Source organism: Vombatus ursinus, unplaced genomic scaffold (genome assembly GCF_900497805.2).
Source record: "Vombatus ursinus unplaced genomic scaffold, bare-nosed wombat genome assembly UNPS02009975.1, whole genome shotgun sequence".
Taxonomy (NCBI): domain Eukaryota; kingdom Metazoa; phylum Chordata; class Mammalia; order Diprotodontia; family Vombatidae; genus Vombatus; species Vombatus ursinus.
In genome coordinates this window covers 583,970-728,148 of record NW_020949753.1, presented here as the reverse complement: position 1 = coordinate 728,148, position 144,179 = coordinate 583,970, and the positions used below count along the sequence as shown (strand labels likewise).

General features: G+C 39.2%; 3 protein-coding genes, 1 long non-coding RNA gene and 1 other non-coding gene across 6 annotated transcripts in view; 3 read left to right on the top strand and 2 right to left on the bottom strand.

Moving 5' to 3' along the window:
- Nucleotides 1-48,734, top strand: part of DNAJB14 (DnaJ heat shock protein family (Hsp40) member B14) — an 88,601-nt gene extending 39,867 nt beyond the window's left edge. Inside the window, exons 2-8 of one of the 2 annotated variants that reach the window (XM_027853402.1) lie at nucleotides 2,062-2,233; nucleotides 20,053-20,198; nucleotides 31,670-31,855; nucleotides 34,499-34,593; nucleotides 40,090-40,199; nucleotides 41,052-41,224; nucleotides 43,594-48,734. In XM_027853402.1, the coding sequence (XP_027709203.1) occupies nucleotides 2,062-2,233; nucleotides 20,053-20,198; nucleotides 31,670-31,855; nucleotides 34,499-34,593; nucleotides 40,090-40,199; nucleotides 41,052-41,224; nucleotides 43,594-43,718 (1,007 nt within the window). In that variant the 3' untranslated portion in view covers nucleotides 43,719-48,734. The remainder of the gene's footprint in view (nucleotides 1-2,061; nucleotides 2,234-20,052; nucleotides 20,199-31,669; nucleotides 31,856-34,498; nucleotides 34,594-40,089; nucleotides 40,200-41,051; nucleotides 41,225-43,593) is intronic. The other variant, XM_027853403.1, reaches the window with a different exon arrangement.
- An 8,711-nt stretch (nucleotides 48,735-57,445) lies between these two features.
- On the top strand, nucleotides 57,446-69,804 carry LAMTOR3 (late endosomal/lysosomal adaptor, MAPK and MTOR activator 3). The gene is made up of 7 exons (XM_027853342.1): nucleotides 57,446-57,543; nucleotides 57,662-57,707; nucleotides 59,574-59,608; nucleotides 64,266-64,324; nucleotides 65,624-65,757; nucleotides 66,755-66,818; nucleotides 68,963-69,804. The coding sequence occupies exons 2-7, from the start codon at nucleotides 57,699-57,701 to the stop codon at nucleotides 69,034-69,036; spliced, it is 375 nt and encodes a 124-aa protein (XP_027709143.1). The 5' UTR covers nucleotides 57,446-57,543; nucleotides 57,662-57,698; the 3' UTR covers nucleotides 69,037-69,804.
- A 1,616-nt stretch (nucleotides 69,805-71,420) lies between these two features.
- On the bottom strand, nucleotides 71,421-125,033 carry DAPP1 (dual adaptor of phosphotyrosine and 3-phosphoinositides 1). The gene is made up of 9 exons (XM_027853341.1): nucleotides 124,812-125,033; nucleotides 98,715-98,837; nucleotides 97,260-97,393; nucleotides 82,472-82,602; nucleotides 80,904-80,951; nucleotides 78,645-78,707; nucleotides 76,707-76,792; nucleotides 75,048-75,135; nucleotides 71,421-73,672 (listed from the first exon to the last, which is right to left on the bottom strand). The coding sequence occupies exons 1-9, from the start codon at nucleotides 124,889-124,891 to the stop codon at nucleotides 73,586-73,588; spliced, it is 840 nt and encodes a 279-aa protein (XP_027709142.1). The 5' UTR covers nucleotides 124,892-125,033; the 3' UTR covers nucleotides 71,421-73,585.
- Nucleotides 100,681-120,853, top strand: LOC114036687. The gene is made up of 3 exons (XR_003568356.1): nucleotides 100,681-100,758; nucleotides 112,107-112,208; nucleotides 120,777-120,853. It is a non-coding gene; the product is annotated as an uncharacterized LOC114036687 (long non-coding RNA).
- LOC114036765 lies at nucleotides 103,902-104,009 on the bottom strand. The gene has a single exon (XR_003568367.1). It is a non-coding gene; the product is annotated as a U6 spliceosomal RNA (small nuclear RNA).
- Nucleotides 125,034-144,179: the final 19,146 nt, after the last annotated feature.

Genomic DNA, 144,179 nt, shown 5'->3' with positions numbered 1-144,179 from the left:
CTTAAAGAACCCCTGCCTTTTCTTAGCAGTCATTCATTGTGCCTACAAAACATCTCTTTAATACTACGTTTTTGAATTTTTCCTGGTCTTGCCATGAAATCATAGAATGTTCTGTCCCAATGAGACCTTTGAGATCACTTTGTCCAGTCTCCTCTTTTTACAGATGAATCACAGAAAAGTCATTTGCATAGCAAGGTAGTGGCCCCAACAGGATGAATGAGAATTGGAGTCTTCCAGCTTGTCATAAAATACAAGTATAGCTCAGTTTTATTATTTCATGTTGCCTCCTATCTACCTCGTTAGTCTGTAGTTTCTAAAAATCTACCTTTTCACTTATTTGAAAAAAAAAAAAAAGGCCCTTGCCTGTCTCTAGGGTTCTAATATCCTTTTCATTTATTCCAATTTTCTCAAAGATTACTGATGGTAGTTCTGTATTCACATCTGTGAAATTATAATGCTTTTTAACCACCCAACTTCATAACTATAGTGAAACCCCTCTTGGAATTTCTGTAGGGCTTGGATGATACAGTACAAAATCCTGAGGGTAAAATAAAGTAAGGGAAATTCTCTAACTGCTCGAGCTGCAGTCGCTGTGTCTTCTCAGGTCACACATGCACCTTGATCCTCACAAACTTCTGGAGCAAATGGGAGAATGGGAGGAGGAAGGAGGAGTGACCGGGCCCAGCCTGAGGGTGGACATCCACCCTTCATTTTTCTGTAGCTTTGCTGTTGTGGGTTCTTTCCCTTGTTTCTTGATTTCAGAGGATCAGTCCTAGAAACAGATCTCATGTCATTCAGACCAAGTTTCTCTGAAGCTGCGGTTTATTTTACAGATGGGGAAACAGAGGCTCTAAGAGGCGAAGTGATTTGCTTAAGGCGGTGGCCACAAAGTCTGAGCCCAGGTTTTCTGGCTTCACCTCCAGTGTCATTTCTACCACTTCAGCCTGTCAGCATCTGCCTGAACTGTGCCTCCGAAGGGGTCTCCCTGCCTCTCTTTGTGTCTCCAGTCTGTCTCCCATAGCTACAAAGAGCATTTTCCTAATGCACAGGCATGACTGTGTCACTCATCTGCTCAAAAAAATTGAGTAACTCCCTGTTGCCTATAAGGTTGATGATGATGATGATGATGATGATGATGATGAGAGCCAACATTTTATGTAGTTCTTTTAGGTTTACAGGTGGACTGGATGGCGTCTAAGGTCATTTTCAGTTCAGATTCTGTCATCTAGGCTCCAGCCCATTAGTCAGTCTGTTTCTAGTAGGATTTGGAACTGCCTAGGGCACAATTTATATAGTGTGGACTCCAGGTAAGTGAACCTGAGGGGGAGGGAGACTTGAAGGGGAGAACTAAAAGCTGAAGGATGAGCGTGTATAGACAGAGGGCATTGTTGCTAAGTAACTTCTAGGGTTACCTTGGAGATGGGAGTGGGGCTGTAGACTTGCTGATTATAGGTATGAGAATTGTCAGGCCCGTTCTTGCACCAGCTCACAGCACCACTTCATTCTCCTGTGGTCTTGAATGATTTTTCAGTTTTAGTCCCTTGATAGCTGGGCATCCTAGAGTGATTATCCTGACTTTTCCCTATCGTGAGGCCCGCAGCCTTCTGAGGAAGAACATGTAACATTGGGAAAAAGTGATGTTTCTGGGGCAATATGAACAGCCATAGGAGAGATTGAAATTATAGGAGATTCTGTTGGTAAGGCAACAGAAAACTTCACAAGATTGAAGAAAGGTAGAAATTGTGGGAAAACATAAATTTTTCTACTCTAAATGTGATATTTTACTAGAGTTAGTAGCCTTTTCCAGATGGGCGAAAAAGATGAGATATCATCGATGATTGATCTTCAGTTGCCAGTAGTCCCTAATAACTTTCATTTAAAATTTCTTAGTCTTTTTGGAAACTAGGAAAGCTCTCAGTTTAAGGAGGACCTGTGCTTTATCTTTTTATTTAAAAAAAAAATCTCAATTGATTAGCTACAAAGATTTCTTAAAGTGTAAAATGCATAATGTTGTATATGTTTCTTTAATGAAATGGCAATATACATTTTGTCTTTGTATAGTGCTTCTGGAAGCAATTATGAAAAATGGAAGTACAGCTGCAAATGGCCCACATTGCCGAAAACCAGCCAGTGGCGGCGATCACAGCAGGCCCAATAACACAAAGGACAGTGCGTTTGCTGCTGGTGAAAGTGGAAAAGCCTACACCAACGATCAAGTAGATGGAGTCCTCAGGTATGGAGTTTATAAAACTTTTTTTGTATTTTAGTTAGGATAACCACTTAAGAAGTTTAACATTAGCCTCAAAAGATTCTTTGTCTCTTTGTAGATAGCAGAGCACATATGGAAAAGCCGGCTGTTTACTTGTATGCTTTGTGATTGCTTTTCCTTATGAAAGTACATTATGGGCATAATGTGATAGTGTCGGGGCAGCCTCTAGTACTTACCTCACAAGGCTGTTGTGAGGTTCAAATGAGATAAAGGATGGAAAGCATTTTACAAACTCATGGGATAATGTATAAATGATTACTATTATGATTACTTACAATTACTATTTTTCCCCAATGACTTAATATTTTATTTTTTCCCTAATTACATGTAAAAACAATTTTTAGCCTTCATTTTTCTAAAATTTTGAGCTTCAGATTCTCTCCACTCTCCTTCATTGGGAAGGCAAGTAATTTGATATAGGTTATACACATGCAGTTATGCAAAACATTTTTGCATTAGTCATGTTGTGAAAGAAAATGCAGACCAAAAAAAATTAAACTAAACAAGAAAAATAAAGAATAAAGAAATAAAGAAAAAATATGCTTTAATCTGCATTCATACTCCATATGATTACTGTTTTTAATTCCAACGAGTTAGCATGGTGTGATGTCTGGGTTGCCTTTGGAGTTAAAAAGAACTGGGTTCGAGTTCTGTCTCTTAACACATATCCTCTGTGTGACCCTGGGCACAGGCAGCTCCCTAAGATGGTATACTGTGTAACACATGCATTGATAGAGGGAATTTTCTCACTGGACATTACTGTCATCATTGAAACCACAGGTCTAGACAAAGAAGAAAAATTCGTTACCATAGTTACTTGTGTAACAATAAAAGTCAACTACAGGCGCACAGTTGTATGATGCAAACCCCTCAGAGCAAGGATTCAAAGACTATGATATTTAGAAAGCAAGAGGACCCATAGTTGGGCATGGAGGCTGGGGGATGGTGGTAGGTGTGGGGTTTATCTTTTATAACAAGGCAAACTTGGTCCTTTTCTCTTCAGAGAAGTTGTCTGTGCCTGATGGTGGCATTTCCTCCCTGCCTCATTCTTTCCTCAGCCCCTTGGAATCTACTTTGCCTCCCCGGGCCGCTGTTCTGTCAGATGTCAGTGAGTACTGGCTTAATTTGGCCAGTTACCCAGGGGCCTTTTTCAGCTTGTTCTCCTTTACTTTTCTGTAGGTTATTTTGTCACTGCTGACTACACTTTCCTACTGGATGGTCTGTCTTGTCATTACATCAGACACCCCTCTCCCGGGACACCTGCCCCTGGCTCACCATTTTTTTCTCCGGAGCAGTCTTCTTTATTTTATTCCCTCCTGTAATCAGTCTGTACCATTCTCCTCTCTTCTCTCCCTCTCTCCTCTTTGGCACGCTCATTCATTGTCCATTCTGGACTTCTTTTGTGAACACACTCTCATGCCTCCAAATACCTGTTGGGATTTCTGCCCACACGTCCCACCAGTATCTCAAAGGCAACCAAAAAATTGAGCTCGTTATCTTTTCCCCTCTACTTGGGCTGCCCTCCAGATTTCTCTTCTTTTGTCTGATGACCGCCTTCACCTCATCTGTCATGTTCAGAGGATTTACTGATTCTTTCCTTTCTGTCTTTCATGTTCATTCACTTACCAGGCCTGCCAACAGACTGCCCCCCATTCTCTCCATGTGCCAGACCACCCTGTGTATATCACTGCCAGAATCATCTCCCTTACAAGTAGACAGTGTTCACATCAACTGCCTCTTGCCTCCTGAACAAAACTCAGACTCCCCCACCTGGTGTCCAAGACTTTGTACAGTGTCTTCGCTCTGCTTTTCTAGCTTTTTTTCCTCATGTTCTTCCACATATTCTATGCTCAGCCAACCTAAGCTGCTTTCTGTTCCCCTCTCAGACTTCCATGCTTTTGATCCTACTATTTCTTATGGCGAGAATGTCCTCCCTGTTTGTTTTGCCTTGGAGATCTACTTTCTGGCAAAAAAAAAAACAAAAAACAAAAAACAAATAAACTCAGATGCGGCTTCCTCGTGTACCTTTTTTTTTTTTTTTTTTTTTTTTTGGCTAGGCATTGGGGTGAAGTGACTTACCCAGAGTCACAAAGCTAGGAAGTGTCAAGTGTCTGAGGCCAGATTTGAACTTAGATCTTCCTGAATCCAGGGCTGGTGCTCTATCCATGGTGCCACCTAGCTGCCCCCTCCTCCATGTACTTTTGATGGTCCCATTGCCTGGAAACTCCTTGAGGCCAAGTACTGTGGCTTGTCTGTGCTTTAAATCTACCTTCTTTTGACCACTACCATTCCCTGATCCTCCACGATCACATTTCCTGTCTCCTCATGGTATTAGGCATGTAATAAGTGTGTGCAGATTTTTCGTAAACAGAATGGACTTCCAGGCTTTGCTGTCGTGTTAAGTTAGTTAGAAGCTGTGTGTTGTAAAGACTTAAAATAAACAGAAATGCTAGTGATGGATTTTTTGTTGTTGTTTCATTGCACGTGTTCACAAGGGATTCTTCTGAAGAAAGAGTTGTTGTCCTGTTGGTTAGCTGATCCTTGCGTGATTATGCAAGCCAATTGCTCAGGGAGAAGCAATGCAATACTTTTCCATTAGTTGCATAAGTAATGCACTATGAACAGTACAGCTCTAAGAAAACTCTAATTCTCTGAAGTGAGGCACTTTTCATCACCTTTGAGTTGAAATGCATCTGAAATCAAACTTAGCACGAGTGAAATTTTAAAACTTTTAAGGAGTTTTCCTACTTTCTTATTTAAAAACGCACCATATATAAACATAATTTAAATGGCCAATATAAAATCTTTTAAGTAGGACGCCATCACACTGAAACATTTAGGCATCATTTTCAGAAATGCTAATTGGTGTGTTATTTAATCAGTTAAGAATTTAGATTTTCTTTCAAACTTTTAAATCAAAATTTAACTCATAAGTTGCTCAGTGGAAAAAGAGATTAGTCAGAGCTTTCCAGGAATAAGAAGTGTTTCACTGCCTATGTTATACATTTTGTTTAATTTGAGTATGAATTTAGTAGTAGTTGTTTTTGAATAAAGATGTTATTTCCCAGATTTGAAGACATAGTAAGCTTTAAGTAGCTTAAAATTGTACTAATTGAAACACCCTGTATAACTGTATCATTTTAATTAATTAATTCTTACTCTTCATCTTTTCAGTTGTTGGTTTTTGGCTTTTTTTTTTTTGTGATAAGATAGCACACCTAGTATCACACTGAAGTTTTGCAGAGTGCAAGTATTATTTTCCGTGTTTTGCTTATATGGACACTGGGCCTCTCTAAAAGACTTGCCCGTGGTTTACAAAGCTAGTACGCATTTGTGATTAGAATCAAACACAAGTCTTCTGGCTTCAGGTCTAGCACAATAGTATATTCCCTAGTATTGAAAGAGAGCATAATTTTTCTTACTATTATATTAAATATGAAAATTAGTATATGTGAGCAAGATATCCAGGATATAGCTTAAAGTCTGTGCTTTTCAGCTTGTTTCAGGTGAAAAATATAGCATTTGAGGAGATTAGTTGTATGCACTCTGTCCCCCGAACTCTGACCTCTAATTTATGGACAAATGCTCAGGACAGAGAGGATGTGGTAGTGTTGGACCCCACTAGAAACGAGCAAAACGCCTTCCTTGCCTTTGCTTATCGTGGTCCACTGTGACTACTACTTTTAGTTTTAACATCATTGTATACAGACAACTTTGGAGTTTTTCTGCCTGGATTTTCAGCTTTATGATATCTCTGTGGAAGCGGCTAGCTTCCTGAGTGACCTCTCTTTGTTCAGTCTTTGTATGCTCAGGAAATGGAGACTGATTTTTAAATCAACAGGAAAACATAGGTACAGGATTATTTCTTTAGAAGTGGAAGTAACTTCAGAAGTCACTGAGTCCATCTACAGCTGCCTCACTTTCAAGGCCAGATTTAAACCCAGGTCTTCCGAACCCAGCATTAGTACTCTATGTCAGGTCACTATGCTGCCTCTAACCCATAATATCAGGGAGAAATCTGGCAATTAGAAACTACATAAAAGGCAATCCTAAGCTGAATGGAAAAAATCTTTTAGGATTGCTTCGCTTTTGGATTATTGATGCTACTCATTTTCATTGTCGTGGATAAGGAAGAGTCTTCTGTATTTTTGAGAATTAAATTCTTGATATTTTTAACATTTGAAAATTGTTTTTTGGTAATTACAAGAGAAAGCAGGACTTTCTGAAAAATTTTTATCTATTTTTTTTTACAATATTTATGGTTGTTTGTTTTGTTGTTGTTGGTGTTTGTTTGTTTGGGGGTTTTTTTTTTTTTGGTGAGGCAATTGGGATTAAGTGACTTGCCCAGAGTCACACAGCTAAGTAAGTGTTATGTGTCTGAGGCCGGATTTGAACTCAGGTCCTCCTGACCCTTGTCTATTTTTAAAAAATCAGAGAAGGCTAGGGGAAGGGGTATTCAGAACGCGTGCCATCTCGGGGTGGGGAGAGGGACGAGACGGGGTGAAAATTTGGAGCTCAAAATCTTGTGGAAGTAAATGTTGAAAACAAGAAAATAAATAAATAAAAATTACCATAATAAAGAAAAAGATCAAAGAAGGGACCTTGAAGCCGTCAGGAATCCCCACTGTGACTGAAAGTGCATGTGGCCTCTAGCTGCTCACTGTCTAAAGAGCTCCAAGGAGGAGCAAGGTCATCACCTGCAGAGGTGACCGGCCACTCCATGGGGACAGCCGGGGCCACGAGGTCCTCTCCTCCTCAGTTCTAGGCCTCTGCAGCTTCCCACATTGCTCTGGCTTCTTGTCCCTGTAGCCACATGAAACACATCTGCACCCTTCTCCATAGGACAGTCCTTCAGGGGCCTGGGGACCAGCAGCTATCATGGCAGCCGCGGGCACCCAAGTCTTCTCTTCATTCCCTCTCCTTGAATCAGTCCTTATATGACAAGTTCCTTCAAGCAGTACTCATATGACATATAGTAAAGATGACACATAGTGAAGTGTTATTTAAATACGTTAAGTTATAGGCTTCGATGTATACCTTCGAACTTAAAAATGTAGTTAGGATAGGAACAACGACTTTTCTTTTTAAAAAAAAACTTTATTGATGCTTTTCACATTATAGCCATTTTCAGACATGTGACTTCTTCCCAACCCTCCCACAACTCTTCCTCCTTTCACCTTTCCCTGTAACCAAGAAAAACAACTGAGCAAACCCAGCCCTTCCTACCTCTCTAGTCCCTGCCTCAACCAAGAGGAGGAGTATTCGTTTTCTCATCTCTTCTCCATCACAGTGTTCTTTTCATTCACATTACTGTAATAGTGTCATCAGTCTCCTTTTTCTCATTGCTTCATTTTTCATCATTTCCTATAAATTTTCTTCTGATTTTCTGAATTGCTCTTTTTCTTATTATTTCTTATAGCATAGTAATATTTGATTATATTAATATACCACAGTTTGTTCAGATTTCCCCAATTGAAAGCTATTCACTTTCGGACATTATTTTGCTAGGTTAGAAAGTAATGTTAGAAATGTTTTGTTATATGTGGAGTTTTTCTATCTATGACTTCTTAGGATGGGGTTTCTGTGTAGAAGCATATGAGTATTTAGTCTTCTGTAATTTGTGTTCTGTAATTCCAAATTATTTTCCAGAATATTTTGACCAAGTCACAATTGTACCAGTAGTCGTATGTGTCTCACTTGTAGAAGTCCCTTCACTTTGATGGGTGAGGAGTAAAACCTCAGAGCTGCTTTAAGATGCATTTATCTTATTGTTAGTTATTTTTTAAAAAATAAATGTTACTGTTATATTTTGCTTTTATATCATCATCATCATCATTGTAACTAGCATTTGTATAGCACCAATTATGGGCCAGGCGCTGTGCCAGGCACTTTACAAATATCTCATTTGATCCTCACAACCACCGTGGGAGGTAGATGATTTTATTAACCATTTTACAGTTGAGGAAACTGAGGCAGATTAATTAATTTGCCCAAAGTCACGCAGCTCAGTAAATGTCTCAAGGCACTCAGATCTTCTTGCATTCGGGCACTCTATCCACTGCGCCACCTAGCTGCCAAGTATATCACCTACATTTCCCAAAGGATGCCCCAGAAGGGTGTCTTAGAAGAATTGATAAAAAAGGAGGAAAAAAAAGTTTAGCTAAACTAAACTAGCACATCTGAAAAGTCTAGCATTATTTGTAGGCTTCCCCACCTATAGTTCCCTGCCTCTGCAAAGAAGGAAGAGTAGCCTGTTTCCAAGTCTTCTTTAAGACCAAAGTTGGTCATTATAATTTCATAGCATTTAGTTTCACTTTCTGTTCTTTCTATATTCTTTTAATTTTCCAGATTCTGCTTATTTCATTTGTATCCATGCATATACTCTTCCCATGTTTCTTGGCACTGAGGGAATGAAGTCATTTATCATATGCACTGTTTCTTACAGCAGAGTGATATTCTATTCGACATTCACATACAACAGTTTGTTTAGCCATTCCCCAAATAGTGGGCACCTCCTTTGTTCCCTGCTACCATAAAAAGTGCTGATATAAATATTTGGTGTATTTGAAGCGTTTCTTATCAGTAACTTCATTGAAGTAGATACCTAGCATGGAATCTCTGGGTTAAAGGGGATGGGCATCTTAGTTTACATCATTCCAAATTGCTGTCCAGAATGATTGGACCAATTCGTACCTTCATTAACTGTGCGTTACTATTTGTCTTTCTATCATCCCTACAACATTGAATATTTCCATCTTTTGTCATCTTCGTCCATTTTGTGGCTGTAAGGTAAAAAAAACTTGATAGTAGTTTTGATTTGCTTTCTCTTATTATTAGTGATTCTAAGCATTCTAGGTTTTTAATAGTGTGCAGTACTTTCAATAACTGTTCATATCCTTTGACCATTTATCTGTTGGGGAATGGCTTTTGGTCTCACATACTTGTTAGTTGAATAGCAGAGCTCAACAAAGATATTTGAACAAAAGATTCCCTTACCCCTTAGTGGTTTTCCTTTTCCCTAGCTGTGTGGATTTTATTTAAAAATTAATTTATTAACCGTTTTACAGTTGAGGAAACTGAGGCAGACCGGTTACTTGCCCAGACCGCCCTTTTAACTTTAATGTAGTTAACATTGTCTTTTTTCTGTTTTCTGATCCTCTCTATTTTTTTGGCGAAGAACTTCCCCTTACCCAGAAGTGTGAAAGAAACCGTCTTCCATTCTCTTCGGTTTTTAAATTGTATGGCATTTTCTATTTATGCCGTGTATCCTTTTGGAATTTATTGTAGTTTCTGGTATAGGAGGCTATGGTAAGCTTGTTTTCTCCCCAAATGCTTTCATGTTTTCACAGCAGTTCTTTATGAGATAGTGAACCCTTCCCCCTAGTAGTTTGTTTTTCTATTCTAAACAATGTTCTATTGAATTTTATTTCTGATTTTTGCCTATATTGTTTGTCCCATTGGCATAGTTTTCTATTTTAGCTCATCCTAAATAGTTTTGATAATTACTGTTTCATGATATAGTTTTAGTTACCCTTCCAATTGAGTGTTTTTTTTTAACTCTTTCTCTTGAAACTCTAGACCATTCTGGTTTTCAAATGATTTTTGCTTACATTTTTTTCTAGTTTTAGCCCTCTGTAGTTTGGTATAGGACTAAATCAGTAAATTCATTTAGGCCATTTTTGTCAAATTGGCCAGCTCATCTATGTAATTAATTTCCCTCCAGTAATTGTTTATCTTCTTTACTTTATATAAAGAGTGTTTTATAATTTGTACTTATACCCAGGCCGTCGCTGCTTCACTTTCTTTCCTTCTCAGTCTTGACCCTGTGGTCAATCAGTTTCAACATTACACTGCCCTCTACTCTTGAATTTCTTGCTCTCCCCCTCCCCCCATCTTATTACTTCTCACTTTTTGCCAAATCCTAACCTTGGATTACTCCCATCTCCGGTCTTACTCCAGGGCTACAGAATGATTCTGGTCACAAAACTATGACGACTGGGACCACTGCAAGTTTATGTTATCTAACGCCAACTGGTCCTTATTGAGGCAAGCCAGTTTTTTTACTCCTTTCTTACTGATTCTCAATTTCATTCTCTATAACGGATATTCCAGATCTCTCCTCAAACCTTCCATTCCAGTTCCATCTCTACTTTCTCAGCAGAGGATTTCACCTCAAAATGGACTGAGAAAGCAAGGTCCATTCCCCTTGAACCACCTCGTGTCTCCTATTCTATATCTCAAATCCTTTGATGCAATTTTCCAATCCCTCCCCCATCCCCACCTATTACCTCAGTCTCTGAAGGATACATAGTCCTTCTTCTTGCTAAGGCCAAATCCTGTCTTTGAACCCTTGACCTCATCCCCTCCTGTCTTGCCTTTCAGATTGCCCGTACAATCATATCTCTAGTCTTCAGTCTCTTCTAGCTCTTAGTTTATTCCTTTGTACCTACAAATATAGAGTCCCTATGTGTTTAAAAAAAAATCTTTATCCAATCCTGCCATTGCTTTTGCTATCATCTCATATCATTCTTCCCTTTTGGTGCCAGATTCCTAGGAAACGCTGGCCGCCTGTTTGAGGTGCCCTTAGCTCTGCTTTCTCTCTTTGCTGAGCCCATACAGTCTGGCTTCTGCTCTCATCACTTATGTGTAGCTGCTCTCTAAGGTCACCATTGACCTCTTCGTTGCCAGATCTTATGGCCTTGTCTCAGTCTCTCCTTTTGGTCACCTCTTGGCAGTCTTTGACCCTGTTGACCACCTTAGCCTTCTGCAGAGTCTCTCTTTTGCTTTTCATGTTGTGGCTCTTTCTTGGCTCTTCTCCTGCTTGACTTATCACTGCTCCTCACTCTCCCTTGCAGAATCCTCCTTCATGTTGTACCTTTAAAGTATGGTTGCACCCTCAAGGCTCTGTCTGGAGTCTTCCTCTCTCTCTGTATTCCATATTGCCTCGTGACCTTATCATTTCCCATGGGTTCAGTTACCATTTTTATGTAAATGACTCAGTTCTATATATGTGCAGTCCTAGTCTCTTCACTCCATTCCCATGGTCACTGCCAGAGTTCAGGCCATCACCTGGGGTTTTCTTGGCAAAGATATTTGAGTGGTTGGCTATTTCTTTCTTCAGCTCATTTTACAGATGAGAAAACTGAGTATTTAGAGCCTTTCACGGTGTGGCTTCAGTCTTATAAATTTTTTGTTTCTATTTTGTATTTTTGTCTTATTTCCTTCTGGTTTCTATGATTGTTACATAGAACCGTTGGTGATTTTTATGAATTTATTTTCGGTCTTGCCATTTAACTGGAGCTATTAGTCATTTTAATTAGTTTCTTTGCTATTCCTCAGGGGTTTTCTAAGTAAAAAATCGCTTCTACAGATAGGGATAATTTTCCCTGCTCTTTTGTCTCCTTCCTGTCATTTCTCAACCCTTGAAATCTGGTTTCTGACTCTACCATGTCACTGAAAGTGCTCTACCCAGAATATGAATGATTTCCTAACTGCGAGGTCCCCTGTTCTTTTCTTACCTGACCTCTCTGCAGCTTTTGATGCAATAGATCACTCCCTCTTGCTCTCTCATTTGTTGGTTTCTGTGACACTCTCTCTTACAGGATCATAGTTTAGAGCAAGCATTTATCGAATATTTACTTTGTGCTAGGAGAATGGTAGGCAGCCTGGCACAGCGAATAAACGAATGGAAAAGCCTTCATTAATCACATGCCATGTGCGTAGCACTGTTCTGAGCATAGAGATACGGACGAAAAAGCAGAGACAGTGTTGAGGAGCTTACGTTCTAATGGCAGAGATAACATAGCATGTGTGGAAAGGTCCCATAGTCTTTAGTGTGCAGTACCAAAGTATACTTGATCTTACCTCTTCTCTAGTGTTCCTGCCACTGATAAGCCTATCTGTTTTAGATGTTCAGCCACTTGACAGTGCTGAGGAATCTTGGGGCCACAGCACCTAACTGTTGGTGGCATTTGGTCAGTATTTGGAGGTTGGTGGTCAGGGTGATGGTTTGACTTACCTAGCACATACTGCTTCCTGACTCTCCCTCAGAGTGCTTTGCTGCTTCAGTTAAATGGGCTTGCCTACCCTGGAGGTTGCAGTTGGTGCAGATATCTAGCCACTCCTCCACAAAGGACCATTCAGATCAACCATTTTGATGATGTCTGCAGGGGCAGTGGTTGGGGGTGGGGTGAGGTGGGGTGTGTAACTCTAATGAATAGAGAGCTATCCTTGCAGCCAAGAAGACCTGAGTTCCGGTCCCATATCTGACACATACTGGCTGTGTGATCTTGGGTACGCCCTCGGGGGCTCCCTACAGAAATGAAATTATCAAAAAATATGTCCTGAGCACTGTGCTATTTGCTGGGGAAACATTAAAAAAAAAAAAATACAGCCGCTGTCCTCAAGGAGCTTACAGTCTACAGAAGATACAGCATATTCACAAATATAAATACAAAATTATTTTCTGGTGGGGGCTTGTGTCTGAACTACTAGGAGAGAATAAGGAATGGCTTCTTGCAAGAGATGCCACTTGAGCTGAGCCTTAAAGTGAGTAGAAGGTCCCAGAGGCAGAGGCGAGGAGAATGAGTCTTCCAGGCAGGAGAGACGGCCCTGGGAAATGGGGTGTCATGTGTGGGGATCAGCAAGTAGGTCAGTTTGGCTGTGAGAGGGGGAGGAATGTATAATAAGCTCAGAAAAATAGGCTGGAGCTAGACTGTGATGGGCTTTAAAAATGCTAAAATGAAGAGTTTGTTTTCTGTGCTAGATTCCATGGAAATGTCTTGAAGCAGTGGCGTGGTGTGGATAAAGGTGTGCTTTAGGAATACCAGATTGGTAGCTTTGTGGAAAATGGATGAGAGAGAGTAGAGATTGAGCGTAGGGAAACCAATTAGAAGATCATTTCAATAATTCAAATGAGGTGATGCCAGGTCCTGAGCAGAGCGGGTAGCAGTAAGATCAGAAAGAAGACAGATGTGAGAACCATCATCGATGTAGAAGTGCCAGGATTTGGTGGTTGGTTGTACCTGTGAAGTAAGAGGAAGTGAAGGAGGCAAGAAAGACAGAATCAAGGCTGTTAGAAGGAGGGGCTGGTTTTCAGGGCAAAATAATGAATGTTGTTCTGAGTATGTTAAAGCTGAGATGCCTGTAGTTCTCTAGGTCGGGCATCCAGCACCCATTTAGAGGTGGGAACTGACGTTCAGAAGGGGCTTGACTGCATGGGTAGGTTTGAGAGACTTCTCTGTAGAGTGGTGATGTGGTTGGTGGATATTTGAGAGGCAGAGTAGGGCAGTCCGGAGGCCTCTGATGTGGAGTAGGGGAGACCTGGCTGCTAATCCTAACTCTGTGATCCAGGCAAGTTATTTAACCTCTTTTTGCCTTAGTCTTCCCTTCCAGCTTTAAATCCATAGTCCCCTGATCTCATGAACCCGTGGAAGGAGATGATATCCCTAAGAAAGAATGTAGAGGGAGAAGAGGAGAAGACTGAACATGGAGCTCTGGGGTCCACCCATAGTGAAGGGTGGAGTGTGGAAGAGGATTGGTCAAACAGGCGGAAGAGAACAGTGGAGAAGCATTGTCACAAAAACTGCAGAAGGACGGCAGAGGTCAGCACAGAAGAGGACTCAGAAAGCGCCTGTGGAGTCAGCAATGAAGAGGACGTTGATGACCTTGAAGAGAGCTGTTTCAGTCAAAGGGATGGGGTAGTAGGGTCAGGTAAAGATTTTTAAAGGATCCCTTGTTTTTAGATTTGGAATGAATGCAGCTATCGGCAAGTTTTTCTTATAAGGGATCCTCTTAAATACAACTTTACCTGATGCTAAACAACCTACTTTTGAAGCTTTTAATGGTTCACTGAAGGAGCTACAAGCCACTGTAGGGAATTCTTACAAGTTAATAGAGAAAGAAAAGGTTCAAGTCACAGGCTTTCAAGGTTGAATTGTGACAAATTTGGATCAGTGGAGCAATATCTTCTGGATGAAAACAGCCTGCTGATCCCCATAGTTGTTGGTAGAGCCCTTGCTGGGCTAGTCCTCATTGTCTGCATTGTTTATCTTAATGGAAGAAAGAGAAGTCGTGCTGAATATCAGACAACTTAATAATTGCAGTTATTTATCCACTACTATAGATCAGCGGTGGTTACAGGAAGCCTATGGTTCATTTCCCTGAGCTTAAATTAATATTCAAAGGGAGGCATACTTTTTTGCAAACTCTTGTCCCCTCTCCACCTCCCTCTTTTCAGCCAGAGACTGCTTTATCAGATGTGAAGTCCATCTTGCAGCATTTACTGTGCACAAAAGACTATCTTCTGAAGTGATGGTAGATGGTATTCATTCTGCTAACTTGGTTAAATATTTTGCTAGCTGGTTAAAGATTAATATTTACCAAAGTGGACATGTCAGCTTAAGCTAAGGTTAAGAGTACTTTTATAAAGTGGCACTGACTCCATTATCATTTAACTTTTGAAGCCTAGTGTTCATTTATTTCATTCTTGTCTTCCAATGTAAGCCTCATAAAGGGAAAAACTTCCTTCTTACTACTTCAAACTGCCCTGTGTTGTAAGTTAGCAAGTTGTTAATGCTGATACGTTTCAGAAATTCAGATGACAACTGAGAGTCAAAAACTAAACATTTTAAAGTAGTACAGAAGGCAGGGCTCCAAAACTCTTTAGGGATCTGTAGAAGGGTAAGGAGTAGCAGAAAAGGTAGGTAGAGAGAGTAATCCAGGTTGGGGTCTGGAAAGGGATAAGGAGCAATGAAACAATGGAGACAAGAGATTCGTTCAAGGGCAGAGGGTAGTTTAAAGGTGAAAAGATCAATATTTTGAAGGGAGGAGCAGAAGGCCAGGGCGAGGGTGATGGCTTAGGAAAGCAGAGAGAGGTCTCGTGACTAGACATGTGATAAGGATGGATGAGAGGAGAGATAGAAGGACAAAAAGTCACGATCAGGTAGAAGAACTTCAAAATTAGATTTTGGAGATGGAGCACTTATATTTGATGATATATGTACATATGATTTTATATATGTGTATATGATGATACATGTGATGATAATAAGGTCAAGACTCTTGACTGTTCCGGGGTGGGGGGGCAGAAGTGGAATGAAGATGCTAGAGATTTCAGTCTTGGGAAGCAAAGATATTTGAAGGGGCACCAGCATGTCATTTGAATTCTCCAAGTAAAAAAGCAGGGATGGGTGTGGAGAAGACGACTGTGAGTCTGGTACTGAACTCCTCGAAAGGAGGGAAAATTACCCGGAGGCCGATGGAGGGCTCCCTAGATCTGGACAGATGGACAAACCTAGAGACAGAATTGAAGCCAGCAGGACAGTCCCTGTGCTCAAGCATTCGAATGGGTGAAGAAAAGGGCATGTAAGTGGTGGAAAGGCCTGGAGGCCTGGGTCCTGGTAAGATAAGGTAAAAGCTCACCCGTCAGAGCCCAGGGTAATTCCAGCGGCAGAACCCAGGTTTACTTGTGGGAAAGAAGTGAGGAGTGAAGGCCAAAGAAGGGGGGAGAGTGAGGTGAAAGCCTGCATCTGGGTAAAGGTTTTTCCACCTCAGTCTCTTTAGCTGGGGATCATCATCCAGCCTTCTCTGCCTGTTCAACATGGATCCCCATCAGGGCATTCTAGAATTGCAGAATCCAAAATAGATAACAGAGGTTCTCTAGTCCGATGTACAGTTGGAAAAAATTCCTTCTGCTGCACCTCTGACAAGTAGTCATCCAGTTTTATTTTAAGAACTCAAGTCAGGAGGAACCTGCTGTCATAGGAGCCAGCTCATTCCACTTTGGAAAGCTCTTATCTGTTAGAATTCCTGTTATTATTCCTAACCTCAAACCTAAATTTGCCTCTTTGCCACCTAAAATCATTGTTCCTAGCTAGATATACCCTCTGGGGCCAATCGGAACAAGACTAATCCTTCCATTTGATAGCTGTTTAAATGCTTGAAGCAGCAGTGTCTTTTCTCTATCTTATTCTTCATCTTCCCAGTTTTCTAAATTGTTGAGATATTTTTGAATCTCATGTTCTCTCTGTGTATACTCTTTCTTGGTGATCTCTAACCTAATTAGCTTCAATTCTAATCTGTACATAAATGACTCGCAAGTTTGCAGATCCATCCCTGACGTCTCTCCTGAGCTCTAGTTACCAACTTCCTGTTGAATTACTCTAGCTGGATGTCTCATAGACATCTCAAATCGCTCAGAATGGATCCATTTCTTTCCCTCTCAACCTCCCGCTGCTCCAAACCTTCCTTCTTTCTCGTAAGTGCACCATGATCTCTTTTTGCCTTGATTCCCTCTTCTTTACTCCCCTCATGTTCCGTTAGGTGGTAAGCCTTGATAATTCTACTTACAGTCATCTCTTACCACATGTCCCCTTCTTTCCTCTCTCACAGCCACTTACTGCCCTTTATCACCTTGTGCCTGAATTAACTGCAGCAATATCCTGGCTGTCCTCCCTTCCAGTGTCTTCCCCTTTCTGGTTAATCTTCCACATATGTTTTTTATTAATTTATTTTGTTTTATCAACAAGCACTTCCATAAGCTTTTGTTTTAAATTTTTCTCCCTGTCCCTCCCCACCTTCCTCCCCAGGACGGCACTCAATCTGACATAAGCTCAACATATATATTCCTATTAAACATATTTTTACTTCAGTCATGTTGTAAGGGAGAAATAGAACCAATAAGAGGAACCACCAGAAAGAGGAAACAAAACTCAACAGAAAAAAAAATAGCAAATAGTATGCTTCGATCTTTGGAAGTGGATAGCATTTTCCATCATGAGGCCTTTGGAGAAGTCTTAGATCCTTGTATTGCTGGGAAGGGTTAAGTTTATCAGTCTCAGTCATCGCACAATGTGGCTGTTATTGTGTACAACATTCTCTTGGTTCTGCTCACTTCACTCAGCATCAGACCATACAAGTCTTTCCAGGTTTTTCTGAAGTCAGCCTGCTCATCATTTCTTATAGCACAATAGTATTCCATTACATTCATATACCACAACTTGTTCAGCCATTCCCCAATTGATGGGCATCCTCTTAATTTCCACTTCTTTGCTACCACAAAAAGAGCTGCTATAAATATTTTTGTACATGTAGGTCCTTTTCCCATTTGTGTGATCTCTTTGGGATACAGCCCTAGAAGTGCTATTGCTGGGTCAAAGGGTCTGCACATTTTGATAGCCCTTTGGGCATAGTTCCAAATTGCTCTCCAGAATGGTTGGATCATTTCACAACTCCACCAACAATGCACTAGTGTTCCAATTTTCCCACATCTTCTTTAACATTTATCATTTTCCTGTTTTGTCATGTTGGCCAATCTGATAGGTGGGATGTGGTACCTCATTCCACATATTTTGTCACATTAATGTCCCAAAGGCCACAAGCCTGCCCACTTCACTCCTCTACTCAGGATTCTTCGGTGGTTCCCTCTTGCCTCTAGGGGCAAATATGATCTCTTCAGACTTGCATTTAACCCCACCACCACCAGAGTCTGGTACTCTCCCATCTTTCCAGACTCATTTCATATTTCCTAAGTGTACCAAGCAAAGTTATCTAGGATTTGCCTCTGCACTTTTGCACAGCCAGTCCCTACTGCACAGAAATGCGTTCTTTTCTCATTGCCACCTCTTAGAATTTCAGTCTTCCTTTGATGCTTAGATTAGTTGCCACCTTCTATACTTTACCTTTCTTGATTTCTCCCAAACTCCTCTCCTCCCTTCACCATTTCCCCCAGTTTTTAATGCTTTTATCGTCTGTGATTTATGTTTACTTACTTGTGTACATGTATTCCCCCATGGTAAAATATATACTTCCTTAAGGGCTGGGACTTTTTTTTTTTTTTTTTTTTGGTCTTGTCTTTTTATCCATGGTGCTTAATGTAATACTTCGTACTTAATAAGTGTTTGGTGAATTGAAATCAATTGGTTTTATTTCCAAGTATTATTAAATACAAATGTGGCTTTTAGCTTTATGTTTGTCAGAAAGGCAAGTTGGTGTGACTTACTGAAACCATGTAGGTTACCGTTTCTTACCTCATTAACTGCCCCTTTGATGATTTTCAGAAGAATTTTATCAGGAATCAGTATCAGGCTCTTGAATCTATAGTTTGAAGTACTTTAGTAATTCAAAGGATTATTGATGTCATTAATCCTTCCTCCCAAGTGTAGAACACAGCCCATCCGTAACTTCATCCGAAGAATTCTTTGTCCATATCTTCCCACAGATTCTCAATGGAACATCCACTTCACGTACTGGCCATTTTTCTCCAGGACTTTGTTTGGACTGTCCTTGCTCTCGCTGTACAGATAATCCTCCCCTGAATTTAGTATCCTGGGTCCCGAAAGATTTTGTGATACTGATTGCTTGATCATCTCTAATCTTTAAGGAGAATTGGTGGTGATTGAGAGATAAGAAATATTCAATTAAGAAAGGGGAGGGAAAGAAATTCTTTTAACCATCCTTTCCTCTTAGTATGTTTTGAATCATCTGCCATTTTTTCCTCTTTGAACATGGAGACATTTCTCTGTCTCTAGTCCCTTGATACCTTATATGTTCTCCAAAAATTGCTAATAGCAATTCAGAAATTAAATTTGCAGCTTCTTCCGGTTTTTTATGTTTGTCCAGCATTTATATTTGTCCTTGCTGAGTGACTTGAACTCATTTTGGGCTGCTGAGTGTTCTGTTACGATGTCCTCACCTAACATCAGTTTCACGTTCCTTTTGACCATTCCTGCCATCCTTCCCACTCAGAACATTCCATCCACTTCAGTGGATCAATTCACTCATCCATGGGTGGGGCAGAGTACAGCCCTTTGACTGAATCCAAACTTCACAGAACAAGTCTCCTTAATAAGAAGATTTATTCTGTAAGACTTGGACTCAGTCAGAAGACTGTACCCTAGGACCTAGAAGGACCTAGAGGGTCACATGTGGTCTCAAGGCTGCAGGTTCCCTACCCCTGGAAGCAGTCTCTCCATCATTGTATCAATCCTATGCCATTTTCCCCTAGCTGATTCATAACTCCTTGCCAGAAAATTTGCCTTGTAGCTGGGGGGAGGGATAGTTTTTCCTTTATTCTTGGTAGCATTAGGGTTGTTCCTTCATTTGCATAATTTATTTTCACCACACTATTGGGCCCACCTCCCTCTCTCTCTCTCTCTTTTTAATCTGCCATAACAAATTTAGAAATACCCTAAAAATCATTTTAATAGGAATTTTACCTATGTAAAGAAACTTCTCTCCCCTACCTACCTGTCCTCTATCCCACTTGTTGTTAAACCATATAAAGATTCAAATTTCTTATATTTGTTTATGTTACATCTTGACTTTTTGCTACATTGATCATTCTTAGCTAAAAATTTATAATTAAACAAAAATTGCCAAGTGTTTAGAAATATTTCTTCTTGTAATTATTATGGTTTCAAATTATTCTTATTCCCAAATATTTCATTGTAGTATCAGCTATCTTTCATGTACAAATGTGATGAACTTTGATTTGTTTTTCTTAAAAGTTCTCCTTGTACTGAATGTTTATTCTTTCTCAGTTCTTCTGCCTATGTTTCCAAAATAACTGACCAGAATTTGGGGTATAGTGTGTGGTCTTAGAACACAATGGAGCAGATTGAGAAATATGTGCGTGCATCTAATCCATAACCTAGGTTTCAATGTGTTTGGTAAGCAACGGAGCAAAAATAGTTATTTATACTTTTCTGAGGAGTTAAATGTTCATGTAAGTTGCATAAATTTTCTTCTGACATTTATTTTATATAACATTCTCTTGTTCACAGCATAAACAAGTGTAAAAATTACTATGAAGTACTGGGAGTCACAAAGGATGCTGGTGATGAGGATTTGAAGAAAGCTTACAGAAAGCTTGCTTTGAAGTTTCATCCAGATAAAAACCATGCACCTGGAGCAACAGATGCTTTTAAAAGTAAAGTAAACCTTTTCAAGCGTTGTACATAGTTCATAAGTACACTGATAATAGTGAGTTAGTAACTAGTTCATTCATTCATTTCAGAAGGCTTCTGAGTATCAGATTGTTTTTAGAAAAGTTCGTTAAGATGTTCATATCAAGTTCTTTAGAGAAGCATGATCGCCAAACAGAAGCATAACTCGGTATTTGATAAAGGCAGCATTCATTTTGACATAGATCTAAGTAAATTGGTCAGGCTAAACACCAAAGTATATTTTCTAGGCCAATCAAGCCTACTAAACATAAATATTTAAATAAATGATTATATATGAACTGTTGGCAGTCTGCCATGTGGTTCTGTGTTGATAAAAAGCAAGATAAGCAGTTTGACAATTAAAATGTTTTTTAATACTTAATGGCTGTTATGTACTATGGTATAGACTCAGCTGCTCACATTCACTTGTCTATTTTCCCTAGCTCATTTTTTTTATTTGATATTTTAAAATTTTGTTTTAACTAAAGGTTGTTTTTTTCCCCCTCATTTTTGTTGTCTGTTATTTTCACTGGTTTCATACAGTTTCCTTTTTCTTTTTTTCTTGGTACTTTTGTGTTTTGATAAGTAATGAATTAATGTGCCATAAGATTACATTTGCACTTTCATACCTCTTTGTAACAGTTTGGTTCTAATAAGTTCCACTTTGTAAGAGCATAATTAGGGTTGTGATCATCATTCACTGGGGGACTGGGCAAGTTTTAAGCATTATTTGGTGTTTACTGTTATGTTGTTCGTTTCTTGGAGCCACGTAAACTGGCCCCCACCACTATAAAAAGTTCTGAAGAAGGTGGAAGAGTTAGTCCTATAGAATAATGATATCTGCTTTTAAATAATGTTTCCAAAACAGAGTTTTATTTCTTGGAAGTTTTTGCGAAGAAAAGACATTAAGGACGTTTGGAGGTTACAAACATATATAGGTAATATTTAGCTACTGAAGTGACACTAGTGATATAAATATATTTCAACGTCAGCCATTTTGGCCAGGTTTCTTTTCCCTTACGTTAAAGTAATCAGTTTTATGGAGAAAAAACTTCTATTCAAAAGCAACCAAATTTTAGCTGACATTTTAGTCCGTTCATATTACCAGGCTGCAGATAGCTATCTTGGATCATAAAAAACCAAAACTACAAAGCTGATCAGCTTAGCTAACTTAAATAAGGGTGACATCTTGCTAATGAAATGTTCTTTCAAAAGTATGATTTCTGATTCAATAAAGAGTTTTAAAAATTTTTTCAATTTGCTTACTTATTGAAGGCCACCCATCTTACATAAGAAAATTATCTTTCATTTTTCCATAAACACAAAATGTTTATCAAATCATAGGTAGTTCATAATGGTGCTTCAAGTATAGCCTTGAAAATTTTAATGATCTTTATTCTTTTTTCTGTTTGAGAATTTCCCAAATGTGAAAAGTTAAAAATATTCTGATAGCTGTGGTTTTTAAAAATTATTTGGAAACGACTGTTGTGGTTAGCAGTTTTTGATTATCCAAGGAAAATTGATATTAAAATCATTATATAAGGAAATAAACCACTTTTCCCTTCAATCTCTTCGGTGAAGTAATATTAGCAAGGCATTAGCTAGTTCTACCCAAATAACTAATATAAATGCCTGCGTAACTATTGTAGTTTATTGTCATCTTAAATTTTAAAAAAACAGTATTAATAAGCTTCTTTATTACAGATGTAATTTTTGTTCAGAAGATTTATCTCCCCAAAAAATAGAACCCAAAGGGGTAGTAATATGTTAAATCATAAGGGCTTTAAGTTACCTGTATGGTATGACTTCTTTATGATGTTTCGTTAAATCTGTTTGCTTTCTAAGAATAGAGTTTGATAGAATCATAGAGCTGGATGAGGCTTTAGGGGTAATCTAATCCAGCTCCCTCATTTGACAGATAAAGAAACCAAAGACAAAACGTGCCCAAAGTTACCGACATTTAATTAGGTCTGTCAGGCCAGAGTTTGTTTAATTGTATACCACTAAGGAGATAGGAACTCAATACTGTCTTCAGATTTCTTGTAACTCTTTGACTGTGAATATAAGTATACCTTGTTTTAGGCAATACATGTGTTCCTTAAAAGTTATGTATAAATTGAATTTTTATAAATCAAATCATTTATAATCATGAGTTTTCCTTGTTCTTTTAAAGGCAGTAGATGGTGAAGTCTTTTGTAAAGAAAATGATCACACACACTCCTCCCTAATTTCTTTCTTTTTGAAAATCCAGATTTTCTTATAATGGGTTTGCCTAAATCGAATTGCACCTATAAACAGGGATTTGTTCTGCACAAGGCATTGGCAGCCTACGGCAGATGACAGAGGAGATAATGGCATCTGGGGCAATTGTTGCCGTCAGGGTCCTAGGCAGAATTACCAAGTAGGTGAAGTTTGTTTTCCCTGCCCTCCCACCTCCCTGTCTACAGCCTTTTCTCAACACCTTCTTGCATCCTCTCTTCTCTACCCCTTCCCCCAGCTGCTTAAAGGCTTTGATCTCTTTATCTGTACTTCCACTTTTATATCCAACCTAGGCCTGCATCCCTCCAAAGTTCCCCGTGCTCCAGAATTATTAACTCTCCCTTCCCCTCGAAAAACAAACAAACAAACAAACAAACTGAAATTTCCTCACAGTAGCCCATCTCAGCTCTGCGCTGGGAGCAAGTCACTTTGATTATGTGTTGGAAATGATTTGCACTAAGAAATAAATGGGTAATAGATTTAACTCTTCCTAAAATATATTCTAAAATGTGTATGTGTATTATTTTTAAGCTTAAGATGAGTTTATTAGGCCAAATGAATGTCCATTTGGTGGAATTTGGAGGAATGAGGGAATGGAGGTATGTTTCATCTAGGGGCCTTTGCTGGATCCGTTTGCCTGCTCTGAGCCATATTGTTTCATTCAGCTTGAGGCAGAATGGTTAGTGGAGAGAGCCCTGGTTTATAGACTCAGCAGATACGGGTTCAAATCCTTGCTGTAACATGTCTGTGTGACCTTGGACAACTAATTTTGCCCCCTGGGCCTCTGTGTCCTCAGCCGAAAAATGAGAGGGTTGGACAAAATGATCTGTCTCTGAGGTCCGTTCCAGCCTTGAATCTATTGACATTCAAGGCTCTTCACAATTTAACCCCAAACTAATGCCTGCAAATGCTAATTATCTTAGTTCTAGTAGGTTTTTTCTAAGAATGAAAAACTTTTAATCATTTTAGTGCTAAAAGGAAATATGAAAAGCAAATGTGATGTAGTGGATAGCAGGCCTTGGAATCTGGCATGCTAGCTGTGTCACATTAGGCAAATCATTTACCTTTTTACTGCTTTAGACAACTCTGAATTGCAGAGGTAGTACTAATCTGCATTGCGAAAGGGAGTTTCCTCATCAGTAAGTTCCTCTTAACGATGAAATCGTAGGGCCAGGCCATATTTTTAAAAAATAAAATTTAAAAACTTTTCCCAGGCAGAAGAAAAATGTTTTTCCGTGTCTCTCGTTTCTGAATAAATTATTTTTTGTTTTCTTACATCTTAAATAGAAAAAACTCCACATGACCCCATTCATAAATAAGGATTGAGTCTTGTCCACATTTTTTTTTAAATAACTCAGGATTTATAAGCCATTAGCCGAGGTGGGGAAAATTAGAAAAAAGTCATTTGTTACAATGGAAAAACCGCAATGGCTCTGGAGCCAGACAATCTGGTTCCATTTTCAAACTGGGATATTTACTCCATGTATGACACTGGACAGGCCACTTAACTTCCCTGGGCCTCAGTATTTTCTTCCGTAAAATGAAAGGGGTGGACTAGATGACCTTTGACATACCTTCCAGCTCTGGAGCTGTGGTCCTGTGATGAACTCTTACAATGGCAGTGTGGAAGTAATCTTCTTTGAACTGGTCCCTTGCACAGTGCTCATTCAGTGAATGAATCGAAGATGCCAGTTTTAGATCCTGTCATGCCCTTAGATGAAATCTCTATTGCTGCCTATTTTTATTCTTATATTCCAGTGGATTAAACACGTTCTTCCAAGCCAAATCCCCATTAAATTGCCCTCCTCTTTTTTGTTCTCCCTGCCCACCTCTCATGACCCAACTCAGGTCTCACTTCCTTCATGCAGCGGTCCCTGATCATTCAAGGCCAAACGTGTCTGTCTCCTTCACTTGACTTCTTAAAACACTACCTTCAGTTGGAACTTAATTGTATACTGCTCTGTACCGTTTCTTAGATGGTTGTCAGCTTTTCATGTGTATACCTTGTCTATCCAACTAGAGAGTCAGGCACTGAAATGCTATGCACAGAATAGGCTTTCAGATGTTTGTTGAATGAAGCAGCCTCTAACCCCCCCTATTCCTGGGGCTGTAATCCAGAAAATCTGTCAAGATGACTTGACTCGGGGAGGTTTTCAAAGCCTTTAAACATTTTTCGGTGCTGCTTGAAAAACAGCTGGACTCGTTGAGAGTACAGAAATGGAATAAGCATGTGCCATAGATTAACTCTTTGATCATTGAATATGGCAGTGGACTGGCGCAGAAGCTTGCTCATGAGCACTCCAGCATCTGAAGATACCCTGCAGCGAGCATATCATTAGTACAGAAAGCTCATTTCAGGTGTAATTCAGTTTAGTAAGCTTTTGAGTGCCCATGTGCTCAGTGCCATTGGAGAAGAAAACAAAAGAAATGGGAGATTTGTCCCTGCCCTCAGGAAGCTTTCAGTCTAGGTGGAGAGATGAGCCTGATTTACAAGAAACCTTGAAAGAATACTCGGAAAGACTAAATTTGCTAAAACGTATACCACAGACATGCTTGGTGGGAAATTAAGAAGGGCATGTCGTTGTGGTTCAGAGTTCTCTAGGAAGATTTCAAGAGCTGGTAAAAATTCACTGTCCTTGAAAGGTGGCTGGGTAGAAAAGAGCCAGAGAAAGTGTGCAGTAAGGGGACACAGTAATATGAGAAAAGGCTGGGAGAGGTGACTGCAACTTGATTGGACAAGTAAGGTGAGGCAGTATCAAAGAGGACTTTATTTTATTTTATTTTATTTTATTTTTATTTTTTGTGAGGCAGTGGGAGTTAAGTCACTTGCCCAGGGTCACACAGCTAGTGTCAAGTGTCTAAGGCTGGATTTGAACTCAGGTCGTCCTGACTCTAAGGCCAGAGTTCTATCCATTGCGCCATCTAGCTGGCCCCCAAAGAGGACTTTAAATGAAACTAGTGAAGTGTGGACTAGATTTAAGAGTGGTGGGATGCAATAATAGGTTCTTGAATAGAGGAATAATATGAAAGCTGTGAAAAGAACTGCCTGTCAGATGAATTTTTCTAAAAAATGCACACTTTTAGTGTCGTGCTAATATTCTAGGTATTTTATAAAATGCCATAATAAAATAACTCAAGAACAAGCATTTATGTTTTAAAAATATTTAGAGGCCATTTCTGTCTATGTCAACACTTAAAGAAGAAAGCGGCACCATGGAGTTATAGATCAATGATTTCAATTCATAAGAATTAAGGCAAATTGAAGTCTTGATTTGGAGCTTGGTTTTATCCTAAAACTAATATAATGTCTTCTTAAGAGATCTGGCAGTAAATTTTGCTCCCTGGATAGGATAGCATTGACAAAGATTAATAGGTAGTCTGGAACATACCAAAAGTTCATTTGTAAGTTCGTTGTTTGGAGTTCAGAATACTTTCCCGTGTAAATAATGATGCTTAGTGGGGGGAATGACGATTAATTTCCCAAGTCAGTCCAAAAAAGCTTATTTGACTCATTATTTCCAGTAGCCACTTTTTTTTTAATGGGAAAATGCACTTTGCTACCAATCATTTGTCATTGTGCTAAATTATAAAGCAGAACATACCACTGTATGTTTGCGGAAGAAACGTACCTCCCCAGTTCAGTTATTTTACCTGTTATTCTGAATTGGGGGGGAAGTCAGTTGCCAGACGACTTCATAAAGTGGAGGTGAAGGGGGGTATAGCCCTTTCATCTCTGCCCATCAGAGATTGCTTGTATTTCATAAAATAATTAAAATGCAAGTTGTTCAATGCTTAAAAATATAACACCACCTTTATCTGGAAAACATTGATACATAGAATAATGACCACTGATTGATCCTGAAGTTTTTGTTGTAAGTTCTCTTCCATTTACCTATACAAATGTTAAATAAGACAAAATGCCACCCACTAGAACTGAGCTAAAACTAAACAGATTAAAATTGAACTTCCTATTAAGATGATGCCATTAAGAACACAGGCTGCCCAGAGTGAGAAGTACAGTAACATGTAGAAAGTACTTTGGAAAGCTTAAGCGTTACACAAATTGTCAGTTCTATTAGCAATACAATTGGTACTGGTCCTGTTTCAATGAACAAATTAACCCAGGGTTTACCTTAATGATACTTGGAACCCCGGGAAAATGAGTCTTTCTGAGCAGCTGAAAAATTCTAACACTTTTAATCATTCATTATGAAGATATTTCTAAGATATTTTACATATTTCTCAGTACTTTTCTGGAGGACATATTGAATATGATATAGCCTTTTCTTGATGACTCAGGATCATCAGTTGATAAACTGTGGTGTCCATAGGGAGGGGGTATATTGATGTGTGTGGTATTTCACTCTTACATGAAATGTCCAGAGTGCTCCTTTTTGAAATTTGGAATCTGTTTTCCCTAATTTTTATGACTATTTCTTTGCTGTTGACTATCACTTCTTGTTGTCAGCTATGCCTATATAGTAGGCCCACTATGCCCTTTTAATTTGTTGCTATGCTTAGAATGGCCTTTAAATAACACCTTTCATTAGGGCATGAGTGATACGTTTCACTGTGAATAAAATGTATGCATTTTTGTGCATGAATTTTACAACCATCTCTACGTGACTGTTCAGAGGTCTTTTTTTCCCTTTCTATTTCTCATGCTCAAAATATGATGGATTTTGGAAACTGAATTCTAGATAGGAGTGAGATTATGTATTTTAAGAATAAAAATGAGACAGGTAGGTAGTATAATGCATAGAGTGCACAACTTAAAGTCAGGAAGACTGTTCAGATCTTGCCTAAAATGCTTTCTGGTTGTACAACTCTGGGAAAGTCACTTAACCTCTCTCATTCTGTTTCTTCATCTTTAAAATGGGGATACTGTTGGCACCCCCTCCACAGGATTCTTGTGAGGATCTAATAACAGATTTAAAACTCTTTATAGATCTTAAAATGCTATATAAATTTTAAAAAGAATAAAAGCAAACTTTCTAGATGTTTTAAATTTTGACACTTTTTTTTTTTTAGATTTTATGCAAAATAAATGTCTATTAGGGACATCTAGATGTCTCAGTAGATAGAGCGCTGAGCCTGGAGTCAGAAAGACCTGATTTCAAATCCAGCCTCAGACACTGTGACCCTGGGCAAGTCACTTCACTTCTGTTTGCCTTAAACCACCGTAGAAGGAGGTGCCAAACCATTCCAATATCTTTGCCAAGAAAACCCCGTGGACAGTGTAGTCCATGGGGTGACAAAGAGTCAGTTGTGACTGAACAACAACAAAATGTATGTTAGAAGATATGCCCACTTGAAGGTATCTTAGTGAGCCCAATACTGCCTAGTTAACTCTCCACATTTGTTTCCTGTTCCCTTTCCCAAGCAAGAAAGGCAAATTCTTTCACCTTAACTGCTGTTTTCATCCTACTCTTTATTCCTTCAGGAGATGAGGGAGAAATAGTAGTAGCTGACACTGAAGAATATGTCCTGAAGCTTGATATAGACCCTCCACAGTTGCCCATTTTCCTAATTGGATAACTTAGCCTTAAGAAGATGATCTTTATGAACCCAGCTGAAACCATGTTCTCCAACAGCGTAATCACGAAATGAGGGTAGAGCTCACAGCTTTAATTGTGACTATCCTAGAATAATTCTACATTCATTTACTTGCAGATGGGAACATCGTATAGACAAAGTTTTAAAGTTGAACTGTTCAGAAAGTTGAATTTGTTGAAGGAAATTACTTTAATTGTGCACTTAAAGAATTTTCTTGGTTAAGGTGTTGTCTCATTAGGTGCTGCTAACACAACAGGGAAGGAGAGGAGGGTAGCATTTCAAGCCTGAAGCAAACTATAATTTCAATTTCCATTGATAACAACAATGTTTAAAGATGAAAATAAATGTAATGATTGTAGGGTAGAATCTAAAGGACAGTTTACTCTAGCAGTAAAGTTGCCTGCAGTGTGCTCAGGCTAGGCCATGGTGACTGTGCATCTAGGACCCATTACTGGTATTACATCCTTCAGGAAAGCACCTAGCTTCTTACGCATTTAGAAAGAAAACCTATATGTAGTCATAGATTTGTGGGGGTGTTACATGGGTGGTTCTCAGACTTCATAGTTTACTGTGTTTTACTTATATCTGTTAGGCATTCACTTCTCAATGTTCTTTCTTTTCTTCTTTAATGTTCTTAGTAGTTCTATCATTCTTTCCGCTTTCTGGTACTTGACATCAAGACACCAAATTATGTTGATCAGCAAGGTACTCTAGTCTTTGTCAGATACTTAAAGCTTTTGTACCCACTACCTTGAGCTAGCTTTCCTCAACCTAGTTTAACCATTGGAGCTTGAAATATGTTGATGTAACCTATAACTACTAGACAGAGGGTATGGATTACCATTTAGGGGAAAATAAAATTAAACCTATTTTCATAATAAAAAAATTGCCACATAGAGTAGTTTTGATGAAATAGTTTCATATTTTATTGCTTAGCAAGAAGGTCACTAACATTAGTATTCATATCATGTGGAAACAACAAGGTTTTACAAAGATTTTATGTGATGGCATTGTCCTGTAGCTCTCAGCTTTACAGTCAGATCCTTTATAAAATATATATTAAAATTTTTATATAACAAATTTTTTCTTAATCTCTAGCTGGTGGTTCACTTATTTTATTTTTTGTTTTATTAGTGCTTTTTGTTTTTTACAACACTGTTACTTCCCAATCTTATTCCACCCTTTATCCCCAAAAGACTTTCTTATAGCAAGAAAAAAGTTAAAACAAAGCAAACTTGCTCCTTGGTCAAGAGGACGTTGGTGTCATCATCAGGTCTCTGGAAACAAGATTTGACATTATGTGTAATTTAAATTCTAGTGTTTTAGGTGCTGTTTTCATTTACATTATTAAGTCACAGTGTCATTATTGTAGTCATTTTATATCTTATTCCATTGGTTTTGCTTTCTTTTGCCTCTCATCAGTTCACGTCTTTCCCATATTTGTCTGACTTCCTCTTATTCATCATTTCTTATAGTGTAACAGTGTTCTAGTTTCTGTTTCACTTGTATCTCACAATTTTATTCAACCATTCTTCAAGTGATGGCATCTACTTAGTTTGTAGTGGGCCTCTTAATTTTAAGCAATATTCAACAAAACAATTTCAATACCACAAGAGAATTTGGGTAACTCATGGTATTTATTATGAAAAATTGACATATATTTCCTTCCTGATTGATGCAGTTGAAAACTTACCACCTGTGTGACTATGGGCAAGTTATTTAACTCCTCTGAGCTGTGGGTTCCTAATTTGTAAAATGAGGGGGAAAGATCAATGATCTTTAAGGTCCTTTCTAGCTCTAAAAATTTTGTGATTATTCTTTTATTAGTTTATCAACACATAGAATCAGGTTATATTATAGTCTCTTTTGAATAGATTTCCCAGCTGGATGGAAAATTCTAATAACAGATTCTATTAGTTTTAGGTCTTACAAGCAATGCAGTTTTTGATTTTTTTTTTAAATTATAGAGTTTCTGAATAGATGTATGTCAGAGGAAATGTTTGGCTCATTCATTAAAAATAAGAATTTATTAACTGTTCTATATGTGTAACCACTAAGTCCACAAGAAATAGCATATACTTACTGGTGTTAGAGAAACATAAACTTTAGTTAGGAAAATTAGGCATACTCATGTACTTCATTGGATCTGTGATTTTCCTGATTTGGATCCTACCCCCAGTTATGTAGAGTGCAGTCTATCCCCGCCTTCTCCGTGACCTCCCATGACTCCTTTGTTGAGGAGCTACCTGATATTCTGGAAGGCTTCTTTTTAGATCTTGAAATATTATGAAATACTGAAAGACTAGTCATCTACTGTTATACATTAAGTACCACAATTGGGATATAGATTGGACTAGCGTTTAAACTTGGTGTGTTTCTGCTTGAGGATGTAGCTTGCCACAAGATGGAATTATAATCACGTATATCCTGATAACTTTGTCCTGACATTGGTGAAAACTGGTGGATAAGCATGTAAGTCAGTGAAAAGTGAACCATATCCCTTATTTATTTATTTTTTATTTTTTATTATTTTGAGTTATCAACAATCACTTCCATAAGCTTTTGAGTTTAAAATTTTTCTCCCTGTTCCTCCCCACCTCCCTCCCTAAGACGACGCGCAATCTGACATAAGCTCAACATATACATTCCTATTAAACATATTTTTACTTTAGTCATGTTGTAAGGGAGAATTAGAACCAATAGGAGGAACCACAAGAAAGAGGAAACAAAACAGAAGGAAAAAAAAAGAGCAAATAGTATGCTTCGATCTGCATTTATACTCCATAGTTCTTTCTTTGGATGTGGATAGCATTTTCCATCATGACAGCTTTGGAGATGTCTTAGATCCTTGCATTGCTGAGAAGGACTAAGTCTATCAAAGTTAGTCATCACACAATGTGGCTGTTACTGTACACAACGTTCTCCTGGTTCTGCTCACTTTACTCAGCATCAGTTCATACAAGTCTTTCCAGGTTTTTCTGACGTCTGCCTGCTCATCATTTCTTATAGCACAATAGTATTCCATCACATTCATATAAAACAGCTTGCTCAGCCATTCCCCAATTGATGGGCATCCTCTTAGTTTCCACTTCTTTGCCACCACAAAAAGAGCTGCTATAAATATTTTTGTACATGTAGGGTCCTTTTCCCATTTGTGTGATCTCTTTGGGATACAGACCTAGAAGTGATATTGCCGGGTCAAAGGGTATGCCCATTGTGAACTATATCCTTTAGGCACCATCAAGTGAGCAGAGAAGTGAAATAGGAAACTTCAGAAAGTCGAGATTGCCTATCTAGGAAAGAGACAGGAGGGAGAGCTGCCATGTTCACTCAGGGTAAGGACAGGGCCTTGGAAGAGGGACTTAAGTTAAACCAGAGGAAGAAGGGCTGGTACGGATAAAAAAGGAACATCAGCTAGAACAGAAATGAGAGTCAGTATTTAGTGGGTTAATGTTACAGAGCACCTGGAGATTACTACCTCTGTAACTGCAGAAATACTGTAAACTTGTCTTTGACAGATAACCATTTTTACTGTCTTGTTGATTGATCACCAACATTTTCTTGATTTAAGTTACCTGTATGTAGCCTAATATATCTGTTGTAATGTGGTTTGCTTACTTTTATTCACTAAATATTTCAGAAATTGGAAATGCCTATGCTGTTTTAAGCAATCCTGAAAAAAGAAAGCAGTATGACCTCACAGGCAATGAAGACCAAGCGTGTAATCACCAAAACAATGGTAGATTTAATTTCCACAGAGGTTGTGAAGCTGATATAACTCCAGAAGATTTGTTTAATATATTCTTTGGTGGTGGATTTCCATCAGGTACTGTAATGGTTATTCATATACAGCTTATTTATTGAAGTTAGAGATTTTCATTTTAGTCTTTTGCACAGTTTGTCTTATCACGCTCATCTTTGCTAAAGATGCAGAGTTGTGAGCAAGTCTGGGAGGTGGAAATGGGTGTCTATTACTGCCTTTAATGTCATCTCGCCTTCTGAGGGCAATGAAGCTCATGGCTCTTCTCTACCAGAAAAGCTAGAGGGAAGAGGCAGGAAATTAGATAATAAGTAATACCTTACAGATGTACGGTTTCATCTCTGAGGGCTACTAGGTAACATCTAGAAAGCACTTTACAGACCTTCAAGCTCTGTGCAAATGTGAGCTAGTGTTACTGCTGGAAGATAAAAATACCTTGGGTGTAAACTCTTTGACTATACAGGAATTATTTTGTTTGAACAGGTTTCCTATTTGCAAAATATCATTAATGGTAATTTGTCAGTGAAAAGTTTGGACCATGTGTTTAAGTAAACACAATTTTATTGTGTTCAGGTACATAGAGTAATTGGAATGAAGCTGTTAAATTGATGCCTAATAGAAGTTACAAACAACAAAATAAATATAGTTAACATACGGCGAGACTTTGTGGTGTAGTGGATAAGAGAACCAGTCTCAGAGTCAGGAAGGCCTGCCTGGTTTCTGGTTCTGCCTCTGACATACCCAGCGTGTATGACCTGGGACAAGTCACTGACCCTCACAGTGCCCTGGACAGCTCTTGTAGACTAGGAGATGCTGAACAACTGCGGATCAGCATTGGGAAAGGCAGCTTCCTTATCTGGAGTTTGCCTTTGCCAGTGAAATCCCCTATCTATTTATGTATTCACTGATTGAACAGCTTTATCAATTAACGATTGGCATTGCCACAGCTTTAATCTAGTAGATAAGATCTAAAAGATCTTGTCTATTCAGCAAAAAATTTGACCACTATTAATTAAATGTCTACTGTGTGCAAGAAACTGCCCAAGATACTGGAGACACACAGGCTCTAAGTACTTAGGTTTTAATGAGGGAGAAGGATAGGCACACAAAAACTGTAATACAGGATAGAATGAGAATACATAGACAAGATCCAAAGTGCAATGCAAAATTTGAGAGTGAAAAAGATCATTTTCACCTGGGCAAGTCACTGCAGGTTTCATGAAGTAATTGACATCTGAATTGGATCTGTAATGGGAGGGAGGATTGGGGGGCAGGGCGGGGTGGTACATAACAGATGAGTAGAGGGAGAAGGTCTGTTCTCAGTGTGAAGAACAAAGACAAAGGAAAGGAAAAAATTATGAGTAATGAAGAGCAGTCCAGTTTAGCTGCAGCATCGACTGCATAAAGGGGCATATTATGAAACAAAGCTGGAAAAATAGGTTGGAGCTAGATTTTAGAAGCCATTACATATCTTAAGTCAAGCAGTTGAAAGCAGTTACAGTTTTTTGAGAAGAGAAGTGAAAGAACATTGCAGTGTTTTAAAAAGATGGCTCAAGCTTTGGTGTAGAGGATGTGATACTCAAGGAGGAAGATCAGTTAAGAGGTTATTTATTACAACAGTCTGTATGAAAACAATGAGGGTCTCAACAAGGGTGACTGCAATAACTGGAGAAGAGTAACCTTACTCAATCAAAAGATATTTCAGGGACGGTTTGAACTGCTGTAAATTAGTAGTGATTTATTAGTAAAATTAGTAGATTCCTAATTAATGAGACAGAAGATCTTTGCCTCCTGTCCTTTTCTGAGTGATACTAATCATTTTAGTTAATTATGTAACTTTTTTAAAAAATAAGCTATATTTTGCCCTTCAGAGCAAAGGTACTATGTGAATGCAAAATAATGACTAAATTTGTTATCTAAATTGTGAAGTATTAAAATAATAAATTTTTTTTAATTAATAAAATTACTTTAGTTTGATCTTGAGCAATGGGAAAAATTAATGGTGCCATTAATAAGGAAGAAGAAAATTACCTTTTTGGCCAAAAATAATGAATTTGATTTGGGGAAATACTGAGTTTGACGTAATGGTAAAACACTAATTTCTTATGAAAGAAGTGCCATGGGAATGAGATCTAGAAGTATCTTACAGGTGTCTTTATAAAATCCTTATGCAAGATGTTAAGCTTTTAAACTTGAATAACCTGGGATGTGGGCGCCATACAATCAGTGATCTTGATGAAAATGACTTAGAAATTTTCTTTTCATAGCTGATATGAACTTCAGTTCTGCTAGCCATAGAATGCAGTTTACTATCTTATCCATGGTAATCATTTTTCTTTAATACACAATTTGAACGAATACAATGTAATCCATTCTGTTATATAGCTGTCTTAAATTTTGCTGCTAAATACCATATGTTTATTGTTTCTGTTGCACCTAAAACCCAAGTTATTTAAATTTAAAAGTAGCCTAAAACTTTTTAAAGAATCTTTATAATTGATAGACATGGTTTGCTTTAAAAAAAAAAGAAGAAGAAGAAGAAAGAAAAACTCTTCGTATTTGACCTGCAGGTGTCACTTAAACAGTGATTGTGGATATTGTGAATGATAATAATTTGATTATAGTTCTTGAGTTTTGGATTGTTCTTTTTTTTTTAAGCTTTTTGGTCATGACTGCTATTTTGGCTTAACATTGCTTTTAACTCTTCAGGTAGTGTACATTCATTTTCTAATGGACGAGCTGGATATAGTCATCACCACCAACATCGGCATAGTGGACATGAGAGAGAAGAAGAAAGAGGCGATGTATGTTTTGAGATGTCATTTTTTGTATTTACCTTGTTCCCAGAAATTATCTTAAGTGGTATGATTCATAGAGAGGTCTGTATCAAAAATAAACTTATAAGTACAGTTTGTACTGAAACTGTCCAGAGCATCCACAAATAAGAAGGCAAATCTGCATTTACATCTGATCACTTCTGGTCCCACCATCAAAGGGAATATGGATTTTTCTGTGCCTTACATCTTGGAATCACAGCCTATCACACCTCATTCCTCTTGCCCCCCAATCCTTTCCCACAATCCTGGCCTAAGTAGACCAGAAACACCTTTCAAAGTACCATTTAGTATTCAGTTTTGCTTCAAGATAGTGTGAGAAATCTTGGGAGTAACAAAGTTCCTACTTTGTAAAATAATAAAGTTAATTACAAGTATAAAACTTCATTACTTTCATAAATTTAATATAACATGAAAGGTCTTGTTTTTACAGGTTCAACCTATTTCCAAAGTTGTACAGCTATTTTAAATCCTATCCTTTGGGAAAACGCATTCTTTCCTTGCTCTGGGCTCCAGGCCCAGCCCCTCAGTTTCATGTCAGGGCCTCCTCTACAACCACCTGAACCTTGATTTTGGATTCCATCCAGCACTGCTGTAACAAGTCTCTCTCGAGGGCTTTTCTGCATGGGGAAAAGACCCCTCCAAGGCTGCTTCCCACTAGGAAGCCTTTTTTCTTAACTGCTCTGTCCAGGTAGTCGCTACCTTCACGTTTACATAGATCAGATCATTTCTTTCTTTTTTTTTTCCGTTCTTCTTTCTCTTGAAAGGTTCTTTGTTTCACTTTTGCTCTAGTCCATCCATGAGCAGGTTCTTCCACAAACACATAAAACTTTATATCATGTTTCGATACCTATTGACCAATTCCTGGCTAATGGATAAACTTTCATTGAGAAATTCACAAGTACCAATTTAAAAATATGCCTACGGTAACTTTTTTTTCCTGTGACGGAAATGAGGAATACAAGTTGCAGGTATTTCACCCCAGTATTTGCTTAGTCTTCCATAGCAACAAATTATATAAATATCTGTTCCCTGAATACCATCTCTTCACTTTTCATGTATTTAGAATTTTTTTTCATTGAACCTAATCCAGTTTGTTTCACTTTAGTATTATGTGATTATCTAAAATCTTCGCTGTAGTCATTCACTGGCATCTTAGCCTAGGAGAGCCCTAACAGAGAGGTATCCAGGCCTTCCACTTTTTCCTTAAGTATTTGTTACTTCTCTTTTCCTGGAAGACAAAAATTGGATGATGAGGAAGTCTGCTCTGTGTTCTCTGTGAATATGGAGAGTAACAACGTGGTGTGCTGACAAGGTCATCAAAGTGGAAGGCAAGGGATTTGTGTTTTATCTTCCACTAACTAGCTGTACAACCTTTTTCTCATCTGTAAAATGAAGACTGGAATAAATTATCTCTAAGGCCCCTTCCAAGTCTAAAATTCTGTTTTCAAACTAACTATTTATTTGTCAAGTCCCAATATATTGAAAGCTTCCTGCTTGATCAGAAACTTCCATTTGCCAAGTTAGTTCTTAAAGGTACAAATAATTCTTTTTATTTAATAGGGTATGTTTAGTAAAATAAACCCTACTAAATTAGTAGTTATAAATCATACGTATTTCCTAGAATTTGAAACTGATTTTCTATACACCTGGCACATAAAACCGGAGTGACCTCAGGACAGCCTTTCTCATGCTTGCCTCCAGGGCTCCCAGATGCCTGGGACACAATACCATCAGGCTCTATTGTTTCCCTCCCTAGGTCGGATTTCTGGATGCCCCCAAGACACAGTAACACTTCCTACGTTGAGGCTAGGCATTTGAGGGCCTGAGCCTGGTGAGTAGGGGAGAGGGAGATGGAAACCATGAACCTTGTGGTCACCAGCCTATATCAACAAGCCCTCCCATATACTGATACTTTGCCAGTACTTATCCCGCTTTGGCTGGTATGTTCCTCCCTTACTCTTCCCATCCCTGTGATTGTGAACCCCTGATGGCTGAAGGACAAACTCCCATCCCAACCCCAGGTGTCCCTCCATCCTTCTTGCATACCTCAGCCTACCCCCTTACATCCCGCTTGAGATCTGCTTCCCCTCCCTCCCTTTTCACTATGCCTTCTGGAACCCTAGAATTAATACATGTTCTTTCATTATAGGTCTGTTCCTCCCTCTTTTCATCTTTTGGTACTCACTGCGTTCTCCCCTCCAGAAGATACTACATCACTGGCCATCCTTTCCTGCACTAGTTGCAACTTCCTTCATGCCGCACAACTCTGGTCCCCGTGTGTCTGAATTGTCCTTGTTCCCCCTTGCCACGTTCAGACTCTCCCTGTGCCCCCATCATTCAGCAGCCTCTTCTTTGAGATTCTCTGTAACCCAGTTGATCCTCCAGATCCTAATGACTGTTACCTGCTGACCGTCAGGACATTCTTCCTTGTTTCTCAGTGAGTTTAGTCCTTCATTAGCAATCATTTCACCCCAGCCCCACGATTCTTAATTCTGTTCGACTTGGATGATCTGCCTCTGTTTCATACAGTGATGGTCGTACTCTGCATCCTGCCTTCACCTGGAAGCACTCTTTTCCATGTCAGAGAACACCAAAATTCACGTATCTGATCATTCTCTTTCATCAGTCTGTCTCTCCCTGAGCCTTACTCTTCTCCACCCACTCTTCATCCACACTGTCACCTCAGTACCTTCGCAGGCTGTTGCCCCAGCTCAGCCTGTACCATCCTCCCTTCACTACCCCTTGGGGGACCAGGTCAGCTCCACACTATCCTTCACTGTCTCCTCTCATGCTCCCTCGTCTAATCGTCATGTATATCTTGCCAAGCCCCAGCTTTAGATTATTCTCGTCATGCATCTTTTGCTCCTACTCACATGCTACCGAATGGCACTGATGGAAATCACGAAATTAGGCAAAGTCCACTGCAGATTTGTTCAGCTGTCACATCTTATTATTTTTCTCTCTTCAGAACCTGTGGCCCGTCAGAGGATTTTGGGTGGCCCAGGAAAAATGTATAGGAAAACATCTCTACATTTTCCCCTTTCTCACATAACCGCTGGCCTGGTTCAAGCCTCTGTCCCCTCTCTCCTAAACTACAGTAGTAGCTTACTGCTTTGTTTCCCTGTCTCAAGTCTTTACTTATCCTTAGTCCCAGTCCATCCTTCATGCAGTTGCCAAAGTGATTTTCCAAACAAAAAACCCAGGTGTAATCACATTACGCTCCTACCCAGTCAGCTCCAGTGACTCCCTATTAGCTTTAGAATCAAATAAAATGCCTCTCTTTGGCCTTAAAGATTCTTGCAAACTGAGCCACTTCTGTCTTCTTACACATTATTTCACTCAGCATCCTCTCTTGCAGCCTCATCTGACGTCACCATGCTTTTGTGGTGATTGTCCCCTCTGGATAGAGCATTCCCCCTCCTCAACACCACCTCTTAGAATTTCTGGCCATTTCTTTGGGAAGCCTTATCACTCTCCCCACTATGAATCGACTTTCTCTTTATACTCTATGTGGCTATTTATCCCCCGTCAGCATGTAAGTTATTTCAGGGTTCGGGGCAGGGACTGCGTTTTCTTTGTAGCCCTAGCTGTTAGCAGAGTGCTTGGCACACAGTAAGTGCTTAATACATACTTGTTGATTGATTGAATACTATTACATTCCTTGCCTACTATTTTGTGAGGATCAGATTAGATTATATGTAAGTGTTGTGAAAATCTGGAAAACATCATACAAATGTGTAGGGTAATGCTGTTTCTGTTCATATAATGCTTTCGATTGGATAGTTAAGCCCTGTTGAATTCATTTTTACCAGTTTCTGTTCTAGGGGCACTTACTTTTCTTCATAGTAAATTCCTTACTTCCAGATCTGTTTTTTCATTCAAGTGTATTTTTACACAGTGGGATAAAATACCACTCTACCTCCTACTTAGTTTCAAGACTATATGGTTTCTAGAGGCAGCTACTTGGCACAGTGGATAGAGCACCGACCCTGAAGTCAGGAGGACCTGAGTTCAAGTCCGACCTCAGACCAAACACTTGACACTTACTAGCTGTGTGACCCTGGGCAAGTCGCTTAGCCCCAGTTGCCTTAAAAAAAAAAAAAGACTATATGGTTTCTCAAGGTTTCATAAGTAAAGTTTCCTAGGACTATCTTGCTGCAAATTGCAGTTTTGACTTTTAAAAAATTATTGTTTGGCTTGCATTGGTAGAAGGAGTTTCTTCATTGGGAGTTGCTTTTTTTTTTTTCCGATGAGGCAGTTGGGATTAAGTGACTTGCCCAGGGTCACACAGTAAGTGTTTTGTGTCTGAGGCTGGATTTGAACTCAGGTCCTCCTGACTCCAGGGTTGGTACTCTATCCATTGGGCTTACCTAGCTGTCCCTCAGAGTTACTCTCAGTGATAAAATCAAGTCTGGACCAAAACGATTTTTTGATTTAGGCTTGGGCTTACATTACCTGTTCTCTAGTATTTCATGTAGATTTTAATCAGTTGATTTTACAAACCAGCTCACAGGCCTATTTGCACCTTCCCACCCGCTGTTTGTTTCCTTCCTGAAGATTTTATTGTAATCTGTAACTTATGACTATGACTTGGTCATATGCTCATTATAAAGAAAAATCTACTTGTAAGGTTCCAACTTCTACGTTATCTTTCAAGCAAACTTAATATGCAGGAAAGGGATAATTATTCACATTTTTTAAAAAGTTTTTTTTTAACGTTCACTAGCATATATTTAATTTATTCTTTATTATTTGATAGGCTGGGTGGGAGGAGGAGTAGAAAAATACTTTGTTACAAGATGTTAGAAACGATGGCCACTTTAATCGGAAGGAAACATAGTTGTAAATCAATGAGGAAATAATCCAATTTTCAGAAATTTGGCACAAAATTTTTCAGAACTAGGGGCAGCTAGGTGGCTCAGTGGATAGAGCACTTAACACTTATTAGCTGTGTGACCCTGGGCAAGTCACTTAACCCCATTGCTTAGCCAAAAAAAAAAAATTCAGAACTCAAGCTGTTGTGAAATGTGAGAAAGTATGAAACACGGTCTTCCTCTCACACAACCCAGGATCTCTGTCAATCTATTTAATATTGTTAATGACCCTCTAGGTTTTAACTTTCAATTGTAATTCAGTTTCTATTCAGGAGCTCGACTATACAAGACAGCAAGGTTTCTCTGAGAAAGTGCATGGGATTAGGAGTGTGAAGGTTCCGGGATCAGGAGTGTGCAGGTTCCGGGATCAGGAGTGTGCAGGTTCCAGGCTTAGATCTCCCCCTAAGTACTGTCTGTGACCTGGAACAGTCACTTCTCTCTGAGTCTCCTGTTATTCCTCTATAAAATGCACGCGTTAGGCTGAGTATTTTCTGAAGACCTTTTCCATTCTTAGATTCCTGGATTTTGTATAACTTTTCACTGGAGAAGACATTTAGGTTCTAATTAGTTATTTTTTTGTATTTTGTAGGGAGGTTTCTCTGTGTTTATACAGCTGATGCCCATTGTGGTGTTGATCCTCGTGTCCTTGTTAAGTCAGCTGATGGTCTCTAATCCTCCTTACTCCTTATATCCCAGATCGTAAGTAGTTCATCATTTTACAGTGGATTGGTTTCCTTAGCGGTCTTTCCAGCAGTGGAATTACCAGAATAATTTTCATTTTTTTTCTGGATTTTACCAAGTTAATGACTGTGAAGTGTATTTATTTTCCTTTTCTAATCTAGCTTATTTAGTTGGATTAATAAAGGAAAGAGGTGCTGTGATTAAACTTGATAGCTATTTTATATGAAAAGATGATATGATAACCTCGTACTTTTCTACTTTCAAGGCAAAATTAAAATGACTACTTTCTTCCTTTCTGTAGATGTAAGGAAGTGAGGGAAAACTTCATTTTCCTGTATATATTAGCATATGTAACTGTTATAGAGCATAGAATAAAGAGAAGTTGATGTTACTCCTTGTTTACATGAAGCTCACTTTCTCACAGAATCTGAAATGAATCTTGAATTGTACTGTTAAATTCTTTATCTTTATGCCGTTTATTCCAGTATTCCAGACAAATTTAGTTTTCTTAACATCGGGCTTATTGATTGGGAAAATTAGCAAACTTTTTTTTGTCTTCATTGAATAGAGATTTGTTCATTAAAAGATGTAGTGCATTTACATGATTGTCATTAAATTTACCTGTTCTAAATAAGACCTATCTCTGCTTAAGTAGAAATTCAGACAACGATATAGTTTTGTTTGCTTTTTAAATCCAAAATAAAACTTACTGTATTGAAATTATTTCAGTTTAGAGAATGATCACAGTAGCTTTTTGAAAATTAAGGTGAATATTATCAATTTCATATTTTTACTGTTCCTTTGGTAACTTGTTTTTTTCTAATTTAGTTTTAGTTCATAAAAACTAATAAGCATTTATCTGTTTTACAGTGGTTCAGGACAAACCATTAAAATGCAGACAGAAAACTTGGGTGTCATTTATTACGTCAACAAGGATTTTAAGAATGAATATAAAGGAACGTTATTACAAAAGGTAGAAAAAAGTGTAGAAGAAGATTATGTGACTAATATTCGAAATAATTGCTGGAAAGAAAGACAACAAAGTAAGTTGCACAAATAATTGACATTTTAAGATTTTTCAAGAGCAGATTTACTACAGATTCCCTGACTTGCTCTTTGTACCATGCTTTCCCTTGTGATCCTCATTCATTTTCCCGCCCCCTCCCTCCCTCCTCTTCTCCATGTCTTTCTCTCTCCCTGCCTTCTGTTTCTGTGGGCTCTCTTTCCATCTCAAGTCTGTGCTTCTCTCATTTTTTTTTTTGGTTGCATCAAAGTAATATTTGTGTGACTTCATGTAAAGCTTAGATACTGATCTGGATGCCGACAAAATTTCTCCTGATGTATAGATGGTTCACTAAGAAAGTCACAGAAGCTGAAGAAGGCATACATATGGATTGTCATCTTTCTGTTACAGATGGGTAGCTGCATTATTACTTCTTATCTGTTGCTAAATACTCAGTATTTCCAGTTAGCACTGAATGAGAAAAATGTGATAGAATGGAATCAGCACTTCAGATGGAATTAGGAGCCCCGGGTTTGAGAGCTGACTGAATTTGATTAGCTGTGATTATGGGCAGGTCTCCTAGCTTCCTCTTCTGTAAATGGGGAAAGTTCATCCTTGTATGAACTACCTACTTGAACTTATTCAGATCAGGGAGTGTTCAGAGATTCACTCCATGAAGCTAACCATGTGTTTTGGTCAGATCCTTTCACCACTATGAGCCTTATTTTTTATGAGGAGATTCTGTATCCTGTAGTGCCCTGAAATGATTTTTTAAGAAGAATTGTTTTATAAAATAGTCTGGTGTAATGGAGAGAACATGGAAAGATTCTGATCCCACTGGCCAGCTGCATGGCCTTGAACATAGGATCCTAGATGCAGAGCTGGAGCTTCACAACAAAACACACGGCTGACTTTGAGTGGTCTTCGTTTTCTCAACCTCAGGACGTCTCTGGATAAGGATTGAAATGTTCAGGAGATGGATTAATGCGGAGGAGTTGGATACTGAGGAGCTGGATGAATGAATGGTTAAATAATCGGCCATGGGACAACATTTTGTTTTTAGTTGTTCATTTTATTAATAACCATTACAGAGAAGCCTCAAAAGTAATGTGTTCATTTGACAATAAAACAGGCCCCCTCCAGTAACCTTCACACACTTTTGCCTGGTGTTGTAAATGAGAAAATATGCTCACAATATGATTTAGTTTATACTAGCTTAACATTAAACTATTCCAAAGGTCACGATCAGTTTATACAGTGTCAATAGCTGTTAACCTTAACTGTTAACTCAGTGCCCAAAGATAAAAGGTCAGTGTGGTATTTCTTGAAATGGTTGCAGAATTAAGGGGCAGCCAGGTGGTGCAGTGGATAAAGCATGGGCCCACGGAGTCAGGGGGACCTGAGTTCAAATACAGCCTCAGGTGCTTACTAGCTATGTGACCTTGGGCAATTGACTTAACCCCAATTTCGTCTCCCCCCTCCAAAAATAAAAAGAAAAGGAAATGATTGGAGGAAACTGAGACGCAGAACATGTGAACCCCATGTGCTTCCTATAGTCGTCATGGCCAGATCTTATATACGGGCCAGTTCTCCTTCCATGTCCCTTGAGCACAGACTTAAACGTCTGTTGTGTCTTTCATATGATAAGTGTTCTGTATACATTTTGGTTTATGATGAATAGCATTCTCACCCTCCCTCACTCCTATATTATGGGGCAGAGTCAAATTTTTCTTTCTGCAGGTTTTTTCTTTTTTCCCTAAGGCTACGTATATGGTATTGTTAATATTTAAATTCGCTAGACATCAGCGGCATTGCATCCACTGTGGTCCTTCCGTTCCCTCCGATAGAGGTGTCAGTGGAAGATGGCAGCAAGTTCAGCAGCACCCGGCTTAAATAAATGAACGACTGAAAACAGAATGTTATTTCGTGGCTGATTATTTAACCATTCATTCATTAACCTGCATAACTTTCTTGTTTGTAAGGATAGAGAATCCTTTTAGGGAACAGTCAAACTGTCAAGTATTTAAGATTGTTACATGAAAGAAGCTCGTGCTGCATGGGCCCAGAGGAGGGAATTTGAGCCGTCTGTCCTGGTGGGGCATGAGGTGTCCCGAGAAGTGTAGGGGGCTCCCCAGCAGGGCGAGCAAGAAGGGCGGCTCCAGGCAGAGGGAGGTGATAGGTGGAGGGGCCTTGGATTGACCCAGGATGACTCGAGTCGTGGTCGGTGACAGCTAGGATCCAAACCCGACCCCTCATCCAATGCTTGGTGCAGGAGGGGGAGAAACAGTAACATGCTTCTGGGCAGGGGGTTTTAGTCAGCAGAGTTTTTTATGGAGTGACTGTAAATGACACTATATTTTAGAAACATAATTATTTCTTAAATTTTTAAAACTGTTTTTGTGTTTAAAGAAACAGATATGCAGTATGCAGCAAAAGTGTACCGGGATGATCGGCTACGAAAAAAGGCAGAAGCACTAAGCATGGACAACTGTAAAGAATTAGAGCGGCTGACGAGTATCTATAGAGGAGGATGAACCGGGATTTTCCTTTACCTCTTTTAGCACACTTTTTTTTTCTGTACAAGAAGAAATTTAGTTTCGTTGTAAAATCTCGAAAAAGAGTTGGATATTAAAAACTAAGCTGAGTAGTTGCTCCCTGAAATCTTATGCTATAGCACTCAAAACAGTTAATGGCTTCTTTACTTCATAAGAAATGGAAAAGTAAAATTCATGATTTAGTTATGCATCTCTTCATTGTTATTTAGTTTTACTTCCAATGCTTACCTAATTCTTTAATTACAGATTATTCAGAAAGGATTATCATACCTCTAGCAGTTTTCCAGTTATAGTGATTCCCTTCTTCCCTTGTCATGTAAATATTTATGAAAAAAAACCATTTTGTGTATATACAAGTTATTGACTTTATATTTAAAAATCTCAGAAGTTTAGCTCCATGAAACACTTCAGCTCACTGATGGAATAACTATATGACAATGTTACTTTTTCCTTGTCAGGTGTCCAGTGTGTGGAGTTTAAACAATGACACTTTTTTTTTAAAGGCAATTTAACTTTGTGTAAAAAAAAATCTTCTAGCTTTATCTGCTTAGAAGAATTTAATATTTTTAAATGTATATTCCTGAATATATGTTGAGATGAATTGAACTGGTGTAGATTATCAGTTTGCCATTTAGTTTTATGAATTGCTAAGCAATGTGAGGAAATGAAAAGCTATCCTGATTAATTTAAAAATAAATACAATAAAAAAGATATACAGATACTTAATGTTGACATTTCTTGAGAAGTAAATGTCAGTTTTGAAATTCTGAAAGTAAATATATCCCTTTGCCCCCACCCCCAGCCAATTTATGTCCATTTAAAAGCTTCTAAAATTTATGAAGGAAAAGACTTTTTCCCCCCTACAAAAATTTGCGTTTTCTTAGTGCTCATTTCATGCTTAGTCTCGAAAGTAAATTCATTCTTTTGTAAGCAAGTGGTAAGAAAAGTTACTACTAAAATTAAGCCTTATGCCTTTAACACTATTGCCAACAACTGAACTTTTAGATAGATAACTTGCAAAATTATTTGATCTGTTTGGATATATACAGAGATGAGCAGAAAAATAGTGGCAGGTAGAATAATCATTTACAGGAAGTTTCTGTAGCGCCACTCTGAACTTAAAATCGACTCACCATTTGATGTAGTCAAATTTAATCTTAATAGAAAATACACATTTTTGTAATGAAATCCATTAGTATAAATTAGAAACAAATGTAAGCAGTTGGATATTGGTTTTTGTGCCTGTAAATTGAGTATGAGAGTATTTTATTTGAAATTTTCTACATTGAATAGTTGTCATATTTTGATCATTTTGCTTCATACTCATTTAATGGAACAAGAACAAGTCCTTGACAGTTTTTCTACTTGATGAGAATCCTAGAAATTTGGTAATAGTCGCAGTGCTCATTGTGTTTAGAAATTATTTCTGAACTTAGCTAATTTATTGTCAGTCTAATAAATTCCTGCTAAAATGACCATTCTCCTTAAAATTGTCCTGTCGTACCTCTTTTTCCAAGTAACTCACTAGAATTGCTTGGCTGCATCATAAATTATATAACAGCATAGTAATTAAGGAATAGTAGAAAACCCAATCATGTTTTACTTAATTTTTAGAAAAGTGGCCTTTAGAATAAATAGCATACTTAAAAGGGAATTACAATTTGAAGTATTTCCTTCAGCCTGCAGCGTGGGCTGTTAGCAGATAAATCTTTACAAGAGACCATTGTTATTTATTTTGAAAGTATTATAATCATTAGAAAACATACAAATTTGGATTAGAATTACAATATTTTCATCCATTTCTTTTTCCAGTTTCACAGGAATGGTGGGCATAAATTGGGGTAGTTTCTTTGAATTCAACCCTACTGCTTAATAATTCTTTTTCTTTTAATTTGGAGTTTGGGGGTGTTGGTGACATTGGTACAGTTAAGTGAAGTTGTATGATGCTAACTTATACATGGTTCTAGACAGTGTTATGCTTTTATTGTATTGGTGTGTTCCATCAAATTTTATAAAATATTAAAGCAAAATATGCTTGGGAAAAAAACATTCTAAAATTGATTGTAATCACTCATAATGGCTGAGCGAATTTTAGGATGGCCTGCTGACCACATCTCAGGAGCTTCTGCTGCTTTGTACTCTGGAGATGAGAAAAGTTGGGTTTTCTATACTGTCTGCATGCTGGTTTTAAAAAAAAAAAAAAGGTCCATTCCTTTTAGTATTTTAAGGTGTATGAAGGAAGATTTGGCCACCTCGAGGTGGGAAGTTTTTCATATTTGATATTCATTTCAAAGAAAAATTTTTTGCCTGTGAAATATTATTATTTATAAAAGGTATGTGTTCAGCCCAGATTCCAAACTAAAACTTTTCATCACTGTCCACAGGCTCCCCATCATGGAGGACAGCTGCACTGTGCTATAGATATTTTACGCTGTCTTATTCAATTGGCATCAAAGAAATTTTTCATACCATGTCCTTAAATTCCTCACATTAGTAACAGATTAAAGCTTCTACAGTCATACAGGATAAAGTTTGTGAGTGAATTGAGACAAAGTAGAATCTCACTACTTAATTTGGTCACTTTTGTTCTCCCTTGCCCTATAGTTTACAGATGGATTGGTGCTAGTTGCCACCTTGGCTAATTTTTAGAGTTGTTGAGGATTTCACACTCAACATTGTATAGTAATTTCAGGTTAGTTCTTGAAAAGTGAAAATGATTCATTTCAGAACTAATTGGATTTGGATGCATCTGTAACTATTTGTTTCATACTCTTTAACATAAAATATGACTATTATGCAAATACTCTGGAAGAAGTAGTGAAGCCCTTATTTATGAGCATCATTACACTAATCTGCTTGTACTACCTCTACTTAGATTGGTTTTCTGCATTTTCCCCCTCAACACACCCTACCCCAAACCCTAAAACCAAAAAACCTTCATCTCCAACCCCATACCTAACAACTGAAAGGCCTAGTTGCTGCACTTAGATTGATTTAAAATTGTTTCCTCTTGATCTTCATTATTTTGAAATACGTATGTCATCTGGCAACATAACACTACCTGATTAAACATGTTTTAATTTTTTACATAATTATATACAAATTGAATCTCCCACTGATATTACGGCAGTAACAAAAATTCTTGTTGTTTGCCTGAGTTCTAATCAAGGCAGCTTTCCTATTAAGCAAGTATTATGTGAAAGAATCAAAAGGTTCATTGAAAAACTTATTTAGTGTCCCTGTGGGAGACTTGGATCCAGTTAAGTAATCTTATAACTCCTGAGCCTCACACTGTATAAGGCAGAAAGGAGAGCTACATGAAATCTTCCCTCCCCATATGGATATGAAAACCACAGTGAACAGGCTATGTGCTACTTTACAAACTATGTGACTAAACTGATGAGTGCAAAAAGAATAGTCTGGCACATACATTTGTTATTTAAAGTTTTAGTGCCAGCAAATCCCTTTATATATTTTTGAAAGAAAATAAATAAAATGAGGATCCCCTTAAGGAATTTTACATATCATTGATCTGATGGGAAACATGGTAATAGAATTCAGGCTTCCTTTTTAGTTTAATTACTGTTACGATACATATTTCATGTGAATGGAAGCAGCTTTCTTTTAAATAACATTATTACTTTAAAACACTCCTTATATTAAGGATTGTGTAGCCTTTTTTTTTTTTAAATAAATTCCCTTTGCATGTATAACTTTTCCCTGATCAAGATAAGATTTTTCTTTTCATTTAATGCCAACATTTGCTGGTCTCGGGACCATTAGATTTGTGAATACTCTGTGTATTGTGTGTGTGTGTATAGGTGTATATATTTTTTTCAGCTAATACCTCAAACTTGTGATTGTTTAATTAATACCACAATATGTTTGCACAGAGCAGGGCTTCCATTAGCAGAAGGATTAATCTTCTAATTCTAGGCATTCAGTTCAGAATCCTGTGAAATATGAATTCTAAACCTTTTCGTTAATCCTTTTTTCCCTAAGAGTATAGCTATTCCTATTCTAAGTTCCAGTGTTCAAAATCACCTGTACCTGTTTCTCTTCAAAGCAATCTGAAAGTATGCTGGGTAAGAAGCATTTCCTAAAATGTCTCTATCAGTTCATTACAATTGATATTTGAAACTGTAACTCACCAAGACTATTACACCAAGAAGATAATTAACATCTGGTCCCAGACATGCTTCAGTATTGCTTCAAGTGTGGGTCCAGACCCCATAGGGTTGCAGTCGGTAGTTTAAGAAGCAGAAGGGGTCAGGAGTAAAAGAAGTGTAAGAAGCCCTGGAAATAATTCCACTTTGCAGAAGACAATATGCCTTATTAAAACATTCCAGTTTGATAAGCCACTTTTCCACTTTCACAAACTGAAATAATGGAACTTTCATATGGGTACCAATGAACTATATATGGCATGGGTTTTGATAATGAAAAGTTCAGTTCTTGTTCCGGCTAGTCATAACGACAAGAAACAAACCCAATAAAAGGATGGACTCAGTTGATCATGTGTTGATATTGAGAAATGCTTCTTACCTGTTCTCATCTTTCTGTTATTCAGTATACCTCCTGCTAGTCCAAAATTTAGTTGGTATGCTTTTGAAAGCCACAGATAATTTTCCCAGTGTGTGTAGGAATTTTAATGGAAGCCTTGTAAAGAAAATTTAATGAAGTGAAGCTGGCATCTTATATAGGAGATCTTATTTTGTCTATATAGTGCATTCGAGATTACAAAATGAACTGTCTGATTTGTAACATATTTACTGTAATATCAGACTTATATCAAAATAAAATTATTTTCTGTGTGAGAACTGTGTTAAAGAAATGGCATTTGATTTTACTTTTGTAAACTTGTAAATTCTGTTGAATGCTTTATGATAAATTTGTTTTTCAGTTCCTAGTTTTCATGTCTGTACAAGGTGGGAACAGATTGAACTGTATTATTCTCCCTGCAAAAGATTACAATACAAGTTCACTTAAAAGGTTTGTTGGATTTTATGATTCTTGGCCTTCCTGCAATCCCTCCTCTACATAGAACTAAGGGTCATTTTGCATTTTTCTTTGTTTCATGGGTTACCTTGGGCAGAGTACTTTTCACCCACCACCCACCTCACAGATAGTTGTGAGGAAAGTACTTTGCAACCTTTTAAAGTTCTGCTTAATAATTCATCCTCCTAATAGTTAGGCTGGATCTGGGAAAGCAGATAGTCAAATATGGTCCCTTTGAAAAGGACCACATTTGAAGCCTTTCCAGTCTACCTGAAATCTTGTGAAATATGGATTCTAAGACCTTTCATTAATCCTTTTTTTCACAGGAAAAAAAATGAGTCACTGTAGTAAGACTTTTTGTGGAGAGGATGCTAAAAATCATGGTTTATATCTTGTGCCATTCACAATAGCATAGTAATGGGTCACATACAAAACTGCAGTTATACAGAAATGCAATGCCTTACACATCGTAAACATACATTCATGCTCAGATAAATTTTTCTCATTAACCACTCTGAGGAAAAAAAAAAACCAAACATATCCTAATTATAGCTGCACAATCAGGGACAAACACCATTGCTTCAGCTAGGTTACAGACCTCAGTTACATTTTTCTCAATCCCTAGCTGTTTGGGGCCTAGAAGTTAGTTTCGTTTTTTTGTTTGCTTTTGTTTTTCATGTTTTTGTTTTCAGAAGGCCATTTCTTAAAATATCCTAGTTTTTAGCATTGGCCTTCTCACAGAGCATGTATTTTTAATTGGCTGTCCGAAGCTGAAAGGAGTTTTTGCTTTGGACAGTTGACAGGTTAACTGGTGCTGAAAATGCCAGGTATATATCAGGTCTGACTGTGATTGTGACCCATACATATGTTTGTATATGTACGCATACGTACACAAATAAATGGACATCTATGATTCCAACATTTATGAGCCATTATAATTTATTGTTCTTTTAGGTTCTAAAATCTTCCACATAGCTGCCAAAATAAATTTTCTAAAGTACAGGTCTGATCACGTCCCTCACCAACTGATCTGTTGTTTTCTGATAAAATACAAAATCCTCACAATGTCACCCTCTAGCTCTAAACTGCCTTTCTAGACTTATTTCATATTACCACCTATTACCTACACAGTTTTAACCAAGTAGACCTACTTGCAGTCATAGGATTGGCTGTGGTGATGGGAGGAACCTTAGCACATCTAATTAAAGGAAATTGTGTGCAAGATCACACGGGTTTTTCCGGCAAATTTGAACCAAGGGACTCAGATTCCTCTGGAAAGGGCCAATATTCTTCTCCTATGCCACATTGTCTCCCCAATTTCACCAGGCCTAGAATGATCCCCCTTCTTATCACTGGTTCTTCGAATCCTTAGCATCCTTCAAGCCTTAGCTTATGTATTACCTTCTCCAGGAACCATTTCCTGATCGCCTTCATTTCTAGTGTTTTTGCCTTCTAGTTATCTTGTATTAATTGTTAAGAGTTTAGCAGAGAGCTCCTTGAGAAAAGGGATTGGTTTTTGTTTTCGTTTTTTTGCCCGCCTTGTATCCCCAACACTTAATCCAGGGCCTGGCAGATAATACGCACTTACATGCTTATTGATGATTTGTTTAGGTATTTTGTCTACCACCATGGATCAGTCTACAAGAATTTGTTAAATGCATGTTGTGTGCTTGTCATTGGTCATACAAAGAGTAGGAAACAGTCCCGACCTCAAGGACGTTCTTTTGTAGAAATATCATTTGCATGTATATGTATAAAATATGTACCTGGAGGGAAAGCACTTGAGCTGAGCTTTGAAGGAAACTAAGGTATCTAAGAGGTAGAGGTGAGGAAGGGATGCATTCCAGGCATGGTAAGGCGCCCTATGCAAAGGCATAGAGGTTGGGGTTGGAATGTCATGGGTGAGAAAGAGCAGCAAGGGCCCATTTGGCTGGATCATAGAATGCATGAAAGGGAATAATACAATCCCAGAGAGCAGATCAGTACCAGAGTGCATTAGATGCCAGCAGTGTCTGCATTTGACCCTCGAGGTAACAGAGCCACTGCACCTTCTTTGACTTAGGATTGACATGGTCATGCCTGTGCTTTAGGTGCTATATGGAGGCTGGTTTGGAGAAGGGAGAAGCTGAAACAGACCAGTATTGCTGCTGTAATAGTTCAAATGAGAGGGTAAGGTTCCAGATTAGAGTGGTAAGCCATGAGAAAGGGCCTGATGTGACCATTGGGGAGTTGGAAACACTGTGCGGAGCTGATGGGGTGAGGAAGAGAGGAGAGTCAATGATGCCTCAAAGGTTATGGACCTGGGTGACTGGAAGGACCCTGGTGTGCCCTGAAAGAAATGGGATTGGGATACATGACCAAGTGGGGACCACCATATTCCAGATGTAAACGTCATACCCTGCTTGAGAACCTCATTTCTCAAGTGGCCAAAATGAAAGAAACTTGCCTCACTCCTAAGTGTAATGGAGTATTGAGCGAGAACTCAGCCATTTTCTTCCTCTACTTCCATTCCTTTCGGAAAGGTCTGTTGTATGCAATGTCAGGTCCTTTATATGTCAGTCATGTGGAGATGCAGAGTAACATGAAACAATTTCTATGATCACTTCTTCCTTCTCTATTACCATAGGAGATGGTCTCTGGACTTCTCTATGTGACTAATAGAAAAGCATTCTTTTGTACCCAGGAAACCATGAATAAAATTACTTCCCACAATGGTCTTACTGAAAAAGATAAGGTTTGAGGTTTCAGGAGCTCCCACTGCTCCCTTATAATCTGAACCCCAGAGGGGCAAAAGCAATCACCAGCAAGAATGTCCCAGTCCACAGCATCAAAAAGATAAAAGCATCAGATTTCAGGGAGCTTCAAACAACTTGGGTATTAGTACATTGGCTCATTTCTTAAAAAATAAACTACACCAAAATTTTTATTTGACCACAACAGATTTGCTTTATCTTTTGTCTGACCTAGTACAGGTGCACTCTTGTTTCATATTTTATTCTACAAAAATTTTTGCAGAGTTCCTGTACTCAGTAGCAGGGGCTAGGGGCTTTTGAATATTCAGCAAGATTTAGGACAACTAACTACTGCCTTCTTGGAGCTTATAATCTAATTGAAGTATAACATATATATGTATATGTGTGTGTGTGTATATATATGTATATATGTGTGTGTATATATATATATATATACACACACACATAGCACACACAAGTACTGCAGTATAAGGAATGAGTTCAAATAATAGAGGCATTTGAACAAGTTCAGTATACTTATTGAGAAGCTGTTTGTATGTGGAGCATTATTAATGAAGACAGCCCCTGCTCTCTGGGAGTTTCCGGTCCACTAGAGGGATATCATAAAAACGATACTGGAAAGTAGTATACAAGTGTCCTGGGAGTGGGGCAAACTGTATGAAATCCATCGGGAAAGATTGATGAGAGTGTCAGCAAGGCTTTCTATTGAAAGCAGCCTTTGAGTTGGGCTTTGAAGGAGAAGTGAGGTAGGATTGCAGCAGGCAAAGGAAGCCAACACCATAGGAATAGATCTCAGCATGAGCAGAAACAGCCAATCTCCCATTTTAGCTGCGGTGTAGGTAATACAGTAACTGGTCATGCTCTGTTTAATGGGGACCAGAATGACAAGTTGTGGACATAACTGAGTTTTCGATATTGGTGGGACGTATGTGTGGTCATTTCCTGTGGACAAAGATGTGGGTTGGAAACTTTAAGAGAGGTCAGGACTGGAGCAATGGGTTTTGGTGTCATTTATAGAGGTGGTAACTACTTAAGAAGAGTGAATGAGATTGCTCAGGGAGATACTGTAGAGAAGAGGCCCAGGATGTACCATTGGAGAACAATCCCACTAGTGATCAAAGAAGGTTTCATAAAGCAGCTAAGATGGACCTTGACAAATAACCAGGGGACTTCCATTTTAGAACCATTCAAGATACATAGCAATGATATTCTGACCAGAAACACACAGATGATACAAGATTGGACCAATTAACAATCTATAGTGAAATGGTGGTGGTTTCCTGAATGTCGTTGGCTGACTTCTTTCCTTAGCCTTTCGTCAGACTTGTTAAACCTATTACATTTGTTTATTGGGCACAGGAGTGTACCGAGAGAATTCCAGATCGTTCCTACACCCTAGGATTCAGACCAAACCATAAAGAATATTTAAATACAGCAGGCATTTACTAAACACCTATATGCCAGGGACTGTCAGGCACGTGGAGTTTGGTTGGTTCCATTGGTACAGGGAATTCTCAGGTGAGGAAATTCCCTTTCCTAACTCAGATCAGCAACTGTTTCTGCAACTTTACAGCCTTAGGGAGTTATTCAGACAAACATTGAGAGGTTAGATGGTAGCCAGGGTCACATGGCTATGTGTTGTTATAAGCATGGCTTGAACTCAGGCCATCCTGACTACTAGCCACTAGGGATAAAAAGAAGGGACTGATGCGAATCTGGCCTCAGACACTTACTAGCTGTGTGACTGAACAAGTCACTTAATCCTGTTTGCTTCAGTGTCCTCATCTGTAAAATAAGCTGGAAAAGGATATAGCAAACCACTCAAAAAAAAAAAAGTGGGATTACAAAGATTCAGACGCTACTGGAACGACTGAACAGCACAGCTATGCTATGGTAGCAGATCCAGATCCAGAAAAGATCATGGACTCCTAACCTACGTGAAAAAGCTTTGTGAAAGAGAATATTAGGAACTATTATTTAATGAGAAGAAAATGAAGCTGTTATTTATTGAGAAGGAAACTTAGGAGAAGTAGAGGACATTTCAGGTATGTGGGATAGTGCCTGTCAAGAAAGAGAGAAGGTATTAAAGCTTCAAAAATCAGGCCATGAAGGAAACCTGAATCCAACCCACAAATCAATTGCATAGTAGATCAGAACAAAGAAGCAGTATTACTGCCGTGGTAAGAGCACTGGGTTTAGACAGCACCTAGCTTCTAAGTGTTGGTTTTGCCACTTACTACGTGACCTTTGGTGAGTCACAACTTCTACAGACCTCGGTTTCCTCATCTATAAAATGACGAGGTTGAATCAGATGGCCTCTAAGATCCATTCCAATTCTAAATCTATCCATCCTATGATCCTTCAAGACAAGAAGCAAAGATGAGAAATGAATGTTCCTGATCTTCATAGAGCTTACTGTCTAAAATGGAGATTAAACATTTACAAGTTAGAAAATGATAGTGCATAGGGGAAAGTCAAAGATGTGATCCGGGAGGAAGACTGAAGGAAGGGGAGTGGTCTTTCAGAAGAGGCCAGCAAGGAAGGGGTCATGGAAGATGTCCTAATATGTCACCTTAGGAGAATCACCACCACAACATGGTGGTATGGAGAGACCATTGAATTTGGAGTCAGAGACAGAAATTCCACTGGCTACTCCCTACATATGTGACAACAGACATTTCACACTGTGGTACCTTGGAAAAAGTGATGTATTTTAGGTCCGAGAAGCAAGTCAAGATTCTCAGTACTGCCACTTAATGCTTGTGTGACCTTGTGTGGAGCAATGCACTGTGTGAAATCAAAGTTAGGGCAATAATTAGCAATGGGTATTAATAAGACTTTTTATAGAGTGTGGTCTTGGAGTCGGATGTTAAAGGATGAATAGGTAATCAATGGTGCCAGTGTACAGGCAAAGCCAAAAACGTGATCTGAGAGATTCAGTGAGGGGTAGGGGCCTTCCAAGAGAGGTCAGAAAGGAAGGGCCCATGGAGGATACCTAATATGTCACCTCAGTGGTTACAGAGAGCACTGTAACCTCCTTGGTTCTCAGTTTCTAGCTATAAAATGAGAGGGTTAAACTAAATAGTCTGGGGCAGCTAGGTGGAGCAGTGGATAGAGCACCGGCCCTGGATTCAGGAGGACCTGAGTTCAAATCCGGCCTCAGACCAAACACTTGACATGTACTAGCTGTGTGACCTTGGGCAAGTCACTTAACCCCATTGCCTAGCAAAAAAAAAAAAAACAACTAAATGGTCTGTAAGGAAGGTCTCTTCCGGCTCTAAGCCTATGTTTTATCTTTTCTCCAGAGCTCCTGAACCAGATTTTCAGCTACCTATATGGAATGTTTACCCAGATGTCCCATCAGGATCCCAAACTCAGTCTGTCCACAAGTGGAGTTATTCTGGTCCCTACTAAAACTGTATATTACCTACTGCATAACCTATAGTGCGGCCAAAATGGACTATCCCCAGACCTTCGACTTACTGCCTGTACCTCTTTTAATGCTGTTCCCTATTTCTAAGATGTCTTCATTTTGTCTGTTAATTCCCTACTCATTCTTTAACACCCTACTGGAAGACCACTCTACAAAAAGCCTTGTCAATATTCCACTGCTAATTTTTCCCCACCTTGGATTTCACACAGTGCTTTGCCCACACTTTCCTCTTACCCTGGTGTCATCATCTGTAACATGAAAGGGCTAAACTGGAATAGCTCCAAGGTCACTTCCAGCCCCAGATGGGGAGGGACAGGCAAAAGGGAAGGAGAATGTTTTATTCCAGGATGAGTATGTAAAGAACAGGCCAGAGGACAGAAAGATAAGATGGGCAAAGAGTAAACAGTCCATTTTTTTCTGGAGTTTAGAGAACTTGTGTAAAGGGGAGAACTGTAACATAAAGCAGGAGAGTAAAGATTGGCATCAAATTGTGAAGGGCCGTGAATGCCAGATTAGGAGTTTCTATGTTACTCTGTGTAGCAGCAGTTGGTATTATGGAGAAGATGTTTGAGCGGGTAGTGACCTGGTCAGATCTATGTCTTAGGAAAATGACTTAGGCATCTGTGTCACAGATAGTGTGGGAGTGGGAGAGAATGGAGGCAGGGAAATTAGTTAGGAGGCTGCAAGATCTGGAAAGTCAAAACCTGAATTATGCTCTATGGTATAACAGAAAGAATTTACTGTGCCACTAACCCCACCTACAAAAAGGCTGTTACTGATCCTCTCTCCTTGAGGAAATGTGATGGGTTGCACAGTTCAAGGTCTTTTCCTTTCAACACACACACACACACACACACACACACACACACACACACACACACGAGGCATTGGTGAACCATAAAATCCAATTAAGACTTTTAATAATTGAAGAGTAAAAGCATATAATGTGTGAATAAGAAAGGATACAGAGGATAACTCCTCTTGCGAAGTCACTAAATCAGGAAATGAAGAAAACCACCAACGGGCAGTCCGACCTCTAGAAAAGCATTAATGACAACCTTCGCTTCTTTCCCCTCCCAGTGTGTAAAACGCTGCGAAGGTGGGGCAGGGAAGAGGACCAGCTGTGGCCACAACAGGAACCTATCCAAGCTCTTATTACGTACTTCCAAAATATCTTTTAAATCTATTTTTATGTGTACCTTTTGTCTCCCCCACAGAACATAAGGCCCTTGAGGTCAGGCAGTTTCCTTTTTTTTTCCTTTTAAATACGTGAAGCCCACGAATCTACTTAAAGTACCAGAAATAGAGTCAACTTACTGGCTGACGGCTTGATTGTATGACCTTGGGCAAGTCACTGAATCTCTCTGGGCCTGGCTTTTGCCATCTATAAAATAAGAGGGCTGGGATCCATGGCCTTACAGGTTCCTTTTAGCGCTAGTCTATGATTCTTAACCTGTCCCTGAATTAAAAAAAAATATTTTGATAACTGACTTTCAACATTTAATTCAACCAACATTTATCAAGCACCTATTATGTATCAGGCACTGTGCCAAACCCTGGAGACACAAAAAGAAGCAAAAGACAGTGTCTGCCCTCAAGGAGCTTCCAATCTAATGGCAGAGACAGCATGAAAACAAATAAATACAAAGCAACCTATATAATTCAATTCAGTGAACATTTATTAATCACTTATCATGTGCCAGGAACTCTGCTAAGCACTGGGGTTACAGAAAGTGTTAAAAGACAGTCCCTGCCCTCAGGAAACTTGCAATCAAACTAAAGGAGACAGCATGCAAACATATGCACACACACACACATACACATATACATATGCACATACATACACATATATATAGATGTGAGTATATATGCTCATGTGTACATATACACGTGTGTATACATATTATATATACAAATATATTTATATAAATACATATATACATACATATATGTGTGTGTGTGTGTGTGTGTGTGTGTGTGGATATATATATATAGATATATAGATATAGATATATCTCAAGCTCTATACAGGATAAACAGGAAATAAGAGGGAAAGCACTCCTAGTCATCTCATGAATATTTTATGGGCTAAAAACATGACTGTGAACAAGGGTTCAAGGCTTCCCCAGAAGGTACATGATGCACAACAAAGTGAAGGTCGGGGTGCTTCCAATTCCACATCTAATGTGCTCTACAGCCCTTTGCGGAGAATGGAACATCCCAGCAAATCGTTCAGTCGTTCCTCCCAAAACAAGTAAGAGCCAGACAGGCGCATGCGCAGCATTGTGCTCGGAGGTGGGGTAGTAAGGAGAAAGGACGAAGCAGGCGCATGCGCAGAACTCCGGGGCGGGGTGAGTCGCGAAAGGGGCGTTTCTGGAGCATGCGCAGGACTCCTTCAGCGGAAGAGGGGGCAGGTCCGAGCCGGGCCAAGGAAGCCGCTTCCGGTGTCATTACCCCTTCCTCCGGAAGCAGTGTGTCACGGGGCCAGGGCTCCGGCCAGGCTTCCTGGGAGAGCGGGAGGGGTCGGCAATCATGTGACAGCGGGTTCAAGAGGAAGCGGCTGCGGCAGTCGGAGCTACTTGCGCCCGAGGACAGCGGCCGCCTGGGCAGCCTGAGCCAGGTAGGTCTCGGGGTCTGGCGGCAGGAAGCGGCGGCCCGAGGCGGGGCCCTCGGATGGGGGCGGGGAGGCGACCCGGCCCCGCCCCGTGCCCCGGCTTCACCGGCTGTTTCTCTTGCAGGTGTGGGGAGCGTCCCCGCGGGAGGAAGGGGCTCATCATGGCGGATGTGAGTGAGACCACCCCCAGCTGGGGGGAGGGGCGAAGGGAGATGGGGATGGGGAGGTGCGAGGGGGGCGGGGTGATGGATCCCGGAGCCGCTCCCCAGCCAGGGCCCCAGGGACCCTGGGATGTTCCAAGGTCACGGCTGGTTCGCAGCGGAGGCGGCGTTCGTCCCCCCCCCTCCGGGGGCCTCGGCCTCGTCCCCCGACGCCGGCGCCTCCTTCGGAAACGTCTGAGGCCACCGCCCCCTCCCCAGTTCAGCGACTCCCCTGTGCAGCCTCCTAACCTGGCCCTTTGCAGTCTCCTTACACTCCCCCACTCTCCGGTCCGTCCGGCTCCGGCCCGGAATGCTCTCCCTCCTTATCCGCATCCTACCTTGCAATCCCACCCTCTACAGGAAGGCTTCCCAGTGGCCTTAACGCCCTCCCCCGGGATCAGTTTGCCCTGTCTGTGTCTTGGTTGTGTGGAGCTCTTTGCACTTCGTCCACCTCGTTAGATTGTAAGCTCCTTGAATGCATGGGTCCCCCCTCCCCCCAAGACTTAGCCGAGTGCCTGGCACGTAGTAGGTGATTAATAAATGCGTGTTAATGTACTTTTGCAGCCCTACCGTTTGGCACAATGCTTTGTGCATAGTGAGTGCTTAAAAAATGTTTGTTGGTTGATGAACCCCAGAAACTGCCTCTAAACCTAATGTTCTTTGCATTACAGCACCATTTTTCCATCCTTTGTGATCCTATAGTGTCTTGGCCCAAAGGCAGTCAATGTATGTTGATTATTAAAACCGCTGTTAGGAAACAGGCCTACAAAAAGCTACAACTCCCTTAAAACATCCATCCACACTTATTTAGCACCTAGTTATTTGTCAGAAAGGCATCAGAGATGGAAAAACCAAAAGCAAACAGTCCCTGGTAGCACAGTTTATTCTGTTGGAATTAGAACTTGAGTTTTTGACAAATGACTCATTAGAGCAACACCTTTGAGCTAGTCAGATTCAAATTAGTCTTTGGAAAGGTGTGCTGGACTTAGAGTTGAGAATACCTTAGGCCTAGGTGGCTAGAATGCTGGGTGTGGAGTCAGGAAGACTCATCTTCCTGAGTTAAAATCTGGCCTCAGATACTTATTGGCTATGTGGCAATAGGGGAGTCACTTAACCCTGTTTGCCTCAGTTCCTCCTCTGTAAAATCAGCTAGAGAAGGAAATGGCAAACCACTCCGGTATCTCTGCCAAGTAAATCCCAAGTGGGGTCACATAAAGTCAGACACAATTGAAACAACTGAACATCAGCACACCTTAGGCATGACTTGGACTAGCTCTGTGACTCAGCAAGTTTATCAGCTTCTTTGTATTTCAGTTTCATCAGCAACAACAAAAAAATGGCAATAATAATAACTTCTAACACATAGGTTGGTTGTAAGGAGCGCTTTCTTGATATTTGACCAGAAAAGTCCATTCTGCCCAAAATTTATGATCCTGTGAATGGTCTGTATAAATGTAAGTAAGCTATATGAGTTGGAGTGATTAGTCCTTTACTCTAAGGGGACAGGATTGTAAACTTGAAGGTAGAGGACCTTGCATCTCCCACAGTACCCGGCTTTTGTGATGTGTTTAATGATGAGGTATAGTAGAGTCTCACCTAAGATGTGCTTTAGCACAAAGCTCCTATGAACTGGGCTCAGGAATTGTTCAGGCCTGTGGGAGGGATAAGAATGGGGTTTGAAACCGAAACTAGCTTGGGAAATTTTTTAGGGACTCTGGTGAGGGAAGCTTATGAGATGCTTATTCACTCAGATTTGAGGAACTTCCAAAGTGTTTGGAGCTTTATTTCTGCCTTCTGACATCTTGTGACAGCATGGCTTTATATCTCCTTTTCTAGGATTTGAAGAGATTCCTCTACAAAAAGTTACCAAGGTAAAGGATCAATAGTGTCATAAATCATAAACTCTCATTTTGTTACCACCCTAAAATAAAAATACCACCTTTGTTTCACTTTTAGACTCACTCTAAGGTAAAACTTTTATACTGTGCTTAGAGAAGAAATTAAGCTGACACACAGAACAGATAGGAAAAGTATGATTCAACTCACAGATGTGTGTGTTTTTCACTTGCATCATGGCCTGTGCTTCGTATTTATGCCAGCTTATTTCTCTTGTGGTGTTACATGTAGTATTTATCAGCTGAGCCTTTCTGCTTTTGCTAGTGCAATTCATTTGAGGTGTTCCACTAATGATTTGAATTTTGAACTTTTGAGGATTATACTTTCTATTCAAATGCAGTTTACCTGTGCATACATTTTTAAAAATACGAAATTCCCTATGTGACATAGGGAATTCTCTGTACCTTCCAGCCTTGGAGAGTTACCTGAGAGATGAAGTGAGTTGCCCAGGGTCTCACAGCTAGTACATGTGACAGGTGGGACTTGACACTGGGTCTTCTGAGCTCTGAAACCAGCTCGGTGCACAAAGCTACCATTCCTTTATTTAAAATAACTTCAGAAAGTTCCTGAGGGTTAGGACTGTTCTATCTGGTAACTCTCTGTCTAGCTGTCCCTCAGTTCCACTGTTTCCTGAGAGATAGGGAGAAAATGCCACGAGACATTACTTAACCCATTATGTGAATATGAATATATATATATATACACACACACACACACACACACACACATGTATGTATGTATGTATATATGCACACATATATATATGGCAGAATGTATAATTGAGTTCTGACTTCATTCTTATACCACACGTTATGGAAAAATTCTCTAACTTGAAAAGGTTTAAATGAGCAAAAGGGTCTCTGTATCCTTGATAGCATAAGAACCTCTTTAGGATGTTGGTGTGTCCTTGATGCACTAGTTTCATTCCTCTGCATTTTCAAGGAAAAAAATTAGGTCTGAAGCATAAAAAGAGATGGTTCATAGAAATAAATCAGTTTTAAATCTGGAAAGGAACCTTGCCTTTTAGGATTATTTTTGTGTTGCCCTTATTTGAACTAATCTCTTAAAATATTCCACTTCCTGAGAATGCAAAATCCATCGGTGCTCTTTCATCCTCTGTGTCTCTTGTCCATAACCTTCCACAAATCCTCTGGAATTCCGAACGTTCTGGAGCAGAGGTATCAAACAGGTAGACTCCTGACCCAGCCTTCCCGACTAAGTGCAGCCCCAACCAGATCAAAAAGATCCCCGATGGATTTTGATTTTCATCCCTAGGGTTAGTACCTGTACGATTACTGATACTGCATTTAATCAAAATCCAGCCCAAGTTGTGGTTTTTTTTAAATTTTACTTACTTTGTTATTTTGAGTACTGAATTGTCTCCCTCCCTTCCCACTCTAAACTAGAGAAGGCCACCGTTTGAAAAAATTTATAATTAAACATAAGTTGGGGATCAGTTGTTTAAGAGAATTTTTTTGGGGGGGGGGTGAGGCAGTTGGGGTTAAGTAACTTGCTCAGAGTCACACAGCTAGGAAGTGTCAAGTGTCTGAGGCCAGATTTGAACTCAGGTCCTCTTGACTCTAGGGCCGGTGCAAGTCACTTAATACAACTTGGGCTTAAGAGCTCAGTTTGACCTTTTAAAAAACACTTAGAAAATGGAGAACAAGGGCTTCTTAGAGCACTTTATCCACCTGAAGCCCATCCAACTGGAATGTATCATTTCATGAAGTCATAACTTCTCACCTCATTTTAAAACTCTTGTACTCCTATCTGTAGTACAAATAATTTCAGGTTTTAGGGAAATCTGTTTCATTTCTCTGTGACAGTCCCCAGTAGGGTTCATTTATCTCGAATGTCAACATAAGGCCTATTATATTTGTCAACTGATTTCCTTCAGACTCTACTTAAAATATTCTAAGAAGCTTTTGTCCTCATTCTCTAGGGCTTTCTTCTGTTTGATATCCATGAAGAAGAAAAAGCTTTTCTTCTTACTTCCTCTCTGGAACATTGGTTGACCCTTTAATTTGAATATCAGAGAAGTTAAAAGGAAAAGAAACTCATTACTGAATCCGTTTTTTTCTGTAATTTTTAAATGCTTTGATTTACCTCAAATTTCAGACAAAATGTATGTATTTTTAAGTGATTGATGATTTTATGATTAAAGTGGGAAGTACCATTATGACTGTGTATATAAACAGTCATTATATGTTTTATAAGAGAAATGGAAGAGATTTCTAACATGATTGATGGTAATTTTTCCAGAAAGGTGAGGCTCTCTTTTAAATGACTTTAGCAAGGGCAGTTTCAAAGACATAATTTGTTTTTCTTTTTCCCCTCATTTTCAACAGATAAAATAGTTGAAATCCAGGGTTACTAATGCCTAATTTAATAAGTATGTATGAATGGGAGTGGAAATTCTGATTCCTAATGTAGTGAATTCTAACAGGTTCTGGTTTTATACTGATTTTATATAATTAGGATTTGTAGAGGTTATATGTAAATTTTGAATGTTAGCAAGCTTTTTCATTATAACATTTAATGCCACATAAGTTTTCAAAGGTTGTTTCTTCCCTGATAGTTTTTCAGAGATTCTCTCTGTCCACAGTATAACACATCCTTAAATGGTTGATCTGTATTGTTTATTATTCCTTATGTTCCTACATGACATGATTTGATAACCCCAAGCATATACATGCAAAATTTCCTGTTTGACCAGCATCTTTCCTCCACAGATAGGAGAATGGCCTTTTACTTGTGGCCGTTTTCAGTATTTTAAAACTATGGCAATTTTATGGGCTATGTGATGGAGGTTTTTTGGTTTTTCTTTGGATCATACTTTTGAGTTTGTTGATTAAGGGAACTTACACTCTAAAAACTCCTGGCTTGGCCAATGCAGGAAGGAAATGAAGGAGGTTCCCCATCTTCCCTCCTTCGTGTTCCACAGTCTGACCTCCTAGTGCACCCTCAGGACCCTGGGCCTGCTTTCTGCTGCATCATTATTAATTATTTCCAGATATTACCATCCTTCATACAGTTGAGCTCATGTTATCTCCTTAGTTACAAAATGAGCTCCTGGAGAGCAGATTGTCTCTTTTTCTGTTTATATCTCCAGCCCATATCAAAGTACTTGGCACATGGTGAGCACTTAGCACTTAATAAATGTTTTTTCATTCATTTAGTAAATCAAGTTGGCCCTTATTTCTAATTTAGAGTTGTAGTGAGTTGCTTGGGGCACCAAGAGGTAAATTGACTTGCCCATGGTCACGTGGTTAGGATGAGGCAGGATCTGACTCCAGAGCTTTCATTCCAGCCCTTCATGCTGCCTCTCACGTCACATAGTTTTACTTTACTTTAAAAATTGGTCAGTAGACCAGCAATTAGGGAACACTGGAGGAGTGAGAGTCGATTATCTCTAAGGCATCTCGCGCATCTAGGTGACATCCTGGTTATGTCTTTCTTTGGTGGATTGGAGGCGTGGAGATATTAAGTTCCTAGAGAAGGAGGTGGTACCATAACAGGTCAAGGAGGAGGAGGAGGCTGGAAGATGTAATATGTGTCTGTAAAATGGCTTTTTTGTTTTGTTTTGGTCGATAGTTAGCTTTGTTGACCCAAGAGGAAGAGTTGTATAGTAGAATGAGGGGATAAGGAAAACCATGAGCCACGGATCATGTTAAGCATGGGGGTCACAAAAAGAATGATAGATGGTGTAATGCCAGGCTCCATCACTTGGTGCCCGTGTTGTCCATCTCTGCCTTTACATTGTTTTGTTAATATAGTTCACAGTTATCTCCTTGAGCATTTCATGCCAACATGGTGTGTGGCTATTTATTCCCTCCACGTGGCCTGCCTCCTGTAACTGTAACTCAGAGCAATCATAACACTTTATGGTGTTCACTGAAATTCAGTGTGCAATGGTTTTAGGACTTCACTTATCACCCTATTTCCTCATTTAAAATTAAATATTAGCTCATAGCCAACACTTGGATTTGGCTGATTTTTAGAGTTTAGTTGTTATTTGCCATAATTGTTAGGTTAAGGTGCCCAGAGTTTTGTTAGGCATTGTGAGAATAGACTATACTGGTGTTGTATTGCTGTAAGCCATGTAATGCTACCATATCTGGAGTGTTAAAAAATGAGTATCAAGCGGTCAGGCCCTGGACAGCTGTAAGGTGGGTGTGAGAAGGTGGGCAACGCATAGTACGGAAGTATGAGAAAAAGTGAGAGTAAAGAATGTCATCAGAGAAATTCATGCTCAGAAGTGAAGATAAACTGGTCAGTTGTGAGAGCAAGAGCTGTTGAGGAGACAGACAGCCTATGGGCTCCACTGGTAACTTGATTATAACAGAAGGAAGTGGAGAAAGCCACCCCCAGCTGGTGTGAACCTGTGGGAGGCCCAGGACAGGAGTCCTATAGGCAAGTCTGGGCCGGCATCTACATGGTTGAAAGCAGTGTCTGAATATATGAGTTCAGAAGTCTGACCGCTAAGGACATTGGGGAGAGAGAGAGAGAGAGAGAGAGAGTGTGTGTGTGTGTGTGTGTGTGTGTGTGTACGCATATATTCCTAACTTCAAGCTCATATTTTGAGAACATTTAGTGTAATGTGTTATAACTAAGCTTATTTTATCTTTCTAGTGTTGAAGGTCTTCATGCCATTGTAGTCTCAGACAGGGATGGAGTGCCTGTTATCAAAGGTAACATTCAAGTAGAAATTTTGTTTTCTGCCTTGACTAAAAAATTAACAGGGTTTGCCCAGTGTGGGTGATGAAGGGAAAATCAAGAAGCTATTTCAGTAAGTGGAAAGCACTGGTTCTCGGGCTTTGGGGAAACATTTGTGTTTTCTTGTTTTGTTTTTTTATATTGTTGAGGCAATGTTTTTAGATTTTATTAAAACTGGCGGTTGGGGCCTGTAGGTATTTCATGTAGCCAGTATTTGAATACAGGTTTTTCAGAGGTCAGGTTCCACACTAAAGGCAGTTATTGCATGTGATTTGCTGTTAGTCAGTCTAAATTGTAAGAGCCAGATATACAGTTCAATACTTAAAATGATTAAAAAGTCGAAGAAAAGACAGCCTTCAAAGGCAAAGTCCCTTTGTTTAACAGTTCCTTTCATGTAGTAGGCATTTAAGAAATATATGTTGAATTGAAACCTGGTGGATTTATACTCCCATTTCATGCCCTGAAGAAAAAATTAACTTTTAAAATTTATTTCTTCCCTTTTCTGCCTCCTTCCTACAAATTATATTATATACTTAGATTTTTTAATACAGTGAAACTTGAGTTAACCAGAACCCAAGCAACAAGAATTCTTAACCAAAATGTTATTTTTGCATTCCACTTTCAGGAGAAAAGGCAAATCATGAGAAAACAAGCTTATAGCAGAGATTTATATAAAACGAAACTTCTAGGGTCAGTATTTATTCAGCCCAATTACCTAGTTACTTATGCTGTTTACATCTTATAATGTTGTATGATGAAAATTGATGTTAAGAATGATGATCCAGAGACACTGCACAATCCTCAGTCATCAGAGACAACTGAATTTGTCGTCATTATGTTACTCCATATGAAAATGTTCTTTTGCACAAGTGGAAATAACCCCTTTTTACTTTACTCTTAACGACAACATATTCCTTGAGCATTTTAATTTATTTAAATCTTGCTATGTGTACTTAGAATATGCCAATACTCATTATGAATGTTTTACTGTTATGAAGACATTCAAGGGAAAATTCAGCAGTTCCCTCCTCAGTTATTTACGGGCTTTGAGCATGTGGTTAAGTAGGCCTCTCTCTCCCCTTTACCTGATAAAACCACTGCACTTCTTTTGAATATGTGCAGCATTCTTTTTGCACTTAAGACAGAACATGAGAGGGAACGTTCATGGGTTTGTTCGGTACAAGGTGGTGTTTGTGTTGTGCCATTTGCTAGTAGCCTGATTTCTCCTGTAGTCTCTTTACAGCCTTTATTAAAAGCATGCTGTCTTTTTCCAGTGGCAAATGATAATGCTCCAGAGCATGCTTTGAGACCTGGTTTCCTGTCTACGTTTGCACTTGCAACCGACCAGGGCAGCAAACTTGGACTTTCCAAAAACAAAAGTATCATTTGCTACTACAGCACATACCAAGTAAGTGGACTAACTATTGAAGTTGATTTGATTACAACTGTCTTTACATATCCTTTTTTCCAAATTAAGTGGGCTCAGTTTATTAGGGATTCTTTATCTACATAGCCTTTAACTCAGTTACACTTAAGTCATTTTACAGTGAAAACTGAGAGGTAAGGAAAACCACTTAAAAGATTTGATCGTCTACCTGGTAAGAAATGTAAGGTCAATTAAGGTCACTCACTTCCAGCAGATGGTGCCCTTAGCTAATCAACCGTGAGTCACTGAAATAATCTTTTCATTTGTGTCTTTGTTTATAGCTAAAAACTTTGTCTTGAAAACTTATTGGTAACTATTTTGTAAATTTGAATTGGCAGTTACTGCATTATTTTAATTTTGTTAATAAAATAAAAATCTAGGGACTGTAAAATGGCTTTTTTGTTTTGTTTTGGTCGATAGTTAGCTTTGTTGACCCAAGAGGAAGAGTTGTGTAGCAGAATGAGGGGAATAGGAAAACCATGAGCCACGGATCCTGTTAAGCATAGGGCAACAAAAAGAGTGATAGATGGTGCAGTGCCATTGACTCTTCTCTCTGAACAGTCAATAACACGCTATTGCTTTTCAGTTATGGAAGGAATTTAATATCAGTCATTAACTTTTTGGTTTTTAAGTCTGACCTGAATATATATTTATAAGAAATAAAGCTCATCATCATCAGTTTTTTCTAACCCTATCTCATAGTACATTGAAATGGGAGTTATTTACATAAAAGTGGGTAAATACTCAAAATACACACAGGTATGTGATTATAAAGAGTGACCCATTCCAGACTGTTTAACTTTTGTCTTGTTATTAGGGAAGCAAATTAACATCAATTACAGTCATTCATTGCTCATTTTAAAATTAAAGAGTAAGTAGAACATGTATCATGACATTTCATTTTCATTTTGGAACATAAGATGTTATACTCATTTCTGTAATGCAGTGTATAATTTAACCCTCCCCCCTTTTTTTAAAGGTAGTCCAATTCAATCGGTTACCATTGGTGGTGAGTTTCATAGCAAGCAGCAGTGCAAATACTGGTATGTTTTCATTATTTTAAATATAGTTTTGAATTATTGAGATATTGTACTTGGTGTTCCATTTCTACCCAGCATTTCAAATAGTCTTCTGTATTGAGTGCGCTACATCCTTGTCTTTATGTTTTGTTTGCCTCTCATTAAACAAAAAAATTTTGTACAGGGCACATTGATACTCTCCTAGGAAGAGAAGGGAGGCTTTTTTTTTTTTTTTTTTTGGTTGGTTGGTTTTTTTTCCAGTTTTACATGTGATTCCTTTGGAAGCAGAGGTACATTCCAAAACACTTAGTAGCCTCAAAACATGTTAGATCTTCCAACCTGGTATTTTATCCACTTATTTTTGTTAATCAATATTTATTAAGTATATTCTAAAAATGGGCTTTTACAATTTCTTTACAATTACAGCTTGTTATGGGCCTGCTGTTGTCCACGGTCCAGCCTAGCTAAGTTCGGAGAAGCTTATTTATTACCAGGATGGCCACAGGGTAATGAATTTTTCAGCCACAGCAATTCTTGAAAACATATGCCTATTAAAGAGGAGTTGTGGTTATAGTAATTATAGAAATCATAATAGTCAACATTTATATAGTGCCTTAAAGTTTGCATAGTACTTTACTTAACTCATTTGAGATTCCCACAACAACTCGGTGAATCCACATTTCACAGATGAGGAAACTGAGGCTGAGACAGGCTGTATGACTTGCCTGGGGTCACACAGCTGGTAGATATTTAGGGCAGTATTGGAACTTGAACATTTTAACTCAAGTACAGTGCTGTATCTACTATACCCCCAGGTGCCTGGAATCATCATCATCATTTGTGTCATGTGTCAGAGATAGTATCTTATTGTTTCCTCACAACAGTCCTGTGAGAGATAGGCACTATTTTACAGACTAGGAAACTGAGGGTGACAGGTTAAGTGACTTGCCTAGGGTCACACAGCTATAAGGTGTGAGGCAGGTCTTACACTTGGCTCTGATTATGCTGTCCCCTAGCCACCTTGATGAAAGTTACAGGTCTTTGAAGTATTCCTATTACTGATCCAAGTTGATTGAAGCTGGTGGTAGGTGGTCTTGACCAGTCTGTGACATCTCTCTTCCTTGACTTATCTCCCCAAGAGTTCCATGTGATGTGATAAATGATAAAAGGATCCAGAGGAGAGTTTGAAGGATATTAGGGAGATAGAGCCAGCATAGGGAAGTCAGTAGAGGTTAGAGATATATTATTGTAAGAAAAGCAGCTGGCAGCCTTCAGACTCTGAACCCACCTGAAACAGTGATGGTGGTGGTGTTTTTAATCCTAGGCTTAGTTTTTCATAGGAAAATTTAGGATCCTCATATATCCATGTATTATGTTGTATGAAGCAAAATATAGGAGTACTCTTAGCCAGTGTACTTGGGAAACATAATATGACCTCATTAATTTAGAATAATGACTAAAGTGTGCCAACAATTTTTTTCAGATAATTAAAAAATTAAACATTTATCTTCAAACATAATATATATGAATAAAATAAAAGCAGATGTTGATAAAAAGGTCACCTAATAAAAAAGTTAGCATTGAGGCTTCGCTCCTTCCAAAGATCCTCCCTTTTACTGGTGTCAGGTGTTCCCTGGACTGCATCATAGGTAATTATCATGAATCGCTGTCATCTCTCTTCCTCCTTTCTTACCTCAGCAAAAATTGACCAGCCTTTCCAGGGTGAGCAACTCTGAATTTCACTAAACACGGTTTATCACCAGGTCTCTCCTTGCCTACTTTACAGTTTCATAATAGCAACTTACAAGAGCTTCGCGTGAGTTTGGGAAACCTGGGGTCATCCAGGTACAGTGGCTACAATGATGCCTTTACAGGAGATTACACCTGCAAGATGAAAATATCCTTACATTTGGTGTTTTTTCTGAAAAATGCTATGGATTTTTTTTTAATCTTTGAACTGTAACAACATGAAATGGAAATGGATTTCAGCATGGGTAGGATTACAGCATTTCATGTTATTCTTAATTTCACAGCAGTGAAAAGTATAAACGTTAAAATTCATGTTTTGGAAGATATTCCAAGCAATTCAAGTTTTTTGAGGTTTTTTGTTTTTTCGCCTAAGCTGCATTGCAACTTTCTGAAAATTATGTTCCTTTTCTTTGATGTAGGACTGATTGTCAGCCTAGAAAAGGAGCTTGCCCCATTGTTTGAAGAGTTGAGACAGGTCGTGGAAGGTTCTTAACCTGACTGTGGCCTGACCCTGGCCATGTTGTTGATCCCAGTGAGTCCAGTCCCGCAACCTTGACTTCATCAAGTAACGTGACTCCACACTCTTAGAAAAGACAACTTGCTCCAACTTAGCCTGAAGAAGAAGATTGTATTTATTATTTCTAAATCGATGGACTGTTGTGTTGGGTTTTAGGCTCAATTCTTCTGTAGGGTGATTTCGGGGGAGGCCACTAAAAATGGTTCAGTATCTATCACAGCTCCTATGGAGTTTAGCTCAGCCACCAATGAAGGATGAGATTCTCCTCCAGTGGATCAGAATCAAACTGAGCCAGCTAAGGCTCCCCTGTTGTGTACAGTACATATAGGCCTGCAGTATACAGCATACAGGCCCTGCTCTGTATATGCTATTGCTTTATTGTGAATAATAGAGAACTTATTTTTGTGTGTGCCATGTTGTGTGTCTACACTGAGTGAGAGGAAGCCAGCGTCTAACAGCAGTAATAAACCAGTACAATCACTAACTACTCCTGTTTATATCATTGTGAGGTAGAGATTTAAGAAAGCGTCACTAATTGGTATTTCTCTTGTTGCTTTAGATCTAGTTTTAAATTCAGCTATCAATAACCAATCAGTATTTTGATGTCTTTCTCTTTGTACAATTTAAATGTGAAAATCAGTATCAAAACTTTGGTTTGTGACATTTATATGAATACCATAATACAACAGTTCTTTTTCCTTTTCCTAAATAAGGGTCTAAATAAAATAGTATTTTGTAAAAGTATAGCTTGACTACTTAGTCATATAGTATTGGGGGGAAGGGGCAGGAGGTGACAGAGGCCCACGTCTAAGGATAAGAAGACCGTAAGGAGTTTTTCTTCCTGGGACAGGGGCTGAGCCATGAATCTGACTGGTCTAGGCAAGAAGTGATAAGGACCTGAACTAAGATGGGGGTACCTGATAGCTGAATCCATGAGATCTCAGGAGATGGCCCTGGGGTGTACCCAGGCATAGAAGGTCAGACCAGGATAAGGAGACTGAGAGGGATGGTTCAGATATAGGAAGAGAGGTCATAGAGAGCAGTGTCAAAAAACTGAGGTCGGCCAAGTATCCAAAAGACACTTAGACTGTCTCAAAGGTGGAGAGGGGCGGTAACTCATTCTACCTTAAGAGGCGGAGATGAGGGTTTGGTAGACAGCACCTGACCCTTATTACTGACTAGTAGCTGGCACATCTCTCGTGATGCTACAATGCAAAGGAGTGAGTGCAGAGGAAAGGACCAGACAGCGCACTGCTAAGTCAGGGAAGGCTTCATGTAACCTGAGTTGGAGAAAGGGAAGGATATCAAAATAGAGACTAGGAATGGACGAGAGCATGAGAGGCATGGATACAGGAAGAGGAAGAACAGAAATGGGGGACAGAGAGGAGTGCTCCTCGGTCCTAACTGTAAGGAGCTGGGATCAGTTTATGCTGCAATGAGAGGTTGGAGCTAGTCTTTATAAACTACTTAGAGTTACCAGTGTTGATTTAGGGACATGGTTTATACCACCTGAATTGCTATAATTACATTGTGTGCCATGGTGGAGTTTTGTCTTTTGGATACTTGTAGAAAAGTATATACAATGTTTAATCTTTGCTGTCTTTGATTCTACCTAATGGGAAAATACTTCTTTTCGTATTTTTAAATAGGATGCATGTAATTATATATGTGTGTATATACATATATACATAATTTATAGATACTTATAGTCAATGTAGTTTAAGCTTTAGTAAGCTTAAATTGCTCTTAAGATTTTTGAGATGTCCTGTAAATAGACATACATACCTATTTACGAACAACTAACAAGCACAACATTTAATGAATGCCAATTATTGTGGAGGAACTGTGTGGTGTAGTAGATCTACCAGAGATAAAATCAGGTAGACTTAAATTCGTGATCTTGGGCAAATCACTTAACTTCTCTAAGACTCAGTTTCCAGGAAAATGGAAGTAATAATAGCAATAGTATTTCCCAGGTTGTTGTGACAATCAAATCAGATAATGTATGTAAAGTGCTTTGCAAACTTTGAAGCGCTAAATTAAACCGGTTATTATTATTATATGGCAGTTTGAGTGTTTGTGCATATCAATATCAGGGAATTGCTGTCTATGTAAGTGTCTTAATTAAAATGTGGTATAAGAAATGCCATGAAAAGCCAAAAAAAATTATTTTCATTTATATTCTCATCCTGGTGAGTTCCCCCACCTGTAAAATGGGGAGAATAGCATTTGGGCTGCCTACCTCACGAAGTTACTGTTAGAAAAGTGATTTGTAACCTTAAAAAACCAGAGGATGTAAATTGTTATCAGTTGTCTTTTTAATCACTAAATATTAAAAACAAAGTCAAATGACACACATGTTGGAAAATAATGCTATTTTTAATAAGCTGAGCAAAAGTATATAAATAAATACATAACATCCTATAAAAATAGCACACGGTTAATTCTAAAACATTTATGGCCCCACGTAAAGATCATCCCTTTTTGACCCAATCAACTAGATGTTTTAAAAAAAAGGCTAACTTCTCTGTGAATATACATCCATGCTTGCTCAATTTCTTGTACTTTTAAGTCTCGCCCAATTGAGTACAGCTTGAACATCTGCGTTATCTCATAGTATCCACTATAATCCAAAAAAAACCTCATTGGAGCTTTGCTTGAATGTGCAGAATCCAACATTCTCTACAACCTGAGTCTCTCTCTCAGGGAGTTAATAATAGGAGGTAACAACAGCCTTAAAATACAACCTGGCCTCACCCACAGCCTGGTTTCAGTGTATAGGCTGAGCAAGAGTCCACTGGACTAAAATCTTTTCATTCCAAAATTCACCTTCAGATTGCTACCTAAATAAAGGAAAGCATCAAAGTGAATATAGAGGGCTAGAGCCTTAACCTATGAGCTTTGTTTCAACAGTACTTTTAGAATCCTAGAATACGAGATTTTGGAGCTAGAAGAGGCCTTTGAGATCCAGGCCAACACCTTCACTTTACAAAGGACAAGGAAACCCGCACTTTACAAAGGGTAAGGTGATTGCCCAGGACCATAAATCCAACATTTCCTGTCTCTATATTCTCTCCCCACCCAGTTCATTCTGCTTTTTCTTAGCTCTAAAGCATTCTGTATGCCTGTTTTTATTGTGGATCTCTTGCATGTACTTTTGTACAGTGGTACAGCAAATCTGGTGTGAGCTTGTAGGAAGCTACATTGGAGATAAGTTCCTATGTTACAAGGTTGTAAGTGCTTAAGAATCCTAACGTCTTTGGATTAATACCAAAATTAAGGTTATAGGGTCATTAGAGCTCAAAAGGACCTCATCTGGCCAAACTCGTTTTAGAGAGGAGGAAACTGAGACCCAGAAAGGTCAGTCACTTGCCCAAGACTATGTAGACAATAAGCAGGCTTTGAACCCAGGCCCTCTAACTCCTGAACCCCAGTGCACTTTCCACCATGCCACACATTGTTTTTGACATGGTCAAGTTCCAGCAACATGCTACTTAATTTATTGATTTCTGACACTTTATACTTTCCCACTATGTAGACAACTACCCATAGAAAAGCATAAAGAAGTGTTTCTTTGGCTTTGTTTTGTTTTACCGTACTTAACAAAAGACAATACAGTGGACCTCAAAGCAATAAACTTACTTGTGTTATCTTTCAGGTTTTAATATTTGAAAAAATTTTTTTCATCAAAATAATATTTTTGATATCTATTAGTTCTAATTCCCATTACAGTTCTTAGAATTCAGTAGGTGCTCAATAAATGTTTGTTTTGCTGAAAGGAAATGGCAAATCGATCCAGTGTCTTTGCCAAGAAAACCCCAAATGGGTTCATGAAGAGTCGGACGCAACTGAACAACAATATCATCACTGAAAGGAAAAGAGCTTTGTTCCCCAAAGTAGCATATTCCCAGATAATAGGTAGTAGATCAACTGCCTACAAAACATGTTGCCTGTCATTTTTCCAAGCTTGGCAAATTACAACTAGAAAGAAAAGCACATTTGACCCTTGGAGAAGTTTGTGTCGTAACAATGAAATCACTATAGGCATCCAAAGTTTTAAGGCAACATTATGTAGCAGATAGAGTATAGTCCAGAAGCCCTAAATTCAAATTCTGCCTCAGACAAATGACTGACTGCATGAATCTGGGCAAGTCAAAGAACTCGGAGCCTCAGTTTTCTCATCTGAAAAATGGGGAGATTAGTAGCACCTGCTTCACGGGAGTGTTGCGAGGATGAAATGAGAGAATGTGTTGAGCGCTTTGCAAAACTTCAAGGGCTGGATAAAAGTGAACTATTTTTATTATTATCAAGTGCACGTTTCCACCAAAATGATGATTTGAGTGTGCGAACTCCAGGAGATAGTAGTATCTGAACAGGACAGCCATTTCCGTGGCTTGGCCAACGTGTCACACTCTCAAAAAACACACCCAGTCATCTGTTATTTGTCCTTGGAGTTAGCTTTCCTCCTAAGTCCACCAGCATTTACAACATTGTGGAGCAGCCTGCCTCTGGGGGAGAACGGGCATCACTTGCCAGAAAGGGGCTGCTTATAAAAGAAGGAGTGAGACCTCATGGTGCCACCATCCTGTTCCGACTGCTTTCTTATTTGTGACTGAAAAACAAAACCAGAAACAAGAAGGCACATGCACATTTACAAACTTTGTTTTTCCTCCCATAACTCCAGTTATAACATTAACATACATAGCATAGTTTGGAGGTCTCCCAAATGTGAAATAATAGATGATAAATACTAAAGACACTTGGGCAATTATAGGTTTATATCTGTGCATACACACCAATCCTATTTATCTAGTTACTTATATATCCAGGGAAATGTTCTGAAGCTGTTCCAGTAAGCCGCATTCCCCACCTCCTACCCTACACACACACACGAGCTCATATACCTTTCCAGACATACCCCCTGCTACTCCTATGTAATCTATACTTGGCTATCTCCGTTTCTCCCAAACATGGCCTGGAATTCATCTTCAGGAAAAGCATTCCCAATGACAAGGTACTTGATTGCTCAATTTCCAATATATTGGAGAAACATAAGCATGAATGCTGCAGGCATTTAGGTCATTGATTGAAGAAAAAAAATTTCTGTGTGTAGTGAAGAGTATTCAATAAGGCTTTCAGGTTCTTGAGAGTAATGTCCTTTTGCAGGTATAAGGAATTCTTGATAAGGATGATAGATATTTAAACTAAATACTAGCAGATAATCCATTAAAATGTATACACACATATACATGTATACACACACCGTGTGTGTGTGTGTGTGTGTGTGTGTGTGTGTGTGTGTAGTATGTCTCCAGGAACTAGAACTAGGACTTGATTAACAACTTGGGAAAAAAAAAAGCAAACAAAACAAAATATAAACACAAAGACTTGCAAAATTTTCTATTATAAATCTATATTGTAAATATTATAAATCTATTATAAATCACTCTACCTTTTGGGAAATATCTACAAAGTACAGGATATGAAGTTAGCTTTTTTTCCTCAACTAGCACAATTAGTTGCTAGCTATGGATAACTGGTCATTTTTCAGGCTGCCTCTACAAGTATCTTTACCTAGTATTAGAAATTTGCATCCTTATGTGGAGAAATGTGCCAAACTCGAGTCATTGGATTCCCCAATCCTCACGGTTCTCCACCTGCAGCCCAGGATTGACTACCTCTGTAAATCAGGCTGGTCTGGTCAAGAGACAGCAGATCGGCATTAATCCAGCCTTCCCTCAGAAAACTGATATAAATTATAAAGTTGTTCCATAAACCTACCTATATTGCAAGGGGGAGTGTCCTTACCCCAGAGTTCCCTGAAATGAATTAAATCACATACCCAATTCTTTATCCCCTACCACACAGGCCATACTGCAAGTGATCAATTTCCTTCTAAGTTAGTTTGGAAAAAAATGCAGGTAGGGTTTGAAAGAAATAAGACATTTTAAAAGAGCTTAGCATAATAGTGGGTCTTGATAAATTACCATTTTCCATCGTAGTATCTTAATCCACTCATCCGCTTCTACTCCTGTTTTTGCACATAAATAAAAAGTCCTATATGGAAATACTAAGCTGTGGGGGAAGGAAAAAAGGAACAATTTAGATAGAACAGAGCATCTTTCCTCCCCTGTCCTCCCATCTCCTACCCCCATTTTTCTTGGAGGAAAAGAACTTGGTAAAAGGTTCAATTAAGGTTTTGAAAGGACTGGGATCTAGGAAGCAATTCTTTGAGCATACTAGGTAGGAGGCAGGCCTACCAAAATTCCTGTAATTATGACAGGTCATGTTCTTGTCTAATAAGAATTCAAAGATGAGAAAGATAAAGTCTAGGCTGCTTCCAAAAACCTTCCAATTAATGCTCTCACAAGTCTTTCCATGGAATGGGCGTAAGACCGTAACATCCTTTTCACCTATCTCATCTATCAGAGGATTTCTAGTCCAAACTGTTATTTGATTTGAAGAGTAAACCAAAACAGAGGAAGACATTGCCTGTGTTGCCAAGGCTATCAAGGTCAGTGTTTCCCCATAGAAACCTGTAGACTCTTTTTGGGTTCATCTGGTGTGATAGAGGATTGTCCTTCATATATGAAGGCAGCCAATCCCCTCTCAACATTCTTCCAGCTCAGTGAGAAAATCAACCAGCTCACTTGATCTATTTAAAGAACAGACAGTTCATTTGTCTATCTCCTTGGTTACAAAGTCAAAGTAATTTGATTTATAAACCTGGCTCTGGCCTTTATCTCCTCCCTTGCTACTGTCTCAGTAACTCTTGGAAACACCAAGGAAGCAATCAACAAACATTAAATGCCTACTATTTGCAAAGCCCATGGGAATGCAAAGATAAAAATGAAAGTTTACATTCCTCTGGGAGAGGGATGACATCCACATTTAAATAAATGTCAAATATATAGAAAATTAATACAAAGTAATTGCAGGGTGGAGTAGTATCTGTGGAGAGTCAGAAAAGACTTCATGGTGGAACTAAACTTTGAAGACAGCTGAGGATTCTAAAGGGTGGAGGTGAGGAAGTTGTATCGCAGGCCTAGAGAGATAGCATTGGAAGACATGGAGATGGGATTGCTGTGTACCAGAAAGAGCAAGATCGATTTTTAAAAATTTTTTTTTTTAAGGCAATTGGGGTTAAGTTACTTGCCCAGGGTCACACAGCTAGTAAGTGTCAAGTGTTTGGTCTAAGGCCAGATTTGAACTCAGGTACTCCTGACTTCAGGGCCAGTGCTCTATCCACTGTGCCACCTAGCTGCCCCAAGCAAGATCAATTTCACTGCATGGTTGAATGAATGTGTAAAAAGCCTGGAAAAGCAGGCTGGAGCCTGAATGGGAAGGACTTTGGATGACCACCAGAGGAGGTTAAGTGTGTCTCAGAGGCAATGGGATGCCAAGAGGGTTTGTTCATTGTGTTAGGAGGGGAAATGTTAGGTGTGCAGTTAAAATGAGAAAATCAGAATACCCTTCCTGCATATTTTCATAGTGTCTCCTGGTCTTCTAAACATCACAGATTGGGGCTCTTCAAATAGCCATTAGTCCTTTCAACATATTGAGACGATGATGCATAGTCTGTGGTGTTTTATTCTTTTGCAAGAAAGAAGGATGAGTAAGAATTTTCTTTTTGTATCACAACTCACCAGAAACAGTTGACTTTTTCCTGTGTGTAATCAAACTGCACAGCCGAGCATTCTGTTAGATCTAGTGTCCGAATTGGCTCTGGTGTCTGGAAAATAAGATAGAGTATCATGTTTGAATGTGAAGACTCCTGGAGCGTGGTCATTACTCATATTCCCCAGTAAGCCTTTCCCAAGATGACTATGACAGCCTTTACTTCCACCAAGGAGCACTGAAATAAGAAAGTACATTTTATTTGCAGGAATCACATATGAAAGGTTTTTAGAGGCTCAAGACCCTGAGCATCAAATAGAGATGGATTTGGATTTTCCTCTTTAATTTCATATGAAAGGATTTTTACATATCAGAGACAGTTACATTTTCCTCCCAGCTTTTGACTAGGTACCATGTGTCTAATGGAAGGAGAGTGGAAATCAGGGGACCTGCTTTCTAGGGTTCTACCTGCTAACTGCATAACTTGGAGTGTCTGAATGTCTTTGGGTCTCAATTTTCTCATCCAATCCAACCTGATCCCACCCAAGTCTGAGAATCCATTTGGGTCTCAATTTCCTCATCCAATCCAATCCAACCCAAGTCTCTGAATCCATTTGGGTCTCAATTTTCTCATCCAACCCAACCCAGGCCCAAGTCTATGAACTCATGTGGGCTTCCTTCCATTTCCTCATCTAACTGAACCCAAACCAAGCCAACCCAAGTCTGTGAACCCAGGTACTGGGCATACAAAAACAAAACGAAGAAAAACAGTCCTTGACCTGAAGGAACTTCTAAATATGTGGGAGCGATAGTAATACAACATGTAATCAGATTATCATATACATGATAATTTGAAGAGGGAGACAACAAGACAATTAGGGATATCAGAAAAGGTTTGCTGCAGGAAATGGCTTATCAGTAAAATGAGCAGGATGGGCTCTGGGTTCTCTTCCAGCTATAATGTTCTAGGATTCTACCTCCTGGGGGAAGAAGGGAGAAATGAAGTAGCTATAGGTGTATGAGCTCGACCAATGATAACTCAGTGCTTTACATTTGTTCAATGCCTCACAACCTAGCCCCTTACAGTTTTCATCTACGTTGCTTCTCATTTGCTCTTCCTAGCAATCCTATGAAGTAGGTACGGAAGCTGTGGTTATCCTCAAGCTGTAGATGAAGAAATGGGAGCTTAGACTTCATAAGATCTGGGCCGGAAGGGATCTCAGAGGCCATCTAACCCAACTCCTTCATTTTACAGATGAAGAAACTGAGGCCCAGAGATGTGAAGCTTCTCACCCAAGAAAAAACAAGTTAGTGGCAGGGCTGGAGAGTACACTCTTTGGACACTGTCAGGAAAGAGCTTCATAAATGCTAGTTGTTGACTTGGATTTGAGGTCAGATTTTCAACCCCTGGCTCTTCCGTTTCCTTCGTGGCCTTAGGCAAGTCACTTAACCCTGTTTGCCTCAGTTTCCTCATCTGTAAAATGAGCTGGAGAAGGAAATGGTAAACCACTCCAGTATCTTTGCCAAGAAAACACCAAATGGGGTCACAAGGAGTCAGTCACGACTGAAGGTGACTGAGCAGTAACAAAGGGGGGAGGAGAAGAGAACAAACATTTATTAAGTACCTACTATGTTTCGGGCACTAAGTACTTAACACATATTATCTCACCCTGTCATATTGTGTTACCTGTAAGATGAGGGATTTGGATTTGATGTCAGATTAAACTAAGATGTCCTCTGTTTATAATTCCCACGATGCTTCATTCTGTGTAATCCCTAGATAATGGGCTAAAAACATAACGTTTTTGTTGACCAGTTCTTCTCAGTAGAATCAGACCACCAATTATGCCCTGGGCATTTCAGGTAGAATAATAAGAATTTAAAAGATGTAAGGGATTTCAAAGATCCTATTTTCCTCTGGAGTATTTTTTTTTTCAAGTGATACTACATTGCAGTCTGCTACTCACCATTTGGTCTTTGAAGTATTTCAATTCATTCCTATGCAAAGTGAACCACCTGGTTTTCCAAGTCTAGGGCGAGTGCGGAGGAAGGAGGACAAAGAAAGAAAATATGTAGGTTTTGAATAAAAAGAAAAATAATATTTGATCTAAAGTATTTTCTTTGTTAAAAAAAACTAGCATAGGACTAAAGGGTATTTTTGTAAGAATCACTTCAGAGAAAAGTGATTGAGAGTGTCTTCAGATGGGAAATAGCATATAGCACTGAGGGTCCTCTCCATGTGTAGACTGGATTTTCACAGACAAGGTCACCCCAGGTTCAAGGAACTCAAAACCATAACTCAAGCCCCACTAATGTACTATCTTTTAGGAGGACACAGTAAAAGTAAATTAAAGGCATGTAATGAAATAGCATAGTAAAGAAAAAAAGAACCAACAAAATATTTCCTCTCAAAACCCTGAGTCTATTTCCCACAATAAACACATCATCAGTGGGGAGAGTAGACACTACGTAATGAATATTTTTCTGCCTTAGTAATCCATGGTAGAAACTACTAAGATTGTGATCTGTTATTCATGGATAGAAAACCCACACAGCTGAATCACTGATTCTCTCAGCATGTACTTAACAACCAATCATACAGTAAATCTGTAATGGTCGACATGCCCCCAAAAAAGTCTATATGCAAATTTATAGACAGCTTGCTCAGATCAGATGCTGAAAGGTGATTCGGTGTTGAATAAACATTGAAATTATTTTTCAAAATTAAATTGTTGAATTTAAAAACATGAATTAAAAAAACAAGCTCATAAAATGCTATTGTCAACATTTTAAAATATATCATTTCCTTGACTCCCGAAGTAGCTCAAGTGTTGGAGGCATTTTATGTTGTATTAAGTAGGAAATGGTAATGAAATATTGCATAAAAATGAGAGGCATTATTCCCACCCACCTCTTTTCTAAGAAGATCACAGGAAGATGAAATTGTGGGAAGTGGGGCAGAATCTAGGCCTAGTTCTGCCTTTGACTTTGTACTATCTCTTTATTCTGTAAGATGTTTGTGGCATAGATATGGCCCCATGGAAGAACAGTCTTTTCAATTTCACACAGAACAATTCCTAGTAATTCACGTCCCTCACCTTAAAATTGGACAAAATGAGCTAATTACTTGTCCACAAACATTTTGCTGGGACCTCAAGGTGAAACATCGAAAAGGACAAGCCTGTAAAATGGAGACAGTCAAATATCCTAGTCCAATATTATATTAATTTTGTTTTCTGGTATTTCGTAGACAAGTTCTTATGGCCAAATAAGCCTACTAAATTTTTAGGAACTGGAATTTTAAAGGAACTGAATTTGTACCAACTAAACTTTTATAATAAGGTCAAAAATTAGGCAGAGGGAGCTTTCTAGAAATTTTTCTAGAATAAATTTGCTACCTTCCCTCTCAGTGAGCCTGTTAGGAAGCACTTAGGTTGTAAATCATAAACTTCTTTGTAGGTATTTGCCTTGGAACTTTGAAGTCACTTTCCTAGTTTTGAATAATTAGCTATCACAATGCACTAGTGAGGTAGCTCCATTAATAAATCAATTAATGAATTAATTTTAGGCCAGACCTGTGATTCCACTGGTATAGGGAACTCCCAGTTGAGAAACTCTCTTTAGCAATGCCATTCACCACGTGCTCTGAAACATTAAGTGACTTGTACAAGTATATACATATGTGTTTAGATATATATTCTATAGTTATAGATAATATTATATTATACATTATATGTTATATAATGTACATGTTATACATTATATTATACTTACACACATGCATAAATATATCATAATATACAATATTATATTCTATATTGTGTAACATATGCATAATATAATATCTAATGAGATATTATTTTATATTCAAGCATATATGTAAGCATAATTTAAGACCCAGAAAAGAATAATCATTCTTTTCTTTTTTTTTGGCGAAGCAATCAGGGTTAACTGACTTGCCTAGGGTCACACAGCTAGTAAGTGTTAAGTGTCTGAGGCCGAATTTGAACTCGGGTCCTCCTGACTCCGAGGCCAGAGCTCTACCCACTGTGCCACCTAGCTGCCCCAGGAATAATAATTCTTTCCATTAAAAATGAAAGCATAATGGTCCCTTGAATACATCTAAGAACAGAGTCACTAATGTCAAATTTAGCAGTCCAGTTAGACTCTAGGCCATCTGCTTACTTCCCGTCTCTTTAGGCATCACTTACAAAACCAGCTCTTACCTTCACTAGTCCCCCTTGTTTCGTTAGGTATCCTTCTTTGGTGCCCAGCTAGGAAAGAAGCAAGAAGTTAGTGAAACTAGGGGCTCCATACTGCATGACATCTGCCCTTACATCTCTTTTCTATTCTAGAGGAATACTGGATTTGTCTTTAGGTCTTTAAAACTCCTCTCTTCTCAAGCCTCAGCGCCTCAGAAGTTATCTGTACGTCATGACATGCCACGATCACTTTGGATTACAATCTCTTGATCATGAAATGTGCCTCACACACATTTTGAACCTTGCCTTTTCCTTCAGGGGGATTCTCACACTGAGTTGCGTATCACCTTTTGGGCACTCCACATTTTTTCAGAGATTAAAAATGCTTTAGCAATCACATCCACCAGCTGCTTCAATGTTCCTGACAGTAAGACCAGAATTCTGGAGTGAAGAAGAGAGAGTGGGGGTTGCCAGTCGGACAGAAGATCAGGCAACCTGGTGAGCACTAATGCCTGCTTCACAACAAACAGGAATTTAATGGACACTCACTGATGTGGCCAGAAGTGTAATGAGTCCATTTAGGCAGAACAATGATTCGAGGTTTTGTTTTTTCCCCCTCCCATATGTACAAGTATCTTGTTTGGTTATTTCATATCTCAATAAAGCAGGAGAATAAGAGTGAGTAATATCATGTGCTTTTATGTCTATCACATGCAGCAGACCCACAGGCCATATATTTTTACCACGTATCTATCATTCTACCAATTCCACCATAAAGATGGCGTCCTGCTCAAATTTAAAAGTCTTTCATAAAAAGTTGAAAGAATGCCTGTAAGCAGTCTACATTTGTTCAGTAGTTTCTGTAGCTCAGATGAACTGGATTAAGGGGTCAGACTGGATCCTTGGGGGTTACATCTCTCACTTACTATGGCTACCACAGTTGTGAGTTAGAATATTATCCATGTGTAAAAGAATACTTACCAACCAAGTTTGCTTTCTTTAGAACATGACTCCCTTGAGGGCAAGGATTGTCTTTTGGCTTTATTCTTTCTCTATCACTTAGCACAAAGCCTAGCACATAGTAGGTAGTTAATAAATGCTAGTTGTCTGACTGACTGATCAGAACCTGTGATCCCATTAGGGTAGGGAAACCTTCTCTATCAAAGCAGGTTGGCATCTGCTTTGCAACTTAGTATCTTAGAGGCATCCCTGGGGCACTGAGAACTCAAATGACTTGTCCAGGGTCACATAATCAATCTGTATTAGAGGCAGGTCTTCCTGATTCGACACTAGTCTTCTATCCACTGTGTCTTACATCCTTTCAGTTCAAGAAACCCAGAAACTTGTCCCAAAATATGCTTTTAGGTTGAGTGTTCTCTCTCTCTGTCTCTCTCAATCTCTCTCTCTCTTTCTCTCTCCCTCTTTCTCTTTCTCTTCCTGTCTCTCTTCTCTCTCTCTCTGTCTCTCTGTCCCTGCCTCCATCTGCCTCTCTGTCTGTCTCTGTCTCTGTCTCTCTCCCTCTCCTCCTTCCTTCCTCCGTCCCCCTTCCCCCCTCTCAAAGCTGGCTTCTGATCAGCATGATAGTTACTTACTGAAGGAGCTGTGGGCACCAGGTCACTCTCTGTCCTTCCCGTCTGCATTGCTGTGTGAACCCTGACCGATTCGTAGATGGATGGCTCTTCCACTTGGCATGGATAGGGATGTTTCAGAACAATCAAAGTGCCTGAATTGGAGGGAAAACACAGGTTCATACAACTTTGCCAGAAGGACAGGTTCAAGGGCTAACCAGAGGTCTGTGCTTGGGCTTTCTTTAGGACTTTGCTAAAACTGCATAAAGAGAAAACCAACATGTATTTCAGAAGTATTTATCACAGTATTCTGACTTCATTTCAGTTTTATAGTAAGAACTTTAATATATTATGTATTAATCTCTGATTATTTAAATCACATATCAATGCCCCCTTTCTTTAAGTCCCATCCCAACTCTTAACTAATTACATTTCAAGTGAACGTGAAATGAGTATGGACATTACATATATCCAATTTTTCTCTTTTACTTGCAGGAAAAGTCCATCTTTATAGGCAACTAGATGGTGCAGTAGCTAGAAGCTGGAGGTCAAATCCTTCACCAGACACTTGCTAGCTGTGTGACCTGGGAAAGTTACTTAATCTCTGCCTCATTTTTCTCTTCTGTAAAATAGGAATAATAATAGCTCCTGCCTCCCAGAATGGTTTAAGGATAAAATGAGATATATAAAAATTGATATAAATAAAGAATAGGGAGTGTTGTCCCAAAAGATCAAAGGATATGGCAGTACTCAAACGAAGGCAAGTTAACAACAATATGAAAAAAATGCGCCGGATTATTAATGATAAAAGAAATGAAAATTAAAATAACTCAGAGGTTTTGGCTTATACCCATCTGATTGACAAAGATCACAGAAAAAGAAAATGACAAGTGTTGGAGGTCCTGTGGAAAAACAGGCACATTAATTGATGTGTTGAATTAATTAATAATTAATTAATGTGTTGAAACTATGAATTGGTCCTACCTTTCCAGAGAGCAATTTGGAACTATGCGTCCAAAGCCACTAAACAGTGCATAGCCTTTGACCCAGTGATACCACTACTAGGCCTATACTCCCAAAAAGTTCAAAGAAAAAGATAAAACACCCCAAAAAAATTGTAGCACTTTTCTTATTGTATTAAAGACCTAGAAACTAAAGGAATGCCCATTAGGTGAGGAATGGCTGAACAAATTATGGCATAAGATGGAATATTACTGAGCCATCAGAAACAATGGAAGGGATGGTTTTAGAGAAACTTGGGAAGACTTATTTAAAGTGATGCAGAGTGAAGTGAGCAGAACCAGGAGAATAGTGTAAAGAATGACTACAATATTGTATTGAACATTGTAAAGCAATGTCAAAAGACTTAAGAATCTTTTTTTTTTTTTTAGTGAGGCAATTGGGGTTAAATGACTTGCCCAGAGTCAGACAGTTAGGAAGTATTATGCATCTGAGGCCAGATTTGAACTCAGGTCCTCCTGACTCTAGGGCCAGTGCACTATCCTCTGTGCTACCTAGCTGCCCCTAAGACTTAAGAATCTTGATCAAAGCAGTGACCCACCATGACTTCAAAAAACTGAGGAGGAAACATGCCTCTACAAAACATATTGGAGGCTACCTGTTTTCTTTGGGCTACACATTAAATTATTAGGATGATCTTTTAGTTTAAAGTTCTTGGTCACTCGTGGATGAGAAATCCCAGTTCTGAAACAATACCTTAAACGGTTAGGCCTTTGTAAGAAAGAGAAAGGACCTACTTCTCTTCCATAACCCTGAGTTCAGGGAGGAACTGTATTCTCGCTTTTGATAGAATACCTCCCTATTGGTTTAGCATAATGATCTGACTAAGGAAAGAAAGAAGTCTTTGCTTACTTCAGTTAATGGAATTATCTCTTGACTTTACCTAACATCCTTGAAGGGAGAAACTGAAAAGGGATTGAATGGTTTTAGGAATATGATGCTTCATGGGTGTGCCAAAAGTGATCTGACTTGTTCTGTTTGATAAAGCAAACTGTTAGCTAAACTTTGAAAATCTGCTTAATCTTAATCTTGACTGTGAAATTTTGTCTGTTTTCTGCGAATGCTGTGAATTTTAACTCCAGAATGGGCTTGTGTTAGATTCTCAGTGGCATAGGTTAACTCTACCCTTTTTTGGACCTCTTCCCTTCTGAGCAGAAATAGAATTAGTTTAATTGAAATTAATAAATATTGTTTCCAGCAAGCTTATACCTATAATACAGAGTATAGAATTTTCTTCTATACTTTTCAACCTCTGAGCAGAGGTGAGATGAACACGTCAATAAACACGGTCAATAAATATTTATTAAGTGCCTACTATGTACCAGGCACTGTGCTAAGCATTGGATATATAAAGAAAAGCAAAAGACAGTTGCTGTCCTCAAGGAATTCACAATCTGATGGGGGAAGGTGACATATAAAAAAGTAAAAAGAGGGTTGAGTGGGGTTGGAGAGAGGGTACCAGGTGCAATAGCATGATGAAAAAATGGGAGTGGGAAATGATGAGGTGACTACCTTGAGCACCCTCCTTAAAGAGTAGAGACCTGGGAGGATCTCTGATATCCATCCTCCACCCTCTCCAATTAGAAGGAGGGAGAAGATGCAGGGGTAGGGAACACTAAGGAGGTCTGAGTTTCAGATGTTATCTTATAAGATGTTGAGTTTCTGGAGATTATGAAGTCTAGGAGAATAGCATATTGGGAAATGATGTGCAATTTTTTTTTTTTGCTTGACTATACCTACTGATTACAATCATGGATTTTTTAGGGGGAGGAGAAATTTATAGGGAAGTGCAAAGGGTGTAGTGATAGTGATAGAAAAAAAGAAAAAAGATCATCAATGAAACATTTGGAAAATTCACAAGAGCAAAGAAGGAAGCTCAGAAGGGGATACAGATGAGTAGGGCTTTGTTGGTAATAATGCATTGTTTAATTTGTACTTTTAAAAAAGTTGTACATAGCAGACATTCCCACTTTCATATTTAATCCTCTTTCTGTTCTTTGAGTATGGAAATGTTCATGTTTGTTAATATTTTTCAAGTTCATAATGTAGAAAATTTAATTTAAAAATTAAATGACAAATTGAGGAAACTGTATTTTATTCTAGTGGCAATGGGAAACAATTGAAGCTTCTTGAGAAGGGGAATGATATATCCAGATGTGCTTTAAGAAGAAGAATTTGGGGGCAGCTAGAAGATAGAGCACTGGCCCTGGAGTCAGAAGGACCTGAGTTCAAATCTTGCCTCAGACACATTATACTAGCTGTGTGACCCTGGGCAAGTCACTTAACCTCAATTGTCTCACCGAAAAAAAAAAAAAAACAAACCAAAAAGGAGAAGATGAATTTGGCTACTGTTTGGAGAGAAGTGATATTGAAGCAAAGAGATCAATTAGCAGGCTATAGCAATAGTAAGGACAAGAGGTGGCAAAGGTCTAAATTAAGACTTGTAGCCATGTGACTATAGAGAAGGAGATAGAAGCAAGAAATATTGTGGAGGTAAAATTAACCAGATTTGGCCACTGATTAAGCTGGGGCTTATAGGAGCTGGGATGACATGAAGAAGAATGAACAGCAAAAGTAACTCCAAGATTGAGTGACTGGTATGGCACCAGTGGCCTTTAAAAAAAAAGGAACAACTATAAAGGTATAAGCCAGGAGTCCCTGGGCCAGATGGAAAAATGTGGCCATGATGGGTGGTACCAGTTGATACTATACTTGATGATCCCTTTATCCTCAAAACATGTTGAAATTTTAGAGGCTTTGTGTAAGTGGGATTACCTCCTATTCAATTATAAAGGACAGGGACAGTGTCTTATTTACCATTGTGACATCTAATGTCTTGTACATAATAGGAGCTGAGTAAGTGTTCGCTGAATGAATGAGTGAATGAATGCCTTCGTGGGATAAACCTGGAAAAGGCTTTTGCTGACCTCCCTGTGTCCATAGCACTGAAGGCCTAGGACCAGGGCAGCCCCAGATGTCTCAGATTCCTCCAGGACTTCAGCTTTGGTCTTCGTCACCCCTGGAGTGAATTCTAAAACTTTAGAATTCCTAAAACATTTGTATTTTAGCTCAATTAAGGAAGTATGAATGAACTCCCTGCTTCAGGAAAGTGGAATATAAACTGAAAGCAAAGTAGTGGTGCCAATCTGCTTCTTCTAGTTTATGTGGCTAGGGTTGGATTTACACTGAGGTGGATAGATGAGGCAAGAAGCCAACTCATTCTACAACTTCTCATTTCTGCGACCCCAGAGGAGAGGTTTTCTTCATCTGACTGTTGAAACCTATGAGAGGGAACACTACTAACTCAGTGAGGTCTCTCATGTTTTGGAAGGAGGAGGGAGAGCCCCAGACAAATGGATAAGGAAACTCCAACATACAAGATAGTCAGACCAAGACAGTTTTAGAGTTTGGCTGCAACCCTCAGATAAGGTGCAAGAGTTGATGGGGGATGGGAGAAGACTATAAGGGGTATCAGGGACCAGGAGCTTAGGAAATATGGCTTCAGATTTTACTTCATTTTCTTCCCTGCTTCTAGCAGCTGGTTTATTCCCCGCTCTGAAGTTAAATTTGGTTTCAGAATTGCTCAGTAGTACATTTTTTAGAGCAGAGTTTCTTAACCGTGTGTGTGTGTGTGTGTGTGTGTGTGTGTGTGTGAGAGAGAGAGAGAGAGACAGACAGACAGACAGACAGAGACAGAAAGGGAGACAGAGACAGTGAGAGACAGACATGGGGAGAGAGAGAGAGAGCCTTTTGGCAGTCTATGGATCACTTTTCAGAATAATGTTGTTGCTACATCTAGGTGTGTTCTAGCACCACTTTGTATTGGCTAGGGAGAGACAATTGCTAAACTTTCAGTGTGAGCATTTACGTTCTAGAAATAAGCAAAGATGACAAAATAATTTATTAAGGTTTTTTTTAATTATCTAGACCTGTGGCAGCTACGTGGTGCAGTGGATAGAGCACTGGCCCTGGAATCAGGAGGACTTGAGTGCAAATCCAGCCTCAGATACTTGACACTTAGTAGATGTGTGACCCTAGGCAAGCCACTTAACCCTGATTGCCTTGCCAAAAAAAAAAAAAAAGAAAAGTCCAGACCTGAGAAATTGATGGAGAAAATGTTAATAATGAAGATTAAATTTAAAAATTTTTTCAGAGAGTCAGTTAAACATTTACTGTCACCACCTACATCATTCATAATGGAAGGAGATGCTCAATTTCAGTTAGAGGTTAGTTCCCATGTAAGTTCCTAGATCCCCTGAAATCTGTCTACAGTCTCCTTGGGAGTCTACAGAGCAGAGATTATGAACTTAGATAATTTCTGAACTGAACAACTGAGTTGGCTGGGGGAATACTGGGCATGAGAGCTGGTCCCCTTGGATGCAGTAGAGTGCTGTATAGCAAAGGTGTAAACACATTGCCAATGGGCTGCATTATTGCTGCAACATTCCCTGGTGTTGCTAAAAACCAGATTAAAACTGAATTCAGAAATATTCAACAATAAATAAAAATACAATAAAACATAGATAATATTAATATGTAGTTTTCCAAGTTAATATATAGCTCACAGGGATCCTCATGTATAGTTTAATGGTGTTCTCTTTTCTCTTTTAGTTTGATACCACTGTTGTAATTTACAAATATGTACAGACTATCACTTCTTTTTTTTGGTGGCAATTGGAGTTAAGTGATTTACCCAGGGTTACATAGCTAGTGCTTGAGGCTGGGTTTGCACTTAAGTCCTCTCGACTTCAGGGCTGGTGCTCTATCCACTGGGCCACCTAGTTGCCCCTAGACTATTACTTTTAAAAATAAAATTGACCCTCTTTTCATTGCTGTTCTTGGATTCAAAGAGTAAGTCCTAATACTAGAGCAATGATTAGGCTCTTCCGTTAGCATTTCTCTCCATGGTTCTATATGAATGGAAAAGCAGTATGATGTGGTGGAAAGGGCAGAGAATTGGGCGTCAAGAGATCTGGAGTCAATGGCTGGTTCTGCCACTAACTTGTTCTGTACTCTTGGGCAAGTCATTTCACTGATCTGGGACTCCATTTCCTCATTTGTGAAATGAAAGGATTGGACCAGAAGATCTACAAATCTGCTTCCAAGCCTAACATTCAATGACTCCATGAATATGGAGTTTCATCATCCTCAATACCGTGAAGTGTCCAGGCATAGTGAATTGACCAACGCTGAGCCTGAAAGTCTACCCATTGCGCCACCTAGCTGCTCAAAAATAGTGCTACACATGCTACACGTGCTAATAAGGATCTGATTGATTTTGACATATAATGTTTGGGTGCCCTTGGGCAAAAAACCTTAACCTATCAATGCCCCAGGCAACTTTAGGACTGTAAGTAGCAGAAAAGGCACTGATCTACATTCATTCCCCCAAAATCTCTACTCACTGAGGTACGTGTGAATGCTAAAGACATTCCTTTACCATCATAAGCAAGATTCAATGTCCCAAACCGTGTTGATGTGAATAATCATTTCGTCTGTGTTTTATCTTACTCCCACATGGTCCAATGTAGCAATCAATCAATCAATCAATCAAGAAGCATTTATTGTCTACTATATGCCAGGCACTATGCAAGGCACTGAAGGGGAAAAAAAAGACAAAAAGGAAATCATTCAGGACTCCAAAGAACTGACCTTCTGTCAGCATATGTTATAACCATCCTCATTAACCTCGCTACTTACAGGTAGGTGGAAAGTACCTTCATTTTCATAATGGGGAAAATAGGAACCCAGAGGAGGAAGTTGTTCAAATCACCTGGAAAGTCTGGTCAAGTAGGATATTTGGAATCCATTGTGAAACCCAACCCACAGCTCTAATGGTTCAAATAATGGGGGCAAGTGTTATTAAACACCACGAAGGGAGAAGCAACTTATAGTCTTTGGTTAGGAGAGAGAGTCTGTTAAATATCCATTACCAATCAGATCATTATTAGCATGTGTAGTCACTAATTTTGGGGCAGCTAGGTGGCACAGTGGATGGAGCACTGGGCTTAGAGTTAGGAAGACTCATCTTTGAGTTCAAATCTGGCCTCAGACACTTACTAGCTGTGTGAGGCTGGGCAAGTCGCTTAACCCAGTTTGCCTCAGTTTCCTCATCTGTAAAATGAGCTGGAGAAGGAAATGGAAAACTGTTTCAGTATCTCTGACAAGAAAACCCCAAATGGGGTCACAAAGTCTCAACACAACTGAACAACATGGAACTACTACACTTTACCCATTCATTTTTTTCTGAAGTAATTAGGGTTAAGTGACTTGCCCACTGGGGCCACACAGCTAAGTAAGTGTCTGAAGCCAGATTTGAGCTCAGGTCCTCCTGAGGGCAGGGCTGGTGCTCTATCCACTGAGTCACCTAGCTGCCCCACACTCATCTTATTTTGAAAAGGGCTTTTCAAGTATCTGAAAGACACAAGGTCTGTATTCCACTGAACCCTATGTGATAATTCATGGGCTAGGCAGATTACCAGTATGGAGAGCTGGTGAGAGTCAGTTCACAGAATCTAGTTTAGTGTACTTGTCAACACTGATGCTCTGCTTCATAAAAATTCAGGCCATTCTCCAGTGATACAAAGTTCATTCTCTCCTCTCCACTCAGGAGTTCAAGCTTTTTCTGGGCTCTTTAAGGCCTTCTCACTGATCTTTGAGCCTGTAATCTTCTCTTTTCCAATATATATCCTTGATAAAGTTATAAAAAATAATTTCATAAGGTACAGGCTGGACCTTGTCATTCCCTGATTAAAAACCTTCATTGCTCCTTATAGCCTCTAAAACAAAATCAAAAGCCCTTTAAAAGATCTTCCCCAGTTTTACTCCAATCCGGCTTTCCAGTCAAATCTGCCAGGACCTTTGTGCAGTCCAGCCAAACTGGATTATTCACTAGCCGCTGCCCAATCTCACCCTGATCTTTGTTTCAGGCATCCAGGCGGGCGAGGTAGCCATGCCTGGAAGGTCCTCCCTCCACATTTCTGCCTGCTGAAATCCTTCACTTCATCAAAGCTAGTTCTAGGCAATTTCCTCCATGTAGCATTAACCCCCAAACTCCTCCTCCTCTTCTCCTTCCATGGGGAATAAGCTTTTCTTCCTCCGATTTTCTGGATCTCACCTTTGTCCTTATCTTAGCTTTATACTGTTTCACACTTGTTTATGTACGCGTTTTATCTTCCCTAGTAGGCTGCAAGCTGTTTTTTCAACTTGGTTTTTCCCCTAGATCCTAGAAAAGTGGCCTGGCAAGTCATAAGAAATTCCATTTGCATAATTAGCTGCGGTTCACTGAGTACTCATATATGAGTTACATAGTTTAATTATTGCACGTCCTCATTTTCTGATGAGGAAGCTGAAACTTAGGGAGATTAAATGATGTGTCCATTCGGTTTTACAGCTGTGGAGTGGTGGAGTCTGACTTAGTTTTCTTGGCTCTAAATCAAGCCTTCCTTCCACTATACCCATGGCACATGGCATATGAGGCAACATATACAGTGGATAGAGCAGCGCCAAGAAAACCTGGATTCCATTTGAGTAAGTCGCTTCATCTCTCTAAGCTTCAGTTTTCCTATATGTAAAATGGGGATAATAGCATCTAAGCTTCAAGTTTTCTTATCTGGAAAATGGGGATCATCTCAGAATCGTTAGGAGGATTAAATAAAACCTAGAAACCTTAAGGTCAATTCAAGTCAATAAGCTTTTATTAAGTACCTACTGTGTGCCAAGCACTGTGCTAAGTATAGGGAAAACAAACCAACGAAACCAAAAAAGCACTCCTCCTTCCCCCTTCCCCTCCAAAGGAGCTCACGGTGTAAAGGAGGAAACAATATGCAAACAACTGTGTATGCACAAAATATATACAAGGTAAATTGTTGATAATCTCAAAGGGAGAGCTCTGAGATTAAGGAGGACTAGAAAAGGCTTGATGTAGAAGGTAGGACTTTGATTGAGGCTTGAAGGAAGTCAGAGAAGCCAGAAGGTGGAGACAGGAGAGAGAGCATTGTAGACCTGGGGGACAGCTCATGAAAATGCCCAGAATTAGGAGGGGTGTCCTGTGTCTAAGGAATGGCAGGGAGGGAGAGTCACTGGATCATAGAGTACAGGGAAAAGATTAAGGTGTGAGAAGGCTGGAAAGGTAGGAAGGGTCCAAGGGATGAAGGTTTTAAAAAGCCAGACACAGACTTTTATTTTTGAGCATAGGGGTAATAGGGAGCCACCATTACTGAATAGGGAGTCACTGTTACTGAATAGACCTGTGCTCTAGTGTTATATAGATGTCAGATAGTATTATTAAATGGGTAGCTAGTGAATAGTGCACTGGGCCAGGAGTCAGGGAGACTCATCTTCTTGAGTTCAAATCTGGCTTTAGTGTGACCCTGGGCAACTCACTTCACCCTGTTTGCCTCAGTTTCCTCATCTATAAAATGGGCTGGAGAAGGAAATGGCAAACCACTGTAGTATCTCTACCAAGAAAACCCCAAATGGGGTCACAAAGAGTCAGATACAACTGAAACAACTGAACAACAATTATTTATTAATACAGGTATACTGAATTGATTTCAGCAACACATAAAAATATAAGAGGAACATGAATTAGGGTAGAAGAGCAATTTATATAGCATCCAGTTCTTCCAAAAAATGGCATCATTTTTATATGTGAAAGTATTTTGGTTAGTGAAAACAGCAAAACTTAGGCAATCTGCATTTTAGCCTCAGCTCTGCTATTATTAGCTGTGTGACCTTGGGTAAATGAATTTAATTCTCTGGTCTTCTATTTCCTCATCTTTAAAAAGTGGCTGGAGCACTGGGCTTGGGATCAGGAAGACGACTCTTCCTCAGTTCAAATCCAGCCTCAGACACTTGCTATCTGCGTGACCCGGGGCAAGTCACTTAACCAACTGTTTGCCTCAGTTTCCTCATCCGTAAAACGAACTGGAGGAAGAAATGGCAAACCACTCCAGTATCTTTGCCAAGAAAACCCCAAATGGGGTCATAAAGAGTCGGGCATGACTAGAAGGACCAAATAACAGCAGGATTGTGAGAAAGAAGGAACTTTAGAGAAGATCGTCTAAGCCCAGTAATAATAGTTCACTTGGTTTAAAGAGCACTTTCCTTACAACTTAGGACACTCCATTGGTTTCCTATTACCACTAGGATCAAACATAGGGTGTCCCAAAAGTCTTGGTGCAGTCTTAAGCTCTGCTAATTTGAAGAATTGGAAACAAGGTAAGTTTCTCTTCTTGTACCTATTCATGTTCCTCTTCTATTTTCATGTGTTGCTGAAAGCTTTAGTATCTTTAAAACTTCCCTAAGACTTTTTGGGATGCCACGCATAAACTCCTTTGCTTAAAGCTCTAAGGATTCTTCCCATAGTACATCTATGATTTATCTGATCTGCTTTGCAAATAGCACCTCACTCTTCATACAAAACATGCTACAGTATCTTCTGACTGCACAGAAAAGAATGCTAAGTCAATGCAGTTTATTATGTGCCTCCTGGGAAGAAGCTGAGCCAATTAGTTATTTAGGAGGCTTTTAAAATTGCTTTTCTTCTATTTTTTTAGGGAGTGGGGAGGGGAAAGAACACAAAACCAGCTAATGTTTGCCCTAGAAAATCTCAAAATCTCCAATCACCTCCAGAGGTATCATAATAGTCTTAAAATAAAATTAATTTTGAAACATTTTAGTCTTTTAAAGTAAATATGTATCACTGAGACCTTTGAGGAGGCAGGGCTTAACTTTATAAGGAAGTTATGGTAGAACCTTATAAAGTAACTATGACAGTATAGTAACTTCCTTCAGTCAAGGATCAGAATCTTAAGATTAGCGAAGTTCAGCATTAAAAAAAAAAAGCCAACTAGAATTTTCTTGGCTTAGAAGTATTTGTGAAAAGAGGGAAGTCCAGATCTATGCAATAGTTGACTTGAACTCTTATTTCGTAATGCTGGCTGGGTGCTGAAAGAGGCAAGAGACTGACTGTAGATCTCTTGGATGAGCTTTTCCAAGTACATTCCACATACTTCTCATCATTGCCCTTTGGTTCACCTTCATATTTGATGGTGATTTGTATAAACAAGGAAGAGCTTAAATTTAGTATCGGTTACTAAATTTAAAACTCGATTGCAGTCTATACAAAATAATAAAGCATTAGTAATGAGAAAACCCCCTATTGCCTTTACGTGTTTAAATTGCTGATGAGAATTGGTTTCGCAAGTTATTGCTAACTTTAAAAAGAGGTTTTATACATTAAAATGAAGTTTTAAGAGTTTGAAGAACTCAAATATGAGTAAATGTGAACAACAAGAAATTAATCGACAGAAACTTCTTATGGCAATTTGGAATGATTTAATACAGTCCATAGTTAAGAAAAAGAGCGATTAGGATACGATTGTCACAACTGGGAGAGACCCTACAGATCATTCAATCCTCTCCTTCCACATTTTGCAGATTTTTTTCTGTTTTTTTTTTTTTCCTTTTATTTTCCCCCCAGACCTCTGACCTTATTGGTATAAGGAACTACCAGTGAAGAAACTTCCTCAGTCGATGCAGATCTGTACCTGTTCTGCAACTTGTAGTCTGGAGTTGCTATGGCCCTGAGATATAAGTGATTTACTCAGATTCACAGAGCCAATATAAGACAGAGATTGTGCTGATGTCAGCACCCTTATCTCTATCCACTAAGTTTGCTTTTTTAAGCTTTCATTTTAAAGATTCAAAAAAAGGTATACAGTGAGAATAAAAGCATCTTGAATGTGGTCTGAATTCATTTCTCTTCATCAAAAACTTTATAGTTAGAATGTTTTCTAAAGACCCAGAATCAGTGTGTGTGTGTGTGTGTGTGTGTGTGTGTGTGTGTATGTGTGTGTGAGAGAGAGAGGCAGGCAGGCAAGTAGATTTTTTTTTTCCATTGAGGATTGCTTTAACCACATTCCAGAAATTTTGACATGTTGTCTCATTATTATCAACCTTTCACACAGATATTGATTATTTCTGTGATTTCTTCTTTGAACCTCATTAGTCAGGATGTCATTACTGTTTCTATTTATCTTTTGTTTGTACTTCCTATGTTAATTACCATTTTTATTGTTATATTCTATAAAGAATGTGCATGGCATTCATGCTTTTTTAACATTTGTTTGTAACTTCTTTATGCCCCGACACATGGCCTATTTTTGCAAATATGATGTTAAGAAATATGTATAGTCTTTAACGTTTCCATTCAGAGGATGCTTTAAGTCTCTTAGATCTAACTTCTTCAGTAGTTTGTCCAATTCCCTATTTTCCTTTTCTTGTCTATCTTTCTGTTAGATTAATCCAGCTCTAAGAGAGAAAATTAAAGTCTCCTACAATTGTGTTAACTTCTATGTCTTTTTGTGGGTCAGTTAGCTTTTCCTCTATTAATTTAGATACTATGCCGTTTCATGGATATACATTTAGTACTGATGTTATTTCATTGTTTATGGTTAATTTAAGCATTATATAGTTTATCTCTCTTGACACTGAGAAATTTTATTTTTGCTTTGTCTGATAGCATAGTTGCAGCTCCTGCTCTTTTGGAATCACCTGTGGTCTCCTCATTTCATTCTAGACGTATCTTCATTTTTAGATTTTTTTTTTTGTTGAAATTGTTGGATGTCATTCTATTAGATTTCTTTGGTCTATTCACTTTTAAAGTTATTATTATTAGGCTTGTGTTTACCTTCACATTTCTTTGGTGTTGATTTTTATTCCCTTCATCTTCAAAGTCAATATTTTGCCCCTGTAATTAATTTTCCTTATACTATTTTGATGTGAACCCCATAGGCTCTTCCCTGCCCTCTTTTCCATTATCTGCTCTATCCCAAATTTTTTGAATTTACTTAAATTCCTTCCTTTCTTCCTTCCTTCCTTCCTTCCTTCCTTCCTTCCTTCCATCCTCTCCCATTCATGCAAATGTTATTTAGGAGTAATCTTTCTTCTCTCCATTTAGAGAGGGACTTTCTTTCTACCATCCCAGTTCCTCCCCTTCATTGCTTTTGTCTTATTTTCCCACAGCTCCTAATCTTGTTAAGAGACTAAAGAACTTATTATTCCTTCGCCATTCACCTATGAATTTGGTGGGGGTGCGTCTCCAGCTTCCCTCTTTCTCTTACTTCCATACTTTCCATTCATGGCCATATTTTATTAAAGGTCCATTTGTTCCCATCAAGATTAGGCTCAGATTTATAGGATATGTTTTGGGTTGCAATTTCAGCTCTTTTGATTTTTGGAACTCATTACATTATCCTTATTACATATGTAATAACTTATTACATATCCTCTGATTCTCATGACTGAAGAGTAACTCTGAAGGATCTCAATGGCAATGTATCTCAGGGCTACAAAGAATGATTAAATGGATATTAGTGATCAGTTCCCCCATAGTTTAACAGCTCTTACGTGTTTCAATTATTGGTCAGTGAAGACAGACAGTTGTGAAGAGCCATCAAATCTGTCTTGTCACTGTTTTTTCTTTGTTTCCTGTTCATATTTCATTATCAATAAAAAATGAATACACCTTCACTAACAAGGAGTTTTTCTGTGCAATTGATTCATCAAATCCACAAATATTTGTTGATAGTGTGCTCTGTGCAGAGTTCTGAGGTGGGGTTGAAGGAGACCATCGGTATCTCAGGTTGGCTTTATCTTAGCGTTTTAATTGTTTTATTTTTCAGTCATTTCTGACTCTTCGTGACCCCATCTGGGGGTTTTCTTGGCAAAGATACTGTAGTGGTTTGCCATTTCCTTCTCCAGCTCATTTTACAGATGAGGAAACTGAGGCAAGCAAGGTTAAGTGACTTGCCCAGGGTCACACGGCTAGTAAGTGTCTAAGGCTGGATTTGAACTCAGGATATCCTGATTCCAGGTCTGTTGCTCTATCCATTGCTCTACCTAGCTTCTCTTATCTCATCATAAACAGAGCCCAAAAAATTCCATTTTAGGTTTTTACCAGCCTATGTTACAGAGAGCTGGTGTTGGGGCCAGGATAGACCTGAGTTCCAGTCCCATCTCTGACTCATACAAGCTGTGTGACCACATTGGGTCAGTCACTTAACCTTCCAGACAGCTCCCAGAGACTTTAAGGTACTGTGCTGGAAAGTTTCCTCTCTGTATTTCTAGAAGGAGTTCCCACACCGTATCTCACAACACCTGGTATCTTTTTCTCACTTAAGCCTATCTAAAGAAAAAAGCTTTTGACAACAACATCCTTTTCTGATCTGAAATTCTAAATCTGACCTCTTTTCTTTTAACTCAGCCTATTATTTTTGTGGTACAAGGAACTCCCCAATGAGGAATCATTTCACTAGTGCAGATGTGAACTGGCTCTTCAGCTTTAGGAGTTAACTGAAGGGGGTGGGGGTGGGAAGGGAATAAGTATTTACATCGTTCCTACTATATGCCAGGCATTGTGTCAAGCACTTTTTTTCCCTTTAAAAATATTATCTCATTTGATCCTCACAATAATCCTAGAAGGTAGGTTCTAGGTTCTATTATTATTCCCATTTTATAGTTGAGGAAGCTAAGGCAAACAAAGGTTAAGTGACTTGACCAAGGTCACACAGTAGGTGTCAGATTTGACATCAAGTCTTTCTGATTCAAAGCTAGTAACAATATAATAGCAGATTGACTTTAAAGAAGATCAACTCAAATTTCATGTTCAAAAGCCAGTGTAGGTGACAAATCATTACAGTTACGGATATTTTAGTTCCTATGTTCCCTCTTCTCTCTCCATCTCTCAAACAACCTCTTACAAGGCTCCCATTTGCACACAGCTTACCTGTTTCGCTCCCAATCAAAGGCTGGTTTGCGAAATGATTGACAAACTCCTTCAAACTAGAGAACTCGTTAAAGCCAAACTTGAACGAATAGCCTGTGTATTCTACGTGAAAGTGTTTGACAGATTCTTTGGCTCTGAAAGGGAAAAACATTTATCATCTATACATATCTCTTTGTTATTTATGTGAAATTCATCATTTTCTGAGAAGAAATACACAATCCTGATATGATTCCAGTCATTACTGTCCAAGAACTAAGACATTTAATGCAATGGTTACATTTTCTCAGGGCATAGCTCAATCTCCAGAAGATCAGACAAATTCCACTTTGCAGAGTACATACAAAACTTGATTCCCCTCTTGGATGGAACGTAGGGGAACAATCATCATGGTGAGTTCATTGTCTGACTTCTCTAAAGGGCCCTTACATATTCAGTTCGAAAAAAGATGTAGAGTGAGAGAGAAAATGAATAGGGCAGGAGTGGGGAACCTGTAGCCTCAAGGCCACATGTGACCTTCTAGGTCCTGGGTGTGGCCTTTTGACTGAGTCCAAGTTTTACAGAACAGATCCTTTTATTAAGGGGATTTGTTCTGTGAAGTTTGGATTCAGTCAAAGGATTGCACTTGAGGACCTAGAGGGCCACATGTAGCCTGCTGATTCCCCTCTCCTGTCTCAGTCATACCCTATGGTTCTTATGCAAAGGAGACTAGTTTTTCAGTGAAAGAGAGAGCACTTCTTGCCAAATTCCTGGGAGAGAATCACTTTGGGGGAGAGGAGAGAAGAGCCTTTGACTCTCCCACCTTGACCAGAGGATGACTTCCTGGACTTAGAAAGTCAGAGGATTTGGAATTCTCACCAGTGTTCTAACCAGCATCGTTAGAAGAGCTGACGGGACCATATACATCAGGAGCTGAGAGTCAACTAGACACACAAAGGACAGGCAGCTTCAGGACTCTCCAAAGTGTTCATTAAAAAGATACATCATACCTAAGAGAACTTCATGGTGGGGTCAGGTTATAAAGGGGAGAAAAGCCCTTCTAGCAGAAGGACCTCTGTAAGCAATGACTTACTCCTTTTGCTTCATGTTCTCTAAGCTTGAGCCCAATTTTCCCTGGACTCTGCCCATGGATGTTGTGAGCAGGTCCCAGGTTGGAGCAGAGTTTGTACCAACTGTTCCTATTATATTACCTTAGTTAATATCATTTTCTAAAAGCTATTTAAGTCTGGGTAATTAGTTTATCTAAAAAGATAATCAATAAGGGACATACACTGATGGGGGCTCATGAGCCTCTACTACTAGAAAATTATCCTCCACCCTAGAGGGAAGAAGTAATAGCTGAGCTCTGGTTGGGTCTGTGATAGAGGGCACTGGGAGAGTGAGCCCAGAACTTGAGTTACATTGATATAATTGTCAAGTGCTGTTATGTTATGCTCATTTCTTGATAGGATAACATACCTCACTGAAAGAGAGTATAGACCAATCTTCTCATTGCTATTCCTTAAGAGGTAACTTCCATCACTTCCATTCGAGAGAAGTAGTGCTTCTGCTGCATGTCGAGAGAGATTGCCATGATACCATCTAAATGGGAAAAAAAAAACATCAAAATCACACTGAAGGAGGAAGATGTAGCGATCTCTTGTTTGCTGAGTTTGTGACCACAGACGAGTTCAATAATTTCCCCTTCAGTGTGGGGGGTTTAGAGAACAAATGTGTTAAATCGCTATAAGGAGAGGGTAGAACTCATTCATTGAGCCAAAAACTAGCTAAGAATGAACACTCCAGGGAGCCTGTGACATACCTCTTGTCTTTGGGTCACAGGAAATGGGAACTAAGGTTTTTAAGGTCAGAGATGCCAGTCTGGAATGGCAACAAACTTCCCAGGGTCTTCCTTTGATTCCATGCTCCGTGAGTGAGCCATGACCTGGATACTTCAGAAGCAGGTGGACATTCCTGATAGTGAAGATGTTGAATGGAATAAGACCAGTTACAGGAGCCTCGGTGTGCGCTGGAGGAGGGAATAGGGTCTCCAGTTCATGTGCTGTGTTGTGAGGATCTGAGACCCAGATCCAGAGCTCCTTGGTCTCTTATCCAATGACTGGCCATAGTAGATTCTATGAATAAGGCATCACTTGGGGGTTGTACTATATTTGTTATACAATGACTCCTTGAAAGAGTGCTGGCTTTTTTTGGGGGGGGGCGGTGCTGAGGCGCCAAACAACATGAACTATGTTTTTGTTGGAACTCTTAGCTTTGGGCTTTCCTTACATGATTATTAGGGGAGACCTGGGTCTAGGAAAATCTTTGGGAATGCAACCCCAACTGAGTCTCCCCAAAACCTCTTGATGAAATCACAAAATGGAAAAGGAAGGAAACAGAGACAATGATTATTGATTCAGTGAGTCTTCCCTATTGAATTTCATTTTCTTAGATCCAGCCCAAATACTCTAGTCAGTTAAGAACCATTGGGATCCTGATGCTGTACTCCGGAATGTAAGCTATCTTTCCCAGCTTCTTGTCATTTGAGATCTTGAAGATCATCCCATCTTTGCCTTTATCCAAGTCATTAACAAAAATGTTAAACAGCACAGGGACAAACACAGATGCCTGAGGTACTCCACGGAAGACCTGACATGTTGGCATAGTACTCATTAACTACTTTGAGCCTGGTAATCCAATCAGTTTTGAATATTTCTTCATCTTTTCCACTAGGAGATATTTTTATCAATAGCTTTGCTAAAATCTAGGTAAACAGATAAACAATACCTACAGCATTCCCCTCAACTACAAGTTTAGTAATTCTGTCAAAAAAAGGAAAGGAGGTTAGCATGGTAAGACCTGTTCTTGACGAAGTTATGCTAGGTCTTCAAAATTTCACTTCCCTACTTGGACCTTGGACAACATATCTAGAACATCTGTTCTAATATTGCCCAAGAAGTTGGAGTCTAGCTCACTGGCCTTTAAGTTTGAAGATTTCCCTTTCTTTCTTTTTTCCCTTTTCTTTCTTTTTTTTCTAGGGGGAGGAGGCAGAGAAGTGAAGAACTTCATTTGAAAATGAAATAAAAATTTAAATTTTTGAAAGGAGAAAAAACGATTGGGATATTTGCCTTTCTCCAATCTGTGGTACCTCTCCCCCTGTCTATGATATTTCAATTTTTTTTCCCAATTCAATTCAATAAACACTTGATTAAGTACTTAACAGTGGGCAAGTTGTAAGGAGCTTACATTCTAGTGGTGGGAGGGACAAGAGAAGGATCTACATTGTTTTGACCTTACATAAATTATGCAAATAGTTTCATAGCTTTCATAAAAGGCTAAACTTTAACAACTTCCAAATATCACTTCTCCGATTGATTTGACATTTAAAAAAAAACTACACCCAATATCTCCTACAGTATGATCTTTCAAATATTTCTTACAGTGACTCAGAAATTACTTCTGCTAGCTCTTTCAAGACCTAAGGTGGAGCTCGTCTGGGCCAGGCCACCTGAATTCACTAAAGGTAACTAGATGCTCTCCTCCCCTCCAACTTTTTTTGTTTGAATTTTTTACCCCTTTCCCTGACCTCCCACCCCTCATATACTAGCAAGTGGAAACCTAGACATCTGATCCCTAATGGTGTAACAGCAATCTTGTCACAGGGCACAGTAGCTACTACTTCCTAGTGAAGACTCACCATTCTGAAATCTTTGGAAAATACTAAAGAAATGGATAGAATATGATTCTTACAAGTTCTTCAAGTTCATTACTATTTAGGGAAGCTGGAGTCCAAATTTATTCCTGGGTATAAAGGAAAGGGGTACTCTTTGTACTAGTGTTCAACTGCCTGCTTTTCCTAGTTGGTCTAATCATGGGGAAAAGAACAGCTCAGGTCCTCAGATACTGTTTAAGTGAAATAGGATTCTGAATCAACAGTACCTCACCCACATTCCATCTCTATCCTGCTTGTCTGACTGGTCTTTCTCAAGTCTTCTTTTCTGGATCAATGTCTGTGTCCTGCCCCCTATGCCTGGGTGTGTCCCAGGGCTTGTTTGTGGACTGTCCTTTCTTTCTCTTTAAAGATTTCCACTCTCTCAGTGATCTCATTAGCTTCCTTGGATTCCAATGATCATCTCTATTAAGATGACTCCCAAATCTACATAACCAGTCTCGTCCGACCTGCAGAGTTGCAGGCCTTCATCACCAACTTCCTTTTGGATATCACCACATGAATGTCCCACACACATCTCCAACTCAACTCCTCCATGATGCAACTCATTATCTTTTCTCCAAACCCATCCTTCTTTCTAGCTTTTCTGTTCTGTTGAGTGTGACACCATCCTTCCAGTCATTCTTAACCCTCCCCCTCAAATAATTTGACCCACATTAGTCGAACATAAGATGTAGCAGAGATTCATTCGGGTAGGTAATGGACTAGATGACCCAGAAGGTCTCTTCTGAGATTTTGTATAATTCAAAGGAAGTACTGGGTAAGGGTGGGAGAAGGAACAGAACTGGTCAGCAGAGTTATATTGTAGTTGTGAGAATCAAAACAAGATTAAACCAACCTCACTGACATCAAGAATAATCTCCCTTTTCCTCTCTGCTCCTCCTGTTTTCCTTATGTCTGTTTCTCTCGTAGCCTCTACCTTCAGCAAGAGGAATATCATTTTTTGGAAGAATCATTATTGCCTTGTAATACCCTTAAGCTTAGTTATCAATCAAACTGGTAGAAGAAGAAACCCAGGTATGATAAGAGAAAAAACTCCAGGTTTACACTGCTTATATTATAGTATCAACAATATCCCTAGTGTCTCAAATATACCTCAAGAAAGGAGACCTGGGGACAAACCTGTCCATTCATGTGAATGAAATTTTGTCATAATTTTCTAATTCGCAAGGAAAATGGATTTTATCTTCCCCATGAGGTTTTTTTATTCATGATCTACGCTGTGGGCCATTGTGCCCACATAGCCTGAATAACAGCAAAAAAAGGAGCCTTCCTCACAGGAGTCATGTTTAACCTAGATGGCTTTTAAAAAGCAAATGTTTGAACGTCAGTGGAAGGAAGTTCCTTCATAGGTTTCAAAGTTATCTGTTTTCTAAAACTGTGTTTCCTGATGTCTATTTCTTGAGTACATTTCCTCTTTCAGGCAAGGATGTCATCACCCTGTATTTTTCATGCTGGTTTAGAGCCAGAGCTTAAGAAAAAAGGAAGTATCTTTGAAAGAAAACATACCTGCTCATCAGCCCCAGTCTTTCATTAACTCAGCTCAGTCCTAATTTCAGACCAGATCCTGAGATGAGCTCACAGCTGTATGTTGCTAAAAGCATTCAAAGTCCCAGGGGAGAACTGGGCAATGGATCTATCAACTCCTTCAGGCTTCTCCAGGGTGAAAGTTCTATTTCTCTTCAGCCAATGAATCCTCAACAGACCTTTCATGTATTTCTTCTTATCTATAGATACTTCTAAGACAAAAATCTCAGTATGACAAAGGCCCAAGTCAGTTATTTGAACCTCATTTTTTATAGCAATAGCTGATTCCGCAAAATTTTAATCCCACAAAATAACATGGCTATTCCGCTGATTTTATTGTAGCATGATTTGACCCATATTGCTGCAAACATTTCTAGGCGTCCTTTCATTTGTTAATAATAACAGAAAGGAAAAAAACAAACAAAAAACTCAAGACTCTCTTTAGGGTCTTGAAGTTAGATAGAAGGTAAACTGTAACTTGCAGCAAGATTTGTATTCCACAGATATTATACAAAAATAGACTGACCACATTGCTTGAATGCCAAATGTATATTTACCTAAAAACAGTTTTATGGAGAATTCATGCAAGGCAGGTGCTCACATGGTAATCAGAAGAAGCAATATAAGGATGCTTTCAAAGTCTCTGAAGAACTTTGGGATCAATTGTGGGACATGAGATACCCTGGAAAAGCACTGTGTGGCATGGCGTGCCCACATCAAAGAAGGCATTGAGCGCTATGAGCAAAGCAGAATGACAGTAGCTCAAAAGAAATTCGAGATGCGCAAATTTAGAGCCGTCTCCACTCCAAATGTTCCTATAGACTATTTGTGCCCAACCCGTGGGCAGCCTTCTCAGCTCCTATTGATCTGATGAGCCACAGGCTAGCACTGTATCTCGACTCCAACCTAGTGTTGTCACTTTTGTCCTCTTTGAGAACAAAGGACAACAACCAACTGAGCTCTAGAGACTGGACCTGTGATGTCATTGGTATAGGGATCCCCCCCAATGATGAACTTCCTCTACCAATTCAGGTTTATACTTGCTTTGCTATTTAAAACAAATTTTTGTTATTGTTGAGTTGTTTCAGTTGTGTACAACTCTTGATGACCCCATTTGGGGTTTTCTTGGCAGAGATACTGGAGTGGTTTGGCATTTTCTTCTCCAGCTCATTTTACAGATAAGGAAATGGAGGCAAGCGAGGTTAAATGACTTGCCCAGGGTCACACAGCTAACAAGTGTCTGAGGCCAGATTTGAACTCAGGAAGATAGATCTATCTATTGGGATTTTTGTACTCTATCCTCTGCTGCCTAGCTGCCCTTTAAAAAAATCTATGCTTTACAGATTTTAAAATTTGTGTATTATTTATATATCTATATATGTATGTAATATGCATATATGTATATATAATTATATATATATAATATATATGAATTTGCATGCCAAACTTGTTCAGTGGCCATGCTAATTTACTCTGCATTTTTCCAATTTTAGTTGATGTGCTGCTAAAGAGACCACTGCCATTTTTTGTAGCCCATACAGTCTTAGAGAGTTGCCTGTTGGCCACTGTGAGATTACATAACTTGTCCAGGGCCACACGAAAAGTATGTATCAGAAATGGAACTTGATCCTCAGTGTTTCTGTCTTGGAGGCTTGGTGTTTATCTACTAGGTGATGCTTTCTATAGCTTTTTATAGCACTTAATAATAAAGTTAAAGCATCATAGAAATCTTCTCGTTTAAAAAAATGCTAATAGATACCTAATCTTTATAGGAAAAACCTAACCCCCATATATCTGTCCCTCTGAAGCCTGTTTCTATCTAAACCCTCATTTTGTTTTTTGTGAGAAGCTCTTATCTTACCCTACCACATACTGTTAGATGTACTTTATGTATATTGTCTATCTAACCAGACTAGAATGGGAACATTACAAGAGCAGAGACCATGTGTTAAATAGTTTTCAACCTTAGTCCAGGAACAATGTTATTTTTACACATGGTAATCTCAATAAATGTTCACTGGTAATAATCATTGTATGTTCCCTACAGGATGCAATCCAAACTGCAGAATCTACCAATCAAGGTGCTCCACCTTGGAAAGGCTAGCAGAAGTAATTACTGATTCACTGTAAGAAATATTTGAAAGACCACACTGTAGGAGATGTTGGCTAAAGTTTTTTGTTTTTAATGTCAATTCAGTCAGAGAAGTGATATTTGAAAGCTATTAAAGTTTAGCCTTTTAAGAAGGCTGTGAAATTTGCAAAATTTATGTAAGGTAAAAACGATGCAGATCCTTTCCTTGCCCTTCCCACCATTAGAATATAAGCTCCTTATGACTTGTCCATTGTAAGTACTTAATCAAGTGTTTACTGAATTGAATTGAAAAAAAAATTGAAATACCATGGACTGGGAGAGAGGTACCACAGATTGGAGAAAGGAAAATATCCCAATCGTTTTTTTTTCTCCTGTTGAAAATTTAAATTTTTATTTATTTTCAAATGAAGGTGGAATAGAAAAGGATAGAAAGCAGTAACATGATTACTCTTTTTGCCTAGGGTCACACAGCTAGTGTCAAGTGTCTGGTCTGAGACCAGATTTGAACTCAGGTCCTCCTGACTCCAAGGCCGGAGCTCTATCCACTGCGCCACCTAATTGCCCCATGATTACTTTTTAAGGAAATATATTATCTCTGGTGTGGATGCTCCAAATTGTATTCCTTTTCCAATTTAGTGGATGGCATTCCAAAACTACTGGGGCCAGAAATTTATCACCCCGTAGCCCTGGAGGGGAATCTCTCAGAACCTGTCTATGCTGGACTTGGAAAATAATCATATAGTTTGTACTCAACAGGAGATTCAAGACTACTTTTCCAGCTTGGTAGGACCTGAATTGGGCTCTGTTGAAAGCCTTTAAAAACCTCTCCCCCCTTCCCCCCCACCATGACAAAGGAGAGAAGGATCAACTTCTTAATAGTAATTCTTTTAAGGATGATTCCAGATCCTTCTCAGCTATGAAATTCTGGAATTTTCTTTTGAGCTTGGAATTCCAGTTAAGGGAGGGGATAAAAATTTAGTCGTTATTGCCTGAGATAGGATAGGGACTAAACCTGTGATTTCATTCACTTAAGAAGCTCCTCAGTGAGGAAACTCTCTCTCTTAACGCAGGCAGGCACCTTCTCAGCAATGTCTAGTCTCAGAGTGTTGCCTTGGGCACTGAGTAGTTAAGTGACTTGCCCAGGACACAGTCAGTGTGGGACTTACTTAAGAGCCCAGCTTTCCATACACTATGCCACATTATCTCTATCTACTGAGGTAATAGTAGTTAATAGAAGAATATTTTCCCTTACTTTTAATCCCAGAATCACACCGCTTCCAATTGAAAGGAACCTTAGCAACCCACACCCCAAAAAAGAACCGTGGCTCCAACATGCTTGACACATGATCATCCAGCCTTGAAGACCAATGAAGTGCAACCTACTATCTCCTAAGGCAATCCGATATATCTGGTTATTAAGAAGTTTTTCTTTTTTTTTGGTGAGGCAATTGGGGTTAAGTGACTAGCCTAGGGTCACACAGCTAGTAAGCTTCAAGTGTCTGGTCTGAGGCTGGATTTGAACTCAGGTCCTCCTGATTCCAAGGCTGGAACACTATGCACTGCGCCACCTATCTGCCCCCTGCTAGTCCTATTCTTTAGAGCCAAACAGAATCTAATCCCTTTTCCACATGATCGTTCTTCAGATATTAGAAGACAATTATATTCCCACTGAATCTTTTCTTTTCTAGAGTAAACACTCAATTCTTAGGATCACAGAATCACAGAATTTTTTTTTTTTTTTAGGGTTTGAAGAGACCTTATCGACCATCTAATCTAATCCATAACTAAAAACTTGACCCTTGTACAACAAGCCTGGCAAGTGGTCATTAGCCTCTGTTGGAAGCCCTCTGATGAGGAGGAACTCACTATCTTCCAGAGCACCCCATTCCATCTTATTATTAGGAAGTTTCTCATAATACAAAGCCCGTATCTGTCTACATTTCAACGACCAACCATTATTCCTGTTTCTTCAAATGAGATAATAATTGTAAAGCATTTTGTCTAGGCCCTGGCACGTAGTAGGCACTTGATAAATGGTGATTCCCTTCTCCCTTTCCCTTCTGCCCCTCCCCAAACCGCCAAACTAAGTCTGGTCCCTGTTCCACATGTCAGCCCTTTAAATACTTAGATACCCCCATTCTCTTCCCCTCTCACCCCCAGCCTTAGCCTCTTCTCCAAGCAAGACATCCTTATTTCCTTCAGGCATGCCTTAGATGCCATAGTCTCAAGGCTCTTTATCATCCTGGATGGTGGAACTATCTTACTTTACGGATGACTTCATAGCCCACTGAACTATAAAATTCTGTAATTCTGGGACTATTGAACATCGGGATTTCTTTTTGAGCTTGGGGTTCCAGTAAAGGAAGAGACAAAATATACAAGTTACACTGGTCTATTGACTGACACAGTAGGGGCTGAATCCCACTTACTACAGCCTAAGATTGTATTAGCGTTTCTTGGGCGGGGGGGGGGGTGCATTGCCATATCACACTGTTAAGCTTGCAGTGCACAAAATCCCCCACCATATTGTGTTGTTGTCATCCTGTCCTTTCCAGTCCAAAAGTCATTCTCCTTGGCAGAGAAAATAGAAGTGAAATAACAACTGAGCAGCTCTGTCTTTAATCTGTTGTCATGCACCATCCCATCTATTTCAAGCCCTTCATCCAGTCTCATCTTTCTTCCAGTATAACTATAAAAAAGCTCCAACACCTTGACATTGCTTGATTTCTCCCCCGATTCCTCTTTCAGCTCATCCTGAACTTTAGCCCTCCTGACGTTATGTTTATAGCACTGGGCCACCCTTTTGCGTCCATCCGTTCCTGCTGTCATCTTCTGTACATACCTTTTGAAAAACCAAGCTGGCTGGTGAATTCTCCATGCATTGACATTGGTCTTCTCAGACAACTCCTACTGTTCCCTCTCAGCAAAATTGTTTTTCTCTGTGCCCTCAGGATTTAATTCTTGAGAATTTCCCATCCATCCTGAGCTAACTTGCCTTATAGAATTTTAGTTCATTGACAGGTACCATACTTTGAACCCTTTGAAAACTACTTTCCCCAAATCTAAGGTGCAAATCAGACTGTCTGGATTTCCTGTCCCTTTATTACAAACTCTTAGAGGGAGTGGTCACTTCCTCCCCCACCCCCCACCCCACCCAGGTTCCCATCATTTCTCGCCCCAGCAATGAGTTCCTCCTTGTTGGTGACAATCAAATTCAGAGCACAATTTCCCTTTGTTGATTCCTCTACTTCTGAAGTTTCTTAGCAGCTCTGCAAGAGAAAGAAAGACAAAGAAACAGAGACAGGGACAGACAGATAAAAGAGACAGAGATAGAAACAGAGAAAGAGAGACAGAGGCAGAGAAATCTTGCAGATATCCAGATAATTGAACTCCCTCACCACTACTGAATTTTTCCTCTATAATAGGCTTATTATTTGTATCTGAAATTCTTCATCTACCACCTCTTTTTTGATCAGGTGGTCTGTAATATACTCCAAAAACAAAACTGCTTCTGTTTCTCTTTCCGTTGACCTTCACTCAAATGCTACCTACCATGCTTTCTCCTTCTAGTTCCTGGATTTCTTCACATGAGAACAACTTCTTAATACAACATGCTATCCCACCCCTTTTATTTATCCTGTTTCTTTTGAATAAGGCAAACCCATAAGGACCTATATTTGAGTAAAGGGTTTTTATCTCACCATATCTCTAAGATAGCTATGAGATCAAAATGGTTTCCTTGCATTAGGATTTCCAGTTCACTTTACATATCGCTAAACATTGGGTATTTATGTATATATTAACAGTTGAGGTTTTTACCACCAGCTTATCTTTTGGATTTGGTTTTCTATGAACTTCTGGATGTCCCTATTACTATTCTTTTTCTTCAAATAATCATCTTGTGGCACAGTCTCAAAGTCCTTGAACATTATGGTTACTCTCCTCTGGACACTTTCCAACTTATCAATGTCCTCCCTAAACTCTATTTCCCAGAACTGAACTGTTTCTCCAGATATTGTCTGACTAGGGCAGAATTAGTGGGACTATCAATCCCCTAGTCCTAGGCACCTTGCCCCTCTTAATGTGGCTCAAAATTTCAATAGCTTTTTTGACTGCCACATCACATTGGTGAATCATACTTTATTTGTAGCCAACTAAAATCCCAAGGTCTTTTTCTGAGAAACTAATGTTTAATCATGTCTTTCCTATCTTGTATTCACAAAAATGATTTCTTAAATCCAAGGCTTTAGAATTAGATAAGACTTTAGTTTTTTTCCTATTAAATTTCATCTTATTAGACTCAGGTCAATGATATAGCTTGTCAACACTTTTGGGGGGGGGATCCTGACTCTTGTCACCCTTTGTGTCCATTATCTCTCCTCACTATGTGTTATCTACGAGTTCAATAAGCATGCCTTTTATGCTTTCATTTAAATAATTGACAAAAATGTTGAACAGCCCAGGGCAAATAACATATCTTGAAGGTACTCCACTAGAGTCCTCTTTTCAAGATGACATCAAGCCAATATACTTGAAGTCAACCAGTTATGAATCCTTCTAATTACACTACCTTCTAACTCACATCTATTATTCATACAAGAGTAGTATAAAATGTTTTATCTAATGCTTTGCTAAAATTGAAGCAAAATATACCTCCTGAATTTCTCTATCTACCAGTTTAGTAAGCCAATTTGGTTAGTTTGGAGTGGTTTTGAAGGTTCTCTGGGATTACCACTTTTAGATGGTCTTTAACTATCTCTTTAATAATGAGGTCTATAATTTTTCCATGAATTCAAGCCAAGCTCACTGATGCTAATCTCTTCTATCTTTTGAAAACTGGAATTACATTCGCCCTTCTTCAATTCTATGGTACCACCTCCCTTGTCTACAGTCTTTAAAATTCACTGCTAGTGACTCTACCATCACATTTGCCAATACTTTCAGGATCTGAGGTTATACGTTACTTGAATTCTCCAAGGGCAGGTGGGGCTCTGTTACTGCATCCTTACTAATCTTGTATCCATGCTACCTAGTGATCATTTTTATTATGTCTTTTCCAGTCTAAACATCATTTTTCTTGACAGAGGAAACTCAAGTAGAAAAAGAATCAAGCAGCTAGTGTTTCTTTCTATTGTCTTATTTTTCCCCATCCACTCCAAACAAGGATTCTATCCCTGCTTTGATACTCCTTCCTCACATGCCATAAAAATGTCCCCTAAGACCCCACTTTTTGTTTTGCTTAGCTTTCCTTACCAGTCTCAGCTCTAGCACTTCTGATACGATTCTTTTTTTTCACATTAGTCTTGTTGTAAGGAAGAATTAGAACCAATAGAAGGAACCACAAGAAAGAGGAAACAAAACAAAACAGAAGAAAAAAAAAGAGCAAATGTATGCTTTGATCTGTATTCAAACTCCATAGTTCTTTCTTTGTACAAGTGAAGATAAGTGAACCTATACACAGTATTCAAAATTTCTCCATTTGCTGTAACTGATGGTTCCAAGTATGGATGGTGTGATGATGGCTGATGGAGAACCTGTGTTTTTTGGTATTGATGGTTAGGCTAAAATTAGCACAAGCAGTAGAGACTCGATCCATACTTTGTTGCATGCCAGCTTCAGAGGCTGCATTGAGTGCACAAAAATCGTGCACTGATTCTTCCTCCACTTTGGTCTTGGCTGATAGTCTTTTCAAGTTAACTAGTTTACCATCAGTGCAGTAGCTGACCTTGATGCCTTTTTTGTCCTCATTGATGACTTCTGACAACATTGCTGAAAATATCATGCTAAAAAGCATGGGAGGAAGCAGGCAGCCTTCCTTTACTCCACTGGTGACAGGGCAAGTGTGAGAGCCATTGTACATTATCCAGAACATTCTGAAGATCACCTGGCAAGATAAGGTACTGGACACTGAAGTACTTTCTTGAGCTAAAGTTCCAGGCACTCAAACTCTGCTACAGAGAGCACAACTCTAACAGACTGGCCACATTGTTTGAACACCAAATGTATATTTGCCTGAAAGACTATCTTACGGAGAACTCACACAAGGAAAGCACCCACATGGTTGTCAGAAGAAGTGATACAAGGACCCTCTCAAGGTCTCTCTGAAAAACTTTGGAATCAATTGCATGATACTGGCAAAGAACCACCCAGCAAGTGCCCACATCAGAGAAGGCACCGTGCTCTCTGAGCAAAGCAGAATTGCAGTAGTTCAAAAGAAATGGCAGATGTGTAAATTTCGAGACATCTCCACTCCAAATGTTCATATGGACTATTTGTGCCCGACCTGCGGTAGCACTTTCTGAGCTCGTATTGGTCCAGTCAGTTACAGTCAGACATACTGTACCTTGACTCCAACAAAGTGATGTCATTTTGATCCTCTTTTAGAACGAAGGACAACAACTATCCAACCAACCAACAGAAACAGGTGTAGTTTGCAGACTCCTGTAAGAAGATGACTGCTGAGGTCCCTTCCAGCTCTTAAGTTCCTTGAGTCTGTCATTCGTCCTACCATACCTCTCCTACTTTATTTTAGTCTAATTCATTTTTTTTAAAAGACTACATTTTCCTACCTCACCCAGGTTGGAAGTACAGGGTCTACTCATGGCTGAATCCCGCCCTCATTGGCATGGGAGCTTTGATCTGCTCCATTCATGCCCTTGTCCCGTTTACCCCTCCCCTATCAACTTGGCGGTCCCTCACTCCTAGAGGCTCACCATATTGATGCCGAACTTAATGCAGACACTTGATTAGCCCATAGGATTCATTGCAACTCAATTGATCCCCTTGCCTCAGCCTCCTCTGTATCTGAGATTTCAGGCATGAGCCATCATGCATGGCACCTCTTACTTTGGGATGTGTCTTAGAGTGAAGTGCACTGAAAGAGTTTTTGGATAGGATTGCTAAGCCCTTCATCGTTGCTGATCTCAAAAAACTGTCTAGGACCTAAGAGGTGATACAAGACTGACTTTGAAAATTAACAGAAGCAAGTGCTGAGTCCCAGACTTCCTTGCTTTCTTGGTCCTTCAGTGTCTACTATATGAATGGCACTGTGATAACAAAAAAATACAAAGTACTTAGATCAGAGTTTTTTAAAAAAATCTTATCCTGAACTATAAAGTAAAACAGAATATAATCCCTGTTCTTATCAAGCTAGCAGTGGGGAGGTATTTTTTTTTTTTGATGGGGTTGGGGAGAAAGAAGGTGGAAAAGGGTTTAAACCTGTGCTTTCATTGGTATAGCTCAATTATTGACACCCGCCAGACAGCAGACACCTAACAGATAATAATAATAATAATTAGCTAATATTTATATAGTGCCTACTATATGACAGGTACTGCGCTAAGCCCTTTACAAATATTATCTCATTTGATCCTTGAAACAATCCTGAGAAATAGATGCTATTATTATCTCTGTTTTACAGTTGAGAAAGCTGAGGCAGACAAAGGGTAAAGTGACTTGCCCAGGGTCACACAGCTAGTAAGTATCTGAGGCTGGATTTGAACTCAGGTCTTCTTTACTCCAGGCCCAGTGCTCTACCCCTTGTACCACTTATCTCTGTGGAGACATACAGCTGAGAATAGCATGATGACCACCAGACTGCATCAATGGCTCTGTAACATTGTAGGTGAGTTGCCCAGGTCATATAAGTTACCTGATCAAAGATATTTCCTTTGTATGTCCCTCTCCATATGTGTTCCCTGGCCATGTGTATCCTTTGATGCTTCAATTCAGGGTATGCATGCATCCCACTGTTGATGGGCTAACCTATGGAAGAATGTGCCTCTGTATGGATGGGGGTTTCTTTTTTTCAGTTACATGCGAATATCGTCGATTTGCTCTTTCGCTTTGAACTAAAGTGTCTTCTTGTTAACATAGGTAAATAAAACATCGGTGGAGGCTCATAAGCCAGTTTTTAAAAACTAGATGCTGATTTACAAAATGTCTTGATCTTGGTGTAGTTTTCTGGGGACCCCCCTATAATAGTTAAACATAAATATCAGAGCAAGATTTGAATCTAAATCTGTCTTAACCATATGGCTAGTGTTTCTTCTACTTTACAATGTTAAACCAGTCCAGAACACCAATGGTTTCTCTAGGACCAACCCTTGCTTTCTAGGGTTAGCCTTTATAGAGGACACTGAACATTTTTCTCCGACTAATCCTCTCTGGATGGTTGGTTAGCTCATACACAAGTACCACTTGTTACCAACCTAATCAGGCTCTATACTTACATTCTGGTCGGCTTCCCCTTCTAGCCCTCCAATAATTTTTAATTAATAGTAACAATAATAGCTGGTCATTTATATAGCACTGTAAGGTTTATTAAATATGTTATCTCATTTGGGCAATTGGATATTGATTTTATATCATAGAACTCCTTTACAATTCAAGTGTAGAGAAGACAGTATTAATATCGACCTTAAATGCAAATAGAGCATTCATTTAATGTGTAGGACCTTGAACTCATAGCTAGAGGAGATAACAAAGTTTAGCTAAGGACTAGTAGTGGGCCAGGTCTGGACTTTGGACTCTGGACTTGGAGTCCAGGCACCTGAGTTCATGCTCTACCACAAGCTAGCTGTGTGACCTTGGATAAGTGAGGAAGGGACGTACAATCCAAAGTGTTATGTATAGTCCTGGGATGGGGGACAACCTTGCCTGTGGGGAAACAGGAAAGGCTTCTTGGAGGAGGTAGCTTTTGAGTTGAGCTTTAGAGGGTGTGCGGTAGTTCAGCTGGTGTTGGGAATGAGAAGGTCAGTGTTATTCTGCACATAAGGAATACTCTAAACAAAGTAATGGAAAGCCTGAGGGGTGGACAGGCAACAATGGTTGGTGAGAGGGTAGATTATACAGAAAGAAGGCTAGGAGGGGAGGAGTTTCAAATTGTGGGAACCCATAAAAGACTAAGCTAAGGAATTTTGATTTATTTGGCAAGCAATATTGAGCCTTTACAAACATCTGATAAGGGATAGCGTGATAAAGGTTTGTTTTGGAGTTTTTTAGAGCAGCTTGGTGGTGCAGTGGATAGAGTGCCAGGCCTGGAGTCAGGAAGATTCATCTTCCTGAGTTTGAATCTGGCCTCAGACACTTCCTAGCTGTGATCTCAGGCAAGTCACTTAACCCTGTTTGCTTCAGGTTCCTCATCAGTAAGATGAGGTGGAGAAGGAAATAACAAATCATTCCAGTATCTTTGCCAAGAAAACCCCAAATGGGGTCATGAAGAGTTGGACACAATTGAAAAGACTGAACGACAACAAAAATAAAGGTTTAAATGCCTCAAGAAACAGGACTGTACCGTTCTTCTTTGTGGCTTATGTAACATGTAGCACAATGCTGGTCACATAATACTCAATAAAACACCTGTTGATTGATGGATTTGTACTGGGTATTATGACTTTTCTTCATTCCTTCTGTTTGAGTAACTGGAGACAATAAACAGAGGTCATTGGAAGGAATGTATGGGGCTGGTAGCTGGAAGAGAGAGTCAAAGAAAAAGAAAGAAACACTAGAATGATGACTGGAAGTTCTGCCTTCTACTTGTATGGGGAGTGGCTCAAAAAAACTGAAAAACACTCAAGAAGGATTTTCACTCTCCCTGAGAAACTAGTAGATCAGATGTCAATGCTAGGGAACTGGGTATGTGGTATGGATTGCCAAGTTGGAAAGACATTAAAAATGGCATCCCACTTTGATTGGCAGGTAGTGCTAAGTAAGGCAGGACTTGAGGGTGGTTGGTTGGTTGGTTAATAGTTCTTTGTTCTCGAAGAGGACAAAATGACATCACAATGTACAGTATGTACAGTATGTCTGACTGCGGCTGATTAAACCAATATGAACTCAGCTCTACCACATATTGGGCACAAGTAGTTCACATGAACACTTGGAGTGGAGATATCTCTAAATTTGTATATCTCATGTTTCTTTTGAGCTACTGCAATTCTGTTTTGCTCATAGGGCACAGCCCCTTCTTTGATGCTGGGTGGTCCTTTGCCAGTGTCTCTCATGCCTCACAATCAATTCCAAAGTTCTTCAGCAAGACCTCGGGTGTCCTTATATTATGTCTTTTGATCTCAATGTGAGTGCTTGCCTTGTGTGAGTTCTCCACAGAAAAGTTTGTTTTAGACAAACTTACATCTGGCATTTGAATAACGTGGCCAGCCCATCAGAGTTGCACTCTCTGCAGTAGAGTTTAAAGGCTTGACAATTCAACTTGAGAGGACCTCAGTGACTAGTATCTTCTCTTGCTGAGTGATCTTCAGAATCTTCCCAAGACAATTCAAATGGAAGCGATTCAATTTCCTGGCATGGCGCTGGTATGCTATCCAAGTTTCACAGGCAGTAGCACACTATCGAAGGAAGTTTCCCATCAGAGTTGAAATATAAAATTCCCTATTTTGCCCTTCATGACCTGGCCTCTTTCCACCTTCCCAGTGTTTTTATGCCTCACTTCCCTCCAGGCACTCTGTGACCCAGTGACACTGGTCTCCTTGCTGTTCCGTGAAGTAGATATACTATCTTCCAACTGCTAGTATTCTTAGTGGCTGTCCGCCAAGCCTGGATTGCTCGTCCTCTTCATCACTGACTCCTAGCTTCCCTCAAAGTCTCACCTCAAGCTTCCCCTTCTGCAGGAAGCCTCTCCCCATCCTCCTTAATCTTAGTGACTTTCCTCCGAGTCTACCCCCAATTTATCCTGCTTGTACCTTGTTTGTACATAGTTTTTTTGCATGTTATCTCCCTCACTAGTCTAGGATCTTTTTAAAAGCAGGGAATATCTTTTACCTTTCTTTGTATCTCTAGTACTCAGCATAGTGCCTGGTACATAGTAAGTGCTTACTAAATGCTTATTGACTGGCTGATTCATGATTAAACCAGGGCTGTTTAACCACTGTTTTGTAGCCACTATTCACTCAATATGTAATAAAAATCAGCTTAACTTTACCTGACGACAAAACCCATTACAGAAGAATATACAGTAAATAAATTTCAAGAGATCAGTAAACTCCTGAGGGTAGTCGGGCAGTGATGAAGCAAGGGAAGGAGGAAGTGGAAAAGGGATAAATTTACCAGGTCCTAGTACTAGCAGCAGTCAGGAAAACCACAACGTTCTGTTCAGGCAGATCACTCCTTAAGGAGGTCAGTGAGCTAGACAAGCACCCAACTGCTCCTAATGATATTCAGTTTGGGGTAGCAGTGCTCTAACTTACAATGATGTCCCCAGGCACTCAAAAGTTCTTAGGCTTTCCATGTCCCTTGGCTTCCACTTCCCACAATCCTCCAGGACCTCTAGAAGGTACTAGAATGGAAAGTCCATTTGGGAAAAGCTACACTTCCCATCAGCCCCCTTGAAGGGTTATACTAGCAGAAACAAAACCTTCCTTGGCTCACTGAGAAGCAATTATGTGGTCCTGAAGAAGAACAAATCTGTTCTTGAAACAAAAGTTATCTTCTTTCCTCCCTTTTTAAATTTTTTTTTTGTTTGGTAAATTAAAAAAAAAATTTACACTTAAATACAAAATGAGAAAAGAAAAAAAATCATTGCCATGTACACAGCAGACCATAAGAGAGGATTCAATATAAAAAATAAATTTCCCTTTCAAAAAACCTATATAATAAATACTATACATTGTTTTCAAAGCTGCCCAGCTTTTCTTTGCTACCCTGTTGGTTTTCTTTTGTCCTCTGCTGTCCACTTTTTACTTTATTTTTTTCACTTCCCTCCACCCACCACCCTAAGGAAGGCTACAATTAAGCATGGATATATATATATATATATACAGACACATAGATATCTATAAACATATACACTCATACATATATATGTAAGACCGTACTAGGCTTATTTCCTCCTGTCATCTGTTTCTCTGAATGTGGGTAGCATCTTCCTCCATAAGCCCAAGTCCTTCCATGTTTCTCTAAGTCAACCAGCTCATCCTTTCTTCCACCACAGCAATATTCCTTTCTGGATTCAAGCAGCATCTTCCTCTATAGGATCTTTGAGGTTAATTTGGGTATTTATAATAGAATGACTCGGTTGCTTAAAATTGTTCTTAAAACAATACTGCTGTTACTGCATACAATGTTCTCTTGGTTCTGCTCATTTCGCTCTTCATTATTTCATGGAGATCTCTCCATGGTTTTTTTTTTTTTAAACCATTGAGCTCATCACTTCTTACAGCAGAGCAATATTCCACTTTCTTCTCTTTTCCCAATTATGACTACTACTTAAATAGTCCTGATTAGCTGCTTGAGTGAACTGTCCCTGAGTTTTTGATGTAGTGGCATATAGATACTCTTTCTCTGACTCCTTTCATGCCCACCAAGTTTATTTTACCAGGTGCCTCAGTTTTATCAAAGGCTGTCACTGGCTGCCTTTTTATTCATTCAGAAAGCCACCAGAGAGTCTGAGAGGCTAGGAAAACTCAGTAGATTTTTCAGATTGTTAGCAAGATAGTTCTCCTGGTGCCCTATCTGAGATACACACCATGCCAAATGAATATTGCAATTGCTACTGCGAGGGTTGGGTCAATCTAATCCCCTGTGGTTTCACTTACCATCCCTGAAACTTTACAAACCAAAATACTCCACCATGGCCAACTCTCTCCTAAATCTCCTATATATGCCATCTTCCTTACTCCTCTCCCCACTTAGAATGGAAGCTTTTTGAGGCAGGGATTATCTTTGGTTTTGTATTTGTTTTAACACATAGCAAGCACTTACTAGGACAGCTAGGTGGTGCCATAGTGCATAGAGCGCTGGCCCTGGAGTTGGGAAGACTCATCTTCCTGAGTTCAAATCTGGCCTCAGACGTTAACTAGCCCTGAGTGAGTCACTTCATCCTGTTTGCCTTGGTTTTCTCATCTGTCAAATGAACTAGAGAAGGAAATGGCAAACCACTCTAGTATCTCTACCAAGAAAACCCCAAATGGGGTCACGGAAGAGTGGAATATGACTGAAACAATTGAATAACAATAAAGTACTTACTAAATGCTGTTTCATTCATTCAGAATTCAGCTCAAACACTATGTGACCTTTCCTGATTCTTCCAGTAGTTAGTGCCTCTGCCTATTTCCAGGTTACTTTTTATTTATGCTTTTATTTTATATGCACATATATGAACATATTTCCTCCTGAGGGAAATGATTATTTCTCTTTTTAAAATTTGGTTAATTAATTTATTTTTAGTTTTCAACACTCATTTCTATAAGATTTTGAGTTTTAATTTTTCTCCCTCTCCCTTTCCTCCACCCTCCCCAAGATGGAGTGCAAGCTGATATAGGCTCTGCTTATGCATTTGTATTAAACGTATTTTCACATTAGTCATGATGTAAAGAAGAATTAGAACCAATGGGAGGAACCATGAGAAAGAAGAAACAAAACAAAACAACAAAAGAAAAGGAGAGAAAATAGTATGCTTCCATCTGCATCTAGACTCCATAGTTCTTTCTCTGGATGTGGATAGCATTTTCCATCATGAGACTTTTGGGGTTGGCTTAGATCCTTGCATTGCTGAGAAGAGCTGAGTCTATCAAAGTCAGTCATCACACCATATGATTGTTACTGTGTACATTGTTCTCCTGGTTCTGCTCATTTCACTCAGAATCAGTCCATAAAAGTCTTTCCAGGTTTTTCTGAAGTCCTCCAGCTCATCATTTCTCATAGCACAGTAGTATTACATTACATTCATGTAGCTAATAACTAATAATAACTAATTATTGAATCAAGACCAAGATCTTTCCCCTTTTCTACTTCCTCATCCAGAAATCAACCAGTGTAGGAAATCTTTCTTAAAGACTTACCCAGGCTAAGGTCTAATCAGACAGAAAAGAAATTCTAAGTTTAGGCTAATGGATGGATTCCTGCCCATTGCATTTACTCACACAGATCTCAGAAAATGTGGATTCTCCCTTTTGTCAGACAGGTGATATGCAAATTGATAAGTTTCTTTTTCCCAGACTCGGGTGATCCAAGTCATGCACCTCCAAGACCCTCATTAGAATGAGCCCACCTCTCATTATCACATTCATTTTCTCATTAATTGTTAACCAATTAGAGGTGATTGCCACCATCAGGAACACCCACTCTTGCAAAGGCATATAAAGTGTGAGCCCATCACCATAAGGGGTGGTTGGCATTTGAGAGTGCCTCTCTTTTATTAATAACACTATTGATTATTAATTTATTAGTAACCTGTATTAATAACATGCTAGCCTTATTAGTAAAATGATTAAATTACCTAGCAATCATGTCTCTCGAATGTTTTTTAACTGTCACACTGCATAGAATGTAAGCTTCTTGTTGTCAGACCTCCTTTCTTGTCCCTAGTGTCCAGCAAGGTGCCTGGGAGGTAGTAGGCACTTAATTAGGGAGCAGTTTGTTGACTCATTGATTCATTTGAAACACACACAAAAACAGCAGAACTAGTTCCCAAGGAGTTAGTTGTCTAGTGAGTATCATTGTCTGCCTTGGCTATAAGTCCATTTATGCATCTTCCTACCTGAGCTCCTGCCTCCCATCTCTTCTGACTCCAATCCATATAACATACCATGCACTATGGCCAAATTAATCCTTTCAAAGTGCTGCTGTGAAGGGCTTTAAGCAGCATCTCTCCCCTTTCATTAAAGCCTGATTCCCATTGCTTCCTCAAGGCCATGCCGTTAGCCTGCCATCCAAGGGGCTCCCAATCTCTCCTTTCCGATCTTATCTTCCATAACTCTCCAACACGGCCCCAGGGCCGCAGCCAATTGGAACTTCTCACCGTTGTCCAAACATCTATTGTACTTTCTAATACACAGATTTACTTTCGCAATTCCTTCCTTTCCTCTACCAGGACGATCTCCCTCTTTACTGTCACCTACCAAAATCTTCCCCTCCATTCAAATTTAAAGTCTAACACTGACACTACCTTTCTCCTCTGAGCCACTGTCACACTTTGTCTGCACTACTGACCACATAATTCTTTGTTCTGTAGTCAGCTGTGCCCAGGTTTTATCTGCTCCCCTGGAGTATGTTTCTTTTTTTTTCACCAATGTCACACAGCTAGTATGTGTCTGAGGACAGATTTGAATTCAGGTCCTCCTGACTCCAGCACTAGCGCCCTATCCACTGCACCACTTACCTGCCCCAGCTTCTGTTTCTTAAGGCAGGGATCATGTTCTAATCATTTCTGTGTTCCGTTGTAGGCTTAACACATTGTTCTGACCTTAGTTGTTATTATTCAGTCGTTTCTGACTCTTTGTGACCCCATTTAGGGTTTTCTTGGCAAAGATATTGGAGTGGTTTGCCATTTCCTTCTCCAGATCATTTTACAGATGAGGAAACTGAGGCAAACAGGATTAAGTGACTTGCCCAGGTTCACATGGCTAGCAAGTATCTGAGGACAGATCTGAACTCAAAAAGATGAGTTTTCCTGATCTCAGGCCCAGCAGTCTATCCACTGTGCCCCTACCTGCCCCTCTGACTTTAGAAGGTTCTCAATAAGTATTGAATAAATTAATGACAGGAGGCATCTTGGTGACAACAGTGCTTCTTTTCATTACTTTGTTAATGAAGTGATTTATTCTGAATAAGAGCTGAACAATAGATTGATCAGAAATATTTTCCCACATTTGCATAGCACTAGATGGGGCAGATTTCCCCATCAGGCTGCCTGCCTGGAGAAGAAATGAGTTATGCAGCTAAGGAGAAAACCCACTGGAGATACAGGATCAAAAGACTGAGAGCTGGAGGAGATTCTAAAAATATTACCACTCCGAGTAGGTGGTCTGATGATGATGTAGTGGAATGAATGCCGAACCTGGGAAGACCTGGGTTTACATCTTGTTTCTGACATTTACTAGTTTGTGACTCATGGACTTTCTTCCTCCTTCTCTTCCTTGTCCTCCTCTTCCTCCTTTTTATCTATTTATCTATCTATCTATCTATCCATCCATCCATCCATTTATCTATCTATCTATCATCTATCTATCTATCTATCTATCTATCTATCTATCTATCTATCTATCTATCTGTCTGTCTGTCTGTCTGTCTATCTATCCATTGAGTCTTCTTATGTCACCCAGGCTAGTAGCATAGCAGCAACTCACACAGTGGTGTGCTCATAAATGTTTAACAATCAGCTCTCCAAAACAAAATATACCTACCACACTTTTAAACTTAATATGCATTGTTAACATTTTCTCCATCACTTTCTTAGGTCTAGACAATCAAACAAAACAATAAATCGAGTCCTGATTTGTAACAGCTACTGGTTTCTGAGGTGTGAACAGCCACGTTGAAAATTAACAATGGGCTTTGCCAAGAATTCCTTTGACCTGCTCCAGTTCAACCAGGCACTGGCCTATCACCCTGCTGATTGACAAGTAAACTTTAATCTGCTCTGTTTCTGAAGACCCTTCCTTGGCACCCCAAACCCCTTCATCATATTAGTATTGAACTTAGTATGAACACCAGTAGATTTAGCCCACTAGAGTTCAGAACTCCCGAGTTCAAGAGATCCACCAGTCTCAGCTTCCTCAATAACAGGGATTGTAGGTATGCACCACCATACCTGGCCAATTCATCTCTTTAAGCCCCTGTTTCCTTAGATGTATAATGGGATAATAAAACACTTATTACACACCTCACAGTGCATTTTTTCAGCCTTAAAGCAATCAATGTCAACTCCTTTTAAGAGCCTTGATTTTATAGATTAGGAGTCTCAGAGAGGTTGCATGAGTTACTCAAAGTCACACAGGTACTAAGAAGATAAAATATAAAAATAATAAGAATAAATGTTTGTTGAATCAATGAATTAACGAATAAAAACTGAATTTATGTGCTAATAATGTACTGTTTCAGAATGCTATAATGCCATAGTAAACTCAACTTCGCTTTTCATATTTAAGCATACAGAACACAGGGAAAATAAGCTTTCTCTAATGGTTATAGTTCTCTTCTAATAATTTCTTTATTAACCTGGGTCGTGGAAGGGGTTAGATTTCAAGAGGATCCGTGAACTTGGATTAGAAAAAAAATTGCATCTTTATCTCAATATAATTTATTTCCTTGGTAGTCCTGTGAATTTAGTTTATGCAAGGGGTCCGTAGGCTTCCCCAGACTGTGCTAAAAGGTACCATGACACAAGAAAGATGAGACCATCCCTTAAAGACGTAACCCTTTTAGCTCTGAACCTCCTGCCTTTTCCCTTCCCGAGCCCAACCTCTCCCAGAATTTCACCTCTAATAAGCCAAATCATCCAACATAGAATGAACACAATGCTTCCAGTCTAGGCCATTTTAGCCAGAATATCCTTTTGCCCCTGATTGGAAGTAACCATTTAGCACCTCCACAGTTACAGTTTTTAAGTGTGTATGTAGGAATTCTTGGGACTTTTGCAATCTCCACAAAACCAGTTTTATTTTCTATCAACTCACCAGTTCCCTGCTGCTGAATTACCAAGGTGAAGCCTGTAGTTTTTCTTCCTTGTTTTGTTTCCCACATCTCCTCTCCTTTTTTTAGCCAACAACTAAACCAGAAAAATACCCTTTCCCCTGCTTTACCACCAGCATGTTCCATCCAAAAAATCCCTCATCTTTAATGTACTCTCTGAAGTTGTGAGGCAAATAAAAGCAGTTTTAGGTGAATGCTGCTTTTAACCGTTTACAATTTAAGGTATCCGATACATCCATTGAAACTTTGGGGGGATGTGTGTCATCAGAGCTCACTATATATGTGTAGATATATAGGTAGATAAATTAGAAAGATCAGAGAGAGAGAGAGACAGATACAGACAGAGAGACAGAGAGAGAAACACACACAGAAACAGAGATAGAGATAAAGAGACAGAGACAGCGAGACAGAGAGAGTGAGACAGAAAGAGAGAAGGAGAGAGAGATAGCGAGACAGAGAGACAGAGACAGACACACAGAGAGAAACAGAGAGAGCCAGAGAGAGAGAAACAGAGAGAGAGAGAGACAAAGACAGAGAAGGGTGAGAGAGACAGAGAGAGGGAGAGAGAGACAGAGAGATAAAGAGAGAGACAGAGAGATAGATACAGATACAGACAGAGAAAGAGAGAAACAGAGAAGAGATACAGAGAAAGACAGAGACAGAGACAGAGAGACAGAGACAGACAGAGATAGAGACAGAGAGAGACAGCCACACACAGAGAGAATGGAGACACATCTGAGTTATTTAACATACCTCTTTTGATCTTCTCTGGGTTGGTGTGAAGATCAAAAGAGTTATTCACAGAGCATTTAGTGAAGTCTGGCACACAGTAAGTGCTTAATAAATGCTTGTTCATTTAATGTTTTTTTTAAAAATTGTCCTCTTGATCCCTTCTATGACTCTACCAAGCAAATTACATTTCATTGTTCCATTTCAGTTCTGGAAAACAGAATTATCAAAAGGCATAGAATCCCAAGACCTTATGTATCATCATTGGTCTTCAAAGAAGTCACTATGTCTTTCAGAAGTGCATGCCAAAATACAGAGACAACATTTCAGGTTGGTTTGTTTTTTCACGTTTCTTTTGCCTGGAAAAGGCTTTATACAAATCTCACATTTCTCTTCAAAATACTACAATGTGTCATTTTGGGATTAGAATACTATCCCACACACAATCATTTACCCAAAAGTTGTCCCAAACCCAGAATGAGGTGTTGTACATTAGTGAATTTTTCAGATAACCCATTGAAGCTCAACATGTTGTTGCCTTTAGATGTTTTGGTATGGAAGCTTTCTAAAATGTATTCGATGTGGTTTTTTAAAATAGAGAATGCTGAACTCATCCTATATGGCTCAGGGTCATCATAGGGAAATCCACTCCTTACTCTGTGCTGTCCATTATAGCGAAGTTTGACATCTGCTTTTGAATTGTCTCTCACCTTTCTGTCGACCTGTCAACTATCATGTCTTACTACTGGCATGGCACCCGTCTCTATCAGCTTTCTTTCCATTTTGTTCTATTTCATTTACTATGGGTTTGGAAATTAGATAACTAGGCTTGCTTAGGTGGGAAAAGTGTAGAATCAAAGTCATAAAGTTTTGAGTGTTCGAGAAGTGGCCTAAAGGTCTGGCTTTAGTGTAGAGACTTTGTGACAGCTATTTTGGGGACCAGGAGATCTTTTTTCACCCATTTCTGGTCTGGGGCTGTGTTCCAGCAGGGTTGAGGTTCCTGGAAGTGAGTCCTTAAACTTGTAGTTGTAAAACACAAGTGTCCCAGAAATAGAATTCTCTGCTCTAAAACCTCACCTTTAAAAAGCAGAGAGAGAGGAAGACTGAAGGTCTGTTACGGTAAAGCCCACGAAAATATCATAATATGCATTTTCAGATAGCTGTATCTGACCTGACTTCAGCTTCTCTCCTCATCTCATAATCCATGATGCTACTAAGTGGAGACATCCATTATTTTTCCTCTCCTGATTAATAAAGTGCCCAGTCTAGATTAACAAGGACAATCCGGGAGTTCTGAGTCAAAGGCTCAAGTCACTCTGGGAAATCACTCTTTTGAAGGTGCCATTCATTGAACTAAAGAAGGGGTCACATTTTAAAACCTTTTTTTTTTTTAAAGCAAGAAGCAGCTGACTCCTCTAGCCTGTCAAAAGCATAATTTCCTTAATTTCAAAGGAATTTACCAGTTTGTTTCCATATTAGCACTTGTAGGAATAAAAGATTTCTGCACATTAACACCATTCAACAAATGAAGACCAAGAGAATGAAAACAAAACAAAAACTAAACACATACAAGATTATTGCAGATACTTCCTCATTCTTGCTCTTAAAATGAAAAAACAAAACAAAACAACAAAAAACAAAATCCAACAACAAACATGCTCAAACCCCAGTTCACTTATTTATTATAGAGTAAGCTTTATTGCTCACCCTATCAACAATACATCCTTCTTACTGCCAGGAGTTCAGGAATCCCCATTAAGTTTTACACATACAAAGTCTAGTCTGTATTACTGAACCCTTGTTCCCCCGAGATCTTATTTTATAGTATCATGCCTTCCTCTGGGGTTTTACAACAGGAAAAAAAAAAGTTTGTTATATGTTTTGTTTCAAAAGCTAGAAAAAATCAAATTGCCCACCAACTGGAAGATGCCTGCCCTCTTCCAGTGTGGAAAGAAGAGGGCAGAGAGGAAAAGAATGGGGAACAAGATCATGGATTGAAGCAAGCAGGGAGGTTTGAATCAAGTTTGACATCGCCGCTGAAAGCCCTCCGGGACGCGGCGCAGCGCCTTACCCCAAGTCCTGGAGGTGCTCAGCTTCTCCCTCGGAGTCCAGGTGGCTCATATTTCCTTCCCTAGCTTCGACTCTGCCCATTCGGCTGCCTCTCCACTACCAGGTGGGCGGCACGGAGATGAAGGGAGCGAGCAAGACAAGATCTCCCCTGCTGCTCACTTGGTCAGATGCCACCAGGAGAAAAGCCGCCCGGCTGGCAGTGCGCGCTCCTGCTGTGGGTGTGAGCCCCAACCAGTGAGGAAGTGAAACTCCCAGCAGCGCTGCGCAGCCATCCACCCAGCCCAGCCAGACCCTGAGGCAAGAGGGAGGCGAGGGAGACTCAGGAAAGAAGTATGCAAAGGCTGCTAGGCAGCTGCTCCAGGCACACCTAGGACCTTTTTGCCCAAGGGATTCAGTGAAGGCAGCGCGCCCCCAGACAAGCCTGCGGGCTTGACATGTATCGAGACTTCCGATAGGGACAAGCTGCAACCCCGTCTGCAGATTATATAATTCGCATGCAGTGGGGAGAGGACCCCTCCTCCCCCATGACTCACATACAACTATTTCTATTTCATTTATGAATGATTATGCGATAATTACAATTTCAGGGAGAGTTGGAAAAGTGGGAAAGAGTAGTTTGTGACTCTCCCGTCCTCACTAGTTTAAATTTTGGAATTCCCCCCAAAAAGGGGGAATTAGAGGCCGTTTAGGCCAACACCCTCATTTTACAGATGGCCCAGGGATGTCACGGGCCTTGCCCAAGCTTACACAGATCGCTAATGTCAAAGGTGACCCGGGTAGGTCCTCTCACTCCAGAGCTATTCCTCTTCCCACTATACCTCACTCCCTGACATTAATGGCATCCATGAATTCTTTGTGAGGAAAGAGAGCTAGGCAAATGTCAGTTATGAGAGCCTGGAACATGCAGATTTGATGCCAGCCTGAGTATTTGTAGATTCCCAGCTCTTGGCTTACTTCGGCAGTGGGCTGGAAAAAAAGCTTAGGCTTAGAATGAGAAGACCTGGATTTGAATCGTGACCTGGTATACCACTCACTGGCTGTGGAACCTGGGACCAGTCCTTTCAATTTTCTGGGCTTCAGCTTTCTCATCTGTAAAACGGGATAATACCTGGATTACCTGGTTCACCGGATTGAGCAAAAGAGAGATAATCTGTGCAAAATTATATTTATGCTTATACACCCACGTACATTCAGACATGTATGTGTACATAGTGTCTATTCCTGCATGTTGGTGTCTGTGTGTATATGTATCTGTTATGTATATGTATGTATGTGTATGTATGCATGCATATAATTCCCCACTCTGTTGAAGTTATTGTGTAGGAGGCAGCTAGGTGGTGTTATAGTGGATACAGAGAGCTCTGGGCTTGGAGTCAGGAAGACCTGAGTTTAAATTCCGCCTCAGACATTTGCCAACTGTATGATCCTAGGCAAGTCACTTAACCTTTGTCTTCCTCCACTGGAGAAAGAAATGGCAAACAACTCAAGTTTGTTTGTCAAGAAAAACCCACGGACTGTGTGAGTCAGACACTACTGAATTACTGAAGAAGAAGTTAGTTTCTAATTCCTTGCAACCACAAAAAGAACCTTTATAAGTATTTTTGTTTATGTGTGCCTTTTTTTTTTCTTTGATTTATTTGGGTGTAGGTCTAGTAGAATTTTTGCTAGGTCAAATGGTATACACAGTTTAGTGGTTTTTTTAAGCACATGCTTTCTTGTCTCTGAAGCTAAAATCCAATTCATTTGCAAGCCAAGGCATCACCCTGCTGATGTCACTGGTGCTCTTCAAGATCAAGTATACACTATATAATGGTTATATTACATACACTTGGGTATATGTAATATAAGACTGATTCAGATCTGTCTCTTGGTAAATTAAAGGTGTTATTCAAACTAAATGAGATGTTCTCGGGTCATTCAAAAGTCATTCTTAGTGATAACATCAAAATGATAAGCGTTTAGCCAAGGTCGATCCTCCTCTCCCTCCTCCCTCCACATAACTCCTTCCTTCCCTATTTTTTCTAGTAGTTTATATAGTATTGGGATTAATTGTTCTTAAATGTGTGATAGAAGTTACTGACAAATTCATCTGATGTGGGGGATATTTTTTCTTAAGGGGCTTGTTTATGGCTTATTCAATTTCTTTTTCTAAGATAAGGTTATTTAAGTATTCTATATACTCTTCTGTTAACCTGGACACTTTACATTTTTTGTAAATACTCATCCATTTCACTTAGATGATCAGTTTTACTTGCATATAATTGGGCAAAATAATTCCCAATAATTGCTTTAATTTCATCTTAATTGGTGATGCATTTATCCTTTTTATTTTGATACTGATAATTTGGTTTTCTTCTTTTTCAGAATAAAATTAACCAATGGTTTATCTATTTTTTTCATAAAACTGACTTCTAGCTTTATTAATTCAATGGTTTCTTAGTCTCATTTTTATTAATCTCATCTTTAATTTTCAGGATTTCCCTTTTGGTGTTTAATTGGGGGGCTTTGATTTGTTCTTTTTCTAGTTCTTTTAGTTGCAGGCCTAGTCTGCTGATCTCATCATCCTCTCCTTTATTCATATTCACATTTAGAAATATAAAATTTCTCCTAAGTAATGCTTTGGTTGCATCCCAGAAATTTTGGTATGTTGTCTCATTATTGTCACTCTCTTTATTTTTTACGCTTTTTAAAAAATACAATTAATTAATTTATTTTTAGTTTTCAACATTCACTTCCATAAGATTTTGAGTTTTGAATTTTCTCCCCCACTCTCTCCTACCCCTTCCCCAAGATGGAATATGTCATTCTATTTAATGAAATTATTGGTTGTTTCTATGATTTATTCTTTGACTCACTCATTCTTTAGAATTAGATTATTTAGTTCTCAATTCATTTTTAATCTATGCTTCCACAGCCCCTTATTGAATGTAATTTTTATTGCATTATAGTCTAAAAAGGGTGTATTCAATATTTCTGCTTTTCTGCATTTGGTTGTGAGGTTTTGTGACCAAGTACATGAAAAATTTTTGTGAAAAGTGGCATGTACAATTAATGTACTGTTGGTGCAGTTGTGAACTGATTCAGCCATTCTATAGAGCAATTTGGAACTATGCCCAAAGGGCTATAAAACCACGCATGCCCTTTGACCTAGCAACACCACTACTAGGTCTGCATCCCAAAGAGATAAAAAACAAAAAGGAAAAGAACTCATATATACAAAAAATATTTATAGCAGCTCTTTTCTGGGGGTAAAGAATTAGAAATTGAGGGGATGCCCATCAAGTAGAGAATGGCTGAACAAATTGTGCTATGTAATTATGATGGAATACTATTATAGTCTAAGAAATGATGAGCAGGATGCTTTCAGAGAAACCTAGAAAGACTTGCATGGGCTGATGCAAAGTGAAATGTACTGTGTACAAAGTAACAGCAATGTTGTAAGATGACCAGCTGTGAATGACTTAGCTCTTCTCAGCAATACAATGATCCTAAGAAAACTCTGAAGGACTTAGGATGAAGAATGCTATCTATCCCCAGAAAAAAAACAAAACTGATGGTGTCTGAATAGAGATTGAAGCATACATTTTTTACTTTCTTTATTTTTCTTGAGTTTTTTGCCTGTTTTTTCACAACATGATAATTATGGATATGTTTTGCATGACTACACATATATAACCTATATGGAATTGCTTGCCTCCTCATGGGGGGGAAGGGAGGGAGGGAGGGAGGAAGGGAGAGAATTTGGAACTCAAAGTTTTAAAAATAAATGTTAAAAATTGTTTTCGCATGTAGCTGGGGAAAAATTAAGTACTAAATACATTTTTAAAAGTGACATATACAGCTAAGAAAAAGGTATATATCTTTCTGTTCCTATTCAACTTACTTCAGAGGTCCATCTTATCTAATATTTCTAAGATTCTATTCACACCCTTTATTTCTTCCTTATTTATTTTATGGTTAGAGTTGTCTAGTACGGAGAGGAGGAAATTGCAGTCCCCCACTAGTTTAGTTTTACTATTTCCTCCTGTAATTAATTTAACTTTTCCTTTAAGAATTTGAATACATTGCCATTTGCTACATATGTTTAGTATTGATATTACTTCATTGTCTATGATACTTTTTAGCAAGATATGCCTTTTCTGCTTATGCCCTTTAGTTAGGTCTGTTTTTGCTTTTCCTTTATCTGAGATCATCATTACCACCCTTGCCTGTTTTACTTTAGCTGAAGCATAATAGATTCTTCTCTAGTCCTTTATTTTAACTCTATTTGTGTCTCTTCATTTCAAGTGTGTTTCTCATAAACAACATATTGTTGGATTCTAGTTTCTAATTAATTCTGCTCTCTGCTTTCATTTTATGAGTGTTTCCCTTACATTCACATCCACAGTTATGACTACTAACTGTGCATTTCCCTCTATCCTGTAATCTTCTGTTTATTCTTTTCTCTCTTTTTATCCTGTCCTTCCTCTAAATCCTGTTTTTCTTCTGACCACTGCCTTCTAAAATCTGACCTCCCTTTTATCATCCCATCTTTGTCTTACCTGCTTCCCCTCCTACTTCCCTGTTGGGTAACACAAATTTCTATATTCAATTGAGTATACACACACATAATATATACATGTGTGTGTATATATACATAAACATGTATATATGTATTTATATTCTCTTTGAGCCAGTTTAAATGAGAGTGAGGTTCAAATGCTGCTCACTGCCTCTCCCCACATGATTTACCCCTCTACTGTAAAAACTCTTCTTGGACATCTCCTTTATGTGAGATAATTTCCACCATTCTACTTCTTTCTTCTCCCAATGGACTCTGTTCCCAGCATGGGGTAGGGGAGGGGCACTGTCCCAGACTTCAGGCTTTTTTGCTTTGCTGTTTTCAGAGCTAGTTCTAGGGGTTTGGAAGTTTTTGGTGCTTAGGTGACCAGGAAGTTGTATCAGGGAAATAGAAGACAATCAGGTCCTGGGATTACTTTGTCTCCTTTTAGGGAAAAGTAATCCCTGTCATAGGAGAGATGGAGGAAAGGTGGGTATAACCCATGTCATGGGGAAATGCTTGTAGATATAATACTCCTATCAAACTAGAGCAAAAGTTCTAATAATCAATCTCAGCAGAGAGTAACCTTGGAGAAGATCATCATTGCTAGTCAAAGTTGTTTAGGACTCAACCTACAAGTGGTCGTAATGGCATGCCTTACTTCTCAGGATAGATTTTTTTCAAGATTTCTGTGGTGGGAACTGAAGTGAAAGAAAGAGAAAGATCCAGAATACAACCCAGGGAAAATGCAGCAAAAGTTATATTGGTAAAAAGCATGATTAGAATAGAGTGTGAGTTGTTAGTGTTATAGAACCCATCCCACTGCTGATTGACACAGAACTTAATTAATTACAGATCCAGTCCCTTGGCTAATATGAAAATGTGGAAATTTCCCACAAAGGCAGAGAGCTAAAGGATGAGTGGTTGTCAGTGGCTTTGAGAAGCTGGAGGTTGGTAGATCCCCCAGGGTGGTGCTGTATGATGAACATAATAGACAGACTCAGCCTCTTCAGTGACAGCTACATGCCTAAGGTCCTGGTTGATGGATAGCACCAGCCTATCCCACCTTCTTCCTCTAAGCCACACTAATTACTTGTCAAATTCAAGAAATGCGCAGATCCATTTTCTGGTCAGAATTCTTGTAACTAACCACTGCTGGATCTTCAAAGTGTAACTGCTCATTTTTCACTTTGCAATTTTAACTGTCTTTATGTGACATTCTTCCCCAAAGCTACACTTTTTAGATTCTGGGCTAGAGGTACTGTTCAAGGTCTTTAATTGGTTGGAGACCTAGATATTCCAGGTTTCTAAGCCCACCAGCCGCAGTTATTCTCACTCCTCAGTAAACGGTAATATTATATGTTTGGAATAAGGGTTTGCTTTTCTTGTATTCTCAGTGCAGGTGGAGGAAAGAGAAAGGTTGGAAAGAGAGAAGGGAGCTAAAAAATAAAAAGAAGTAATGATACGATAGAAGAACAATTTCTACTATACCCACAGCAGTTGTATTCTTTAAAAAACATAATAAAGTAAGCCAAAGGTAGAGTAGGGACTGTCCATTCCTCTCTCTCTCTCTCTCTCTCTCTCTCTGTGTATATATATATATATATATATATATATATATATATATATTTAATCTCAGTGCCTCATTGAGCATCTCCAATTTTAAAATGTCACACCCTTCTCTGCTTGTCCATTTAGATATTGTCCCTCACGGTCTTGAAGAAGGGAACTACAGACGTGGCAGACAACGACTGTGCTGCCGTGATGGGACAACCAGCACCCTTTCCACAGATCTATACTTACCATTTTTATCTTCTTTCTCTACACACTCTCTCAGTAACCTCATCAGGTCCTGTGGATTTAATGTAGTCTTTGTTCTTATGACTCCCAGACCTATTGATCTGGCCTGTGTTATCAATTGTCTTTTGGATATTTCAAACCATGTCTCCTACGCATCTCAACTCAATGTGTCTAAAATAGAATTCATCATCTCTCCCCACACTTCCCCCACCAAAAAAATTTCCTCCTCCCCTTCATAACTTCAATGGGGGGCACTATGATCTACATGTGGCCTTGAGGCCAAGGTTCCCCACCCCTGTTCTAGTCATTCATGTTTTCAACCAAGAAGTAATCATCACATCCTCTCTGTCCATTATGAGATCCACGTCTCCAAATCAGTTACCAATATCTTGGTGATTCTATCTCAATAGCATCTCTTATAGCCATCCCCTTCTTTCTCCCCCACATTTATTTATTTTATTTGAATTAATGGAATAAAACAAGCATTTCAATAACATAGTATAATGAAAAAGATGATTGCACATGAAACTGCAAATCTGTTATGTACGACTTGCTATTCCTTTTAAACATATAATAAAGTTATCATATAAATTCCTTTTTTTCTTCCCTCCCCTCCCCCACCCTATTTAGACATAAATATATATGTATATGTAAAATTATCTCTACATATTTCCATTTATCACTTCTTTCTCTGGATGGAGAGAGTGTCTTCTTTCATATGTCCTTTATTTTTAATTTGTGCATTTATAATAGTCAAAATGACTTCTTCACTCAAAGTTGTTTTTAGAATAATATTGCTGTACTGGATACAATGTTCACTTGGTTCTGCTCTTCAATATTTTCTGCAAGTTTTTCCATGTTTTTCTAAGATCATCTAGTTCACCATTTTTTTTTCGACTAGGCAATGGGGTTAAGTGACTTTCCCAGGGTCACACAGCTAGTAAGTGTTAGGTATCTGAGGCCGGATTTGAACTCAGGTCCTCCTGACTCCAGGGCTGGTGCTCTATCCACTGTGCCACCTAGCTGGCCCTGGCTCACCATTTTTTATAGTACAGTAGTATTCCATCACAATCATATACCACAACTTGTTCAGCCATTCCCCAATTGTTGGGCATCCCTGAAATTTCCAGCCACCCCCTTTTCTCCAATTATGTAGGCACCATCTTAGTTTAGGCCCTTATCAGTTTTCATTTGGACTGCTGGAATAGAGCCCTAATTCTCCCTACCTCCAGCTTCTCCCCACTCTAGTCTTTCCTCCAGACAACTACAAAAATAATTGACCATTTCACTCCTCCATTCAGTAAACTCCAGTATCTCCCTGTTATCTCCTGGCCTCAAGGATTGTTCATCTGGTACCTTCATCCGGAATGCAGAGTTCAAGAAATCTGTGAACTTGGATGTAAAAATTATATCTATATTTTCATTAACCTTTAGTTTCCTTTGTATCCTATATATTTTATTTTATTTGGTTAAAAATGTGATTCTGGGAAGGGATCCATATGCTTCACCAGACTGCCCAAGGGGTCCATGGTCCAAAAAAAGGTTAAGATCCCCAGTCCCAAGATCACATACTTTGAAATCCTCTCACGACCTTTCCAGCTCAGTCCTCAGCTACCTCTCCAGCCTTATTAGAGATGACTTTCTTTCATACACTCTTCACCACACACAATGTGGTCCAGCCACATTGGCCTTCCTGTTTTTCCTCACACACAATATTCCATTTCTATCTTCATGTGTTTGCTCAGACAGGTTCCCATGTTTGGAATGCATTTTCTCCTCATTTCCATCTCTTAGGCCCTTAGTTTCTTTCAAAGCTCAGCATAGATATCACCTACTACATGATGCCTATCCTCATCCCCCAACCCACTAATTCCTCTCTCCTTCCTCGTTATTTATTTATGTATTTATTTTATTATTATCTATTGTTGATCACATATTATTTTCTATTTTTTATTTCATTAATGTTTATCATTTATCTTTCCTTATTATTCTTTATTCTATTTTATTATACATTATTTATGTATATTTTATTTATATATACAGATGCATAATTTGTAAATATTTATATGCATGTTATTTCCCCTAACAGTAACAACAACAATAGTAATAGCTAACATTTAAATAGCACTGTGCTAAAGTGCTTTACAATTATTATCTCATTTGGTCCTCACAACAACCATGGGAGGTAGGTGCTATTATTATCCCCATTTTATAGATAAAGAAACTGAAGCAACTAGAGGATAGGTGACTTTCCCAGGGTGACACTGTTAGTAAGTGTCTAAGGTTGGATTTGAATTCAGGTCTTCCTGACTCCAGCACTGGTGCTCTATCTACTGTGCCATCCAGCTGCCCCCAGATGGAAGGTTGTTAGGTCCTGGAGGACAGGGGCTATTTCATTTTTGCTTTTGTGTCTCCAGGGACTAATACATTGCCTGGCACATAGTAGGTGTTTAATGAATATTTGTTGATAGAAGAAGAGAAGATTTTGGAGAGGAATAAAACAGTCTTAATGTATTTAAGGAGCTGTCACACGGAAGGATGCAACATTTTCTGCTTCAAACCAGAGGACAGAATTAGATTCAAAGGGTGGAAACTACAGACAGTGATTTAATCAGTCAACAAGCATTTATTAAGTGCCTACTATGTGCCAAACACTATAATCTAGTTCAGGGCTTCTTAAACTTTTTCCATCGGTGATCCCTTTTCGTATTTTGGCAGTGTTTGTTGGTGCCGCATTGTGTGAGGGCATGCCTGCCAGAAACACTTCAGATTCATTACACATTTGATTTTGAATTAATTTTTGGTCATTGCATATTCAGAAACCTTTTCCTGGTGCCAAATTTTTAGCAACCCCATATGGAATTGTGACCCACAGTTTAAGAAGTGCTGGTAGTTCCATATAAGGAAGAGGGCTTATTTGTTTTTTGTTTGTTTGCTTGTTTTTTTAAGAGTTAGAACTATCCCAAAATTGGATGATCTGTCTTAGGGAGTTCCTGATCATTGTGCTCAAGCAGACACAGAATGATCACTGTTAAGGCAGTTATAGAGATAAACTCCTGAATGAGTCAAGAAGTTAGGTTTTGTTAACTCTAAGGACTCTTTGATCCCAAAGATTCTCAACAGTTTTGTTATCATGTGTGAGTGAGACGGTGTTGTGCAATGGAAAGAACATGGGCTTGCCGGTCAGAGGGCCGGGCTTCACATCCTGCATCATGCACTTACTAGCTAAGTGACCATGGGGAAGTCATTCAATCTCTCTCAGCTTTAGCTTTCTCATCTGTAAACTGGGGATAATAACAACACCTACCTTACAGGGTTGTTGTGAGGACCAAACGACATACGTAAAGTCCTTCGCAATTCTTCTTATATTGCTATATAAATGCCAGTTAAGATCATTATTATCACTGGTGTTGTGGTGGTAATTTAAGGTCTGTGGACCTCGGTTTTCTCATCTATAAAGTGAAGAAACTTCAGTTAAATTAGATTAAATGACGTTGAGGTCTTTTGAAGCTCTAAATCCAAGCCTCCATAAAGATGGGCTTCATTCCCCTCCTTGTAAGGGTCCGACCTTCCAGCGCAATGATCCTTCCTGATCATTTCACAGAGCATTGCACGGACCATTGGAGTACTTCACTAGGCTCACAAGCAAAGTGGTGTTTGCAAGGTGCTGTTTCAATTAGCTTATTAAACACATGTGTATGTAGTTCAGCAAGAACTTTCATTTGACGTGACCCAGGATTTCGTAGGACTGCATGAGTTTATCTTATCAGCTAAAGCAAACAGGTTAAGCGATACTAGGCTCCTTTCTGCAAAACTATTGCTTCAGCACTTTACCATATTAAGGCAGCGTGCATTAAAAACGTGCAAACATCTGCCTATGAGCGTTAATGTAACGGGTGCTGTGCGTGCATGTGCAGTGAGGCACCATCTGTATGGAAAGGTCATGCTTAATTGTCTTGGCACTGATTTCTGAATAATGAAAGCACGTATTAAAATGAAACTTAGACTGAACAAGCTTTTGTTTTCAAGTTTGCAAAAGTGTTTTCTGGCTTACCAAATGAACTCAGATAGTGTTACACACTTTAGTATCTTCAAGGTCTAGTCTAAATCTTTGTTATTTTTCTTGGACCAACTTAACTTGAAAAGTATCCACTCTGGCCAGTAGATGTCAATGTAAGCAAGAATTATTTTAAACAACCAGTCAGCCACCCTGGTATCTCTGGAAATGGTCTTCCCAGAAGGCACTAGGAGAGAGGAGACATGAAAAAGGCATCAACTTGGTGTGCTGATTGGTTTTCCCAAACTATTTTCCCCCTTTTTTTACTTTTAAATTCTTTGTTGCAAGGGATGGGGTGGGGATGTGTATTCGAAATGAAGGTAATGCAAAGTGGAGAAAGAAGAGAAAAAAAATTTATATAACACCTACTATGTGCCAGGAACTGTTCTAAACACTTGTTACAAATATTATTTCAATTGATCCTCACAATAACCCTAGAAGGTAGTGTTCTTGATTGTCCAGGTGGAAGTCATTTTTAAATCAATTATTTGTGTACAGTCTTATTATTTGTTAAATCAAAGATCAAAATCAAAGAATAAAAAATCTAAATAAGAATATGATGGTATACAATTAGAACAACTCCAACTTGATATTTTAAAATAAGTTATTGATGAAAAAAGTTAGAAGTGGAAAAAGGAACAGATGTCCGTAAGGATGTTTATAATTTCCTCTGGAAATTAATAAGATAAATGTAATTGATTTCAGACTCAGCAGTCTATCCACTGCATCACCTAGTTGCCCTGCTGTATTTTATAGGATTATAAATGCAAAGTCTCTGACAGTGCTACGTTATAGGATTCTGTACCTGCTATCTTTATGTGCTACTACTCTGTGTATTTGTCTTGTTTTATTTGCAGCACGATTAGTGCTGAATCTAGCATTATTGGTCAATTGAATTCAATTTTACTACTTAAAAAAATGGAACTTGACATATTCGAAATGAATTGTTGAGTAATGAGTGTTGAGACATCCAGAAGTTTCTTGATCTTAGGAGTGGACACAGAAAATAAAAATATAGACATTATGAATTATTTAAAATAGCTGAAAAGGAATTAGGAAAAAGTAAAGGACTGCTAACAGAATAATACCTGGAGAAATCAATCACTCAGCATTTTTTTGAATTACCAGACCGAGCTGATTATGTAAAAATTCAGAAATAGTATGGGAAGTTGATCTCCATATATATACCCTTCTGAGGAGGAGCTGATTATAAAATTGAAAGGCTATGTTTGACAAGTGGGCTTGTAAGGAGGGAAATTAAAGTTTTACCCAAGTCAGAAGAAGATACTTGACACAGATGTAGGTGCTGATTTCCAACATCACGAAAAATTATCATATACCCAAACTAAAAGTCTTAGGACAGGATCCATTTACTTGAAAAAACCAGAATAGCATTATGTGGCTGCCTTAAATGCTGAGACATTTGCTAGGTTCAGCATTACCGTTTAGCATGAAGATGATTTCCCCTCCAAATCTGCGATATAAGTGACTAGCTTAGGTGGAAAAAAGAACTTTGGTAGAAAAAGTCTACAGTGTTACAACCTGAGATTAAAAAAAAAACATAGCTTGACCCAAGCAGGCAAAGGTGCCCAACTCTACGGATGGCCAATGCTAAAGGTACATCTAAGATTCTATAGGAAGAGAATAAACATTTGACTGGTGGGTAGTTGATAGAAAATGATGGAAGTATTTAAACAGTGGAGTGAGGGTGTATACAAGGTAACCCAAATCAGGACAGCTCACGTTTGACTACCGACAGAACAGCTTCTCTTATATGAGCTACAGAAGTATAATAAGAGATCTATACTGATAACATAAAGGTAAAAGCTTACAGAGAACCCTTTGAAAAATGAAACTATGAACAAAATCATTCCCGTTGGGGAGACAAAAGACCAAAAGAATGAAGATCGCAGTAGTTTGGTACAAGAACATTGTCCAAAAGGGGCAGGACAGTTTTCTATTGCAAATGTGAGATTTTGTTGTTCAGTTGTGTTCAACTCTTCATAACTCTGTGGACCAACTGTCCATGGGTTTTCTTGGCAAAGATACTGGAATGGTTTGCCATTTCCTTCTCTAGTTTTAGGCAGAGGTTAAGTAACTTGCCCAGAGTCACACAGCTAGTAAGCATCTGAGGTCCAATTTGAACTCTGGTCTCTCTGACTCCAGGCCCATTGCTCTATCCGCTGCAAACCACCTAGCTGCCCCATAAATGTGAGGTAGGTGGTAGATGGAGGATGAGGTCAAAAGTAGATGCCATAAATATGGCAAGTGTACTCAAGGGAAGAATTTTCACTTGGTTTGGAAGAATACCCAAAGAACCATCACTGAGAAATAAATGACCCCATGCTACCCAAGTTAGTTATCAAGAACTAAAGCAAGATTTGCTGAGAAACTTGGGGTTCTGAAGAATACTGGAGAGACACGAAACAGAAACCAGATCACAGATAGAAGAGCTTGAAGATGAGCTCTCTTAGCTAAAGAAGAAATTGGAAAGTAAAATAGGTAGAACAAAGACACATACTTACAAGAAATCAAGATAATCATCTTTTTGATATTAACAAATAGAGATTGAAACAAACTTCAACCTTAAAACAAAAAAAATCCATTAGAAATATTCAGGAAGAAACTGTCAAATTGAAATACTTGCTCAATAACATTGAAGCTCAGCTTGCTTCCTCATTAGCAGAAAGAACTCCTGGAAAGGGTATCATTTTGAGTTGATTTCATGCATAGGAATCCAGTAACTTTGCCTAAGACTAAAATCCTACCTTCTACTGGAAGCCTTTCCCGACTCCTCTTAATTCTAATGCCTTCCCTCTGTTAATTATTTCCTATTTATGTTACACATAGCTTGCTTTGTACATACTTGTTTGCATGTTTTCCTCCAACTAGATTGTGAATTTCTTGAACATAGACTTCGTCCTTTGCTTCCTTTTGCACCCCAAGTGTTTAGCACAGTATCTGGCACACAGTAGGTTATTAATAAATGCTTATTGATTAAGTGAGAGAAGGCTGAACCCAGTACCTTTCTAACTCTAAATTTTAACTCTAGAAACTCATAGGGTACAGAAACATTCTACAGAGCTGAAAAATGCTATTAGCCAACCTATACCAGCAATAAATGCAGGTTTAGTAATGCAAAGCTTTAGAAAGGAAAATATTGATTATCAGCCTATGTCATTAACCAAGTTAGCTATAGATATAAAAAGATCAGTAGTTCATATAACAATTAGAATCCCTGATCCATGATGAGGCTAATTTATGGTTTTGCAAAAGAATCAAGTGATTAATCAAGCAACCAATTTATTGATAAATTATATATGTATAATATTGATCTGTAATTTCAACCTACGCTGTTCTGTGTTTTATATGAGTTGCTTGTTTCTCTGTGCAATGGGCTGTTACTAAGGTGCTATGCCTCGTTGATATGTTTGTCTCTTTGATACGTAAAGCAGCATGCAGTCCACTGGGCAAATAGTTATTATGTAGACTGATTGCTGTTACTATTGCTTGTGTTGTGTTTTCTTGATTTTTCAGCATTATTTGCTTGATTCCAAATAATAGATATGGATGTACTATTGGGATTTGTAAGTGTATTAGGCCCTATAAAAATTAGGCTTTTTGTCATTGAAGCAGCCTGTCTAGTAGCACTTTGTACTGTGGTATATTTATTGCATGTAAATGATCAGTTGATAAACATTCATTAAGTTCCTACTACGTGCCAGGAAGTGGAGGGAGAGTTGGTGCGTGACTTCTTGTTTGCAGATGATTTACACTCAATGAAGCCTCTGCGACTGAGATCGATTCTCTGCTGCTTGTGCTAATTTTGGCCTAACAACACCAAGAAAACACAGGTTCTCCATCAGTCAGCACCACACCATCCATACATGGAACCATCGGTCATAGCAAATGGAGAAATTTTGAATGCTGTGGATTAAGTTCACTTATCTTGTATACTTTGCAGGAATGTATAGTACTTTCCAGAACTGTACATGGATAGATGATGTGGTTGACACACACATTGCCAGAGCTAGCTCAGTTTTTGGAAGGCTCTGAAAGAAAGTTTGGGAGAGAAGAGGTATTAGGCTGTCTACCAAACTGAAGGCCTTCATCGCCATTTTGTTGACCTTGAGATGGTAGAGAAGGGGGAGAGAAGAGGGTCCAGGACAGAACTTTGTGGTACATTCACCTTTATTGGACATGACTTAGATGAAGATCTAGCCAAGGAGACAGAAAATAGAAGTCAAACAGGTGGGAGGAGAACTAGGAAGAGAGTAGTGTCAGGAAAACCTAGAGAGAATAGAAGGAGAAAAGGAGGATTCAGTGGTCAAGAAGGATGAGGACTGGGAAAAGTCCATTAGATTTGGCAACTGAGAAACTGTTAGTAACTTTGGGGAGAGCAGTTTCAATTGAATAATGAGGTTGGTAGCTAGACTGAAGACAGTTAATAAGAGAATAAGAGGGAAGGAAGTGAAGGCACCTATTTTAGATACACTACTCAATGAGTCTAGCCATGAAAGGCAGGAGAGATATGGGAAGATGGCTAGCAGAGGTGGATGAATCAAATGAGGATTTTTGAGGTTGGAGGAGACAATGGACATGTTTACAGGCAGTATAGGGAAGCAGAGATGGAGAGACGAAAGATTAGTGAGAGTAGGGATGATCCAGGGGCACTCTTCTGGAGATGTGATGAAATGCAATCACTTGCGCATGTAGAGAGATTTGCCTTGACAAGGAGAAGGGCCACCTCTTCATGAAAGTCAGGGCAAAGGAGGAGATAGTGTCAAAAGGCTTCTAAGTGGTGTGAGATGAGGAGGAGGGAAGAAAAGGGAGTTCTAAGCAAATGTCCTCAATTTTTTTTTCAATATGAAAATATGAAGCAAGATTCTTTAGTGGGGGGGGAAAGGGGGAATAGAGATGAATAAATTTGGAAGAGCCTCTGTGGGATAGTGAGTTAATTAAGGATATATAAAAATGATTGCCTTTGTAGGCATGAAGGGGACCAGTTTAGGTTAGGTAATAAATTTGTAGTGGACCCAATACAGAACTCCCATTTCATTCAGTTTCATTCTGCAGCAGGGGTGTAGAAATGCAAGCAGAGGATAGTGGGAATGACCCAGTGCTAGGATGTGGCAGAGAACAAACAGCAATGTGATAAAGGGGTCAGTTTCTCAAGACAAGAAGACATTGGATTTGATGTACCCCAATTGATTTTTCAGGGACTGAAAAATTTTTGTAAATGGGGAGAAATATAACTACATCTTAAAAAGCCCCACTCACAGAGACTTCATATTTCATTTTTTAAAAAATTTATTTATTCAAGTCTTCTTATCATTGTATCTTAGAGAGAGGCTAGAGTCTTGAGGGCTGACAATACCTGACTTTTTGAGGATACTGAGAAAGGACTAAGAGAACCTCCTTCCTGAAGAGACTTGAAGAGTTAACTGTCACAGAGAAAGAGTCTGTGATGGACTCAGAGAGTTAAGCATCATTTTTTAGAAAGTCAGACTAGTTATTTTGAGAGAACTGAGTTTAATTCCCACTCCAGTTCTGAACTGAATTATTAAAACTATATATATTTTTTCCTGATGAGAACTGAACCGAGTTAATTCTTATGCTGTGGAAAAGACATTCTGAGGAGAATTCCTGAGAGACTTTAATTGCTGTCCCAGAGAACTAACTTGTTGGTTTGTGGAATCAGCAATTGAAGCTGTGTTTCTTTTGTTTGTTTGTTTGTTTGTTTTTGTTTTGTTTTATTTTGGTTTTTGGGCAGTTGGGGTTAAGTGACTTGCCCAGAGTCACACAGCTAGTAAATGTCAAGCGTCTGGTCTGAGGCCAGATTTGAACTCAGGTCCTCCTGACTCGAGAGCTGGTGTTCTATCCACTGCACCACCTACCTGACCCCAGTCGAAGCTGTTCATGAGAGAATTCTGATTACTAGCCTCTTCTCCTTGCCCTCCTTGTAAGCCAAGAAGGAACTGATTGTTGTTGTTCAGTCATTTTCAGTTGTATCTGACTCTTCGTGACCCCATTTGGGGTTTTCTTGGCAAAGATGCTGGAGTGGTTTGCCATTTCCTTCTCCACCTCATTTTACAGATGAAGAAACTGAGGTAAAAGGGGTTCAGTGAGTTGCCCAGGGTCACATAGGTAATAAGTGTCTGAGGCCAGATTTGAACTTAGGAAAATGAGTGTCACTAACTCCGGGCCTGGCATTCTATCCACTGTGCCACCTAGCTGCCCCCTTGGCACTGACGCATTATGTAAATTTCTAGGTTTTTGTATTGTTTGTTACTTTGAACGAATTATATAGGCGGTAACACTTATGTTTTTCTAAACCTGTAGGGTTTGAGAAAGAGAGGAAATGAAGCTTTTGGGAAAAGAGGTTTTTCCTCAGTTGTATGGAGATGGGCACTGGGAGCTAATTAATGAGAGCAGATTTTGTATTTTTAAGTGCTTTCAGGGATGGTTTCCATTCATATCTGCTAGAAAACCTTTGAATCTGGTGAGCAGAAGGACAAAGTGTATCCTATCCGAGAGGCATTACTTTCACCTTTCAATACACACCTACGTCCTTGCTTTGAATTGCTATAGATGAGTACGTGTCCCAACTTGGCTGCACTGGCTTATATGAGTGATATATCTCCCTAATGGAATACAAGTTGCTTGGGGGCAGGAGCAATTGCGTTCTTGTCTTGACATCTCCAGTATCCAGCATAGGATAGCTGGGTCCCATTGATAATAATGAACTCCCTGAAGTTGTATTTGAACTTACACTATTCAAAGTTATAATTATGTAAAATATGTTAATTAGTTCCAACCCAATGGAAATATGTCCTAATTCAACTATGTGATCACTCCAGGGGATTCAGCATTTACACTAATTAGGACCTAATCTCCTACGCTGTTGTTGTTGGGTCCCACTCTTCATGACCCCATTTGGGGTTTTCTTGGCAAAGATACTGGAGTGATTTGCCATTTCCTTCTCCAGCTCATTTTACAGATGAGAAAACTGAGGCAAAGAGGGTTAAGTGACTTGCCCAGGGTCACACAGCCACAAAATGTCTGAGGCCGGATTTGTACTCAGGTCCTCCAGACTCCAGGCCCTGTGCTTTATCTGCCTCATCACCTAACTGCTCACCTCACACATGGTAGGTGGCTAATAAATGTTAGCTGGATTGGATGTAGTTAGTTTCATCTTTTGGTATGTTGTTCAGGACTATGGCCAGCATGTTGCAATTCTCTTCTTGAAGAAAGAGTTAATGACATCCAGGCCTGAGATTTCTGTGTCCTTGGTCCTTCTGACAGTTTTCTTCTCCTCAAGCTAGATGGTCTGACTGGGTCCCTTCTTAACATCCAGCTGATTATTCTATACAGCCATTCACTGAATGAAACATTTACTGTCATTTTCCTGGGATTTCTTGATTATTCAGGTAATATAAGAGGTGGCTTCCAGGAACGCAGTTGATAAGGAGTCAAAGGGAGAAAATCTGGAGCTCCCAAAAGAAAGGGCCATGCCCTTCTAGACCAAACATGGTGATAAAAGTAATTGCTTAACCTAAAGCCGCAGGGTCAAAGCAGGGCAGATTGGTACATAAACCTGTAAAACCAAGATCCAGCAGGGCCCACAGGAAGGGCTGGCAGAGTGAAGGGTGAGTGATGACAGGGAGTGCCTCTGAGGGATTGTTTGGTACTTTAAACCTGAGCCAACGAACTGAGTAATATGAGACCGGACATATATTCACCTTGACTGTATAGATAGTTTATTTAAATTCTCTCATGCTGCAGTAACATTTAATAGTCCATTTGAATTGGCTAGGTATACTGAGCAGCAGTGGACAGAATGAATAAAGGGGAGACAGGAGAAATTCAATACCTATTGGGGATAGGCCTTTACAGAGAACTCTACTATCTCTATTTACTCTCTGGGATGCAACCAGGAGACTGAGCTGATCCTAATTTTGCAACACCAATCTTTTCACGTCCATTTACCTCCCGTAGATCCCAGTGTCCTACTGTGGCCAGTCCCTTTTATGTCAAAGAGGGAAACAAATTAATATAATACTTCACATTAAGTACTGAGTGACTTAAAACTTGTTTCAAGGAGACTTGAATTTCTAAAGAGGGTCATTGGGAGAAGACAGTAGTTTATTCTCAAGGAATTAAATTTCAGGAGCCAATGTATGGGAATAGATTGTTTTTTTGGTCAGAGATAACTTTGGAGTCCCTGCATATCATGTTACATGGACATATACTCACTTTGCCAGAGCTAATACTGGCCCTGGCCAATGGCATAAGTAAATCAGAGTCTTAATGAGTCACTCTCTAAAGGGGTCTTGACTATATTTTGTCACATTATTATCAATTAATCATCAAGTATTTCTTAAGTACCTATTATGTGCTAGATAATGGAAGTATCAAGGCAAAAATGGAATAGTCCCTGCCCTCAAGGGGCTTAGTATCCATTGGTGGAGATAACACTATATACCTATCTATCTATCTATCTATCTATCTATCTATCTATCTATCTATCTATCTATCTATTCATCCATCCACACAAACACAAACGTATGTATGTGTGTACATACATACTATGTATACATATTTTCTAGGGATAAGGGCTAGATTTGTGATTTCCTGGGAATAGTGAACTCCTAAGAGGAAAATTCCTCCTCTGATGTCCATCAGTACATTTTTTGAGTCTCAGAGAGTTGCTTGGGGGGTTCAGTTATGCCCACCCAGAGTCTCCCAAGCAAGAGGTTTCAGATGTAGGACTCGAATCTTGAGTTCCTGGCTGTAAGACTAGACCTGTATCTACTACACTATGCTGCCTCTCTCGCTATGGATGGAATATATTTAAAATAAAGACAAAGTAATTGGGGGAGGGCAGAGCATGAAAGGAGGCACCAGCATTTGGAGAAGAGAGGACAGGCTGCATGTAAAGCTGTGGTGTCAAACTCAGCTAGAAATCAGGG

Excerpts from the sequence above, each read along its gene's own strand:
- LAMTOR3 (XM_027853342.1), top strand. Across the intron at positions 59,609-64,265 it reads CTCTACAAAAAGTTACCAAG|TGTTGAAGGTCTTCATGCCA; the intron begins GTAAAGGATCAA and ends TTATCTTTCTAG. Across the intron at positions 66,819-68,962 it reads AAGCAGCAGTGCAAATACTG|GACTGATTGTCAGCCTAGAA; the intron begins GTATGTTTTCAT and ends TCTTTGATGTAG.
- DAPP1 (XM_027853341.1), bottom strand. The coding sequence starts at position 124,891 with ATGGGCAGAGTCGAAGCTAGGGAAGGAAATATGAGCCACCTGGACTCC. Across the intron at positions 82,603-97,259 it reads TTTGATTGGGAGCGAAACAG|GCACTTTGATTGTTCTGAAA; the intron begins GTAAGCTGTGTG and ends CCTCCAATTCAG. Across the intron at positions 78,708-80,903 it reads AACAAGGGGGACTAGTGAAG|ACTTGGAAAACCAGGTGGTT; the intron begins GTAAGAGCTGGT and ends CACTCGCCCTAG.